The sequence below is a fragment of the Pseudonaja textilis genome, chromosome 3, assembly GCF_049901715.1.
Source record: "Pseudonaja textilis isolate UNSWEBS1 chromosome 3, rPseTex1.2, whole genome shotgun sequence".
Lineage (NCBI taxonomy): Eukaryota > Metazoa > Chordata > Lepidosauria > Squamata > Elapidae > Pseudonaja > Pseudonaja textilis.
This window is the reverse complement of record NC_141992.1, coordinates 133,542,951-133,673,952: the sequence shown is the minus strand read 5'-3', so window position 1 is coordinate 133,673,952 and position 131,002 is coordinate 133,542,951. Positions and strand designations below refer to the sequence as shown.

Here is a 131,002-nt window from a genome sequence, read left to right as displayed (position 1 = left end):
TTGAATTTCTCTTTTTAGCAATTTGCAAGCACCTGATTGTGGTGTTGAAGAAAACAGAAAGTATATGGATTCATACAACACACTAAAGTCAAATACACAACTGCACTTATTTAGGCTCTGAGAAAACCTTGCAAAATAGAGCAAAACAGCATAAAGCCACCTGATATATTGAGAGGTTGCCAGCAATTTTGTTTGAAGAGTACTTGTATTAAGATTATGTCTGTGAGAGGCAATAGCTCCCTTTCAGTGTATTGGTTCTTCACATCTTCCAGGTCTAGTCCATGAGCCTTGCCACATCTCCACTCAGAGGTTCTAATCGTCAGATGTGTCACTCACACTGCTACAGGGCTGTGGAACAGGAGAAGGACTCAGCGGCCCCAATAGAAACACAACAATGCCCATTTCTCCTGGAGTGTGAGTGTAACAGATTTAAAAACTTCATGTCTTGAACTTGCTAAGTAGCAGTAGCAAGGTGTTTCCTTTCCTTTCAACAAAAAACTACCAAATTACTGATGGCGGCAGAAGAAGCTATCACTCATTATATCTCTCAACTGCATAACATCATTTATTTTTGGCCTTTCCCAACTTGCATCTAATGATGGAGCAAACGTGGCTTGGCAACCCTTTTGGTTTTTCTGTTTTCATGACATTGCCTTTACTCCCCAAATTATTTTTATGTATACCAGTATTGCATTACTTTTTCCGCCAACAGCAATTCCTGACATTTTCAAGGTGTTTCATGTGATTCACCGACCATTCCATTGGTGATGTGGTCAGATAGTCTGTCTAGGGCAGGGGTGTCAAACTCGCAGCATCACAATATGTGTCTTATCATAACTTTTCCCTTTGATTAAAATGTGGGTGGGTGTGGCCAGTGTGTGACTCATCCCGCCCACGGGCCCGTGAGTTTGACAATTCTGGTCTAGGGGCTACTTCAGACTGGTGGATAGGCCTCCCCCCTTCTTTCTGCCTTACCTGACTATTTTAATTAATTGATTAATGCACAGAAATTACAATTAACATCCATAAAAAGTTGGAGGAAAGTGAAGGAAAGCAGCATCCAAGCCAGCATTAAAGAATACATTGGAAATTGTCTGCAAGTAAGCCAGATATTGCTGTTTTAAGAGGGAGAATATAGTTTGGCTTTTAGATAAATTTAACTGTATTAGCCATGTGCTCTTTCTTTTTTTAAAAAAATTTTTTTTATTTTAACAACAAACAAAACCACATAGAACATACAACATAAAACAAAAACATCAACCTTCTTCATAAATTTACAGTGTATCAGTTGGTTTACCACTTTTTTTGTGTGCATCCGTTTCCTAAACGCTAATATAGTTATATTACATAATAACTCATATTATCAATCAACAATTGTATAACCTAGTATCATTACTGAGAAATCATTTAACTATAATTTTATTCATACTTTAACGAGATAACTATAATTTATTTTACAACGAATCATAAGATCATACCAAATCTATCTTAATAAGGTTTTATAAAAATAATATCAAAGAGAATTATATCCTAAATCTAAATATTCTATTATTGTGTTTTATTATCTAACCATTGATAAAAAAGATCCCAAACTTCATAAAATTGTTTATCTTCTTGTTCTCTAATTTCAAATGTCAATTTACTCATTTCAGCACAATCCAATATTTTCTTGATAGTTTCTTCCTCTGAAGGAACTTTCTCACTCTTCCAGTTTTTAGCAAATACAATCCTAGCCGCTGTTAATACATTTACAATCAAATACTTCAAATTTTTATTATATGTATCAGGCAAGATTCCCAATAAAAAAATCTCTGGTTTCAAGTCTATACGTGTCTTTCTCATTTTTTCCAACCATATGTGAATTTTAGTCCAATATTTTCTAGCATCCTCACAAGTCCACCACATATGGTAGTATGAGCCAGGTATCTGATGACATTGCCATGTGCTCTTTCTTATTGAAGAGGAGAAAATAAATTCTAGGGCAGCTTGGAAAAAAGCCTACATAATTATATATATTAGACAACAACTATTTGAACCCAAAGACTTTTCTTTCTTAATAGTTAATTATTTCCAATGACTAGAGGATTAGCAAGAAAGCAAAGACTGCAGAGTTTAAAATACTATAAAGTTAGGAGCAAAGATCAAAGTGGGTCAGAATTGATGTTTAGAAAAAAAATGATATAAACTAGAGGTATCGCTTAAAGAGAACACAGCTTGGTTAGAAATTATAAAATATGTAAAAAAAATAGGAGAAAGGTAAAATAGAAAGTCAAGGTGGCAATCAATTTTGAACCATCTCTCCCATAAACCTATATGCCATTAACACATTGGCAGGAGTTATGGGAAGGTAGCTATTAATAAGCAATAAATACTTTGTAGAAAACAGCCATGTCTTTTTGAAGGACTAAAACTGAGAGCCTTGGCAAAGGAGCAAATTTTGTATCAGATGTTCTTGATCAACAGAGATCTTCAAGAGGGTAGCTTCAAAGAATATCCTGGCTACATTTTGAAAAAATGCTCCTTCGATAATAATAGAGTCTCATCTAAAAAAATAACTTTAGTGCCCCTCCCTGTAAGCAGTGTTTATGAAAAGAAAAAAAAAGATTGTCAGGCGTAAAATCTCAATTTCAAAAAGAGCATAGATGTGTTGCTATATTCTTTTTCCTTACACAGCTTTAATTAAAGCAGTATGTGTTTAGGATCATACACTTAAGAGGTTTGTGGACATTCTGGCAGTCACAAAAATCAAGGATATGTTTGTAGCTCCTCTGCCTTTTAAACATTGTTTGGCACATTCACTGGCAAACTAAATTGATTCATAAGAATGTAAAAAAAAATAGCTCATCCTAAATGCAGACTTAGTTGTGCATACATATTTTCTTTTTCTGTTTGTACATTCACCATTAAGAAATCCTCTCCCAGAAATGACTGGTTCAGGTAGGACTTCTCCAACAACTCTTTATATTAAATCTGACAATATGGTGTTAAAATATCCTGACATTATAACAAAATTAACAAAAAGAAAATTTTTAAAAATGGAAAACATTGAACCAAAGATCAGTAAAATCCTACTGTATACAACACAGACTAAGCAAATATTTCCAATATTTTTATATATAGAACAAGAAGAAAGTTTATTTCTTTAAAAATTGTGGCCTATATCTGAGCAATCTCTGACAATGTAATAACATTAATCTTTCAGTGTTATTTGTATTCCTTTCCAGTTTCAACTCTCCTTCATTTGCAGTTACTTACTATATGGCCTAGGAAATCCAGAGAATATTTTGAAAACTTTAGGCATATTGACAATATTTTCTTTATGTACCAAAATGGAACTAATGATTTAGTGAAATAAATCTTATTTCTTATATGGATATGGGTCCTGTAGTTGGCAATGTTTAATTTTTTTCACTTGCTTAAATGTGCTGCTACCTTATGCTTGCTGTGTTGCTAGGTGATGACAGACTTCCATGAACTCTATGGAAGCAGAATGAAGGGGGGAATGCTTGAGAAATCAAAAGTAGGTTCTTTACCTTCTTGAGACACTGCCTCAAGGTCACTCAACTGGAAGGAGGAGGGAGCCGCATATCAAACTGTGCTTGGATTGACCATCGTGAAATCATCTTGCAGGGAGTTGATTGGTTACATTGCAGCCGGCAATGAGAGACCAAGGGAAGGGGAAGTAGAACTTAGAGATTTTGGGATGTGACTGTCAGTTCTGGCTATGTGATGCTGCAATATACTTGATGACTAATAAAACTTTACCTTTTTTTAATTAATGGAGCCAAAGATCATTTCTATGTAGAGGTTCAAGTTGTGTTCAGTCCAACAAAATGTGACCAAGCCATACCTGCTACATTTCTTCTATTTGTACTATTTGTACTCAATACAAATAGTACTGAGTACTGTAGTACACCTACAGTACTCAGTACAAATACAGAAGTAGTCAAGCTATTTTGTAAAGCGCCTGTAGGCCGGACAAGGAATAATGGATGGAAATGGAACAAGGAGAGATTTAACCTGGAAATAAGGAGGAACTTTCTGACAGTGAGAACAATCAACCCATGGAACAGCTTGCCCTCGGAAGTTGTGGGAGCGCCATCACTTGAGACTTTCAAGAAGAGATTGGACTGCCATTTGTCAGAAGTGGTGTAGGATCTCCTGCTTGGGTGGAGGGTTGGACTAGATGACCTATAAGGTCCCTTCCAATTCTGATTGTCTGTTGTAATCTGTTACTCTGTTCAACTTGCTGAGATGGGCATTAATAGAGCTCTGCTCAAATGATACTGCTGGAATCAGGAGGTATATAATAGAGAGGCATTAGATGTTGTAGCCCAAGGGCTCTTTCTTCAGCCAACTCCCAGTTCTGGTCCCTTCTGTACTTTCTCACTCTCAAGGCAAAAACTGTGGTTTGTTCCAGCTATTCATCTCCTCCCCTATTCCACTCCTGTAGGAGAACTGCCCATTCAGGAAAGTCTGCTCCTCCCATGCAGGTGAATCACCCATTCAGGAAAGAGCCACATGCATGAAAAAGCTATTTGATCCAAGATTCTGCTTCCTTATCAGGCATCTTTCTCAGAACAAAACATTGTGTGTAACTCATTCATGGTAATCATTCTGTGAATGGCGTATATGCTTTACTGTCAGAAATCCACAGAGCTGCTAGTTGTAACACGAATTACATTTCTTCACACAAGCAATTTTCATTTTGGCATTCAGAGCTTGTTTCCAAGAGGTGTGTCTTTTTTAAAACAAGTATTAATGAGTCACACCTACAGTACTTGGATAGTTAAGCTATGGGTCCTGCCCTAAGGAGTGCCAGTGCTTCTGTTTTCTTTTCTTCCTTACTGCATATAAGTCTTTAATTACTTTTTTTTTTGCTACAACAGTTTCATCCATAACCACTTAAACATATCCTAATCAAAGCATGCCAGCAGCTTCTGTTATAATGCATTCATATGTTGTCAATATTGTTATTGTGGCTCAAAGATTTAAGATCAAAGCTGTGCTTTGAATTCATTTGTAACATGAGGTAGATAATTCCAAGTCTTGAGTAACATCAGCTTGCCAGTTGATTCTGGGCAACTTCCCAATTTTAATTAGATGTCAGGTGTGTCTTTTTAAAATCAATAAACAGCATGGAATTCAAAGTTGGAAATTGTTTTTTTGTAGGTCTCCAGTCTGCACATTCAGATCCAAAGTTTCATTCACCCCCAAGAAATTGCAGATAGAAATGGTGTTGTCTGCAATGAAGTTTTCTGAAGGCACGCATGGGTGTGAACAAAGAAAGAATCTGGAAAAGGCAGATGGAAAGTGTGATATAAGCCATACAGACCCCCACGGGTGAAAGCAATTGATAAAAGAGGCAGCAACAAAACACACTGATACTTTGCCTAGGCTGTGGCTGAAATATTTTCAACTCTGAAAAAATTATGAATTACCTGCATGCATAGCTATATGAAGAAAACAGCAGATAATTGGGGTGAAAATAAAATCCACCAAGTTTTAAAAGCTATTTAAGGGTAATAAATAAAGAAATGTAGTAAAATATAGCATTAAGTAGAGAGTTACTCTATGGGCATTTATCTTGATGTTAGACATCTGCTTTCTTGTATATGTAGAAGTGTCTCTGTTAAGCATTTGTCACTCTATAGGCATTTCTTATCTTGCTGTTGTAGAGAAGATTTCTTTGACCTTTCACTTGTTGTAAAACAATTCTAACACATGCCTGCAATCAGTTACATCCCTCTCCTATGAAGACACAACTGTCCCATCTAAATCAATCTGAATCCATCTGTTTTCCTGGATGGATACATTTCACCCCAGAATGGGAATGAAACATACTTCTCTGGGAATGCTGTTAAAGTGGTCAGTTGTGATCAATTAGCAGGACAATAGGAGAAGGGATAATGAAAGGTATACAGCACCAGAAAGACATGTCTTTTGCAGGAAAGATGTAAATCTAATTTAGAAAGTTTTACAATGCAGTTATTCTACTTGTAAGGATCTTAAAGGTATAAGGAGACTACTTGCTGTATATGCTTTGTAACCTTCCTCATATATCTGTCTTGTGTGTATATGAGGATAGGTCTTACCCTAACTTTATTGATCAATTAAAGTTAGATTTTGTTCTTCAAAGCCTCTGCTTAAGTTCATTTTTTGCACATTGTGATCTTATAGCCAGACATTACACTATAAAGTTGAAACTTTCATTTTACAATAATAATCAGTCCTCCCTTTAGGATATGCCTCCTCATTCCCCTGAACACCAATCTTGGGAAAGGCAAAGGAATGAAAAGTAAGTGAGGAACATCAAGACATTAAGCAGGGTGGAGCAACATCAAAGACACTCACAGAAAACTCTTGAGGTTAAGTTTGAAGAAAAATCACAGTCTTCCAGAACAACAAAGAAATAGTTTCAAGCTGAGTGGCACTATTTTTGGGACAAAACATGGAGGCAATTGAAGGAGTGTGATAAATTTGGGGATATTGCAGAGATTTAAAAACCAGAGAGTTCTAAGACAGAAAATTGTCAAAATAGAAACCAAGGAGCATGCACAAATATTTTCAGGAAGGAACGGAGTTTACCATTAAAAAAATATTTATATAGTGTACCTCTCAATGAAATCTTTCCCCAAATTTTGAGCTTGAGAAAAACCGGTTCCATATCCACACTAATATCCCTGGAGCAATTTCTTTTATTTCTTTTTAATGGGTGGGTGATTTGTGTTCTTCCTTGCATCATGTACATTAAATTAGTTAAAGGAGCAAGGTGTGTGTGTGTGTGTGTGTGTGTGTGTGTGTGTTTTAAAAAAACAGCAAGCACATTCCTTTTGTTTTTATTTGATCAGCCCTTTAAGTCAAGAGTTAGGCATTTTGAAAAATGCCAGCTGTGCCAAAGTTTATCCCATTGCTCCACTCGGACTTGCTAATAGCCAGAAGGCATCTGGACGGCATCAAGGTTTTTGCCTCCAACTAACATTGAGTGGAGGGATGACCTAAAAACAAACATTTCAGTCTATAATATTTGAAAATGTAAGGTGGGAAAAATAATGAATTCAGCATTCAATACTGAAATATATATACCTATCAAAAGCATTTTCCTCCCACCTCCCAAAAAGAACCCATTGTGAGTCTCCTCTTTAAATTAGGACTGGATTCACATTAATTTTGAAATTAACAAGCTACCGACACCAAGAATTATAAGGGGAACAAGATCATGGGAAATGAACATTTTAAAACCTTCCTGCACTGTCTTTTTTATCCAACGTCTGCTATTCATCTGGTTTGAATTTGGCATGATGGGGCAAGTGGACTATGGGTCCTCTGTATAAAAGTGCCTGCTGTTTGAAGGTTTATGTAGTCCAAGTTTTAAAAAGAGTGTTAGAAAATAGGGGCCTTGGAGTTGCCAGTCAGTAATTAGCAATATTTGGATAGCAGACATCACCAGCTCAGTGATCTTCAGTAGTAGTTGTTACTAAAGTTGTCTTTCTTATAAAATTGCATATAAAAATAATATGAAAATACAACACCTCTTCTCTAAAGTGGTCTAGGGGACCAGCCTCCAGGCTAATTTTAAGAGAATAAATAAATTAGAGAGAATAAAATTAATAAATAAGATTTATTATTTATTTATTTACCCTATGGGGGAATCTGTTGTTGCATTCAGATAAAACATGAACAATAAGTGGATTTCTTTAGTTTAGCCAAAGATGTATGAACCCAGCTTACTTAATTGTCTTTATTTAACTATGATTAAATAACTTGTATCTAACACAACATATAAACCAGGTTTATAACTACAGTACTGCTTTACCCATTTAATGTACTACGTGCTAGATTAAAACCAAAATGTGCTTTATCCATTTGTGGCTTAGTGTATTAGCTAATCTCTTGTGATAGCTGGTACTGAGCAAAAAAACTAAAGGATTGTAAGTTTTGTTGTACCTCATGACAAGAAATTCAGCTGGTTCAGTGTCCCTCTGTCTTTGTCTGTCTGTCTTTCTGTCTGTCTATCTGTCTCTCCCTCTCCCCCCCACCCTCTCTCCACCTCAAAGGACTATTGAGGAAAATAGGAGGGAGCATTATATATGCAACGTTTAGTTGTAAAAAATAAAAATAAAGGTAGAATAGAAATCTAATAAAAGAAATGTGTGAATTCAATGTAAGCCCAGTTGGTCTGGTTTTAAATAATTTTATAGTTTAATATATGAAGACACAAAATAGTTGCTTATGCATTAAATTGTGTTTAATACAGAGGTATAATTTGGTCATTTTCGGCTGTTTTATATGTCTCTGAATATAAAAAGTAATCCTGTGGGATGATTGCAAAGAAAAAATTAACTTTAGTCCACATTGTGGGCTGAGGCTGCAATCTTGTCTCTGGGGGAAGAAAGTAACCTTGTCCCCTCCAGACATTTTAGTAATAACTCCTCATTCATTTCCCATTGGATCATTCTGGCTGGAGCTGATCAGTGTCTTTAAACATTTAAAGGACACTTATAATTGCTGCATACATTTACAGCTCCTATTAAACATAATGGGATACGTTTGAGTAAATGAGTGATAGGAATGTTGCACTACAAAACCAATCCATTTTTTCCCCCACCTGAACTATGTAGGGATTACCTAATCCACAATGTGAATGAAGGCCAGGAAACTCCAATAAGCAGGCCAGGTGTAAAGGAAAGTCTGCAAGTAGGGCATTGATAACGAACAATTTGGGCTTGGCAAGTCCAAAAATTTGGAAAATACCTAATTTAACTCTGCTGGTGCATCACCATCCCGTGCCCCCTCCTCCCTGAATAAAAGAAATAATTCTGTACATATTCATTTCTAATTCAATGCAGTTCTTGTTCACACAAATGCAAACGCTGGTTTCACACAATCGCTGGTAGTACACTCATTTTGGAGATTGCAGTCACAGCAGTGGGGGGGTTCAAATTTTTTTTTCTACCAGTTCTGTGGGTGTGGCTTGATGGGCGTGGCAAGAGAAGGAAACTGCAAAATCTCATTCCCTCCCCACTCCAGGGGAAGGATATTGTAAAATCACAATTCTCTCCACACCCCACTAACCTGATTTCCAGCTCCGTACCCCTGTGCAGGGCAACAAAAGAAGACCCAGACAATCAGCTGGGACTTGGGAGGCAGAGAATAGATGGGAGCGGGGCCAGTCAGAGGTGGTATTCCGAACTACTCAAAATTTCTATTACTGGTTCTCCAGAACTGGTCAGAACCTGCTAATACCACCTCTGAGTCACAGATGTGTTCTGCACTTGCACCTTGAAAACGAGGTTTGATGTCCAAAGTGATTGGAAGACAACTGGAGGGTGTGGCTGCCACAATCCTATAACATTTTGCAAGTTGCTCTCTCCTCCCCACAAGCCACAATTCTGAAGATGACAATATCACATACTGATACAGATGGTGAGAATCCATTTTAAGTTTTGGCTGGTGCAGGATCGCACATATCTTGTATTTTTGTTCATTCAGTTTCTTTGGTAACTCAAGCAGGGCGAACAGTTGTCAGGAGTTGGTGAATGTTGGTGTGTCACTCAAAATGTTTGGCATGTCACCTTTGACATGTCACTGAAATAGAAGGTAGAACAAAATCAAGATAGCAACCACAACTATGTAGTGCGGGAGGAGGGTCTTGATTGTACAATTCTGGCCTCTGTCTTGATTTTTTTTTAACACCTCCTTGCATTCATTCCTGCAAATGTAGAAGTGGAGAGGGTTCTTGCCGTTTTATCGGCTGGCTAAAAAGTATTCTACATAACTTTAAAAGTATAAAAGCCTCACCGTTGCTTGTATAAAAGCCTCACCGTTGCTTGCTTTTTTAAAAATTCAGTCACTCACATAAGAAGCAAACATTGAGATTTTGCATTCAAGTTCTGAAATGGGGGGAAAGTGCTGGCTCAGTTCTGCAGTTGATACAAATGTTTCAGCCTCCAAATGTAAAAAAAAAACAACAACCCTATATTTGCACTTGTTCTTTAATTCCATAGTGTGTCTAGCTTAATCCAACTCAAGGACAAATGTTTGCTCTTTAAGACAGGCGCAGATAAAATTAAATATGCTGACAAAGGTATTTGTTTAATTAGACTTTCTCAAAGTTTGTGACTCTGTTATTACTCTCTGGTAAACCAAACAGAAAAAACGAGGGCATGATGAGCCCGAGGTTTTCTTCTGGAGGCAGGCAACAGCCGATGGAGGAAGGAAGCCTACCTCATGTTGGGTTGAAGCCAAGGTTATGTTAGCCTTGGCTGCTTCCTGGGTGAAAGTCCCTATTTTGGTGTTATATCTGAGGTAAATCAGTTATTTTGCTCTCTGGTAAAAGTCCTCCTCCCTTAGATTAGAAAGGCCGGAGCATGTGAGGGGAATGATCAAAGTTAAAACCATTTGGTTTTACACCTTGAATGGAGCTCCTCTGACGTTTCTCAGGCCTATTTTGAATGACTGAGGAAAGCTCTGAATTATCCCAATAATAATTTAAAATGTTCAATGTTTTTGAGCAAATGCAACCTGCATCCCCACCTGGCTACATCCACTGCAACAAGCACATGTTTATATGGAGGTAAAATATTACTGCAAGGGAGGCCAGAAAGAAAGTTCTAGAAAGTAAGCCCATACAATTGTGCCTGCAATGTCTTTCATTTTGCGAGGGGAGCCAGAACACGCTCCCACTTGGCTTGGTGCTACATTGCAGCTGCTACTGGTAAAAATTGTGTCCAATGCCCCCTGCCTCTTCTGTGACTTTATGAATAATCGTTAAGATTTAAGTTTTACAGTAGTTGTGAGAGGTCTTGCCCAGAACATCCGGAGAAGGGAGCATTTATTTGCCCCTTCCCTTGATATTTTCCACACCAAACTTCTCTCCTCATCAAAAGCTGTTAATATATGGGCACAATAAAACACCTGCCTTTATTCATTGTGTGTTGGCCTCTGCTTCACACAATTTTACGAGGTCAAAAATCCGGAACACAAACTGGAGAAATGGATTAAACATGTTCCCTTAATCCTATTGCTGAATCCCATTACAGTTCCTTTATAGTAACAGCAGTAACAAACTTCAAGATTAATTGGTAATTTTCCCATATTATGTGAAGATTGGCAATTGCAATTGAGTCCTACAATTATTTTTCCATGCCTTCCAGCTTAAAATGTTGAGTGCATTTATGAGGGACAGAGTGGTTATGTTGGCTTTAAACAGGGTATGGTTTAGCTCCTCCTGAATAAATTTTATCTGGACAAATTTCCTCCTGTCTCCAGACTTCCCTTTCTAAGGAAGCTGTTTAGAAACTGATTTATAATTGCAGAGGAAATGGGTTATCTGGACTCTTTATCTGGATGGGGAAGAACCAGTGGCAAGTGGCTATGAATTTTGACTTCTCCTCCACACACTAACACAGATCTGGGGACCTTCCATGTTTAGTTCTGGATGGGGAACTTACTTCATCAGATAGGATTGGTGTGCACCTGACGGGTCTTCTTGGACTCATTGGTTTCTATTTGAAGAGTAGTTGGCAGCCTTGGCCAAGAGCGCCTTTTATTTATTTTATTTATATATCATATTTGAATAGCAGCCAATCACAAATGAAAGTGATTATGGGAAGCCTTTGCATCTTATACATCCCCATTTCTGACTCAGGAATCCCCCACTGATACTCATTTTCTTGCTTGGATTATTGCAATACACTCTGCACAGAGCTGCTGTTGAAGACACCTAGAGGCTACAATTTGCCTGTGTACCCCTAGATATTGTATTCATTTCAGAGAAGTGTTAAAGACAGCAAAGTTATTTCCAAAGCAATATCTTAGTAAACAGCATGTAACATGAAGTCTCTTCATGATCTGATTTCTACACCTATTCTTTTAGAATAGAATTCTTTATTGGCCAAGTGTGACTGGACACACAAGGAATTTGTCTTGGTGCAAATGCTCTCAGTATACAGAAAAGAAAAGATACATTCATCAAGAGTCAAGAATCATAAGGTACAACACTTAATGATAGTCATAGGGTACAATAAGCAATCAAATCATGCTAGGAAACAGTTAATATAAATCGTAAGGATACAAGCGACAAAGTTACAGTCATACCGACACAAGTGGGAGGGGATGGGTGATAAGGAGTGATGAGAAGATTAATAGTAATAGTAGTGCAGACTTTGTAAATAGTTGGACAGTGTTGTGGGAATTATTTGTTTAGCAGAGTTATGGCTTTGGGGGGGAAACTAGTTGTTCTGGTGTGCAGTGCTCTATAGGGTTGTTTTGAGGGAAGGAGTTGAAACAGTTTATGTCTGGGAAGTGAGGGGTCCTGTAAACATTTTTACAGCCCTCTTTTTGACATGTGCAGCATACAGGTCCTCAACTGAAGGCAGGTTGATAGTAATTGTTTTTTCTGCGGTTTTTTATACATTTTGTTTATATTTTCAGCATATTATTAGTAGTAACAGTGGAGAGCCAAGATTCAGATGACCCTGGCCCTTGAAAATCTGGTTTCACTCAAATTGCTGAATGAGCCACTCTTGAAGTTCTTTTAGAGATATTTATATGATTGGCCTTGGTTGGTTTATGTTGTGTTTTTAATGTTTTTTGGCCTCTTTATTTTTCCTTTTTAATCCAAGGACAGCTGCCCCAAATCTCTATTTGCAACTTGGGGAGCCATGTAAATTAAACAAACAAGCAAAGTAACACACCATGGACTTCCATTTGTGGTCTACTACTATATTAGAGGTGTATATCACACAGAAGTGTGTATCATAGTAGTGTATGTTTCATAACATGAAACATCTCTACGTCTTTCTAGCAAAGAGGATGAACTTCAGCAAGTGGCACATTATTGCTTAATTTATCCCACTTTCCAAGGAAAAAGAAGAGCATCCGCTTCCTAAAATCTTCTTCCTGGTCCCTCTGCAAAGACTACTGCATCTTTGAACAATAGTCTAAATCCAAGCCTGCCATAGTAAAGGATGTCACTTCAAGGATGCCTGCAGGGCGTGGTAAAAAAATTAAAATGACAACCACAAAACTCCGATCAAAACTCTGCACGTACATATAAAAACAGGAGAAGCTTCACTCATACTATTGCAGACACCCTTTTGACTTTTTAAAAAATCATACCCTTTTAGCCATGACATGACAAAAATTCATTTATTATTATTGCTTTTTTTATTTATTAAATTTGGATGGTATGGTGTCTCGGTGGTTAAGATGCCGGGCTTGTTGGCTAGAAAGCTAGCAGCTCAGGTTCAAGACCCAAGTTCCACATGACAGGGTGGGCTCCCATCTTAACCCCGGCACCTGACAACTTAACAGCTCGAAAGCATGCAAATGTAAGTAGATAAATAAGTACCACTTTGGTGGGAAGGTAACAACACTCCGTGATGTCATGTTGATCATATGACTGTGGAAATATCTTAGGATAATACTGCTCAATGGCCTTGAAACAGAGATGAGCACCACTCCCAATAGTCGGCAATAACTAGTGGAATAAAATCCACCAAGACTCTTTTATCTTTTTCTATTGATTAAATTTATATGTCACCCATCTTTGTCAAGCAACTCTGGGCAGCTTGCAGCATTAAAACATTAAATATTAAAATCAACCAAGATTAAATCAATTAAAAGCCAAGATACCATAGTGTGGAGCATGGAACAGGGAAAACATATTGATGGAAAAACATGAATATGTTTTTGTTGAAGCATGGAGTGTCATACTTGAATTAAAGCCCCACGAGGTGCTCTGCTAGAAATGAATGTATGGCTGGCCATGTATTCAAGTCAGTAGCATTAAGCTGGCTTCAGCTTAATCCATGCATTCAGTCCATGCATTCTGGAAGGAGACTTGCAAAACAGGGTGTGAAACGATACATTTATTAAATAACCTTCTAACTGAGATGAGTTCCTTTTTATCTTTATTCTGCTCTGTAATTTGGAATGAAAGGAATCCCTCAGTAAAAGATGAAGGGGTAAATGTTGAATTAAATAGTATATATTTATCAGATCTAAAATCAGCACCTGTTGTCTTCTTCCCATTACTAAAGGGTGTCTGAATAATCATATTAACTTTGTGGCTAAGAGGGTTACTGTACCTTTGAATAATGGTCTAAATTCAAACCCAGCATATTAAAGTGTGTCGCTTCATGGATGCCTACAGGTTATGGAAAAAAAAATCAAGACTGTGACTGCAATATGATATATGTTATTGCACAAATTTAAAATATATGTTAATGATTTATCTACAGGTCACGCCAACTGATATCGCACCATATGGAGTAACAACTTTCTGATCATAGAGTGTATCTTTATATTTTAATTGTTTCAGGAAGAACTTTAGCAGCTACCACATCATCTTTCACTGTGAAAAAAATAATGCTTGAGCCAAATTAATGCTTGGTGTTACAACTTCATTGAAAAAAGTGACTTCCGGTTTGAAGGGCTTCGGCGACAGACAGGAATCCGCGATCGTGCGTGGTTTCTGCCTGGGCTCACCGCTGGAGCTCCCCGAGCCAGCTGGCTTCGGGGCTAAGCCACCCCATAGAGGTGGTGAAGAAGGGGGAGACTGACAGCAGGGTCGAGGAGAGCTGCATCTCTCCTCCTCAGCTGGCTATTACTCCCTTTCCCGAAGGCGGTAGGAGCGGCGGTCAGAAATGTCCGCCTCAAAGAAGAACTCAACCGGAAAAGAACGTGCAGGAGGAAGATAAGAAGTGAAAGTTTTGGCTGACTGGGCTAAGTTGAAAAAGCAATAATTAAGGTACCCTGGAATTTAAATTTTACAAGAAACAACATCGCTCCCAAAGAAGAGTTGGAAGCAACAAAAGAAAGTGAAAAGGGAAAGGTTTGACTTTTTTTTTCTTCTCTCTCTTTTCTTATATTGACAATTAAGAATAAGAAATTGGAAGAATCCACTTTGGCATCAATAGGCAATTAAGCTGAAAATATAACTAAATGCCAAAGGGACAATAAAGATTTCTGGATATTAAAACCTTTTTCTTCTATAAGCAGGAAGGGAGAGAAAAAGAATAAAGGCAGGATCTGGAAGAGGGAGGAGATTGCCTGGACTTTAAAAGAATCTAAAGTAAAATTTCAATAAGACTTCTAAAAGATACATTTTAACTGAAACTTTGCAACTAAATAGTAACCCCAGGAAGAGAAAGTGGGAAAAAAGAAAGAGTAAAAAGAAACAGCTTGTGTGTATTTGGATTACTTGGTGACTTTTGGATTTTTGGCTATTATATTTGAATGACTAAAATCAATCGGGTGGTTGTTTAAAAATTTCTACAATGGCATTACTTTTGGATGAATTGAAAATGGAACTTAAAAAGTACAAAGAAGATGCACAAAAAGGGAAGGGTTCCTTTGGCTTCGTTTTTCAATTTCTAGAAATTGAATTTGCTTTCAACAAAGATGTTTTAATTGTATTTCTTTTCCTTTTGTGAAAACTCAAATAAAATTTACCAAAAAAAGTGACTTTATTTATTTTATTTATTTATTCGATTTGTCAATCACTTACAAGGTAATAGATATAAGAATAAACATGAGTAAGTATACAGGAAATAGGTACGAATAAATGGGGACAATATAACAGGGACGATAAGCATGATGGTGCACTTATGCACGTCCCAATACTCCCACTTGCAACAACTGTTGCAGCAACTCCACACTCACATGATCAATATTCAGGTACTTGGAAACTGGCTTGTATTTATGAAGGCTGCAGCTTTGCAGAATTCTTTGGTCTCTATTTGCAACCTTCCCAGCTGGCTTCTCACCAGGAAAGTCAATGGGGGAACTCAGATTCACTTAACAACTGCATGATTCACATAGCGACCATGGCAAAAGAGATCATAAAATCGGGTGTGACCCATTTAACAACTGTCTTGTTTAGCAATGCAAATTCTGGTCTCATGATAGTCACAAGTCGAGGACTACCTGTAAGGCAGTTGAAAATAATTGCAAACCAATGAAGACTACTTTGTGTACGTTACATTGCTCATCTCCAACTATTGGCAATTATGAAACAGGTTATATATTATGCTAATCCATATATTTATAAATGAGGTTTTATGGCTTCATTCTGTTTATTCAGTAAACCATTATGCAATGGTTCAGCTAGGGTTGCCTGATCTGTGCTACAAAAATCCTAGTGGCGCCAGTTGTTTAATCATGGTTTATTAAATAAACAAAACTAAGTCATAATCATGACTTTTAAATATATGGATTACCACAATACAATAGACAAAACCTGGACAAATAATACTTTACTGTGATACATGAATTCAGCGTGAATAAAGACAGCATCAGGAAATCTCTGTGTATTGCTAGGGATATTAATTCATAATGCAGTAACCTCCAGATAGCTTGGATTGCAGTTCCGATATTTCCAAGTCAGTGGTGTCTTATAGTCATTTCATCCAATATAGGCCTGGAAGCCCCAAACTGAAGAAGAAAGTATCAGCTTCCAAACTGAACTGCTTCGATGTACTTCCTTCATTCCATAGGCTGAGAGAATAATAGAATAACAATAGCACTCTTAGACTTATATTCCACTTCACGGTGTTTACAGCAGAGGTCTCCAAACTTGGCAACTTTAAGATATGTGGACTTCAATTGAGTTGAAGTCCACAAGTCTTAAAGTTGCCAAGTTTGGGGACCCCTGGTTTACAGAGTCAGAATTTTGTCCCCAATACTCTGGGTCCTCATTTTACTGACCTCGGGAGGATGGAAGGTTTGAGCTGGTGAGGATCGAATCCCTGATAGTCAACACAATTAACCTGCAATACTGCATTCTAATCATCATGGCTAACAGAGTTGGAAGGGAACTTGGAGGTCTTCTAGTCCAACCCCAAAAAGGAACAGGAGGTCTTATAACCAGTTCATTTCATGCTTGGTGGGGAGCAAATGCCCAGGATCGTTCATAATAAGATCCAAGGAGAGCACAGATAGAAGTCTTCCTGGGCTGATGACCTCAGTGTCTTGCAATCCCTGCCCCTGGCACTGCACTCCTTCCAGGACCACACCCTCATTCCAAAGACAAAGCAGCTCCCAGCCCTTCTCTTTGCTGCAAGTAGCTTTCAGCAGCTTCTTATCTTTGCCGTTCCCACAGCTGAGCTACACAGAGATACAGAGAACACAGACAACTTTCTGGGCTCTTTCTTCTGGCAGCAACACAAAATGAGGACATTTTCTCTCTCTCTCTCTCTCTCTCCCAGGTTGCAATTTGCTTCTTGTTGAGGTCTGCCTGTTCTCAAGTTCCACATTGTTTGAAGGCAGGTAGTGATAATTATTGAAACAGAGCACATAGGCGGTTCAATCTGCACGTAGCTATTTAACTCATTGCTGTAACAATAATTCATATTTCTGTATAACACTTGAGATTCGTTTGATTGTTGTTGCTTTGCTAGATTTGATTTAAATTATCTCTTTGCACCTTATCATCATACTTCATCACATTCCCCTAGTTGGTTGGCTTGTTGTTTGCTTAAGGCACTGTGTAAACCTGGACATAAACTATTAACTGTTAAATGCTTTCATCTGAAATAAGGCTGAGGGTGGATGAATGTCCTCGCTGGAAGACTGTATTGGTGACCAATTACCAGTGGTGGGATTCAAATAATTTAACAACCAGTTTGCCTAGGGTAAGGTTGGCTGTTGTGGGAGGTGTGGCCCATCCCCTTCCTCCAGCTCTGCCGATGAACTTTCCGTGATGGCCAACCTGACCCTTGGTGAACTGGTTGTTAAATTACCTTCCCCGCCACCACTATCAGAGTGGATCCCGGGAGCTGTGCTGCAATGGAGAAACAGAAAATGGAGCAGTTGGCATGAGGGAAAAAGGAGGAGCAGGGAGAAGAAACAGGGAAAGCGGCCTTCTACTTCCCTCACGCCAGCCACTCCGTTGCCCGTTTCTCCACTGCAGCACAGCGTCCATGATCCACTTTGATAGTGGGGGTGGTAACTTAACAACCAGTTCAGGTGAACCAGTAAGAATTGGCTGAATCCCACCACTGGCCTTGCCCATCCATGAGACCTTCAACAGTCATCCAGTCTGCCTGGTCCTGTCCCCCCAGTCTGCTTTTGCTCACTTGAGTTGTCTATGCTGGGCAATCGGCATCCAAGTTGTGCTTCTGAGTCTTATCATTTCCTGAAATGTAGCAAACAGGAACAAAAATGTGCTTTTTTAAATTGCTGATCCCATATGTGGAATCTCTTCTCTTTTCGGTACAAAGGCCCAGTTGCCTTTCGGAAAAAGGCATGTTTGGGACAACCATGACATGGATGATTGAGAATGTCCGTAGACCTCTTACCAATATGTTATACGAACTATTTTTAGAGAATGAATCTGCTGATTTTTTTATTTCTTGACTCTGAGACAACGACTTGTAAGAGTTAAATACTAGATTTGGTAGTGTACTTAATTACGTTGCCTTGGGTGAGCCTTTCTGTGTTTGTTTGTTTTTAACTGAAGGGCAGTACAGCTGCATAGTAACTGTGAACTTCTTTAGACCAAATGAGTAATCTGTCAGATTGCAAAAGAAAAGAAAAAAAGTGTGTAGGAGTATCCTGAGATTCACTCATAAATCAGGCGGCTTTATCTCTTTAGCTCATTCTCTTTGACCTTTACTACATAAACAAAGAAAAGCCAACACTGCAGATTGTAAGCTAAGTGCCCCGTTCAAAATACATGAGTGCAAATATGCCCGAGCTTCTGAGTTTTACTTTAAAATTAGTTCCAGTTCTAATTAAATATGTCAAAATGTTAATGCCAGCAAGACAAACAAGAGAAAACGCCAACAGGAAAACTCTTATTGTTAAAATTGTTACTTGCAATTTTAAAATTGTCACTTGCAATTTTATCTGGTGCCATCTAATGACCTTAATATATTTTTTAAAATAGTTTAAAAAATAGTTTTCAAGTTTGTTGTTTGAAAGGAGATGGTTTGCCTTGGTTTGAAAAAGAATAAAATAATTCAAATGATTTGTTTCAAATATTAGTATAATTTGGTTTGTATGAATCTAGCTGTTGTGTATTGTAAACAATTGCTCACGTCAGTGTATTGTGTGCATGGAAGTCAGTGTGATTTATTTAAGAAATTATGGTTATTCAAGTTATGGTTTAGGTAGATGGCCAGAATTTTCTGATAAAAAATGCTGTTTTCTGATACCTTTGTGATGAACACAATTGTCACTGGAGAAGCTTGTCTGCATTTGAGTTCTTTGCATAGAATTAGGGCATACATTCTTTAATCTTTAACATACTAAATGTAATTTTTTCTACAGAAAATAATTTTTATTTCATTTTAAATTGAATTGAAATTTTATTTTATTTTAAATTCCTTTGTTTCTTCTTAAAGGTTTGTCATGGTTTTGAGTTCCTGCCTATCTATTGGCTAAGCTTTTTAAATGCTTGTTTTTTTCACCTCTTTGCAAATCGCTTGTATCTGATGGATACATACATATGGAAGAAGTTTGTGAGCGAATCTGATCTCAAATTAGTTAGGATTTTAAAATTTTTATTGATTTTTAAAAACAAACATAAACAAACAAAACATAAAACATAAAAACATAAAACATCTTTTTTGAAAGCAGCTTGATCCCGGGTTACATCTCTTCGTACAGACACAAATTCAAGTTCATGCTCATTTTTATATACCATTCCATATCTTATTATCATTCTACATTTTCTATATAGCTTCTCCTCTCTTTTAACTTTCTTAATTTTATTTTATTTATTTCATCTCAATTCAGATCATTATACTTATATTCTTTGTCTGTCCTGTTTTAGCGGTCTATTATCTTTTCTCATTAAACAAAATTTCTCCTATAATCACTGATTGGAGTATGACGCCTTTATATCTTTCCCCTAAAATTATAACACTTAATATAATACATAACTTCCATTCAGATTCTGCTTGGTACATTCTAAAACTACACACTGTATTTTAAAAAAAGAAAAAATTATGAATATATAATATAATTAAAACAACAATCCATACCAATTCAATTCTATCGTTAATATTAATATTCATTAAATCTTAAACATTTTACACATTACTTTTCAAATAGGTATCATACTTCTATGGGAACACTTATAAACTTTCCATAGTTACTTTCCCCACCACTTCACTTATATTTTATAAAACATTGACTAATTAAAATGTTCCCATTCCTTCCTAATTCAATTCTCTCATTTATTTCATTTCATTTATTTTGTTCACAAAAGTTTCACTGAATTACACTGACTATTTTATCCCATTTTTTTAATCATATGTTGTTTCCAATTTTCTAACATTATTTCTATTACAAATATAACAATACAATCTTATGTACCTTTGCAGAATCGCTTTTTCAGTTAAATTTTCACCCATTATCTCTGAATAAGTCCTGTTTCTTTACATCTTGCTCCAAACCTTTGTAACTTCTCTTCCCATCCTTCCTCCCTTGCTTCTTCTCTCTCCCCTTTTTACCCCCTTGTCTCTCCACCTCCATTTCCCTCTTCTGTATTCCCCTTTTCTGTTGCTTTCTAACATTATATCCACTTTTCACATTATTTTTCCCTTTTTTGGCTGTTTTTTTTAGGTCTTAAATTCTCCATTCTCTTTCCCCCCTTTCCCCTTTCTTCCCCAGATAAAGTCACTTGTTCATTAAAGATGGCTTCTTCTTTGTCCCAATCTTCTTGTTGCGCAGTCTTTTCTTGTAGTTTCTCGTAGGTACAGATCGCCATTTCTAAGAATTGAAAGACAGAGCCAAAAGAGCCCTTCCCTTCTTGTTCCTCTTCTTTATATTTTTTAAATTCCATTTTCAGTTCATCCACAAGTGATGCAATTGTAGAATTTTTTAAAACAACCACCCAATTGTTTTTAGTCATTCAAATATAATTTCCAGAAGTCCCAAAGTCACCAAGCAATCCAAATACACACAAGCTGTTTCTTTTAACACTTTTTTCTTTTTTCACTTTCTCTTCTTTGGGTTACTGTTTAGTTGCAAAGTTCCAGTTAAAATGTATTTTTTAGAAGTCTTATTAAGATTTAACTTTAAATTCTTTTGAATTCCAGGCAGACTCCTCCTTCCAAATCCTGCCCTTATTCTTTTCCTCTCCCTTCCCACTTATAGCAAAAAAAAATTTTTTTTAGTGTTCAGAAATCTTTATTGTCCCCTTGGCATTTAATTATATTTCCAGTTTAATTACCTATTGGTGCCAAAGTGGATTTTTCCGATTTCTCATTCATCTTTCTTCACTGTCAACGTAAGGAAGGAGAGTGAAAAAAAAATCTCTTTTCACTTTCATTTGCTGCTTCCGAGTCTTCTTTGGGAGTGATGTATCTTTTATAAAATTTAAATTCCAGGATACCTTAGTTGTTTCTTCTTATCCCGGTCAGCCAAAACTTTCACTTTTTAACTTCCTCCTGCACTTTCTTTTCTGGCTGAGTGCTTCTTTGAGGCGGCCATTTCTGACTGCTGCTCTTACCGCCTTCGGGAAAGGCAGTTTAGCCAGCTGAGGAGGAAAGATGCGGCTTTCCTCGACCCTATGGCTGCTATTCAACCTTCCCTGCTGAGGAGTGGGGAGGAGTGGCCACTGCCTTCTGTGTCCATTTTAGCATGGACTGCAGAAGGGTTTGGATCAGTGGTGGGATTAAAAATGTTTTACTACCAGTTCTGTGGCATGGCTTGGTGGGCCTGCTCCTCTTCACCACCTCTATGGGGTGGCTTAGCCCCAGAGCCAGCTGGCTCGAGGCGCTCCAGCGGTGAGCCCAGGCAGAAATCGCACAAGATTGCAGATTCCTGCCTGCCGCCAAAGCCCTGCAAGCCAGAAGAAGTTAGTTAGGATTTTGAACCATCACTTTAAACTGGTCCCAGAAATAGTTCTAAAATAGTATTTATTTTTTTTCAGTACATCTTCTTATTGTACCAGTTCACTCAGAAAAAGATCTTGGTGTGTCTACATTTGAAAATAATTTCCTGGACTTGTTGGCGTTGATGTGGTTTCAATATTTACTGTCGTAATAAGGTTTTCTCAATACAGATTAAGGCCTTATTGTTTCAGCCTCAGGCACTCTATACAAACAAGGTACAAAATCTACAGTAGTCAAGGCTGTGGAGTCAAGAAAGAGTGGGCTACCATTAGGTGACACGATAGCCTCGTCCAGTGTGAATTTAGGATCAAAAAAATTCAGATAAAATTTACATTAAATCATAATGTGCTAGATTATTGTTTCTTTTGGAGGAGTCAAAAGGCAAATGGAGGTGCTTACTATTGATTCTCCATCTTGCGAATCAAGAGTCAATATGATTATTCCATTTATAATACTAAGAAGGAAAAGATTGCCTATGAGAGTTTCCTGCTTCAGGCCTCAAAACATGTTGATCAGACTTAAGTATTAATCTACTTTTAGAGTAGATTAATTTTGCTTCTTCCCTTCAGGCAGCAAAGTGCCTTGCTTTGTCTCAGTGAATTATAAGCTTCCTTTCTAGACAAAGCAGTCAGATAATAATAGGGAAGAGCTAAAGATGTCTCACCAGAACACTAATGGCAATAACTCAACATGACTCAGTTATGAATACCAACAGCAGACCCCCCCAGACTGAATGGTAGCCTGGAAGCTACCGGAGAAGAGCAAGGGCTAGCTTTTAGCAGTCAAGGTTTTTATGAAGTTGTTGGAGGAAAGTCTTCAGAACGCTCAACTTCCTTCAGATAGTGCTCATGATGAAGGAGGTTGCCTATGTTGTACAAAGTTATATCATATTAGAACATGAAATATTAGAGGCATGTCCCTTGGGAAACTCGAAATTGTTTAAAGAGAAAGGATTACAGCGGATATAGAAACCCTTGACATCAGTGTGGGTTACACTGGACAGGCAGTGGTCAATTCAAATCAGATGAATTTATGGTTTATTTATCCAGGAAAGGATATTAGAGGAAAAGGAGCTGCATTCTGCATAAACAGACAAGTGGCTAAATGTGTTGAGAATCACAGACGGGTGGGATTCTACCAGTTTGCACCTATTCTCTAGAACCGGTTGTTAACATTCTAAGCAGTTTGGAGAACCGGTTGTTAGAAGAAATTACTGGCCTAATCCTGTAAGGAAGGTAGGAAGGAAACATTCTGGTGTTGCTTACAGAAACTGCCTCTCCGTTAACCCTTATTACATTCTTGGCAGGACTAGACTTCCTGTCTCAGGAACTTCTCTGAAGTTTTTTTTTCCTCCTTTGCTGGTACTTTTTTTGTGTGGAGTGACCATTAGAAAAAGTGACTTATGACCATTTTTCACACTTACGACTGTTCCAGCATCCCCACAGTCATGAGAGGCCAGGCAAGGAGATGCATGCCTCGATGTGAATGATGTTGAGTTGACCACGTCCAGCCAGTCACATGACCACCAAGCCATGCCCACCAACTTAGCCACGCCCTCAGAACCGGTTGTTAAAACATTTGAATCCCACCCCTGATCACAGAGTATACAGTGATCGCACAATATCTATCCAAACTTGAGGGAAGCCACTCAACATCATCATGATGCAAATCTACACTCCAACTGTAGAACCAGATGATAATTAAAATGAATTTTCAAGGACCCCTCATTTCCACCCTCAGCTACAAATATTCTCCTAAGTTGAACTTTTTACAGTGAGCTTCAGTGTGCTCTTAAACAAGTGCCAAAAGGATCTTTTGTATATTATGGGTGATTTCAATGCAAAAATAGGCCAAGAAGAAATTACAAGACTAGTAGGCAAGTTTGGACTAGGTGAATGGAATGAAGCTGGTGATCGCCTAGTGCAATTTTGTTAGGAAAATCATCTCAGTATAGTGAACACATTTTTTATTCAACACAAGCAATGTTTATACACATGGACAGCACCAAATGGACAACATCAAAATCAGATGGACTTCGTTTTATGGTGGAAAGGTTCAGCCAGGGTACTCTTAGTCTGCACTGTGATGGTTAACATAAGATCTGGGAAAGCAGATATGTTGATATAAATACAAAAAGCAGGCTACTTAGAGCAGGCTACTCTTCCCTGTAAGGATGTATGGGCGTGAGAGTTGGCTACTAAGAATGGCTAATTGAACAATTGATGCCTTTGAACTGTGGTGCTGGCATAAATTATTGCGTAATACCATGGACAGACAGAACAATGAACAGAGAGGTGATGAATTATATAAAACCAGAAATATTACTGAAGCCAAAATCGTGAAACTATGTTTGATTTAATTTGGCAACATCATATGTGCAAATTCATTGAAGAAGTCAACAATTCTACGAATGGTTAGGGAATCAAGAAGAAAGGGCAAGCAAAGAACTGGCTGGCTTGATACCATCAAAGCTGATTCAAGATGACCATCCAACAACTTAAAGAAGCTGTGCTTGAGAGGGTAACATGGAGAACACTTGCCTCTAAAATTGTCAAGAGTTGGGCATGACTCTTGTGGTGGAGAATGAAGAAAGCCTAATTTTTAAAGTTCTATTCTTAATATCCTTCATCTGCTATTTGACCGTCTGCTATTTGACCATTGAGCATAATGGTTTATTTATTGCAGTAGAGAAACAAAACCAAATCAGGACTTCAGTACCACTAAATCTGAAACAGATTAGGTAAAATGGTAGGATCCCTCCCACCAGGGGAAAGATACTAAGTAAGTAACCATGATTCATGGTGATGGTTTTGTTAACCGGTCAGGGTAGCAGTTGCAGTGCTCCAGCGTGAGTCTTCAGAAATAATAAAAATAATGAACAAAGTTTCTTTTAAAAATCTGCATGAAATACCCTGTCAGTAAAAAACATAGGAAATTGTAATGTAACCAATGGTGACAGAATTAGCAAAATGCAGTGTGTCTTTCCTAGTGAGAAATGATCTTCTATGCAACCTAGGACTAGCATTCTTTCCTGATTTATACAAATATGTTTACTGCTCTTCCAGAAAAGTGCTAAAACTGTGTTTTAAAAAAATGTTTCTATTATTCTAACCTGTGTTTATAAGAAGCTTGGCTAGAACTGGCAAATGCTTTGGAAAGTGCCAGTCAGGTGTTCTGCAGGCAGATTTCTCTGTGGAAACCAAAGGTCCAAACCAGAGGTGGTATTCAGCAGGTTCTGACCAGTTCTGGAGAACTGGTAGCGGAAATTTTGAGTAGTTCAGAGAACTGGCAAATACCACCTCTGACTGGCCCCGCCCTCATCTATTCTCTGCCTCCCGAGTCCCAGCTGATCGGCTGGGTCTTCTTTGGTTGCTCTGCACAGGAGAACAGAGCTGAAAAGCAGGTTAGTGGGGTGAGGAGAGAATGCGATTTTGCAGTAACCTTCCCCCAGGAGTGGGGAGTATCCTTTCCCTGCCACGCCCACCAAGCCACGCCAGGCCCACCAAGCCATGCCACAGAACCGGTAGTAAAACATTTTTAATCCCACCACTGATCCAAACCCTTCTGCAGTCCATGCTAAAATGGACACAGAAGGCAGTGGCCACTCCTCCCCACTCCTCAGCAGGGAAGGTTGAATAGCAGCCATAGGATCTTAGGAGATCTTAATCTCTGTCAGCATATACCAGATTCATATCCATAGTAAATACTGTGTTGGGAGAAAAGGGCACTGTAATTTCTAAGGTCACTTTTAAGCTCCTCACTGATAAACTAGGGATGAGAGGAGGACATGGCAAAAAAACATTACCAAGTAGGTATGTGCATGGCCCACTTAGGAAATCTGAACCTTTAACGGTTTTGTTTCCAAGATTTCTATTACAGTATTACCTGAATTTTCAAAGTTATTCCCAGCCAGCCCTGATGCAGTAGAACACGTTTCATGAATCAGAATCCTCACAGGCCAAAGGATAAGCATGGTATATAGGACACACCTTGTCCAGAGCTGCTGTACCAGCTCATCTGGTGTTGCCCAAAACTACTTAGGCAGCAATTTTAATTCAAGCAATTAACATAGCTTGGAGCACACCTACACCTGGCGTTCTGATGAAACTGTGAGTGAAACATTGCAGATGGGGAAACCTATTAGTGAAAGATTTGCATGCAGTCCTCAGCACAGCTGCTTGTGCAAGCCAGGAGATTAAAAGAAAATGGGGCCATGGAAGGGTTCTCTGAATCTGCACCACTTCAGAACCACCTCCAAACCAGAGGTGGTATTCAGCCAGTTCTGACCAGTTCTGGAGAACCAGTAGCGGAAATTTTGAGTCATTCGGAGAACCGGCAAATACCACCTCTGACTGGCCCCGCCCCCATCTATTCTCTGCCTCCCGAGTCCCAGCTGATTGGCTGGGTCTTCTTTTGTTGCCTTGCACAGGAGAACGGAGCTGGAAAGCAGGTTCGTGGAGTGGGGAGGGAATGGGATTTTTCAGTATCTTTCCCCTGCCACGCCCACCAAGCCACGCCCACAGAACCGGTAGTAAACAAATTTGAATCCCACCACTGCTCCAGATCTCTAGGTTTTGGTGTCCTCTGTATTCAGCAGCCACCTTTAGTCCCTCAGCTGTAATGTATCCCAAAGCAAGAAAGTTACCTTGCCATTTGCAGTTGTGAAGTTCTGCCGAGCTTGTGAAGTTCAGTTTTCCTATTGGGGCGATATCTTACTTCTTGCTTCACTTCTTAGGTCCCCAGGTTTTTTTACAGGGGGAAAGTGGCTTAAATTATTTTGCAGATAATCGGCACCTCACTGATTCTACTTTGCAATAACCATAGCACTTATATACTGCTTCACAGAGACTGCTTTACAGCTCTCTCCAAGCAGTTTAGAAAGTCAGCCTACTGCTCCCAGCAATCCAGGTCCTCTTTTTACCCACCTTGGAAGGATGGAAGGCTGAGTCAAGCTTGAGCCAGTGAGAATTGAACTGCCAAATTGCAGTCAGCCGGCAGTCAGCAGAAGTAGCCTGCAGTACTGCATGCTAACCACTGCGCCACCGCGGCTCATGTAACGCAATCACAGTGGAGCTGAGCTGTTTGGTAGCAATTGCCTGCAGTTATGCCTGCACCCACAGTAGTCCTTATGATGGGAGCTGGCAAGAATTCAGTTTTCTCTTTCTCATCATAGAAAACCTGCCCACAGTGAAGAACTAGGCTTTTGTTGATTAATGACTCCTTTGTGGATTGGGGAGGTGTATTAGCAATAATTTATTTTCTCCCTTTTGTGCAGAGATTTTTTTGTTTCGTTTTGCTGCTGTAGGATGTGTCTTTTTCCTGCCCCATGAGTCACCTTCAGTATCCCAGTCCTAGTGTGTATCTGGATGTTTCCAAAGCTCTCTCTCTCTCTCTCTTTTTTCTCTACATCAGCAACCTTAATACCATACAGCAATGCTTATATCTCCTAAAAGCCACAACTCATTGCAAAATGGTCTTTTCATCATCAGATTTTGCAATAAGTGATTAAATGCAGCCGAGGAATGATGGCATGGCAAGCAACCCTTTTCTATCAATTCTCTGTTTTCCTTTTTCCACATTGCCAAACAAATGTGCGCATTACATTTTGGAAACCGGGTGTGTATGTAGGAGAGTGCCAGCAATTTTGTCTTGTTTTTGAATATTTTTAAAATTAACAAGTGGCGGATATCAACTTCATTCAGTTGTTCATTCATTCATTTGCAAATTAGCCCTTCGCTTTAAAATTATTTCCAGTCTTTAATCATCCACCTATTTATAAGGCTTGATATTGTCATTAGCCAATAATCATTCTAAACAGCCAGGTTTTCTAATCTGATCATGTTTAGGCACCAAAACAAGGTATCTTTGTACTTAATACAGCCAGGGTTCTTTCCCACTTCTTTCAAACTATCTTTTATTTTTTTATTTTGCTTTTTGGTTTATGATATGCTATTGCACGGGAATAGGAAACATGTGAACTCTCCAAATGCAAATGACACATTTGATCTTTCTGGTTGCTCCATTACCAGTAGAGGCTGCCCACATTTTATTGAGGTCAGGAGTGGAGTCTCTCCATCCTAGCCAGTTACAAATGTAATTATGGCTGCGTATTGAAGCTCCAATTCAAAAGTGGCTCATGTGGTTAGGATGCTGGGTTGGAGGTTAACAAGCCCGCATGTCAAACCTGAATTGACTCCACACTTGCACCTGCTGTCACTCACAGTTTGCCAAACAGCAATGGGAGTGAGGGGGTGAAAATTCTTAAGGATGTAAGTAAACAGAAAAGTAAACACAGATGGCTGAGGCTTCATTTAACTTCTTTATAAACATATAAAATGAATTTTACAATACCAGTTGTAGATTTCTCCAACATGGACCAAACTCAAACAGAAGCAGACATGTTACAGGTTCAGAGCAGAGCTCTAGTTTTCAGCAAGCAACTTTCACTTTAGAGCTGAGCACAAAACAAAAATAAACCACACCCAGATTCTCTGTTTAAGTTTCAGCCAATTCAGCTCTCATTGGGTGACCTTGTTACTATGCTCTATTCCAGTTCATGAATATACTCTGACAACTATAAGTGGCCTGGAAGGGGAAAGGGGGTTTTACCTATGTGAGTTTTTGCAGAAAAATCCCAGAACTGGCTTTGCTTCTGCTGTATCTAGATCATAGGTGTCAAACTCGCTGCATCATGTCGCTGTCACGTGATGTTTTGCGGCATTTTTCCCATTCGCGCAGCTGGGGTGGGCGTGGTCTGTGCATGATGCATTCAGCTTGCCGGCCGCCAGTTTGACACCCTTGGTCCAGATGGATCTTTCAATAAAGCTTGGTAAGTTAACAGTTTGGTCTAGTGGTTAACAGTTCGGTCTAAGAAAGCAAGGGATTATGATTTCAAGGCCTGCCTTAGCCATGAAAACCAGCTGGATAATCTTGGACCAGTCGCTTTCTCTCAGCCTAACTCACTTCATAGGGTTGTTGTTGTGGGGAGATAGGAGGAAGCTGTGTTAGATATGATCACCACCAGTTATTTGTAAAAATAATAAAGGTCGGATATAAATAAATAAATAAATAAACAAACAAACATATAAATAAAATCTCTCTCCATAAGTCTTTTTTTTCTTCCTGTGTTCAGCTAGAAATTGCCTTTCTTCAGAGCTTAGCTCCATGTAAAACAAAAAAAGGAATAATAAATAATCTCTGGAGGTAATTTTGCTAGTTCAGACAAGATCTTGAAGCAATCCCAATCTCTTGATTCTAACTCTTCTGATTCTGCTCCAAATTCTTTTCTCACCTAACACATAAATAATATGATGATTCTTCAGTTTCTCACATGGAAGAAAACCATTCACAGATTTTTTCCCAGGGCGTTTTCTGGAAAGTAATATGAGAAAACATTGGATGGCTTGTTAAAAAAAGATCATCAGCTCAACCTTGTACATAGCTTCCAAAAGGTACACTTCAGTGTGTTACCACCAGTTAGGTCCCATAAGGTTCCTTGTTCATTGCTTCCAAAAAAAAATCTGTCCTTGGCATGTTGGCTGTGGATGGGAAAAGGAAGGCAGATTGCAGAATCACCAATAGCCTCAGAAAATGTTCTCCAGTTAAAGGAAACATCAGACACTGTTAGTTCGGTCTCAACTCTTTGAGATTTCAGTCAATAGTAGCCTAATAAAAACATGACAAAGGCTCCACCTGCTATGTTCCTGAAAATCACCAGCTTGCTAATAATAGTATTAGATCGGGTTAAAAAATATGTGCGTGGCTAGTAAATAACACAAGTACTTTCATTCTGTAACATCTATTTAATGCTCTATATGAATCAGTCCAATTTCATATTGGCAAACCATGGTTAACCTTCCCCCCTCCTGCCACCATGGTATAATACACTATCTGAAGCCATCCCAGAGAAATAAGTGACAACTAAGCCCAGATATGTGTGAGAGAACAAAGATGAACACAACCCCTCTCTAATACCAATAGTTCACAGAGTGTATTGTAGATGCAATTAGTAAAATCCCTTGTCTGGCAAGATTTTGTCTAGATTGTGAAACAATAAAGAACTCAATCTGGAAGAAATACCATTCTCAAGTTTTGGCTCTGACATATGGCCAGTAAAATAATCTGAATATGAAATTTGGTTAAAACACTGAATTGGAAAGATGGCTCTAGATGACATCTTTTATTATATGCAGGCCACATTTAGACTGCAAAAATCCAAAGCATCACTAAATGGTAGAAAACTTAAAATATCTCTATCTCTTTGTTGCCATCTATTGGTCCTCTCTGGAATTTTGCAGCCTGGATAAACTATTCCTATTATTCTTCTGCAAATTGTATACTTATTCAAAAGGTTCACTGGGTACCTATGAAATAGAAGCAGCATTAAGCTCAGAACAGTCACATGAAATATGCTGCAACAGTTTAAAAACAACTCTCTAGATAACTATATTTAATAGGCTTAACAATAATCTATAATAAGGCACCATAATTCAATGTTTTGAAGTAATATTCTTCTTTGTCACAAGTTTCACTATTGATATTTGTTTGGCATTATAATTATATTATGCTACGGTAATTTTAAAAAATGAGTGGGATAACTGATATTGGTGAACTAATTCTCAGCATTCCATTGAATTGGCTATGTGGCTGCTGGGTTTCCAGTATTCGTTCAACATCCAAAATGCCACAGTATTTATTCTCAAACCAGGGATTCAATTTTTTTTTAAATGAAAACAATGCTGTATGGAACTTCTTTGTTATTATTCCTACAAAACTGGGGAGAGAGTGATAAGACTTTTTTTAAAAAAATCAACACATCAACATAATGCAGAATATTTTGAGTTTTATTTTCAAAGAAAATGACAACAGTGGCAATGGATTTATATCACTGACAGATGCTAAAATATTGCTGCCCCTTAAACATCTGAGCCAAGAATTGTAGTTTTTAATCAGAGTAAAACCAATTTGATAAAGTTCAATGATTCCATTAATAGTTCAGAACATTAATTAATAATTTTTTGGAGAGGGGAGTGCCCCGTCATTGAATTTGATTTCAACTTGCAAAAACAACTGAGTGATGAATGTGAATTATTGATCTTGGGTGTCAACTCAGTTTGTAAGTATCCTTACAATGCTTCATCCATAGTTAAGCAAATTGAACTCAAATCAAGAAGTTACAGAAATGTTCTCTTGATCACAGAAAGGTCACTCTACTCATAAACTTGCACAATGAAGAAAGATCACATTTCCCGCCTGTTACCTAGGCAACAGGACTCTACTGAAGCACCATACCATGCAGCCAAACAGGTAAGACTGACTGACAGACAGAATCCAAGAGGCAACATGTGGAGCACTGTGCCGCAAATCCAGATAGAGATGAGAGTGACAAAAACCATGTTATTTATAAGTGTGGTTTTCCTCTGACAATCCCCCCACTTCCCAAATGTAGGGTCAATGCTGCAGATGGACAGGATGAGAAGGAATATATTTGCTAGCAAGACCTCGTTAACCCTCTTTGTACAAGATCATCTTTCATGCAGACAATTCATTTCATTCATGAAACTGAATGAACAGTTTTCAGCACAAACAGGCTACCGTTTCGCCTTCTAGGTGCTGCTGAACTCTGCCTTTGTCAGCATGGAAAGAGAAATTTTAAGAGGTGGGGTCCAATGTCTGCAGGGCCATCCATTGCACATCCATGGCTTAGATGAACGAGACTATATCTACTCCTCCCACACATTATCTATCTACGTATCTACCCAAATAATTGATCATGGAACAAGAAAGGAATTAATTTACATGTTGGTGTCACTATGCAAGTACAAAATATACAATTGTATGTTGCATCAACTTCTCTAGATTTCTTTTTTTTTAAAAAAAACACGTTTGTGAAATTGTTTTCATTTCCCCACAGGAATACATTCTTAGTGGGAGCTTCTAATTCTTCAGAAGGACCCAAGAGCAAGTCAATCTGCTAACAATTTAGTCCGTCATGGTGCTCTGTTGATATGCATCAAAATGGACTCTGCTCCAAAATAGTGACTCACTAAAACAAGAAAAACTTTTTAAAACGATCACCAGAATTTATTTGCCCTTTTTCATTTTTGCTATCTTCTCCTTTCGCTTCTTTACATGCTTTGGAATCTTGTGTTTTCTCTTCTCCCTTTGAGCCTCTTTGACTATTTTCTTCCTTTCCTGGAAAAGTAGATCCAAGTGAGAAACATACACTGACCAAGTTTTTTCTGTTTTAAAGAACAAAAGAACGCCAAGGACGTTTATATAGCGATGAACATGGCACTCAGAGCAGCCTCCCCTTCATGCAAAAATATTTTCCCCAATTGAGGAAAACCGTCCCACTAACCTTTTTGTCAACATCTGTTTCAGCAGGCTGGTCTTTAAGATGCCCCAAGTCTTCCTGTTCCTTACAACATGAGTCTGAATTGTAAGAGCTATCATCTTCATCCTCATCATTAGAATCTGCCTCATTGTTATTATTTTCAAGGAGTGCAGGCACCTACAACAAACCAAAAGATTCATTTTTTTCCTCACTCTTGTCCGCCATCAGAAATTCTTTGGATACGTGAAGTTCAGCCTTCACAGCCTTCTCCGAGAGCTGAATACTACTGGAAGCTGATGTCCAAGACATTCAAAGAATTCCAAAAGGTTGCTCTAAGTTGGATTTTAAGAATGCAAGGACTGTCAAAGGAGAATCTATATGTTTGAACCATTAACATAGCTAACAAAATTCTTCTATAAACTCAAACTGCCCAATATTTAATCAATATTATTGATGTAAAGATTAGGGATATTTTGGCAACAAAACAGCTTTAAGCTCTTGTTCTCACTGAAGAAACATGGAGCAATAGATCCATAATACTATTAACCTTCTCATCACTCCTTATCACCCATCCGCTCCCACTTATGACTGTATGACTGTAACTTTGTCACTTGCATCCTTACGATTTATATTGACTGTTTCCTAGTATGATTTGATTGCTTATTTATACCCTATGACTATTATTAAGTGTTGTACCTGATGATTCTTGACTCTTGACGAATGTATCTTTTCTTTTATGTGTACTGAGAGTATTTGCACCAAGACAAATTCCTTGTGTGTCCAATAACACTTGGCCAATAAAAAAGAATTTTAATTCTAATAATTAAGAAAGTTGGAAAGCAGGAAGAAGATCCAATGTGCAGTTATCAATTAAAGTTTTTGCTACATCTGTAGGCAGGTGACCAGCAAGCTTATTCTAGCTCTGAAAATCATTGTTAAAGAATTAAAAATAGCTAGTCATATATGTAATGCTAATTATATTTGCATATCATTTTAAGTCACACTAAGATAGGGCTTAGATGATCCTGAATCTAAACTTTAGTCAGGAGAGGTTTAACTGTAATCTGAATACATCTAGTCCTCAACTTACAACCATTCATTTAGTGACTATTCAAAGTTACAACAGCACTGAAAAAACACACTTGACCAATAAAAAAGAATTTTAATTCTAATAATTAAGAAAGTTGGAAACCAGGAAGAAGATCCAATGTACAGCTATCAATTAAAGTTTTTGCTTCATCTGTAGGCAGGTGACCAGCAAGCTTATTCTAGCTCTGAAAATCATCGTTAAAGAATTAAAAATAGCTAGTCATATATGTAGATTTACAAATGCTAATTATATTTGCATATCATTTTAAGTCACACTAAGATTGGGCTTAGATGATCCCGAATCTAAACTTTAGTCAGGAGAGGTTTAACGGTAATCTGAATACATCTAGTCCTCAACTTACAACCGTTCATTTAGTGACTATTCAAAGTTACAACAGCACTGAAAAAAGTGACTTATGACCATTTTTCATACTTACAATCGTTGTAGCATCCCTGTGGTCACATGATCAAAATTGAGACGCTTGGCAACGGACTCATATTTATGACAGTTGCACTATCCTGGGATCATGTGATCTCCTTTTGTGACTTCCTGACACAAGCCAATAGGGAAGGCAGATTCACTTAACAATCCTGTTACTAACTTAACCACCACAGTGATTTGCTTAACAACTGTGGCAAGAAAGGTACTAGTAAAATGGGGCAAAACTTACTTAAATGTTTCCCCTTTATTACTAAAGAACACAGTCCTGAAATATCACCATCTTACCTTTTGAACACCAGATAAATCCTTCTTTAATCCTGTCACTGTCTGGTAGAGAATCTGCGCAAAATAAATAACAACAGCAAAACAATCTGAATGTGGATTTCTCAAATCTTTGGTCAATGATCCTAATAAAGATCTGACTTATATATACAGCATTACACTATATTACAGTGATGGTGAACTTTTTCAGCACCGAGCGCTCAAACCGGAACACGCATGCATGCAAGCGTACCAGAGCACCGGAAAAAAGAAGACCAGCTGGCCAGTACGCGCATGCCTAGTTTTTGGGCATTTGGGGGGCCGTTTTCAAGCTGTTTGGGGGGCCATTTTTGGCTGTTTTCGGGGCCATTTTCCGGCCTTTTGGGGGCAATTTTCATGCCATTTAACGGGGAATTTTCAGGATGGTTTTGGCTGTTTTTTGGTCAGTTTTCAGGCCAGTTTTTGGACTTCTTTTGGCCTGAAAAATGGCCTGAAAACAGCCTGAAAATGGCTCAAAAACAGTCTGAAAAGGCCTAAAAAAGAAAAGGGCCAGAAAAGCAGCCGAAAAATGGCCCAGAAAACAGCCTGAAAATGGCTCAAAAACAGTCTGAAAACGCCTAAAAAAGGGCCAAAAAAGGGCCAGAAAAGCAGCTGAAAAATGGCCCAGAAAACAGCCTGAAAAAGAGTTTTGGGGCCATTTTCCACTGCTCCAATGCTTGCAAAGTTCAGCTGACCAGAAACCAGAAGATCAGCTGGCAATGGCGCGCGCATACCCACTGAGAGGGCTCTGTATGCCACCTCTGGCACGCATTCCATAGGTTCGCCATCACAGCTGTATTACCTTCTTGTGAGACAGAAAGCATCAATTACTTCACCAAAAATTATTTGTTGCTGTTACCATTCAACATGCTTCTGGGGTAGTAGGCATTGCATTCTGAGCTTCTGTCCAAAAAAACCTCTCAAATTAATATGCTCATATTTTTTACAGATCAAACGATTCTTAAAAAATGAGAAGAGATTAATTTAAACCTCTTGTTACCATTGTCAGTATTAAAGTGACTCCAGTGGGGTGCTCAGAGGATCTCCACCCAAGAAGAATTGTTACAACTCTTCCTCATTCCACAGTTTTGTATGCCTCATGAAAATCTCTACAACACTGGAACTCTTTGGGGCAGCAAGAGAAACACATACAGGGAACACAGGGAGGAAAGCGACTTTTCTTCCAGAATAAAGCACCTTTCTAACACTTATATCCTGCCAAACCCAGTCTAAACATTGGCTTGTCTCTATGGCCATCCATAATAATGTAATAATTTCTATGTTGCCTGAGTCCCAACAATTTTGGGCATAGCCCTTATGTTCAGGCCAGTCTGAATCCAACCCAATATGTAATGTGATACACTAATCAACTCCATATACATACATTGCATATTTCTTTAAATGTCCAGTCAATCCAGTATTGCTTACATTATCTTGCTGCACACTGAGGGCTGAATCTTCTTCCTTCAGCTTCATCATTATGTCCACATCTCTCTCATAGTTCTTAACGTCTGTCAGAGTCCTCGGGATATAGGCTTTCCTGAACACCTAGCAAGGCGAATTAAGCATGATCTGATAAAACTAGAAATCACTTTTTATATGTTTTTCTATTATTATTGATAATGAAGAGAGGAGGTAATCATAGATCTTTCACTCATAGGCTTGCCAGGATGGACTAAAGCAAGGGTCTTCAAACTTGGCAAGTTTAAGACTTGTGGACTTCAACTCCCAGAATTCCCAAGCTAACATGACTGGAGGAGGAATTCTGGGACTTGAAGTCCACAAGTCTTAAAGCTGTCAAGTTTGAAGACCCCTGGACTACAGTGTAAATCAGATTCATTTTTTGAAAAAGCAGAAACACGTTTAAGAGCTGAAGAAGCTTCTTGCATGAGAAGCGAAATGTCTTCTATAAGAAAACAAGAAAGTCTAGTTGCCTCCTGAAAAAGCACCTTTGAGACACGTTTAAGTGGCATAAAGTTAAAGGTATTTTTAGAGCTAAAATAAGAGCACAAAAATTAGGGCATTTAAGAGAGACTTAAGTAAAATATACTTCCATGATGGAGTCTTTATTTCAGTTTATTAATTATTTAAACATGAAATTTATAATGGTGGAATCGATTACTGCAATTATTTGAAGCCTATAAAAATACAAACTTTGTTAATACCTTTGATGAATCATTTGAAAATAAATATATTCCTGAGTATTATCAAAATATGGAAGAATAGTTCAGGGTCTTTCAGAAGAGACACGATGTTTTATTTAGTCCACTAGCTTACCTCTTCATCTACATTATTCTGATTGGATCTTTCTTCCACTGTTCTTTCAGATGCAATTTCCATTATCTATAAGATATTGAGAAATAAATTCCTAACATCAGAAAACTCATTTGAAAGAGCTGGATAGGTTCTTTGACAATTGCTTTTACCAAAATGATTTTTTTCCCCAAACACAATTTTCCCCAAGTTCTTTTTAGCAAGAATCTTTATTGAGATGGATGGGTTAGAAGAATTCCCAGCAACTAATTGTGTTTAATGTGGAAGCAGTACATTTCTATGCGCACTGGAATGGAGACACTCTGCTTCTCTAACTGCCTTCTACAAGGAAACCAAATTTCCACCCCAATAATAATGAAATTTGCAACTGATTGTTTATCAATCTGGGAACCAATTCTTAGATAATGATGCATATTCTTTCATCCAAGTGTGAATGCCTCTTTTAATAAATCTCTGATGTTGTATAGCTCCCTGCCACTAGATCAGGGGTGTCTAACCTTGGCAACTTTAAGACTTGTGGACTTCAACTCCCAGAATTCCTCAGCCAGCTTTGCTGGCTGAGGAATTCTGGGAGTTGAAGTCCACAAGTCTTAAAGTTGCCAAGGTTGGACACCCCTGCACTAGATCATCATTTGGCTTCATAACTGATCTGGAGAAACAGGACCTTTGAAGGATATTTGAAGGAATTTGCTGCTACATTTATGGGGTTCTGCCATATCAGAATGCTCAGGGTACAAAAGCCAAAACTGGCAAATGGAAATCAATTGCTCCATATGAAGCAAATGCACACGGATCTCATGTTTGCAGAAAGGATAGATGAGGGGCAGGGGGAGTTGGCTTGCAATTACGGGAGAATCTAGTATTTTTAGTACGGTACATGACTAGGAGGGCACAGTATTAATTTGAGCTGACTTGCCAACTGTGTCTTTTCTGAAGCAGATAGAAAAGACGTCAGACAATCAGGCTTATCATTTGTAGACTATAGTAATGCAGTACATTAAAAGCGGTCTGTGAACTTTAACTAGGCCAAAATGTAGAAGTTAGATTTTTCTGAAAGCTGCAGATCAGGACGCATAATTTAAATTATAAACCAGATTCAATGGATCTTGCCCATGTCCGGTACAATGCTCATGGGCACCAATGAACAACTGCACAGCTTCCTTAAGTGCGCCAGACTGCCATTGCAGTTAACTTAATTTCACTTAATTTTAAACAAAATTAGAAGCTGGATGGCTGTAGCTCATCAGTCCTCTAAATCATCTTTATCTCAAAGAATGTCCCTGGATCTCAGATAGCCCCATATGCTTTTGATAAAGTCAGTAGCTACAGATAGAGTAGATAGAGTGGTACCACTTCGGTGGGCAATTTAATGAGGACATCTTTAGCAAATGTACTTAGTAATCATTCAGTTATGACAGTAATGAAAAAGTAATTTTATGACCAATCCGTGTAATTACGACTTGCAGATATGTAAAGCAAAGGAATACTGGAGTAAGATCATAACATTAGTTTTACTTAACAACCTTCTCACTTAACAGCTAAATTGCTGGTCCCAACTGTGGTCGCTATATGAGAGCTATATTATTTTCATAGAAGATAAATCTTCAAACCTTACCTTTTCAAGATAGGCATCCATATTCTCATTCGTAATAGATGGATCCGTGACAAACTCAAAAAGCTCCCTCACAGTCATCACCGCAACGTTGTACTTATAAAAGAAATCTGCCAGAAAGGACAAAGATGACATTAAAGTTGTTAATGCCTACAATAACTTTAATGGCTCCAACTCAAACTTTGTGCCACAAGATTTAGGAGTTCATTTATGTGGCAGGAGCTTTGAATGGCACTACAGAAAGCTTTCTTGGATAATCCATCCAAGCACCCCTTTTCCAAGCACATCAGAATTATGATCTTAGTTGTAACCATCAGGATTATTTTTAAGATTGAAATATCCAGTTATGCAGTTTAAATATGATCAACTGTATTTAATAGCTAAATCTTACGAAGACTATTATCTCCTCCTTACCGTTAATATTGGCACAGTCTTTTCTCAGGAATTCCAAAGCATGGGGATGATCGTGCTCCACAGACTGGGACACATCGATAATATATACTTGACCACTGTGATACCTAGAAAAAGGGAAAACATCACTACCACGATATTTATTTCCAAATATCTTATATCTATTATGGCATTTTCAGAAAACATCAGAGTGTTTGGCGGACATCTGGATGTATGAATGCCACAAGAATTTTAACTGCTGTAATGAAGCTGTCATTCGAATTAAATAATGCCAATCTAGCAAGTCAGTTCGAAAGAAGAGGTTAAGACATTTAAATTTAGTAGCTGGAGCAGTGGGGTTGTGCAGTAAGCCACAACACAGAGTTGTGGTTGATAGGTTGGAGTGTGCTGGCTCCTGTGTGAGGAAATCTGCACTGTGATTAGTTGTGGTGGGTATAGAGGGGGAATTTTCTGTTTTCCTGCCTTTTTCTTCTGTGTACCTTGTGTGCTCTATGGTTTACCTCATCTTACTCCTGTTTGCCTGACTATCTTTGTTTGCTGTAAATATTAACGTAAAATGTATTTATTTATGTAAAACTACAGGTATTCCTCGACTTATGACCCCAACTGAGCCCAAAATTTATGTTGCCAAGTGAGAAATTTGTGAAGTGAGTTTTGCCCCATTTTATGATCTTTCGTGCCATGGTTGTTAAAGTGAATCACTGCAGCCATTAAATTGGTAACACAGTTGATCAGTGAACCTGGCTTCCCCATTGACTTTGCTTGTCAGAAAGTCACAAAAGAGACGCCGCAACTGTCATAAATATGAGTCCACTGCCAAGCATCTGAATTTTGATCACATGATCATGGGGATGCAACAAAGGTTGTCAGTGTGAAAAATGGTGATAAGTCCCTTTTTTCAGTGCAACAGTTACTAAATGAACTGTTCTAAGTCGAGGACTACCTATACAAGTTTGTGTCAGTGTTTGCAACTTCATTTGGACACTTGCCGCCGCTGTGCAATTCTGACAAAAAAGGTAGACAGACAGGAGACAAATAAGTTTGACAAACATGCAGAGTTTCAACTCATATTTCCCTGTCGCTCTGTTCTGCCATTCTGTTCTCCATGCAAAAGAAAGGCTAGAAGGTCGATAATGAAGGAACAATATCCAGTATGTGATCAAGGCTAGCTAGATTTGGAGTGACTTCCCAATTTTTCCTGAAAGTTAAAACCTTTAAACTGGGATCTTTGTAAAGTGAGATGGTGTGCAATTCTGGCTAAAATGACTGTGGGCTTGGGCTGGATAGCTAACAAAAGCGTCTTCATTTCTGTAACATTCAGTGATCAACTGTTCTTCACCCCTGCAACGCAAGAATTAATTCTGCGCAGTCCTGTCAGGGCAGAGGAAAATATGCCATTTTATCTCAGGTCAGAATGCATCCAGAGAATTCACCACTCAGCAGCAGATGGCTTAAATTACACTTGGGAATCCAGCAAGTGTTCCAGAGAGTAGCCCTAACAGGCCTCCAGAGAGATACCGACTGGAGGATATGCTTTCTGCTCAACAATACCTATCTTTAAGGGGACGAGCAACCCCTGCATAGTCATTACACAAATAAGCCTCAAGTCCCAATGTTAAAGTTGAAAAACAAAAATAAGACATACAGCATATTAAATTCACTGAGATCTGCATGAACAAGCTTGGCATCCTGGTACATTCTTCTCATGTACTGTATGACTTGCAGGTATAACTCTCGAGCTTTTGACTCTGATAACTGGGCATTTTTCAACAAAGGAGCGGGCCTTGGAGCAAAGGAGAAAAGAAACAAAGAATACAATGTTTATATATCTCTTCAACTGTCCCTTTCCTTAAATATTGAAATCACATAAGGCCAAAATAAACTCACACATAAACTCCCACATGAATCACAAGAGGAAAAACAAACCATTTAGGAGGAAAAGTGGAAAACTCTCTTATTTTTCCCAATTTTCGCATCCTTACATTTAAACCTGGCACAAGGTATCTTGCCTTCTGATCAAACCTCACAAATATCACAATTACAAGTACATGTACTTACAAGTACCTCACTGAGTTTATGCACAGTGAAGTCTCAATTTAACAGTTACCCTCTTAGTGGACTTCAGGTGCAACAGATAAAATAGATACCTGAGACATTTATTTATCTTACGTCCAAAGTAATCCAGACATGCACTTAAAAACCTGCTTATATCACCATCGTCTTTTAAAGACCCCATAATCCCTTGCAAGGTGGAGTTTGGGCAACTGAATGGAGCTGGCCGGATGCCCTTCCTGTCACCAATGCAGAGGTTTGTTCCAGCAGATATATTCTCAGTGTACCCACAAAGAGAAATATCTGCCTCTACCTAGGAGTGAACTCACAGCCTGATTGTGAGGCGGGAGCTCCACCTCTGGGCTACCGCACCACTCAAAAAAACTACAGCTTATATGGCATACTTTAATTCATGTATGTGAATTAAATTCATGTAATTCACGTATTATTTTACAGCGTACAACAAAATGAAGAAAGCAATTTATTAAATAGACATCAAGGATGAACTTCCCCCTCCTCCAAAGAACCTGTTAAACTGATCTGTCAATTAGTATTTAAATTTAAAAGTAAACGTCAGCACTATTTAATTTAGTATCTTAATTTAAACATAAGCATCAGCACTATTTAATTGAGCGTTAGGTAGCCTAAAAGACAAATTAAAGATGCTCAGCTGCCAGGGTCAATCTAGTTTCCAGGACAAATATACACTTCAGCAACTGGGTATCCTTGATTTGTTTTCTTCGGCTTCAGGAACAGAACAATTAACCGGTTGTAGAAAGGGTTGCGATTTTCCTGCAGAGAACAATGCTTAATTTGGGGTGCTCAAATTAAATCCAGCTTCCAGATTTAAATCCATGTTCTGTTGCCCAAATAATAACAATCAGCTTCAAGCTTTCCATGACATGGATAGCATTACAACAATAATCTTCCAGTTGAGTGAAAAAGTTTTCAAACTCAAAATATCCACTTTCAAATTTGAAAAAATTATTTCAAGCAAAAAGCAGTTCTTTCCCATTAGAAATTTAATAATTTCAGAAGTGCTTCAGGCTGACTGAACCTGTTAAATTTGAAGCAGAATGTTTTCGATTTGAGACAATCCAGAGTCAAAACATTTTGTACATTGCTACTACGTTTATAATAACTTCAAAATGGGATTACTCTTAATATACCCTGATTCCCAATTTCAGAGCAGTTTGGAGACTGCAGCTAGCCAGCCCTGAATGCTGCAACTAGCTTACTCATTTCAGTCTGTTTCTGCAAAATTGATTACATATGCTACGGAAAGTTTTGCACTATCCACCAGTTTAGCCACACAGACTGTACTGTATTGATCAGCCATCTAACTAGTTTTGCTAGAATTGAGAAATGTACTAGAGGAATAATTTTTCTAAAGCTTTAGATTCTACAAACTTTTGCCAGTGTCCCCAAATTGCAGCAATTTTAAGATATGTGGACTTCAACTCTCCAAATTCCTTTGGCTAGCATGCTGGGAATTGAAATCCACACATTTTAAAGTTGTGGAGGTTGAAGAAACATTGATCAATGCACTGGAAGACACTAATAAATTAGGACTTGAATTTCCTATATAGCCCTTTCCCATGTTATACTTCTTAAACAACTCCTATAGAAGTATGTAAGAATGTGTTTACTATTCTGTGTGACTCAGTCAGTGTACAGTATATTATGTATATTATGTATTATGGTTTGCATAATTTATTTTAATTAAATTAAAATAAATTTATTTTAATTAAATTAAAATAAATCCTGGCTTAGCTAAAAATTTGAACCCTGCCACAAAACACTTGATTATACTTACATATCATTTTTGCCAATAAAGCCCATCACAAGTACATGACTTCTTAGCATAATGGGTTCTGGACATGGGATCTGTGCTGTATATAACCTACCAAGCAAGAAACCAAAAAGACAAAACTGCTGTTATTTGATATATTTGATATCACCTATTTAAAAAAGTCCTATGTATAGAAAAAGGCTTCAGAAATTCAGACTAAACCGAAAAATACCCATTGTTAAGGCTGTAGAGATTCTCAGTCATCCAGGTCATGGTTGTGGAAAAAAAGCACCTTTGGGATACCCATCATTAACTTTTACTCAATTCCTAAGAAGGGCCTAATGTACTAGATTTGAGTTTTTGGATTTCGTGGCCAAATATCCACCACTTGCCATTTAGTGAGAAAGTGCATCTATTAAGATTTTGTTCGTCAAAATAATATTTAGTCAAATAATTTAGTCAAATAATATTCCTTCATAATTATTTAGTCAAGAAATACTGCACATAAAGCAAGAAAATATATAAAGAAAGCCTCACAAGCTGTCCCAATCTTGTTGACACCTTTCATTTTCATTCTCATGTCTTGAGGCCAAATGTTAAGTATTGCATGAAAATTGTTAACAAATAATTATTTTCTCCCCAAAGTCTTTGATAGAAGTACCTGTTTCCATTTCAGTGTATAAATTATTTTTAAAATCTCAGATGGCGATATGTGCTTCAATTTAAAAACAGAAACAATCCTTTTGTTTCAAGGGTTAACATGAACTGACTGAGCACAAATATTCTGTGAAAGAAACTGACAAATTTATACTTGGAACACAGATACTTACTCCAAATTAAGGCCCTCTACGATCTCCACTGGAGAACTAAACCGAAAAATACCCATTGTTAAGGCTGTAGAGATTCTCAGTCATCCAGGTCATAGTTGTGGAAAAAAAGCACCTTTGGGATACCCATCATTAACTTTTACTCAATTCCTAAGAAGGGCCTAATGTACTAGATTTGAGTTTTTGGATTTCGTGGCCAAATATCCACCACTTGCCATTTAGTGAGAAAGTGCATCTATTAAGATTTTGTTCGTGTTTGTTTGTCAATTGTATGCCCCTTTTAGGCTTAGATTTTTAAAAAGGAGGAGATATTCTTCTTCCTTTCCTCTACTCTTTGAGACTGCTTGGCTGTTGAAGACCAGCAGCTCTCCTTACTCTGGGAAAGAGAGATGACTGAAAAATGATTTGTCAACTATCAGTTTCTGAAGACGAGCAACACACGAATGTGATCACTCAAAATGTATATTTTCTTGTTTTCACTGGTATTTCTGCTTCTGAATGTGGATCATTTGTACGTTAGAAAAGAAAAACAAAAGTCATGGCTTTCTTTTCTTTTTTTTTAAATGTTCCAAACCTGGAAGCACAGATATTTAAATTCTTTTGCTTTTAAAAGAATTTGTTCTGGAGTTGAGCAGGAATCCTAGAATAAGGCACTCCAATGTTGGTTCTGTGTGAGTGGTCGAAAGGATTGCATCTCCTGAAGATTTTGCTTCTTAAAAACTTGCAATGCGGTTAAACTTCCAGAAGATTAAAATCATTCCCTAATCCTGTACAAAAATGAAAGTCAAGATGAAAATGGAAGAATGTCAATTCTCACCTGGTTAAATTCCTCATTTCTTTTTCTGCCCATGTCCTGACCATCTTTCTTGGGTTTCCTTTACAGTATCCATGACGAAACCTTGGAATGGCAAGAGGGAGATTGAATGTTTATTGAAAAAAAAGAGAAGTGAATTCCAGAAGCAAGTATGCAATACAGACTCACCTGAATTCTCCACTCACATATTTATCCCGATCTTTAAACATCAAAATAGAAGTTTTATATATCTTTATTGCTCTATTCTCGCCTTTTGCAGTGCTAGCGTGGTACACGTTAGCCTGGAAAAAATGCAAAGAAATGTAACAAAAATGTACCAATATTTGAATTTATATATATTATTGGAGAAGTCAATCAGTAGTTTTACAATTACTTTGTTTTAATTAATTGCTACATGGCACAGAGTTTAATACATAATAGTGTTTATTTTGGATCACTGGCTGGGTTCACATTGTGGTATATCTGAGTTTAAATGAACCCAGCCACTACAGTTTATTAAATATAATTATTAGGTTTAGAATTAATTTTGAGATCTACTGTGTATGGTACTCTGGCTGCAAAAACAGGACGACTGTCAAGAGCCAAATGCATGACCCATGAATCCAGTAACTTTCAAGGCTAAATCTATAGATCACAAGGGTACAAACCACACACTGTTAATATTTTAAGTTCCCTAAATTCCTTTCCAAACAGGTGAACAATGAAAAGAATGAAAAAAAAGTTGCCCACACTTGCATCATATTGCATACAAATATAACACCTGAAACAAATACTTCTTTATCATGCATGGTCCATGTGTGGAGGGAAAAATGGCTCTCTGTATTTGTATAAGCCTATTTCCACACGTACAAAAATTTGTTTCGATTGTGTCCTCGATTTGGTGCAGAAATGCTTGAATGAAAAGAGGCACTTAATGGCGGCTGCAAATGGTAATTCTGCAAATTACGTCGTTGTGTTCCACATTGGTCTTCTCAAGCGTTATTTCAATATGTATTGTTTTTGAAAGCTACAGCCTGCCTGGATAGCCCTCAAGTCTTTTGATGTCTAACCTGACATCAAAAGCAGTATTTTTGATTTTTAAAAAGTCTAGAATACACCATCAGATTACATTAAGCTCTGAGTTATGAGGATTCAAGCCAGGACTCAGCTCGTGAAACTATAGTTAAGTGTTAAAAGAATTATAGCAAAATGTGCTTGCTGCCTGCTCCTCTACAGTCACTACTGGAAGTGGTTTAGAACAGGGGTCTCCAACCTTGGCAACTTTAAGTTTGGAGGATTTCAACTCCCAGAATTCCACAGCCAACTTAGAATGTGTTTAATTAATCACAGGAAAAGTATGGAGGTAGAAACTTTGCTCTCCTCCTGTCAAGTCTTGTAAACCAGACAGGAAACATGGTCAGGTAAGCTAATTCTACTTTATTATACTGCTACAATTCTTTATTATAATTTTGTACATTGTAATATTAACAGACACTTTCAAGTGTGAACGTATTCTGTCCCCTTTACAGCCTCAGAAACTAGGGTCTCTTCTTAGCCTTTTGATTCACTCACATTTCTGCTATAGGATAAGTTGCCTTTTTTCCTGATTGTTCCCCTGGCTGTGTCTTCCAAGGACATTCCTACATAGCATTACACCTGACAATTGAAAGTGAAGCTCGGTGCGTTCAAGTCCAAACCTTATGGCATCTTAGCTTTTCAAAGCCAAACCTTAGGTATCTATAAATCCTTGCCAGTCCCGATGCAGAAGAATGGAACCTCTTTGTTCCAAAATGACTTTTCAGAAAAATTATAGAAAGCATTTAATACAAATCACAAGACTTTTAAAAATGCATTGCAAGATTACATTTGGCAAACTATAGGTTCAGCCAACCTCTTTTCCAGTGCTGACACAACCGTTGATCTCAGATATCACACCTCTGCTAAGCATCTTGAAGAGAATCATTCGTGTTCTTGGGTCCAGGACCTTAGAAAGACAAAACACCATCAAATCCATGATTTACAAAGATGTGGATAAATCCCTTTCAAGTTTAAAATCTAAGGAAGGCCCATTTGTCAAAAGCCAAGATTTTTCTCCTGCAAAGTTTATACCAATTCTTTTTTTCCAGCTTGTTTTCTTTTGCAAATTTTTAGCCTGAAATGCTTTGAAGTTTAAATAACATTTTTCTAAAATGTAGGAGCAAAACTTAGCTACATCATAAGCCTTTATAGAATGGGGCCAGCGCTGCTGGATTCATGAAGCACGTGGAGTAATATTAACTTTATGAATGAATATGTGTTTCTATCCATTATTATCTGATTAAGAGATTACAGATCAATGCAGGCAGTCCTCACTTAATGACCACTCATTCAATGACCATTCAAGCTTACAATGACCCTGAAAGGGTAGTACTGTACTTATGAACTGTTCTCATAGTTGTGGTTGTTGCAATGATCCTGCAGTAACATGATCACAATCTGCAACCTTCACTGTTCAGCTATCAAGAAGCAAAGTCAATGGGGAAGCTGACAGGAGGCTACAAAGGGCAACCATATGATGTCTTTGCTTAAAGATCTGTGGTGATTCTCTTATGACATCATATACGACAACAGGAAGTGCCATAACTGCCATCACTAAGCAACACAATCATGCGGTATTGTGCTTTAAGATCACACCACTTAGTGACTATAATTCCAGTCCCAAATGAATGAGGGCCACTTGTACAAACAAACGCACATGTACATTTGTTGATCTTAAAACTACAGTACATTATTTCAACTGAAGCAATTCTTTAAAGAAGCCAATTAACCATGGTTTATATTACTGGAAGTCTACAATTCTCTGACCTTTAATAGAGCATCTGAAATCTTACTGATTTTATTTTTCTCTGAAGGCAGAGTGATACGATCATGAAACTGGAAAATAAAACTTCCTTTCTAAGAAAGCTTCTATTATTATTATTCGACCCAAATAATAATTAACTTGGACAGAATATAGTCCAAAAGCATCGATCAGTGTGAACTAGAAACAAACACCTCTCCACCTATATTTTGCTCTCCCAACATCAGACCAGTAGTGCAGTAAAAGTTTCTAAGCATTCTCAGATAGGATTTTGAAATCACCTGATGAAATGGAGAAAACACGTCTAGATAAAGCATAACTGTATAATGTAAAAGAGGATTTCACACTGACAGTATAATGTTATGCGCTGCTATTAAAGAATGTAGCTGGCTGAATTCTTCCTTTTAAAGGATAAATACTCTGAATTCTGATAATACCCTTTTTGACAACTGATAATTCACATCACTTACTTGTTCTACTGTTGCCCTGTCTGATTTATCTTTTACCCGGTACCTAGCAGAAACGAAACAGAGTATGATCCATTGTACCAGAACAAAATACAAATATCTCAACATATCTTAATATAAGATATATCTTAAGCAATATGCCAGCAATAATTAAAATATTCCAGGCAGAAAAAAACAAGACGAAAATACAAAACATTCTCCATGAATTAAAACCAGGGATCTTCGTAATGCAACTCACGCAGACTTCAGTCAAGCAACATTAGGGTGGTTTTTAGGAATATAAAAAAGTATCATCATTAGATAAGAACATGCCAAAACAAAATTGGAAATAACTTAATTTACCAAACCAATCTTAACCTCACTTTTTAGGAATGAATGCCTAGGCCTAAATGAGCAAACAAAAGAGTCTTAGGAAGAGGCATCTGCAGCACTGTGATGTTAATTTTGTAGACCTCTTAGAATGTAATATATCAAAACATAATGTATTAACATATTAATCGTACTACAAGCCCCTGCAAATCAAATAACAGCTATATATTCTCTACAATATTTATTTCTACACATCCATATGTATTACTTACATATCTGCTTCTCTTTGCCTAGACTTCTCTGTGACTTTATTTATAACAGAATCAGCAAAACGCAGCTTGTCTGGAAAACACACACACAGACACATCCCACTCTTTAAAAACAGTTTCAACACTGCTGTCCAAAAATAACGTACATAATTTCCTTGTGAACATACCTCTAGAAAACAAGCGATACATTTACAACATTTAAAGTAAGCACTCTTTTCCATTCATATATATGTCTGTCAATATTTCCCCCCCTTACATTTCTGAAGCCACTCAATTTATCAATGTCTCTGGGAAATGTGCACAATTAAAAACCACAAAATATAAAAGAACGGGGGGGGGGGGGGGAGAGAGAGAAAGAGAGAGACAGATAGACAGACAGACACAGAGGCAGGGAGTCATCCTGAGGGAATGGATATAACACCAGCTTAGAGGAAATCCTCATCCTACTTTGGCCCAAAGCTGAGGGAAAGTCAGGTCTTCAAAACTTATTTAACAGAGAACAGAATTGGGGGGCTCTGGGTGCGGGGGCTGTGGAAGGTTGAATTGCCCCAATGAATTTGATGATGCAGTGGTACCAAAGATTTTTTTTTGGACCCAAATCAAGCTTAATGTCATATAGATATTAAGAAGCTTGGTGGCTTAATAAAACATCTGTTTTCTAGCTGTAAACCTTTACAGCTAGGTTAGAGACCCAGCAAAAGCAAGCAGGGCCTGAAAGAGGGATCTGTTTAGTGAGTTGGCTGGTGGAGTGGTTTCTGAGAATAGACTACATGACAGTGAGGACAGTTTGACTATGTCGGTGGAATCCAGGAAATCCAGGCGTGGTTTGTTTTTCACCTACAACCTGCAAATCACCATGTTTTCCTATCCCTTCTTCCTCTTTAGGGAAAGATTCGGCTAACAGATAAAGAATAGAAGCTGAGACACATTGTAGACTGGCCTATCCTGAAAGGCAGCAGTGCAGGATGACCCTCACCATTTCATAAACTTATCTTGTTATAGTTGTTCGTAAAATACGATTTGAATTGTGGAACAAGAGACTATAGGTCTATTTTTGATGAGCCAAAACTTTATTCTATCACAGAAACAAACAAACAAAAATTCAAGTTTTTGTTTATCTTCCAGAGGCATTTTAACAGATTTCCAGGACAGATTAACCCATTAATCCATTGAATTTCATCTTTTAAAAACTATCACCTAATTCAGCCTCTCTGGAATTCTAAACGGTCCACTTACCTAAATTGATTTTATTCTCAAACTTTCTTAATGCTTTGCCTGTAGGTGTAGACATTTTGGCTGCATTGCTGCTGGGAGTTTGTTTATTTGCCTGGAAAAAAAAAAGTTACATAACTAAAATTCCATTTAAAAACCATTCTAAAGGCGCACTTTTGTAGACTCTTAATCTGAGAAACGATTTTTAAAAAAGACAATTGCATGATTATGTCCCCAGCGCTACCCCTATTATGTGCAAATTCCCCAGGCCTGCAAACACTAGTTAGCATGTATAGTCAAGTGCTGTTATAACCTTATCCATGAATAAGTTTGAAGGGTGAATCTCACTAGAAAAAGAGGGGATGCAGAATCCTGTGGCTCATTTTAAATGCATCAGTTACGATTAAGGCCACAGGAGCAAAGGCATATATACCAGCTAGCCTTAGAAACACATTTCATCAAATGCAGGAAGAATAGTAAGACGTGTAAATTGACTTTTGGGAGGCTAAAGACAGTGAGAGTTTTGCACCGAGTTTCATGCTGAGCCACAGAATAACGGAAAAAGTGAAAAAGAACCCAAAGATTTTGATGCACCTCCTTTCCCATTTTTAGTTCTTACAGCCGAACACACTGTCACATAAAGACTAAATCCACACATCGTGGTAACCCAGGACAGTGGCCTGGTTTTATAGTCACGTTATACTACAATTTGCTACTAGGCCAAAACAAGCTATACCCACAATCATATAATTCAATAGTCTACAGGAATCAGGACAAATATATCTAAAAGCAACAAACAAAAACCCACACACCTGTGGGTTTCTTCCTCCAGCCATTGGATTCCGTTTTGTCAGCTTTCCCATATCGTCATCCCAATCCCATCCATCTTCCTCATCCTCAGAGCTCTCATCAGATTCATCCACATCAGCTTCCTCATTCAGATGGGAATCTTGCATTTTAACCACCACCTTCTCCTCCTGAGATGCTGGAACAACCTGCAAAGGTTCGCTATTTTTTAAAAAGAAGAATATTTAGTAAACTCTTAATAGGCTGACTCTATAGTGGTTTCAAAACAATGCAAACAGGATACATTGGGCACACCGCTATAGTGAGCATAGCTACTGTGTTTCCCCGAAAATTAGACCCTGTCTTATATTTCTTTTGCTACCAGAAAGGCACCAGGTCTTATTTTCAGGGGGGTGGGGAGGAAGTATTTCACTGACTCATCTCAGTTGCATCGCCCCAGGCCTCTCTTTCGCTGTCAGAGGCCTTCAGGAACTTCTGCAGCTGGCAAGGCTATCCTGAAGGCTTCTGCAGCCAATAACAGAGCTCCAGATCGATCCAGAGCCCTGTTATCGGCTACAGAGGACTTCAGTAAAGTCTTGCCAATTGCAGAAGAAATGGGCCAGCAAGATGTCAGGGTGGGCGAGGCCTGGCTGCAACTGTCCGAAGGTACCACAGCAGAGCAGCTCCACTCCGTCCTTCCATCCCCACCCTAGAGGACACCAAGTGATGGGTCTGAAGGTGCATGGATGTATCAGGCCAACAGTGTGATAGAACTCTGCAGACTTGCTGGACCGTAGCTCCCACTTCCTCACCTTTAACTTGGCTAAAGCTGATGGGAGTTGGGAAGGGATGAACTCTGCAATTCTATGGTACGTAATAATATAAATAGCATTATTTTTCATTTAATTTGCTAGAGCCACCCATATTTTAGTGGCAACTTTTATAAATATCCAAGACTTTCAGGAACTATGTGCCAACCTAGATTTTAAGTTGTGCACTATTGAGCTATAAGAATCTGCTGGAGGTAGTCATTTCAAGATTTGGAACAACAGATCATTTGTATGTTATAATATCCATCCCTCACTTACTTTCCTTCCATTCCACTGTATCAGGTGAGTACATGGACTGGATTAATATTTGGATGACAGTCAATAACCTAAGATTGAATTCTGACAAAATGGAGGCACTGCTGATCGATACTCTTAAGATTTAATGACACCCTCTTTACATAATTCCTTAGCTTTGATGGTATATCACATACAAATTCAGTTCAGTTGACCATTAAACACATTCCCTTCATGTAGGTTTCTGGGTTCCTCTAATGGAAAAGGAGTTTTTATTCTTTGTTTTCCAGTTCACTCCATTTATATGTTCCATTCGATATATAGCTTTAAAGCGTTCCATTTATATAGTTTACCTCATGTATAGCTCAAATCTATAACAGATGGATTTATAACAAGTGTGGATTTCAATTCCTGAATATTGCAGGCTGGGAATTTGGACTTGATGTCCACATCTGTTACAAGGGCTAAATTGAGAAACACTGATTTAGGGGACTTTATTTGTGTACACATTGTCTCTGATTGGTTATGAAAAACAGAACATCTTTAATAAAGAGCAGAGTAATAATTATGACTGCATGAATGTAACTTTGTTGCTTGTATCCTTATTTTTTATTGACCATTTACTAGTATAATTTGATTTGATCGCTTATTATTGTTTCCTAATATGATATGATTGCTTATTTGTACCCTTTGACTACTATTGTTATACCTATGATTCTTGATGAATATTTTTTTTTTATCTTTTTATGAGCACTGAGTGCATTGGCACCAAAACAAATTCTTTGTGTGTCTAATCACACTTGGCCAATAAAGAATTCTATTCTATTCTATTCACTTCCTCACATAAAGGACAAAGGAGGCAAATAGTATGAACACCAAGATGACAAATGCAAACATGTTCAATGTTTCAGTTATAATATTGCTTTTTATTTAAAGCCATTGTAATAACTCTTTGCAAGCATGGCAAATCAAGTAATTATTTTCTTAGATGCACACAAAAAACTGGGACCAGTTTTTAATAATAAAGGACCAGAATAATGAATAGAAGGTGAGCAAGATTTATCTCGCAAAGCTTAGTTGCTTTGTATAACCCGAAAAACATCTAAACCGCTCATTTCTGCATTACCTGTCTGAAGTGTCAGCATCATCAAATTGTCCTGGGACTATCAAACTCATAATTTCTTCTCTGTAATTCATTACTGTTGTTACAGGATCTCTGATGCCCTCCTGTGCTGTACTCCCAGTCTTCTATAAAGTATTTGTATATATGGATGCTAAAAGGGAAGCATATTGTATGTTACAATATATATGGTATACTTGATTATACAACATTGCAAGTGACGCCTTACGTAGCAGATCCTAATTCTGCATGTTCTGAATTACGTGTAACCATAACACAATATCTGTGGATAATCTGCAGAATGTAATTCGCTATATAAACTGTCTATTATACATGAAGATTGATACATATGTATTATAAATTGCAATAAAGAGGATTATATATTAGCAAAATTCAGGCACTTATGCAGCCACATAAAATCACTTACCCTGGCTACGTTTAGACTTTGATGTGGCTTCACCCTTCAAGGGGAAAAAATATCCCAATACTAAACTCCACCCTCCCTTGCTGGCAGCCTTTGTGGTCAGGAACCTCTACTCTGGAAGCCATTCCCAAAGAAAGCATAGCAGAGATTGGTGAACAGGATATGATAATCAAGGAACTCAAGACTTCCAGTTTTTCAGTGTCCATTGTATTTGGGTGAGATAATAGCAGTAATAGTAATCTGTTGCCAAGCAAGATGATCACGTTTTCCCTTTACATTTCAGCAACTTAATTCCAACATTGGAAATATTTATTCTTCCTTCATCTTTTCTTCAGGAAGAATAAGCGTTTCTGTCTCGATGCTGGAATATACTGAAATCACACTAAAGCGAGCATAAGAATTATTTTTAAGTAAATCTGCAGCAATATAAACCATCCTTTCAAAACAATTAATTTCTTTTTCTCTAGCTTACAATACTCCATTTCCTTTCCAAAGCTATTCATACTTCATTCATAGTTCCAGCTGATCAGCTCGCACCCATTTCAACAAAGTTCAGTTTTTGTCTCTGCTCCCAATACTCAGCACAGGTCTTCAGAAAAGTGACATTAAAAGACAGTCTTGTCTTTTAATACAAGCCAATACTTTTAATCCCCAGCAGTGTAGAACAGAGACTTGTATCATAAAACCTATGTGCTATTCATATTGTTTGCACCTGGATTCCAATAAAATGCATTTCACAGCACATGTGTGTGCAAGTGTTAACCAGCATATAGTATTTGGAAGTTGAGGTTCTCTGCCCTAGTGATTATACAGGACATTGCTGTTGTGACATGTAATTAGCCAGACTTCTTAGCCTCGCAGCAAAAAATAAATAAAAAAATAAAAATGGATGGTCCTATCTCTCACTGGTGTGGATAACTTCAGCATCTATCGTTCTTGGAAGGAAAGCTTTCAGGGGATCCCAGGGCTGAGACTAAATTGGGGGGAAAACCCCACCATTTTGGAAAGTAGCAAATCACTTCCACCAATAAGACTTGTCACCAAGAGACGAGTTTGATCAACAGAGTATTATGTTTATTCTGCTTTTCAAGACCGAGGGGCGGGGTGGGGAAGCTTTCCAGGGGAGTTCAAAAAATAAATTAAACTAGAAAGTAGCATTCATATCCAGTGAATGGAAAACTCCAATAGCGACCCAAAATAACTTTGCTGTCCAACAGATCACAGTCATTTACAAAATGCAACCATTCTCTAATACAGGGGTCTCCAACCATGGCAACGTTAAAGCCTGGAGGACTTCAACTCCCAGAATTCCCCAGCCAGCTTTGGCGAATTCTGGGAGTTGAAGTCCTCCAGGCTTAAAGTTGCCATGGTTGGAGATCCCTGCTCTAAGGCTCACTGCTGGACTTCCTGCGCTCTTCACACAGCCAATGATGCAACTTGCCCAATATTTTAATCCAGCGCATTTTACTCACCAGCCTCGGGACCGGTTCGGCCGGAAAGATTCCGACCCACGAGGTTCGAAGCGTCACAAGCTGCGAACTACGGTTCCTCCAAAGGCTCATGCGCAGTCGTTTGCGAACGCATTTCCCCGAACTTCAGCTGGGGCATTGTGCCGGATGCTTTCGTTGAATTTGCGGACGACAAATCCACTATTTTTGCCGAGAGCTTGGAAAGACGCTTCCATCATCCTGGATTGCTCAAAATTCGAGAGCTTCTCCCAAATGTAGATTGAAAATATCCGAAGAAGCGCGAAATGGACTAAAGGGTTATTTCTCGCCATCTCCTGGTCATCGGGGGCTTTGCAGTCCGACGTAATTCGGATGAAGAATGTAGGTGTCTGTTATTAAATTATTATTATGATACTTCAATAAAATAAAATAAAAACGGGAAAACATTTTAACGGAACTTCGAGTGCTTTAATTTTTATATACTCAACGGAACAAGCATACATATCTACACACACACACACACATACTATATTTATAACACTATATTAAATATATGTTAAATACTATATATATATATATATATATATATATATATATATATATATATATATATATATATATATATATATAATAAAATATAATATACACTATAAAATATAGTGTTTATATAGTACACAATATAGTATATCATTTGATAATAACTAAATATATTTATTTCCCAAAAACTATTCCATCAGACCTTTCCTTACTTTCTTTTTTTTCTTCTTCATGATAGATGGGCCATCATGGCATATGTCATCTGTGATGTTAATATCCTTAATTTACTCAACCTTATTTGAAGGATTGCATGACACATAAATCATAATGGACAACAATGATGGACTGGGTTCAACAAGACAACTAGACTTAATTCAGGGAGACAAAGTTGAACACAGGTTGACACTTCTGTTTTCGGCATAGGTTGCTTGGCCAAATAATTGGCCATACTATTTCTAGGAATACTACTGCAGAAGTCTCTGGAAATTTACAATTTGGAAAGTTTTCTCAACAGGATTTAAGAATTCCATGCAGCCCTCCTTCTAGAAACCCTTCAATTCCCCCCTTCCTGGGAGTTATTAGCAAGCCCCAGTAGAGTAGAGTTAAAATAGATAGCATAATATAGTATGGGAAATTGCCAAGCATCAGAACTAATTTTTAAAAATGTTTAAAAAACCCATGTCTGCTGTCTGGTAAGGAGGCCAAACTGGAGCAGCAAATATGCGTAAATAGTAATAGAGGATTGTGACCATGAAGCTACGAAATGCTATTTCCCTTTTAAGGCTGATTTCTTTCATAATTACTTTTCCGTTTTGATTCCAGAGAAGCTCCTTAATTTAGACCAGGAGTCTCCACATTTCATAACTTTAAGACTTGGGGACTTCAACTCCCAGAATTCCCCAGCCAGCATTGGTGGCTGAGAAATTCTAGGAGTTGAAGTCCACAAGTCTTAAAGTTGCCAAGTTTGGAGACCCTTGATTTTAGACAGTCCAGCTAAATATAGGGGTTAAGAGAAAGATTTCACAGCTGTAACCTAAACATAAGCTAGAGTGGTAAAACCATGACCTGCAAAAAAAATCAGAATACTAGATGGCAGAAAAATGATACATAAGCCTCTAAACTTTTATCTGGAGCCTTATAATTTGATAGCCTTATAAAAGCACCTCAAAAATTAGGCAACAAACAAATTAGGCACATTCACTGTCTGCTACCATGAAATGTAGTGCTAGCAACCACTTTGGCTGGCTCCAATTCATGGAGGTGGTATTACTCCCTCTGAAGGCCATCTGCTGGAAGACTTGGTAGATTTCTCTATGCAGATGGTTGCTTACAGTGAGACAGACGTCTGGACTAGATAGGCACCTCCCCAGCGGGGCACTGCTTATCTTCTGTTTTTACAAATTTTATAGCTTTCAAGCAGCCACTGCTTCAGCCAAGACTCAGAACTTAATTTCAGAGTTAGCTTGGTCAATATCAGGAATCATCATTAAAATGTTTACTACAATGATCTTCAAGATCTAAAACCCATTTCTTGATTGCACCCCGCTGATCTTGGCTGATTTTGAAAAGCTCAACAAAGTCAAACAAATTCACTGTCTGCTACCATGAAATGTAATCCTGCTACCATGAAATGCAATCACTTTGGCTAGCATCAAAAAAGGGTTGGGCCAATTCATGGAGGTGGCATTACTCCCTCTGAAGGCCATCTGCTGGAAGACCTAGTATGCAGATGGCTGCCTACGGTGAGACAGACGTCTGGACTAGATAGGCACCTCTCCAGACCTCAGGGCTACGATGCAAATCGATGCAAATAGAAGACCAACAAGAAAATCCAAACTTATAGCCAAGACTAGGAAATCATTAAATATATATATATATCCAGAAGCAGTAATAGGAAACATTTCTGCTAAGAATTGTATAAGGGTCTAATGTCTTTGAAGTCATAGGAACCAGATTTGACTGGAAGGAATCCTTAGTGTTTATTTATCTGGAGGAAAAATAGCCCGGTAACTTCCCAGCATTTTGCAAATGTTTGGCCTGGATGAAAGACAGGATATATTCAGATGGTCAGCTGGATAGCCAGCTGGATGACTTTGAGCCAGTCACTCTCTCTCAGCCCAACCCACCTCACAGCATTGCTGTTGTGGGAAAAAATTTGCTGTCTTGAGTCATATGTCTAAATAATAAAGACAATACAAATAAATAAAACAAAAATGAGCAGGTGATTTGGGTAGCCAAAGATATTGTTTGACCAGAAAGCCTCTGTACCTACTTCAATGCATTGTGAGAAAAATTAACCAAGTGTTCCATACTTGGATGTGTCAGGAGTATAATTTACACTGAGGTGCAGCCCAGCCACATTCAGGAGAGTCTATGGAGCTTGTGGGTGCTTGATTTGGGATGGCCCTGAAGTTAATTGTGCAAAGCAATATCTTGGGTAAGAAAGGTTTAGTTGATCCATGGCAAGGGTCTTCAAACTTGGGCAAGTTTAAGACTTGTGGACTTCAACTCTCAGAATTCCTGAGCTAACATGACTGGAGGAGGAATTCTGGGAGTGGAAGTCCACAAGTCTTAAAACGGTCAAGTTTGAAGACCCCTGATCTATGGATTGACTGAAATGAGACTTTTCCTGTGCCGAGAACGATCATTTTTATTTTCTTTCATTATTGTTTCTTTCGGCAGGCAAAGTGTCCTGATCAGAAAAATAGTTATATTCTATGCTTCATCGTAAATGTTGCATTATATTAATTTTAAATTGAAACAACTTAGAATATGTACTGCCTTCAGCATTTTCTGCTTCTGGATGGGATCTGCCCTTCTCTGTCTTCCCTCCAAGATGGAGTAGGCAGATCTGGAATTGTGAACACGAAGCCTAAGCCTTAATAATTTTGAATCTCATTCTGAGGCCCTCTCAAAGTACAAGTGGTGGGCTTATTAGGGGCTCTGCTCATGCAAAGGTGCCCCATTGATGCAACTGCCCAAAAAATGGAGGAGAGGCTTCTTCTCTTATCTGCTCATAGCAGCAGCCTGAAACACAGCTCCTCCTGGGCAGTGGCTTCGGGTGGGGCCATTGAGCCATTGATAAGCAGGTGGGGCCTGGAAGTATCTTTCTTACTGCTTGGAGGCCCAAGAAGGAATGGATGTCGCCAGCCAGGTTTAGACCCATTTGCCTAATAAAAATAAAAGCCATAATTGATTGGTCTCACTCAGCACAATAACCCTAGCCCATAGTTTATAAGTCAAATAAGATGTTAAGCCATGGAAACATGTCAAACACATCATAACTAACTATGGTTTAATTGACTAAACTGCAACTGGCTGGATTGACCAATGCCTGCCTGCTGAAATCACTTTAATCCTGTTCCTGATGAGCAATATCGCTTTGCCCTTTTCTGTTTGGTAGGCACAATCTCTAAGTAGTTGATAGAAAGGCAAAAAATGGCCAGCATATCAAAATAATCCCAAAATTTTCTTGTGCCCTATTAGTTTGCAGATTATCTGAAGGGATATTAAGAAAGGGGCCAAGGGATTCCAGAGGAATATCTACTCAAGAAAAGTTACCTCATAAATAACGTAATTTCTACAGTTGTTAACATTTCATTATTTTACAAAAAATCTTCCAATGCATGTTTTTTGCTCTTAATTCTTTCTGTTTCTCATTATTTGTTGTTCTCAGCTGAAATTGTTGTACATTCTGGAATTCATCCAGACTGTGGTTTTGCCTAAAAAAACCCTACCCCTTAGGTATAGGTAGGACTATCAAACCTGGACTACAAAAATCTGGATGATACTAATTGGCAGTAAGAATGGAAAACAGTAGATCAATGTTTGAACCAATTACCCCTTTTCCCCAATCCCAAATAATGTTATTATTCCCACACACACATGCACAAAACACCACAGACTCTGTAAGTTTACACAAGTGGTTTAGCAGTAGCATCCAAAATGAATCCTTGATTCAGAAACAAACACAATTACAAATTATATCATTACTGCTAGGAGAGGCCCAAATTACCCCCCAGTTTAACTAAACTAGATGATAGCAAAATTTTCAATATCCGTGTCCACCATTTCATGATTATTTGGATTTTTGCAATCCAGAGTTATATGGAACAATTTAAGACACCGATGGAGAATTTACAGTCCAAGATCTATCTTAGATCACTTGTTTTACTGACATCAGCTGACCATAAAAGATGTCAGAAATATGCAACGTAAAATGTTCATTACTGTACTGGTTTTCTTAATATAGCTGTTACAAGATAATATAATTTAGCCTGTCTTTTTGTAAATATCAGAAACTGTCAAATCCTATAGAGTTCAGGAAGTCATGAAAATATTTGCATTATTGTTATTAGGCCTATAGACAATTGTTCATATCAAGAATACAAAGGAGTAGGAATCTGGCACAGTTGCCACATCCCACTATTTGACTGTCACCAAAAGAGATATCCTACAGCAACTGCAAAGCTAGAAAAGCACAGGAGAAAACCATATTTTGCTAGACATAATGACACTGGTGGTGCCTAATAGAAAACAAACTGAGAAACCTGAGATAGGCAGATTGGAGAGAAGGTGTTACTTCAGAAGCGATAGGAGTCTATTTATTTGGTTAGTTGTTTGATTGTTGGTTATGGTCAGGAAATGAAAGCGAAATCCTAGGTATCCCCAGAAGGCAATCCAGCCCTCAAAGAGTACTTTCTGTCCATTAGTTTCCAGGGTGCTTCAGAAAGTGCTAGGAATGTTAATAAAACTTCTAGGCTATTTTCAGAAAGACAGTTTAATCCAGGATTCAAACTTCCACCCCCAATGTAGCATTTATTTTCCCACAGGCCCTCTCCCTGACCCCCACCCCCACCCCAAATTGTGTTCACTTAATATACTGAGATGTACTGAGATATACTGAGATGTCATATGTTTGTATTTTTGGCTTAATCTAATACAGGGGTGTCCAGTCTTGGCAACTTTAAGACTCCGACATGCTGGCTAGGGAATTCTGGGCTAAATTTGCCAAGGTTGGACACTCCTAATCTAATCTAAAGTATAGTTCAGGGCTACTGGGTAGAATGAACCAGCTAGCTGTAGTTTATTTCATAAAAGCAAGATTAAGCTAATGATGGTTTAGTATGATGCATGAAATCAGTCGGTGGCAGCCATTCCCTTTCACGCCTGGGAAACAGACTCCTGCTCGCTTATCAGGGACCTAGCCACCCAGCCCAGAGACATTGCCCAGGCACTGAGACGAGCCTCGCCTTGCTATGAATTCTTAGGGGAACTCTGCTTCTATTTAGCCTTGTTAACATAGTTCTGACTCTCATCTTCATCCCGCATGCTTTATAGCTGTTGCCCTGCAGATCATCTACATGCATATCCACAGAAATAATTATGCAGTGGGGCAGCTTATAAAGTGTTATGATCATGAACTGGGGATAAGGCAGGGAGAAAAGGTAATACTAACATTTTGCCGTGAAGTTGCAGGGACTCTGTTGATGACTGAAGACAGGCACTAGGGATAGGTGGGAAGGCAGGTGAAGAAGTTTGTCCCCCAGGAATATCTCCTAGGTGTATCTATTTACTGCATTTGTTTTATATTTCATGGTTCTAGACCAGCCGTCTCCTTCAAGGAGGGACTCTGGGCAATACTTCTTGTGAAAAGCCTAACGCCTTTACTTCTCCCTCCTCTGTATAACCAAGAGTCTTCAAGTGAGATTCTCTTTCTTCCACCACATACAGGTGAAACTCGAAAAATTAGAATATTGTGCAAAAGTTCATTTATTTCAGTAATGCAACTTAAAAGGTGAAACTAATATATGAGATAGACTCATTACATGCAAAGCAAGATAGTTTAAGCTGTGATTTGTCATAAATGTGATAATGATGGCTTACAGCTCATGAAAACCCCAAATCCACAATCTCAGAAAATTAGAATATTACATGCAATCAATAAAACAAGGATTGTACACAGAACAATATCACACCTCTGAAAAGTATCAGCATGCATATGTACTCAGTACTTGGTTTGGGCCCCTTTTGCAGCAATTACTGCCTCAATGCGGCGTGGCATGGGAGCTTTCAGCCTGTGGCACTGCTGAGGTGTTATGGAAGACCAGGATGCTTCAACAGTGACCTTCAGCTCTTCTGCATTGTTCGGTCTCATGTCTCTCATCTTTCTCTTGGCAATGGCCCATAGATTCGCTATGGGGTTCAGGTCAGGCGAGTTTGCTGGCCAATCAAGCACAGTAATCCCACAGCCATTGAACCAGGTTTTGGTGCTTTTGGCAGTGTGGGCAGGTGCCAAGTCCTGCTGGAAAATGAGGTCAGCATCCCCATAAAGCTCGTCTGCGGAAGGAAGCATGAAGTGCTCCAAAATCTGCATTGACCCTGGACTTAATGAAGCACAGTGGACCAACACCAGCAGATGACATGGCTCCCCAAATCAGCATAGACTGTGGAAACTTCACACTGGACTTCAAGCATCTTGCAGTGTGTGCCTCTCCATTCTTCCTCCAGACTCTGGGTTCTTGGTTTCCATATGAGATGCAAAAGTTGCTCTCATCAGAAAAGAGGACTTTGGACCACTTAGCAACAGACCAGTTCTGGTTTTCTTTAGCTTAGGTAAGAGCGGCTTGACATGAATATGACATTTGAAGCCCGTGTCCAGGATCCATCTGTGTGTGGTGGCTCTTGATGCACTTACTCCAGCCTCAGTCCACTCCTTGTGAAAGTCCCCAACACTTTTGAATAGCCTTTTCCTGACAATCCTCTCCAGGCTGCGGTCATCCCTGCTGCTTGTGCACCTTTTTCTTCCACACTTTTTCCTTCCACATAACTTTCTATTCATGTGCTTTGATACAGCACTTTGGGAACATCCAACTTCTTTTGCAATTATCTTTTGAGGCTTTCCCTCCTTATGAAGGGTGTCAATGATGGTTTTCTGCACAACTGTCAGGTCAGCAGTCTTTCCCATGATTGTGCTTCCTACTGAACCTGACTGAGAGACCATTTAAAGGCTCAGGAACCCTTTGCAGGTGTTATGGCTTAATTCGCTGATTAGAGTGGGACACTTTGAGCCGAGAATATTGAACCTTTACACAATATTCTAATTTTCTGAGATTGTGGATTTGAGGTTTTCATGAGCTGTAAGCCATAATCATCTCAAGTATGACACATCACGGCTTGAACTATCTTGCTTTGCATGTAATGAGTCTATCTCATATATTAGGTTCACCTTTTAAGTTGCATTACTGAAATAAATGAACTTTAGCACAATATTCTAATTTTTCAAGTTTCACCTGTACTGTGAGATAATTGAATTGGGATTAGTGCAGAAAAGAGATTAAAAATAGGGTTGCGGCAGTGATAGTCTATCCCTCCCCACTGCTAGCCAAGGGACCTCCTCCCAGCCTTATCAAGAGCCCTTTATTTCTCAGTAATGCATAAAAGTTCCAAAGGGGATAATGGGCGAAGAATCAGAGGTGCAGGAGGAGCTAACTCTTCCAGTCTGAATCACATTTGCACCCCCATAGACTGACTTTCACTTCTGGAATTTCTTGCATTACTAATTCTTTGGACCAGTGGTCACCAACTAGTGGGCTGGGGACCACTGGTAGGCCGTGAGAACATCTTGGTGATCCGCAGAGAAATGCCTCCCCCCAAAGCAATTAATTCAGGCTGTGCGGGAACACAAGGCTGCGCCACCCACATGGCCTGCCCACCCGCTAGCCCCACCCTTCGGCCAAGTGCAAATCTTACCTTGAGTAGAGCCACGCGAGCTGGAACTGGAAGGTAAGACCAATGGCGGGGGAGGGAAATCCGCCCCGGGGTGGCTTGCTGATGGTGGAAAAGTTGGTCCCATATTCCAGAGCTGCAGTAGTCACAAGACTGGCCCTTTGGTCATCCCAGAGCAGCTCCTCCAGTCCATGGCAGGCTGGTGCACCCAGGTGGAGGAGCAGCTGCTCTGGGATGACCAAGGGGCCAGTCCTTGACTACTGCAGCTCTGGAATATGGGACTGACTTTCCCACCAATACCAGCAAGCCACCGGAAATCAAAATGCATATGAGTGGCCCTCTGGATTTGAAATTATGAGTTTGGTGGTCCCTGAGGTCCAAAAGATTGGCGACCCCTGCTTTGGACCCTTCTGGTGTTCCTTAAGGGATCCCAATGTATTGCACCCAATTTTATGAACTTTTTTGTGGTAGGCATCAACCAAACACCACGTTCATTAAATCAACAATCTCCAACCTTTCCAGCTCGATGAACCAGTGGAAGCAGAGGCAGTGGTGGCAGTGGGGTGAGAAAGGGAATGGTTCCATATACAAGTGCCACTTTCATAAATGCAACTTTGCACGCACACATGCACATGCATGTACTAGCCCACCATTTCCGTGGCCCAGTTCCGAATGGGCTGCGATCCAGCACCAGGTCACAGAACGGGGATTGGGGATCTCTTCATTAAAGAGCCTGTTTACCCCAGTTGCACTTTTTTTTGCCAGAAACTGGAAATGCCAGAAACATCATAAGCCATCAAAAAGTCAAGGCCATATGACTGCAGGATGCTGCAAACATCAGAACCATAAATGCTGGTTGCCCCGCACCCAAATGCAATCATGGAGGATGCAGCCATCAGAATTTTGAGAACAGGTCCTAAGTTGCTCTGGGAAGATCCATGGTAACTTCCAATGATCACTAAACAGTGAGTTGTTAAGTGAGGTTCGCTGTAGTGTTTTGAAGGAACCAGACCAACCAGCAGTTTTTCAAAACTTGTGTCTGCCCTCACTTTCTCCTGCAGTGTCACCATCTTCTAGTCATGCTTAGATATTGCTTTCTTCTTCCTGGGAATCGCAATCATGTCAATCATCCTGACCATCTCCCCATTATATGAAAGTGGCTGTGAGGATAAGGAAGCCTTTCATGATAGCAAAAGAGAACGAATGACTGATTAAGGTGCTGCTAGAAACCAGGAGGCTGTGAGTTCTAGTCTTGCCTTAGGCATGAAAAACTGGCTGGGTGACTGGGCTAATCACTCTCTGTCCACAGGCTTGTTGCTGTTGGAGGAAACAGGAGAGGAAGGAATATTATGCAATTCACTACCTTACTTATCAAGTAATAAAGGCAAGATAAAAATCGAACAATGCATTAAACTTGAGGAGGGGGACTAATAATAATGGCTCAGAAGAATCCCACTCATCCTTTTTGTTGGCACTACAATGAGAGCAGCCTACAGATCAGCAGAGCATTGCAGGTAAATGCAGGTAATCCTCAGCTCGGGTGCGACTTTTCTAAGCCACAGTTTGGATGGCAGAATGCTTGGAATGCAAGCCAGGGTGGCGCTGAATGGTCTGCTAAAATCTTCCATGAAATGAAGGACCTAGTTGTAATAGCCCTATATATTATTACAACATTGTCCCTCTTTTCATAAACTAGCTTAAACACTTGTTTTGCATATTTTGGACTTTCCATTAGTTAGTTGAATGTCAGGTTGAAGGAGATAGATAGGATATAAATAAGCAATACCTTGGATTCTTTCAACAACGTAATGCCAATTTTTAGCTTCCGGTCTCTTCTAGGCTCTTCTTTCTGAATACACAGAAAATTACTTATGTACTATTTTGTAACATAATAGCCTTCACTATGTTCTGAGTAGCCGCCTGCCCTACAGAGGTAGCATAAAAGCTGCTGTAAGGAGCAATCTACTGCAGAAAGAACTTGTACCCCTCTGCCTAACAGCAGATAGCCATATATTAGGGTCCCTTTCAATCCTTAATAATTGCACTGTATTTCAACAAACTTCAGCTCCACTATCTATATTTTCCTTTTAAAATAAAAGCTTATCAAGAAAGAACAGTTCTGGCTCAAGTTGCAAGTTTGTCACCTATTATTCTTCATCTTGAAATGGACGTAACAATGCAGTTTTTGCTTTAAACTTCAGCTTCCAGAAAGGTAATACACTTGTTATCAGTGTAGGGATTCTTTGCTGTCATTTGGTAGTTGCCATCATCTCAGCAGTCCAGATCTGGTAGTTCAAGTTTCCACCCCAAGTGAGCATTTGTTTTCCTCCTAGATAGGGAAGCTCCTTCCAAAGAAAGGACCTGGCTTTTCCATTGAGGGAAGTCACTTACTTAACGGTAAAAGAAATTTCTTTCAGTGTCCCCCACAACACACTGACTATGGCTTCATTCATACAAAATGCTGAACCATAATGTCACTGTTTGGTTTTTGTGCTCAATGTTATATTGCTTGTAACTTACTGAATAAGGGCACTATATTCAGTGAAATATATTTCTATTTGTGGTGACTTGTTTAGTACAGGTTATACTGTATGCAGATGCTGGTTTCCATGCTATAGGCCAAGGGGTCTTCACACTTGGCAAGTTGTTGACTTCAACTCCCAGAATTCCTGAGCTAACATGACTGGAGGAGGAATTCTGGGAATTGAAGTCCACAAGTCTTCAAGCTGTCAAGGACCCCTGCTAGAGGCGAATCCAGCCAGTGGCATCCATTCATTCTGGGCTTGGGATTTAGAAAGAGGCTTCAAGGCTGCTGTGCTGCTTATCGGGCTCAGCTGCCCCACCCAGAGCCACTGCCTAGGGCAGCAATGTCCCTGCAGCTGCTTTGTGTAGATAAGAGGAGCCTCTCCCCATCTCTGGGCTGCTGCTCAAATTGGGCATCTTCATCCCCTCCCCTCCCCCCCCAGCAAAAGCCCCCAATTGAGGGAGGGGGTTGAATAGGGATTCCCCACTTTGGAAAAAAAAACAAAACCTCCAGGAAGGGATTTGTTTTTTCTCATCAATAGTAGAAGGGCCCCCTACTCAATGGACAATGTGTCAATAATCCCAGTTCTGCAATGGCTGGTTGTAGAATACTTGGAGATGGAGGTAGGGGGGCAAATAGGAAGACTTTCTCCAAACTATCTTCATGCCCGTCAACCTGGATTTGCCTTCATGATCTGAATTCACTTCAACTGTCCCTCTCTTTGACAAAGGCTCGGTCCAACCTGCCCTCTTCTTCGTGCCCCTACTTCTCATTTCTCCAAACCCCGTCTTCCAGCAAGTCCCCATCGCGGTCTCCCGGGGCTTCCTGATCTCATCTGAGGTAGGGGTAGACTTCAGGGTAGGCCCGAGGGCTACTCCATTGGGGGAAAACCGTACCATTTCCAGACGGCGGGCACAGGTTGGGATGATGGCTGAGAGGACCAGACCGGGGAGGAAGACCAAGTGAGAGAGGCTGCCATCCCCTCAGGCGAAAGGCCGCCAGCGCCTTTACTCCCCACCCCGTGAGGAAGGGTGTGGTGTCTTGGGCGGGAGTGGGGGGGAAAGGCGTGCTCGGCTCGGCCTCCCCGGCCCGATAAAAGGGCAGCCCGGCTGTGGAGGGCACCAACCTGCCAAGATGGTGCTCACCGAGGAAGACAAGGCCAGGGTGCGGGCTTCCTGGGTCCCTGTGAGCAAGAACGCCGAACTCTACGGAGCGGAGACCCTTACGAGGTAAGCCCTCCTCCCCGCCTCCCTTCCACTTGCGCGAAGCTCGCCTGGGCGATGCTGCTGCCCGGGGCTTCCCTTCACTCTCCCTTTCCCCCACCCCTCCACGGCAGGTTGTTCTCCGCTCACCCAACCACCAAGACCTACTTCCCCCACTTCGACCTGAGCCCGGGTTCCCACGATCTCAAGGCTCATGGCAAGAAAGTGATCGACGCGCTCACCGAAGCCGTCAACAACCTGGACGATGTGGCGGGAGCCCTTTCCAAGCTCAGCGACTTGCACGCCCAGAAACTTCGCGTGGATCCCGTCAACTTTAAGGTGAGTCGCCTTCTCCCCGGCATAATGGGGGGGATGGCGGGGGAAGGAGGAGGCGAAGAAGGGCGCACGGCGCCTCCCGCCTGCTTCGCCTTTCCTTCGTAAGCCGTCTCTCCGCCGACGGTTTGGGGGTGGGCGGGCGAAGCTCTGCCTCTCTTAACGGCACCCCTCTCCTGTCTGCAGTTGCTGGGCCAATGCCTCGAGGTAACCATCGCCGCTCACAACGGAGGGCCCCTCAAACCCGAAGTGATTTTGTCCCTTGACAAATTCCTCGATTTGGCCAGCAAGTTGCTGGTTTCCAGGTACCGCTAGAAGGAGAACGCACACCCTTGCCTGTGCTCGAAAACAATGGCCCTCTTCCTCTCCAGTAACTCTCCTACTTCTTGGATAACCTTGTCAACCTCTCTTGCCTGTACGTCTTCTGCTCTGTGGGGTTCACTTGTGGGACCCCAATTTGGGTGTCTCCCTGGAGCCTGAATTACTAGTTGCCCTGTGGCTGAATTGACCAAGCCAAGGTCTGAGCTCTCTGCAGTGGGACTGAGCAACTGAAGATCTAAAAGTATGGATGATTTTTCAACCACCCTCATGTCATCCACCACCATTAATGCCTGAGCTGGTTCTACTTCCACTGTTGTGCAAACTATTGTTTCCATTGCTTTCCCCCCCACCCTCCCTTGTCGAATCTTCATTATTACAACAAATTAATAAAAGCACAGGAAAAAGAGGTGCCAGAGCGTTTTTCAGTGTCTGTCTAAAATGCTCCAAGTTGTTCTGCTGCATTGTTAGTGCTGCATGTGTTTCTGAATTGGGCAGAAAACATATGTGTCATCTGGATATGGGGGGCAGCTTGTAGGAGAGGGGTCATTGCTGGTTTTGGGGGGCAGCAATTACAGGGAAAAATGGGTCAAGTATGAATGAAATGTGTACCCTTTGTTTGGGAATGTGCATGGCAACTTCTTAGAGAATTTGGGAAAATCTTAAGCAAATGAAGCCAAAAGCAGTTTTTGGGTTTGCATAACGTTGTAAAACTTAAACTCAGGTTAATCAAAGTGAATAGTTGGGGTCAAATAACAGCAATACTCAAACAAATAAAACATCATAGATAAGGTTAATGGTAAGAAAAGATGCAAAGTAGGATTTCGGGGGTCCGTCAGCCCACAGGATAAACGGATCGGAGGCAAGTATCCCCTTATGCCGAGATGCTAGATTTCCGGGCCATTTCTCCGGCGCGGTCTTTCGCCGCTTAGAGATAACACCTCGTTCCTCACGGGAGAAGGTCCAGCCGCCAGCCGCCTATAAAAGCTGGGAGACCCCGAAGAGGAAAAGCATCGCAGGGCTGGAAGTGGAATCCGCCCACCAGTCTACATGCGGACAAATGGGGTGGGGTGGGGTGGGGTGGGGAGTTGGAAGTTTGCTAACTTTCACTGCGATAAGCTTACTGAGGGAATTGGATGCCGACTGGGGAATTCTGGGAGGTGTGTGTATTTCTTCTAGTGAAAGATCTGGTAATGTCTTGTGTATTTTGCAAAAACACCCAGTAGATGGTAAAACGCAGTTAAGAAAGGCCAGATGACTGAACAATGACTTGGTTGCTTCTGATATGATGAGGACATCTTCAGGTTCCTTTGATGAAATTGCTCCTGCATTCTATCTGGAGCAGTAGCATCTTGGGTCTTGAGCCCTAGTTAAATTAGGTGAGCCGGTGTTTTATAAACTAATCAATGAGTGTCCTAAATAAAGCCACATATTGGTAGCAAAGGATGAGATTAAAGTTCTGAACATTTCACAAAAGATCGTGTAGATCTTATGAGAGGTTCTAATCAGGATAAATGAAAAAGCCATATTCATAGGCAACAAAATGTAAAAAAAAAACAAATGTAGTGGACATCATGGAGGCACATGGAAGCATTTTTGAAAAAGTATAATGCTTTGTAGCTCAAAGGGATTTTTATTTGAAAGGCGGTAGGAGTGCAGTTTAGCAATGTTCTCAGCTTAGCATAGCATTTCTTAGTCAGTTTGCTTCTCGGCGCAGTTTTCAATTCAAGCAAAAATAAGAGAAAAAAAATGGAATAACTATGTTTGTTATGGCTGATATTTCTTGTAATATTTACTCATCTGATCCTACTGAACTCTTCTTTGTCTATGAAAAACAACAGCAATTACTTAATGTCAGTTAATTAAAATTATTTTCTACACTTTTTTTCATATTACATTCTAGAAAATCTTTATATTCTAAAAAACCCTTCTCTTACTTAACATGAAGTGAATTTGAAATCATCGTATATCCTACATGTTCTATCAGAGAAGGGCTGAACAGAACATAGGAAGTGGAAGTCATGGGGAGATTTACAGTAAGTCACTGTTACCAAATTCATCTACCACCAATCCTAAATCACTAACAGCAATAGTATAAGGTGTCCTGTTGAACAATTCTATAGAGTTTACCAGAATGAAAGAAAGTAAAGAATTAAAGAAGAGACTTTTCATGACGTTAAGGCCAACTGTCACTCTAAATCAGGGGTCCCCAAACTTGACAATTTTAAGACTCGTGGACTTCAACTCCCAGAATTCCTGAACTGAGTTCATACATTTGTGCTAAATCATGGCTTATTTTAACTAAAGTTTGCTAAGTAATCCCCAATGACTTGGTTCACATATAACCCATGCTAGTTATAGTTCATAGTTTACAAACTGTCCAGATTTACATAATGCATAAGCCAAAACTAGACAGATTACATTACTACTTAGCAGAATGCATGAACTTAGTTCTTTTCTTGTGTACCTGAAGCAGAAAAATAAAACATAATCTTGACCATTAACAAGTTTATGGTTCATTATATCTAAAATTATAACTTCTGCTAAACAGTGCTGAATTGTGTTAATAAATAAAAACAGGTACTCAGACTGATCTTTTGTGTGTACACAAAGACTATTTTTAAATTATATATTTTTTGAAATGTTCAAAACATTAAAATATAGTTGTAGGAAATCAGGTGGCATATAAATTTAATGAATAATAATGTATTAACTTGAGAACATTGGTTTTTAAAATTATCGATTATAATAGAAGGACAAGTTATTCAACGTTGTCTCTTTATTTTCTCAGCATATTGTCTCTTCTATCAGTTGGCACAATTCCTTCCACCTAAATGTTATTTTCACTACTTTCTTCAATCCACTTACTGTATTGGACAACATTCTAAATCACCTTTATAGTTGTTTTACAGTATCATCTGAACTGAACTCAGATAATGGGTCAAGCTAGTGTTAACACAGAACACTTTATTCACTAACATAAACCTTGTGTTTTTTTTCCCAGTACTCAGGATAGTATATCATCATGCTTATCCTCTGAGAAGATTGCACAAACTCCCAGAAAGTAGAATTGCTTTGCTACAGCATCTCTGCTCTGTTTGCTCTACTTTATGTCCCTTATTTTAAAAAAAGATCTGATTTTGAAAACGCAGAGGCTTCAGTGTCTTTTTCATTTGTACAAAAACAGTCATATTTTTCTCTTTCTCCCACTCTGTCTCTCATCTAAAATTTTCCTTTTTGTTAAACAGAAATCAAATCTGTTTTTCCCCTCATTTTTTTCATTAAATAACCATTATGAACTCACCTCAAAATCGTGATCTTCAGATGATTTCATATTAATAATCATCTCTCTTAGAGCTGCTATCTCTTTTTTATGTTCTTGTAACTAGAAATTAATAATGTTATGCATAAGAGAATGATCAGAATAGTGCAACCACTGGTTTTCCTTGGACATTCCATGAAAGGAAAAGTTGGTGAAGCAAGAAAGAAAGTATTGATGTTTTTAACTTTGGTGTTGAAGAAAATTCCTAAGAATAGTGTGAACAGCAAAGTAAACAAACAAATGTACCATCATATAAATCAAAATTGTCACTCAAGGCACAACCAACCAGGCTCAAATTACACTATGCCAAGACAGCTCTCTGGAGAAGGACATAATGCTTGGAAAGACAGAAGGGGCTTGCTGGGGTACTTTCTAATAAATAGGCAAAACCAGAGCACAGAAATGGTCTCAGGACCAACATTTGATTTAATCTGAATTACGATATAAATTAAGCTAATTTACAAACAATATTGTCATGCATTTAATACATTTTTGACTTTAGTTATATTACAAATTAGAATTTGGTAATAAGTTCTGGAAGGCTTATGGAGGCTACAACTGAAGTGTTAGAAGACACTAGTGGACATAAGGCATCAATTACAGACTTACAATCATAATTGACCCCAAAATTTATGTTGTTAAGTGGAACATTTGTTAAGTGAATTTTGCCCCATTTTATGACTTCTTGCCACAGTTGTTAAGTGATTCATTGCTTCCCCATTGACTTTGCTTGTCAGAAGGTCGCAAAAGGTGTTCACATGATTCCAGGATTCTGCAACAGTCATAAATACGAGCCAGTTGCCAAGTATCCAAATTTTGGTCATGTGACCATGGGGATGCTGCAATGGTTGTAAGTGTGAAAAATGGTCATAAATCACTTTTTTCAGTGACATTGTAACTTCGGTCACTAAATGAACTGTTGTAAGTCGAGGACTACTTGTATGGACCTAGACCATTTGCCATCCCAAGTAACAACTAGCCCTACCTCTTTTGCCAATATTTTTTTTTTAAATATCAGTCTCTTCATTTTTTCTTTTAATTCAGTTTCCAAAGACGTACTTGTTATCTTCTCTGCATAAGGCATAATTCTGCCCGGACATCTTTCCTGTGAAAAACAATCAATAACTCATATTGAAAAAACAAGAAGGTATCAGTTCTGAGAGCAGATAATTAATTTAAACAGTCAGAAATGGTGTTGCTAGGAAATCTATTGCTGTGTGTTTGATGTCTGATATGCATTTAATAGCAGTAGAAAAGTACATACTCTGACTTTTTTTCTGAACACTTTTTGTTTAAATATTGAGCTATGCGGTCATTTAGAAATTTAATTTCCTAATAATGCCTCTGGGACCAATGAAAACTCCTAATACTCCAGGAAAAAAAGGATATTGAAGATAGGGGCATTGCAGCTAGAAATCTCAGGGCTTCAGGATTCCAGATTTTTTAAACAACATCTTTTTACTATTCTGCCTGTCCTGTCCTATACAAAGGCAGATAGATAAACTCCACAAAGCATCCATACAAAGTCTTTTTTATTGGATCATCAGGCATCCTTATCAACTCACAGTTATGACAAAGTTCTTCTTAATGTCCAATCCTTTGCATATCTGTCTTTATGGGTAAAAAGATGGTTATCTCTTTTCCTTTTCATCACATATCGTAGAGGCAGGGGGTAGAGCTGCTACCACGAGGCTGTGTATTCAGGCAAGAGTGAAGAAACCTCCCCCAACCCACCAAGGGTCAATTCAGTGACCAATCAGGGTTACAGATGTAGCCACATGACATGTACTACGTTTCCCAGGATACCTTAACTACATTTACCATGATGCATTCCCTTAAGGGAACAGCTCTCAATTCCTAACTAACTATCCCAAATCCCATTAACTATAACTGTCTGGACAGCACATAATGTATGCTGCTCTGGAAAAGGCTTGCTGATTTTCTTCCACCCCATGTCAGTTTGTCTTTCTCATTATTGTGTAATAATAAATTATATTTATTAATAATTATATTTTGTAATAATAAAAAAAATGACCTGCTAGTGTAGCTACTGTCTTAGAAATTTCTTATACTATTTAAGGTATAAATATAGCCAGATCTTAGGAACTGGATATTGGGAGATAGAATATATGGTAATATTTCTTCCAGCATAGAGCTTGCATTGGAAACCAAAGTAGCAATTCAAGGTTTTTGCTACTTCAGCATTTACTGTAGGAACCAGGATGTCCTTAAATTGCAACCAATATAGGGACAAAGTATTAGAATAATAAGTGCCTGGTCATGAGATTATCCAGTCAGTGAGGGTGTCATCTCAGTCCCTTATTATATCTGTACTCATCTGGAAGAACCAGTCAACAGAGGATCAAGTAGTATGTATAATCCATTATTTTCTAACAGCTCTAAAATATTCATCACTTTTTTTTCATTTTCAAGCATACGATAGGAAAACTTACCATATTGTTTTCACCACCACCAGACCCTGTAGTAAGAAAACTTGCTATCATTGGTGACTCTTTTAAAATGGACTCCAATAATGACTCCTCCAAAATGGTAGGTGTAGCTTGCATTTCTGCACATGATCAGAAATAATGTTAAATAAGTCCTGTGATAATCGATGCATTTTTATCAGATTATAGAATTTTTTGATAGTTTCATTCTTCTGCAATTCTGACAGGGCACTCTTAGGATGAACTGAGCCCCAGTATACAAGGGTTACTTCGACATTAGTTATTTACTCTGGAATTTGAATAGCGCAATACTACCAGCCTATAATGTGGACCGAAAGTCTTTTCAGGGCCACGATCTTTCATTTGAAATTTCCTTCTAATTAAATCATTGACTTCTCTTTTAGTGAGCATTTGATTGTCCTGTTCCCATCATTTACTATACAACCAAAATATTGTAGTACATTATTGACTTTATCTTTTTAGACAGACCTTTTTTTTAAAAAAAATGCAGCCTAATCAAAATATTTTACCTCCTCTTTAAGGTACAATTCATCACTGTAGTGGATTATTGCCAAAAGGAACACTAAGAAATTTATCCATGGAGAAAGAAATCAGAAACTAGTATAGCACTATATTAACTGCCATATTGAATTGAAAATAGCTAACATTCATTTCCTCATCATTAGGGAACCTCCAACTATGGTTCATTCCCCACATGCAAGTTGTAAGTATACTGGCTCAGGAAAAGGCAAAATATTTAAATTCCTTCTTATGCAACACAAATGTCATCCAGATTGGAATATCCTCTATTGCTATTTGCTTATACTTAATGTCCTGAGGGATCAAATTGGAAATTTATTTCCAGACAAATTATTTACAAGTATGATCTTTCAAAAAGGTTAAAATCCACACAACATCAGAGAAACACATGCTTTAGAGAGTCAGAACAAGAATATGTGAAAAGCAGAACTACAATACACATATGTTCTTGGTGTGGACAAAATATAGCAATATACCAATATAGCAATGTTCACTAGATTCCAATTCCAGAATTGACAGTCAAGATAGTGTCTAAAAATGTTACCTAACCCTGTAGTGGTCTGGCACTTGAAATGAGACGCAGGGAAACGTCTGAGCAAATGCCAGCCCCGAGCGAACTCAGGTAGCAGTATTTATTTAAGAAAGAAATCAAAAGTACAGAATCAAAACAATGACCTCAACAGAATGAGAATATGCAGCTGCGGAAAGTCCCATGAGAACATACAGGCACGGAAAGTCCCATGGGAACGTCTCTGCTGTGTACCATGAACTTTCACCTATATTCCTGGTCCCTCTAAGCTCGCAGATCAAAACAGGACGAAACACCCATAGCAAAGGCACTACTGCCCCCACCAGGAGTGTCTGCATATCCCTAGATCTATGCGAAATGGCTATACAAAGGACTTACAGAAAATGATTAATAAAATATATTACCACATTCCCTCCTTTTTTATTTATTCAAAGATAGGGGGTGTTTTAGTGGCATAATACACAGTTCCCTCGCGACCTGGTCACATACGTTGAAAGGCTGAGGTACACATTTGAAATAGATTAGGAATACATTGAATACAGCAACATAACATAATAAGTATAACAACAATTACTACAACTGATTGAAGCAATAAATGTAACCATGAGCTGTCAGGAAACCAATCCCATAGCAAAGCCCAAAGTGACTTATTGAAGCCATCTTTTCCTGCTTCGTGTTCAGCTATGCGGTCTTCCATATCATGAACAGTTCTTGTAATGTTAGGCTCATAATTATGTATAAAAACACAACAATGTGAATGAATTAAGGCACAAACTCCTCCTTTGGCAGCCAACATTATGTCTAAAGCATAACGATTTTGTAAAGTAACTTGGCGAATTTCAGACACTTCTTCATTCAACATCTTAATGCTTCTAATAGTATTATTAAACATAGCAACAGTAAAATTATTTAAAATATGAATATCTCTATAGTTCATAGCTATTCCCAAAGGTGGGATTGCTGCCCTAGAAATCTGAGTCCACAAATTACCACCTATAGTTAGGCCAGAATCAACTTCTCGATTACGAATACGCATCCCAATTGGTAAACCCTCCAATTTATAGATGACAGGAATTACAAAACCTATAGTACATACTCCAGACCAATTCTTTGGCCATTGTTGATAGGCAGCATCCCCACATAACAACCATAACCCATCCGGAAGGGGGATTATGCTTATGATAGGTATTGTCGGATGCCTCACTTTCCCACTCCCACATCAACCACATCCAACTACAAAGAACATATGCTCCGTGTTGCATATCCGTTCTGCTTGTAACTGTCTGATTAATGCAACAATCCAATTCAATCCTTAACGCTTTGTCCAAGGAGGATGATGTCTGAATCATCCCATTACATCCATCCACCGTATTATTCCTGGCAACACAAGACATACATCCCCCCTGCAAAGGAATCACCTTCTGACAAAGAGTACTATTACCTAAGAAAACAGATTGATTATTTCCTACGGGAGGACGATAATAACAAACCGAGGCTTTGGTAGTGAAAGTTACCTTCGTTGTGAACAATGTTTGATCCCACCTTTCGGGGTCTGGGCCCCAGTGAAGCCAGTGACTGAAGTCATTATAAGTACTTAAATTAGTACTGGTTCGCTCATTCAAAGGAACACCATGTAACAAAACTCCACCTTTCCCAGACCCAGGTACATGCATACAAAGCCAACAATTAGTTACATTTAAACCCTTAGCCGCAATCCGAATGTCCTTGATATAGGAATTTTCTTTCCATAAATTATCTCCGAGGTCTCTAGTTTCCGAGATAATAGCAGCTCTTTGCCTCCGTATTGGAGTCCGTGGAGGCATAAGACGAATGGAAAGAGAGTCTGTATAAGGTAACTTAGGCAACTCCAATTGACACCGATATTGTCCATAGTCTGAAACAGAAACATGAAACAGGATCAAAGTTGTTGCACAAGCTGAAGATATAATATCCTTATCAGGTCCCGAGTAAAGAATGTCTTGATCTTTATGCCAGGACCAATATGCTGGAAAAATCAAAGGATGCCGCTGTTTGCAGATCAATTTAGTCCGGTTCCCCAAAGGAACCTGCTGCATACAAGTTGGCAATCTCAGATAAGCAGTCATCTTTTCCCAGCCTTCACAATGCCGCGCCTGGACTGCCGGCATCAAGAGAATCAGGAACCACAGGTACGGAATCAGGAACCACAGAAATGCCATCCTGCTCCTCCGAAACCTCCTTCACTGGTGCCTGCGAATGATCAGGCCGAACGCACCGACCAGGAACCCAACGAATTTGACCAAGATGTTCGACTGCTGCATAACCACGTCCCCACGTAATCAGCTCAGCAGGAACCCATGCCGGATCCGGAAGGAACTGCACCAACACCCGAGGCCTCACTGCATCTGTAGAAGGAGAAGAAAAATGCCTGCTGGCCGCACTCGCAGGGGGGTTACCAGACAAATTTAAAAAATTTAAAGTATATAAAGCTAGATTCAAATGATCTTGAATTGCCGGAAGTCCCAGGAGCTTCCCTCCTTTTTTATTTAATTTAGCTAACATGTTTTTGAGCGTGCCATTATGACGCTCTACAATAGCCTGTCCTGTGGAATTGTATGGAATCCCAAATTTATGTTCCACGGACCACTGTTTGCAAAACTGATCAAAGACTGTGCTCCGATAAGCCGCACCATTGTCTGTTTTTAAAGTTTGAGGTGTAATGTGACTCAGAAATAATTTATGACCTAAATAAGCAAAAGGATATTCCTTTTGCAATTTCTCAGGGCTGACTATCAGCCCTTTCTCTTTCAGCATAGCAGTTAAAAGAATGACAGCAGAATCCATTGCAGCATCAGAAATATTAGCAGCTATCAAAATATCATCCATGTAATGATAAACCTTCCAATCCAGGAATTTACTCCGGAAAGGTTGCAAAGCCCAATCTACAAACATTTGACACATGGTAGGACTATTTAACATTCCCTGCGGAAGGACAGTCCATGCATATCGCTTAGCGGGCTGCCCCTGATTTATACTCAAAATAGTGAAAGCAAACAAATCTACATCTTCAGGGTGCAGAGGAATGGAGAAGAAAGCATCTTGCAAATCTAACACTCTTATGTTCCATCCATCAGGTATTAAATTAGGATTAGGTGTCCCACACTGTAGTGGGCCCATTGGCTTTAAGATTGCATTTATCCCCCTCAAATCATGAAGAAATCTCATTTTCCCAGATTTCTTCTTGATAACAAAGACTGGAGAATTATAAGGACTAGTGGTAGGCACTATATGTCCCTTTTCTAATTGTTGTTGAACCAATTCATGTAAATGAACTAATTTCTCACTAGTCAAAGGCCATTGGTCTATCCACACTGGCTCCTGCTGGAGTAGCTGTAATTTTAATAACTCCACAGGTGGGTGTTCAGTCATCATGTATGACAACCTTTGTATCAAACTGTTGCATCAAATCTCTGCCCCACAAGTTAACGTGAAGGCGCAAAACAATTGGTTGGAAATGTGCAATAGCACTTCCCTGCTTTGTTTTGGCAGAAAGAATCCTCCTACTGACCCGTGCGTCTTGAAGTCCTCCGACTCCTCGAACAGACGGTGTAGGATCCGTCGGCCACTCCCTAGGCCATTCACTTTCGCTAATCACCGAAACATCTGCTCCAGTGTCCAGCAATCCAATAAACTTTCTGCCTTCAACCAAAAGAGTTAATTTTGGTTTCTGATCAGCCTTGACATTTTGCATGATGGAAAACACACTAGACTCACTAAACATATCTGTAGATCCAAATCCACCCTGACGTATTCTATCCGACTCCCCCAAAGACATATATGGCAAAACTAAAAGCTGTGCAAAACAATCCCCTTTTTTCAAAGATTGAGGAACAGGTGAATGAACTTGAATTTTGATCTGACCCTCATAATCCGAATCAATAACCCCAGGAACCACAAACAATTTACGCTTATGAGCCGATGATCTAGGAAGAAGAAGACCCACGGAAGCTGGAGGCAACGGTCCATAGAAATCCGTTGACCCCAAACAAACTACATGTGGATACCCCAATTCCAAATCCTCAGCTAATGGAAGATCAATTCCTGCTGAACCTTTAGTAGCTGGCGACCATATTTGATCCCCACCTCTCTCTGGTGGCTCCAACCCTTCGGACATTACTTCACTCTTTAGAGTAGGGAGAATGCCCTGATCCCTGCTTCCTAGTTTTTTCCCTCAGAATGAAGTCTGCACTGATTTGCCCAATGGTATCCTTTCTTACATTTCGGGCACACTGATTTAGGTCGAACACCCTGTCCCATTAATCTCTTTTTTTGTTGACTTTGACCCCCTCCAGGAGCCCGACATTGCGCTTTAAAATGTCCAGGCTTCCCACAATTGAAACAATTTCCCTTTTTAGCATTTCCTGCTTGCAGAGCCAGAGCTAAAGTCTCCATGTTAAAAGACTGACTCCCAACCTTCCTACATGCATTAATCAAATCTGCGATTTCTCGCTCTCCACTTGCTACAAGTGGATTTAAGATCTTTCTGCAATCTGTGTTAGCTTGTTCTACTGCTAACTTCAAAAGCAATTCGTTCCGGGCGAATTGATTGTCAATTTGCCTTTCAATAGCCAATTTCAGTCTGCTAATGAAATTTTCATAGGGTTCATTGTTCCCTTGTTTGATGTTAGTGAAAGTTTTCTCGCCACCTTCGCCGTCAGGGAGAGCCCCCACGGCTTGGAAAATTAATTGTGGGAGAAGAACGAACCCCTCCTCAGGCATTCCATCTCTCTGTTGTTCCACTGTTGTAAAATTACCAGCTCCGTAAAGCTGATCTGGGGTAACATTTGCTGTTCCCCTCTGAACTGCCAGCTGTCTCCATTTCTGATCTAACACCAAATATTGAGCTGGAGTTAAAATCATATTCAACAGAGCTCTCCAGTCAGCCGGAATCATTTTATTTCCATAGCCAACTGCTTCTAACAACGCCTGAGTGTATGGTGATCTAACACCATACTCTTTTGCTGCTTGCTTAACTTCCTTTAAAACTCTGAGAGGTAAAGGCTTCCACTCCCGCTGCGGATTTAATGCAGCGTCCATGCCAATTTCTACTGGATTAAGTTGAATCTCTACTCCAAATTCCACCAAATCATCTCCTGATAATTCCCCTCTATTTTTTGCTTCTTGAATAGCTGCAGTAACTGCATCTACTTGAACTCTTAAAGGTAAACTCTTATCTTCTGACAAAGTATTTTCAGCGCCTGACAGTCCTCTGGATTTATCGGGAGGTGCCGTCGGCGGCAATAAACGTACCGCATGGTAAGGCGGCAAACCTTCTTCGGGGGGTGCTAGGAGCGGTTGTTCATAAGTAGCTAATGCATCCATAACCACCCTCCAGGTTAACAAAATTGAAGAAGGGGCACGAGGTTCTTCGTGCAAAAATTTCCCTATCTTTTTCCAGGACTCTACTTTAATACTACCTCCCTCTGGATATGACTGAATATGTTTCCAAACATACTGTAATAAGTCCTCAATTTCTTTCTTTCCTACGGCATGTCCTCTACTATGAACTCCAAAACCAAAACTATTCCCTATGATCCCTCCCAATTCCCTGATGTGCCCTTTCTGAGCCTTCGAGAGATCTCCCCCCATACTCATGAAAAGAATCTATCTCCGTCCAGCGAAGAAGATGAGGGCCCAGTCGACGTCCGCGACGATGAGTATAGGATGCGGGAAACGTATAGCCTTCCAAGCTATCACGTCGGAACGTATAGCCTTCCAAGCTATCACGTCGGGGTCACCACTTGTGGTGGTCTGGCACTTGAAATGAGACGCAGGGAAACGTCTGAGCAAATGCCAGCCCCGAGCGAACTCAGGTAGCAGTATTTATTTAAGAAAGAAATCAAAAGTACAGAATCAAAACAATGGCCTCAACAGAATGAGAATATGCAGCTGCGGTAAGTCCCATGAGAACATACAGGCACGGAAAGTCCCATGGGAACGTCTCTGCTGTGTACCATGAACTTTCACCTATATTCCTGGTCCCTCTAAGCTCGCAGATCAAAACAGGACGAAACACCCATAGCAAAGGCACTACTGCCCCCACCAGGAGTGTCTGCATATCCCTAGATCTATGCGAAATGGCTATACAAAGGACTTACAGAAAATGATTAATAAAATATATTACCACAAACCCAACACCCCTTACAACAGTTTTTGATCTTTTAAGCAGTAATTACACAAAAGGTTTTAATTTGTGATTATATCTATGAGAATTACTCAATATTTCAGGAGTTGTGCAAGTCAGACAAAAAGATTTTCAACCACTGTCCTTTTTCCCTAAGCAACAATAACTGAGGACAGTGTCTTCATATGATAGTTGAAGGGTTAAAAATGATTAAAACTTGTACTTTTCAAACATTTATGAACAATATGCAGATGAGATTTGGAATTAGGAGCCCATCATGTTCAACTAGTTGGTAATTTTCTAACCCTAACCCAATTTTATTTGGCATCACAAGAATTTCTGAAGAGAGGAGTCAGAATTGTATAAGGCTGCCTCTATGCTTACTTGATGAACGAATTAACATGTTTTCTGGTTTTACACAATAAATCGAACCATAATCTATCCATTGGACTAGATTTTCACTAGAGTAAGATACAAAAAACAACAACATTAACCCAGCGTGTTTATAAATGTGGCTATCACTTCATAATTTATCTTAATTGATTATACTATGTGAGTACCAAGTCCCATGAAATTTATTGCCATTTAGCAATAGCAATTTGACTTATATACCACTTTATAGTGCTTTATAGCCCTCTCAAAGAGGTTTACAGAGTCAGCATATTGCCCCCAACAATTAGGGTCCTCATTTTATCCACCTTGGAAGGATGGAAGGCTGAGTCAACCTTGAGCCTGTGAGATTTGATCTGCCAAATTGCAGTGGGAGTAGCTTGCAGTAAATGCACTCTAATCATTGCGCCACCGAGGCTCCATTTAAATGCAGAAAGCATTACGCTCAAACATACTCTTTACTTTTTCCTGATAATTTTGTCTTCACATATTCCAAATTCCAATTATAGTTGATCATTACAGAAATGGGGAGGGGAATGATTTATGCCCTTCCATAGCTTTCTTTTTATTGTCATTATTTCTAACAGCTAATACCAAAATGTAGACTGTTTTCTGGATCCATTGAGACTGTCCCAGGTTTTTCAGAGAAGTCTGCTAACTATTCCTCTGCCTCCTCTTCAGCTGTGTGTATATACTTTTCTTCCGAAGAAGTCACTAACTGAATTCTTTTCAAAAACAATGACTGTCATTTTGTGACATCACAAGGAACTTTTGTCACCACAGGAGAACACCAAGAAAATTCTTTTCTAACAGAACATGCTAGGTAGCTTGACTGAAAGCCTGGAAGAAATAGTTATCTTCAACAGAAAAATAAAATCCCTCAGGGTCAAGCATTTCTGGGAGGAAAACTGAGGTAAAAGAAATGTTTCTACATTCTCAGTGAATCAACTCAGTTGCCAGGAAAAAAAAAGAACGGAATATGGGATCACATGGATGAAGAGCTAATCCAGGAGTGATGCAGATGTGACATGCGGTAGTGTTCATAATTAAAAGTCTAACTGTATGTGAAACATTCTGGTTTAAATAAATAAATCCAGTATGACAATTTTGAGGTTTGTCACATTCTAATGCACTTTCTTGAATTTAACAGCTCCTGTCTCACAACGCAATTGTTTATACTTTTTATCCCATTCGTATTTGTAGTTTGTCTGAAGGATTAAATTAGTTTAAAATATGCTGTGCTTAGAATAACAAACATATATTTCTGCAATAGTAACTGGAATTTTTCTCTTTTAGCTATTTCCCTTTGTTTGGGTTAGTTTTACCATAATGAATGGGTTAAAATGTATTGGTATTCTGAAGAGTATAAAGAACAATCTTCCATATTTGAATCTGAATGGCAAAAATATGTTGAAAAATCACTGTGTATCCTGAGGAACTGGTTCTTCAACTGTGAGGGATGAAAATCTCTTATTCTGAATAGCTTCAGACTGCAAAAGAGTATGTCTTGAGAACTGCTGATTGCTCATTGTAAATGACTGACTTATTGTTTCCTGTTGAATAAACAAAGATGCTCAAAGGAATGCAAGATAGATTGATATTGTTAGATATTAGCATACTCACCCATAATTGGTTGAAGCCGCGGACAGCTCTGCTGTAAAAGGATCTGCTGCGGCTGCAGTTCTCAGTTCTGTAAGAATGAATAAAGAGAAGTTGAATGAGCTGAGCTTCCCACATCTTTCTTATCCACAATCTAACACTGGTGACGAAGGTGGGATCCTGAGACGAAACGGGACCAGTGAGCACGTGGCAACCGAAACCCAAAACGAAGAATCCAAACAATGGCCAGAGCCAACATGCCACCCGCACCATTCAACCCCACAACAGAAGACTGGGAATCATACGTCGACTGATTCCACATGTTCCTCGAAGGAGGCAACCTTATGAACATCTCTGAACAGAGGAAGTGAGAGGTCTTCCTCAAGCACTGCAGGCCCGCAGTTTTCAAAATGGCCAAAGCACTATCAGCACCCAACGATATAAAGACGATGGCCTGGCCGGACCTGGAAAGGTTCCTGAGGGCACACAACACCTCGCCGGTATCCTGCTTAATAAAGAGGCACAAATTTTACTGAAGAGACCAGAAGGAAGGAGAGAGCATCAGCGACTTTGTCACGAACCTGAGGGACATCGCCAGAGCATGTGAGTTTCTAAATGAGGCAATGAGGGATTGCGTAGTCCTGGGGGTCCGAGATTTAACACTCCAGAGCCATCTCCTGACCAAGCCAAAATAACACTAAAAGAGGCCATCGAGTAAGCATCGGCCATGGAACTGTCACAGAAATCTGCAGCCACCATGAGAAAAATGAACAAGGCACCACAGCCACCACCGAAGGAAGCCGCTGCCATCCATCACAAGGACATTGAATCCGATTCAGAAACCAACAATGACGAGGAAGAAGTGAACCAACTTCACTTGGAATGGAACCAGAGAAACTGAGAGGGGAAAATAAAGGACTTTTAGTGTGCTGGATGCGAGGGGAATCACCCACGGTCGGAATGCCGTTTCCATGACGCCATCTGCCAACGATGCAACCGGCGAGGGCATATCACAAGGGCATACCGAGCATTGCAACCCAGCACCAGAAGGCAGAGACAGAACGTATCTCCACAGAACAGAAAAAAAACATCCCGGGAGCCGACGGAGCCAGTTCAGCTGAAGCCGACGGAACAATGAGTCTGCCACTGGAAGAAACGAGATGCACCAGACAGTGACGGTGGGCCATTCCAGCACAACAAACACTTGGAAAGTCCACATCCAAGTCACCATAGAGGGTAAGCAATGCCAGATGGAAGTGGATGGTATCCTGGGACACTATCAAATGGCTAAAACCCAGCATAACCAAAGACCAACTGAAAAGACAGAGACTAACCTTAAAAGACTACCAAGGGAACAAGATTCCCATGATAGGCATAGGAAAATTCAGAGTGACTTTCAAAAACTACTTCGGAGTCCTGCCATTAACCATAGTTGACCAGGACCGACCAAGCCTGCTGGGACTCGAATGGTTTAAATCGTTGGGCATCGAAATCACTGGAATACACAGCATCATCGAGAGCGAGTGGGAAGATAACCTGATGGAGGAATTCCGGGATGTTTTTGATGGAAAATTGGGCAAGTACTCAGGTCCCCCATCTCATTTAATCTAGACCCAACTATAGCCCCAATAAGACTAAAAGCAAGGCAGGTTCCCTTCGCGCTTAAACCTAAAATAGACGAGCAGATAGACAAGCTCATTGTCCAGGGGATTCTAGAACCAATTGACCACGCAAAATGGGAAACCCCTATCATCACTCCTGTAAAGCCAGATGGGTCCGTGCACATCTGTGCTGACTACAAGGCTACCCTGAACCGCACCCTACAGCAAAATGCATATACCACCCCAGTGGTACAACACCTTTTACATTCCCTGGGGTGGGGGAAGGTTTTCGCAAAACTCAACCTTGCACAAGCCTACCAATGATTACCAGTAGATGGTGAGATGGCAGAAGCCCAGACAATCGTAACACACAGAGGGGCATTCAAATGCAAGCGATTACAATTCAGGGTCAGTGCAGCCCCGGGGCTGTTCCAGAGTCTCATGAAACGCCTACTACAAGGGTTAAAAGGGGTGGTGCCCTACTTTGATGATGTCCTCATATCAGCAAAGGACAAAGGACAACTGCGAGAGCGCCTAAGGGAAGTTCTAACCTGATTCAAAGAAGTGGGGCTAAAAGTAAAAAAGGAAAAATGCCAACTAGCAGCCAACAAGGTAGAATTTCTGGGCTGCCTAATAGACAGTGAAGGAATCCACCCCACAGAGAGCAAAATTAAAGCAATCAAAGAAGGCCCCAGGCCAACAAACAAAACAGACTTACAAGCCTTCCTGGGACTCATTAACTTTTACAATATATTTTTACTGCAGAAGGTGACAGTTGCAGAGCCACTAAACAGACTGCTTGACAAGAAGGCAGTCTGAGCCTGGGGGCAAAAGGAAGAAACAGCATTCCGAGGAATCAAAAACATAATCACATCAGACCGGTTACTAATCCAGTACAGTGAGACTTTACCACTAATCCTAACCTGCGATGCATCATCGCCCGGGGTTGGTGCAATAATCAGCCACATACTACTGGATGGATAAGAAGCCCCCACAGCCTTCTATTCAAAGACATTGTCCAAACCAGAATGGAATTATAGTCAACTCAACAAAGAAGCGCTAGCCGCAGTCATTGGAATCAAGCAATTCCATGACTACATCTACGGAAGGAGTTTTACCCTGGTTACCGATCATAAGCCTCTACTGAGGATGATCGCAGGGAACAGAGCCATCCCGAACATCCTGTCACCTAGGATGACGCGTTGGACAGAGATCCTAGCCACCTATGATTATGACTTAATATACTGACCTGGAAAGGACATAGACCATGCCAACACACTCAATCGATGCCCCCTGCCCAACCTGGACAAGGACCCAGTGCCAGCCACATCCATGCTTCTGATAGAGACCCTTGAGAAAGTGCCGGTGACAGCAGCTGACATCACGAGAGCAACAGCAAAGGGCAAAACCCTGGCACGAATATTGAATTGGGTGGGGAGGGGTTGGCAAGAGACAGAGGTGGCCGAAGACACCAAACCATTCAGAAACAGACAAACTGAACTATCGATTCTGAAGGGGTGCATACTGGGGGGGGGGATCGGGTGATAATCCCCGAAGAGCTAAGGGAGGACATACTGGAAATGTTGCATGTGGGGCACCTGGGGATAGTTAAGATGAAATCTCTGGCGAGAAGCTACATGTGGTGGCCAGGGATAGACAAGGAGATAAGGGCCTGGGTGTTAACCTGAAAAATCTGCCAAGAATCCAGACCAGCAACTCCCATAGCGCCCAATCACAAATGGGAAACACCACGGGGACCTTGGTTGAGGGTACATATTGATTTTGCCAGGCCAATAAAGGAGCAAACATTTCTAATAGTGATGGACACATATTCCAAATGGCTGGAAATCAGCATCATGCAGTCCACCACAACCGAGGCTGTAATTAAAAATATTAGAAAACTATTCGCAACACACGGCCTGCCAGACATAGTGGCATCCAACAATGGGCCACAGTTCATGGCCATCCAATTTGAAGGGTTCCCAGCACAAAATGGAATACGACACGCCTTATCAGCACCATGTCACCCTTCAATGAACGGACAAGCAGAACGCATGGTACGATCCATAAAGGAAACCCTCCACAAACTAGGGCCAGGGGACATACAAACTAAAATAGACAAGCTATTAAGCATACAACACATAATACCCAACGCAACAACTAACAAGAGCCCTGCTAAACTATTAATGGGAAGAAAGCTGAGGTCACCATTAGACAGACTACACCCCCTTTATAACTCAGACACACCTCTAAATTTGTCCAACGGATGCTGGACATTCCAAGCAGGTGACCCTGTATACGCCAGAAACCTAACAGGGGAATCCCTATGGATACCTGCGAGGGTGTCCCAGATAACAGGGCCCTGATCATATAGGGTTGAAACAACTGAGGGGTGAAGTTGGAGGAGACACATAGACCGACTGAGGGCCCGATGGACAAGGGAGGAAAGAGAAACTCCAGGCACAATCAGGGAAGAAGGGGGAGACCCTTCACAAAACCCCAACATAATCAGAGAGGAAGGGGAAGACCCCTCCCAATCAAAAAGTCAAACAGAATAGGCCCTGCCAACTAACGAGGCATACCCTCAAAAATTAACAATACCACCGAACAAAGGAAGTGGACACGTACCTGAGATCCAATGGCAGGTCAGCATGGCCAGGCAGGAACAGGCCTATGAAGGAATCGAAAGGGCAGCCTCTTGTGGAGACAAAATGGCTGCCCCAGCCAGAAGATTCCAGGAGGTTCTAAGGGAAAGAACAGGAAGAACAGTAAATCTGACTGAACAGCTTGAAGACCAACCAACGACTGAGCTGTGCAGGACCAGTCACACCCACAAAAGCCCCCCCTACTTGCACGACTATGTACACTAGGCGGGATGGGATTGGGTTAGACTGGACCAGTGGGGAGGGGTGTTAGATATTAGCATATTCACCGATTGGGTGATTCATGGGAGCGGGAATTTAAACAGCCGTCACTGGTTGAAGCCACGGACAGCGCTGCTGTAAAAGGATCTGCTGCAACTGCAGTTCTCAGTTCTGTAAGAACGAATAAAGAGAAGTTGAATGAGCTGAGCTTCTGGCGTCTTTCTTACCCACAATCTACCAGATATCAATAGGAAAAAAATCTTACAAAACAAACAAATAGGGAAATTTACCTAAAGTCTATCTGTAGAGCTTGGTAAGAGACTTGCCATCCTGATAAAATGTTCTAAATTAATTGCTTATACTTGGCTAACTGAAGAGACAAAAGTAAACAAGAGGAAAAATAAGATTTCATACTAGTAATGATCCAAGAAGATGAATGAAAGATGAATCAATGACCAGCAATGCTTGTGGCATGTTTGTGTTTTTTTTCCTGAAAACACCCTAGGGTATATTTGTGGCTGCTCACACTTGCAAAACCTAATCCTTAAAATAAAGGCAACAGACTGAAGCAATTAGTGTCCACACTTTAAAAGTATGAAGATTTCCATTGAAGAAATGAAGTATTAGAATAGTTTAGAAGTCTCCAAAAGGAAAGTTGCCAAAGGTACAAGTGCAATTGAAAACAATTAATAAACAGTAGCAGGACACAAAGAATATATTATGTACCACTGAAAGTTAGAAGCGGTCTCAGCATCCTATAATGGAAAAATAAATACTAGAATAGTATAGAAATTAGAATAGAATGATAACTTTATTGTCACTTTGAATGTACACTATTAGTCAGCATACATTAAAATGAAATTTCGTTGCATACAGCTCTCAAAGGGTCACCACGTCCAATATACATTACATAAATAAATACAAAATTATGTATATACCAACATATAAGACACAGAGAAACAACACTGTCTAGTTCGGATGTATACATGTACATGGTGAAAAACACTATAGATTAAAAGTTAAGATAGGAAATGCAGGGGACACTGTTTCTTCTTTAAGACAAACAGAAATAAGTTGGCGATTGGGATAGATTATCATCAACAATATCCTTGTGGATGCTAGCAATCAAAAATGATTTGATGGCCCACAATCTTATCACTCAGTGAACCTCCAATCAGTCTACTGGGTTTCACAGCCATGCCACCAATGTTTGATGAAGATAAGCCCAATGGAAGATCTGGAGAATGACCAGACTGTGAAAGAGTGGCCATGGGGTAACAATTTCACATATAGTCCTCGAGTTACAACCATAGTTGAGCCCAAAATTTAGATTGCTAAGTGAAACAAACATTTGTTAAGTAAATTTTGCTCCATTTTACAACTTTTCTTGCCACAGTTGTTAAATAAATCATTGCATATGGTAAGTTAGTAAGAAACATGGTTGTTTAGTGAATCTGGATTCCCCATTGACTTTGCTTGTCAGAAGGTGGAAAAAGGGGATCACAAGATCCCAGGACACTGCAACCATCATAAATATGAAATGTTGCCAAGCATCTAAATTTTGATCACATGACCATGGGGATGCTGCAATGGTCATAAGTGTGGAGAATGGTCATAAGTCACTTTTTGCAGTGTCGTCGTAACTTTATATATGCAGGTCTTGGTGTGTTCCATGGGAAAAGACCCGAACACGCCAACACCTGCATATCTGTACCCGTGAAAATCTACGAATATATATAATGTAAGCCGAGAATGATTACACACATACAAATATATGCATGTGTGTATTGTATTAAACTTTTTTCCTTCCTTTCTTCTTTTTCTATTCCTTTTTCTTCTTTTTCTTCTTTGCATTAAAAAAAGTTTAATACAATACACATATACAAATATATTCCCCAAAGCCCTGAAGTTCAAACGCAACCGCGACCTCTACAGTAAGGCACAGGGTAAAGCTACGCGCGTGCGCTGTGCGAAGATCGTGGAAGGTTAAAAAAAATGCGGCGTCAAGAAGCCCGGAGAAAGATTACTAGAGAGCCCACTGCGCATGTGCACCTGCGGACAGCCACGCGTTCTTGAGGAAGCCTCCTACCGAGGGAGGGGAGGGGGGAGAAAGGACTTTGAGTCACGTGCCTCTCCCTCCTCCTTCCAGGAGAAGACACGTCTGCCGTATCCCGTTCCGTTGGGAGAAAAAGGCGGGGTTTAACTTTAACCGGTCTTGCGTGCTTGCCCGGTGGCGTCTGGACGTCGCGTCGTAAAAAGGGGCGGGACGTCGGCCGGATGGCAGCTTAGCGCCATTGCTTAGTGGCAGGAGAAAGTAGAAACTGCCACCGAAGGGCGCTAGTTGGTTGGCGACCATGAGGCGGTCCCTGCCCCAACTGTTGGTCCTCGTGCTGGTGGCCTTCCCCGCCGTCCTCCTCCTCGGCGGCGCCCGATCTGGGCCAGGTGAGAGAGAGAGAGAGAGACTGAGAGAGAAAACGAACGAGGGCTGAACCGAAACGACTGTCGGAGGGCGACCGTTGCAGGCTGCCGTTGGCGCGTGTGACGTGGGGGGAAGAGGAAAGGAGGGGGAGGTCGCCAGTTTGAAAGGGGAACGGCGCGTGAGGAGATTTCTCGAGCCGGTGGATCGTCGGAAAGAGGGAGGGACTCGGTTGCGCCTCGGTGCTCTGTCCGTGGTCGGAGGTGGGTGGGTGATGGTGGTCTGCCCTGCACCCCTCCCTCCGCCTCGGGGCTGACGTGTCAGATCTCTCCGCCGGCCGACCTCTTCCCCCCCCCCCCCAAATTTTCATGATTGACTTGGAACTTAGTGTACTTAAAAGTCTGATGCGGCTTCTGCTGTCTTGTCGAGGGGCTGACAAAAGTGACACGTGCTAAAGCCGAAGGCGATTCCACCTCCCCAACAACACACACACACACACACACACACACACACACACACACACACACACACACGCACAAATCGTTGACAGGAGTGCGTGTGTTGCTTAACGCCCCGATATTGCCGTGATTGCTTTTTCCTTCCTTCTCTTGAAACCGCATGCCAGTTTCTCCGAAGTCATCGTGCTCATCTGTGGCCCCAGACCGCCCCACTTAAAACTTAAATGGTAATTCAAGTAAGGTTATGGCTATTTGAGCAGCGATCCAATTGCTTCTGGTGCTTAATAATAATAATAATAATAATAATAATAATAATAATAATAATAATAATAATAATAATAATAATAATAATAATAATAATAATAATATAGAGTTATTGAAATGCAAACTGCAAGTAGAAGCAACGTGCGTCCAGTTGTCAATTGCTGACAATTCGCTGGATAATGCCTAGGTATAATTGAAATTAGCTGAGTTCATTTCGTCCTAATAGAATTTTTTAAAAAAATATATATGCTAACTTGTACTTTCTGTAGCATTTGCACTGTTCGGTCCAGTTTTCTTGAAGTAATTCTAATAAGTGGCACCCAATTTGTAGATTATGAAATATGGCAGTCTTAAGAATTCTATTCTGTATCAACTGAAGATCAGTATTGCTGCACATGCTTGTAGCTAATATCCTAGGCATGCGGTGAGGTACCCTGGGCAAGGGGGTAGAATTTCAAAAAAAGTTGCTGAAATTATGTGGATTGGACCTGATTCCAGTACTAACTCATATTCACTTTCTGGTAGTTTGATCATTCTCCAAATTTTTGAACTGTATTTTCATTTTACTGGGCTAGCATGGCTGTGACTCCATAGGGCACGGGTCTTCAAACTTGGGAAGTTTAATACTTGTGGACTTCAACTCCCAGAATTCCTGGAGGAGGAATTTAGGAATTGAAGTCCACAAGCCTTAAAAGCTGTCAAGTTTGAAGACCCCTGCCATAGGGTAATACATCTGAAAGAAAACAAGGTTGGAGGACTAAGTGTCTTTGGCACATTGTCTAAGTTAAGTCCTTTTTGCACATGTCTACAGTATAAGTTACTATGTGTTGCTTACCTGAGAATGCTGACAACATGCTGTGTGTACTCTCTTACCAATTATCTGTAGTTACCTAAACAACATAAAATATTTTCCAGACCTTCACTTTTGTTTAAAAATAATAACCCATAGAAGTGCTATAGTGTTGAATAGTTGAATTTACTTTGTATCATATATGTATACGCATATGGAGAAAAAAAAGCAAATATAACATTAAGTTTCACCATTCTGGAAGGAGTAGTAAATTGTTGGATGAGCTAAACCAGTAACTAATAAAGCAGTAGAGTCTTAAGTAGAGTCTTCTTAAGACATAGCAACTCTGATCTCAATATTTTTTTTTAAAGTAAAATGCTCTTAAAGTTGAACTCAAGTCCTGGTGACAGTGTTTTCTTGGTAAAGGTGGTGCATTGTGTAGGTGTAGCTGCAGGTGTCTTATTTTAACATTTTGCTGAATGATACAACTTTTAAACTATTGAAAGCTGTTGGATTACAGCAGGATATAAAAGCAATGCAACTTTGCATAACGTAGAAAATAATTAGTGGGCAAATCATAAGTCCTCTGTGTCCATTATCATCTTAATGACAATAATAGGCCATCTCTTGAAAACCAAGAAGAGAGGCATAAAAGTCATAGTTTTGCTATTGCCAGAAATTATTAATTATAATTTATTTAACATCGATTTAAAGACACTTGTAGGATAGGAGTGAATTCCCTGAATGTGCAAACTTGTATTTGCTTTGAAAAGAAAAAAAAAACTTCGCTCGCTTTTCTAGCGTACATATTTATAAATTTCAAGCCTTTTATTATTAGCCTGGATATAAGCTGCTACAAGTAAAATATTAATAGAATTGTGTGTCATGTCACCTTTTCTTCTTTAAAAGGTCCAGAGCATAACTCCAAATAGTGAGAGAATTATTCACAACATTTCAAGTGTGAATGCTCTCTCTCACTTTCTCTTGAGAGAATTGTTACAAAATTGGGTTTTTTATATACAAATTTTTTACTATGGCCAACTTGCCCTGCAGGTTAATATTTTAATTGACATATCCACCATAGCCCAACATCTTTTATTTATCATGTGTACATTCATTGGTTCATTATTTTTTTATATCAGGGTTATTGGGTGTTCTAGGGTCTTTAGACTATGGGGTAAGAACCTTGGGGATAAAAGAGACTTAAGGGAGTAGAGGTCACATTTTAAGCAATCTTAATTTTGCCTAGGTTAAGTAGGAATGCTGACAAAATTTTCTCAGGGCTTTGTTACTAATTTTGCTTATACTAATTGCAGTGGGTAAGTTTGAGTGCACAGTTTGGGATTCTGTAATGTATATTAAAATTTTGAGACTTGTCTGGCTGCCTTAATAGATGTTCAGTATCCTCCATTGTGATGCCACATCATCATTCTTTCTAAAATACATACTAGAGGCTTAAAAAAAAAAACCCTGAAATGAGCTGAAGTTTTAGATGCCTGTTCTGCTTCTTTTTAGAGAAAACATTAAAGAATATTTGGTTCAAACAGTAGCCAAAAGTGAATAAATGAAATAGTTTAATCTGGGAAATAAAATATTTTATATATTTCGATATATTTTTGTGCTTTAATACTTTATTATGGGTTTTATGAAACTTAAGCATTTTGAAGCTACTGCTGATATATGTTAGGTGCTGTAAACCGCCAAGAGTACCTTTGAAATGAGATGGTCAGCAAATAAATTAAATATTTAAATAAATGTTCTGCTCAATACATTGAAAATTAAATTATTGATCTTCAGATTTCAATAGTCAAATTGAAATGTACAGAAATTTTTCCGTAGTGCCTGCTTTGTGGACTAGATTTTTTTTCAAACTAATGTCATAAGAGAAAGGGAAAATTGATTCATTCTTTTCCCAATAGACAAGTTTGCTTTGGCCCATCTAATTTGAAGGTATCCTAAAATCTTTATTACATTTTTTTTCATTTAATCCTATGCCTAATTTTGGCAAAAAAGTTTTTAGGAACCATATTTTTCTGAACATTTTGAGATCATGAAAAGGGCATCCTGACAAAATATTGTGGTTATCATTGGTAGCCAATACCTAATTACAAAATATGTATATAATATAAAGTTTTAGAAACCATTGAGCTAGAGTTTTTATGTTAAATATTTTTTTATTTTCTAAGAAAACTTCTGAATTTATTGGAGCTTAGAGGCACTATTAGTCATTTGAGCTGGGCTTGAGGTTGATTTGAAGAGGTGATGGTCAATCCCTTAAAAAAGATATCCAGTACTGTACATTGTTTTTCTCCAACCTTTTTTTTTTTAGGGGAAGTTGTTGGGAAGGTACTCTATTAGGTGCACAGTTTAAGGTCTCTGGGAAAAGCAGAACTTTTTTAGTCAGAATTCACAGTGGACTATGATGCCAAGATAGCATTGGATGTGTTTGTGGATGAGTTTTGGTGATATAGTCATATTTGTCCTCCTGGATCTTTCAGCAGCTTTTGTTATCATTTAGTGTTTTCTCCTGGACTGCTTTAGATTTAGGTTAAGAGTAGAGGGAAGAAATCTTCCCAAAGAAGATTTTGAAGCGGCGAAGGAGAGAGAGAAGGGAAAGGATTAGGTTTTTTTTTCTTCCCTTCCTTATACTGACAGCTAAGAGACTTAAGCAAGAAACTGAAAAAAAAAATCCACTTTGACATTAATAGGCATCTAAGCTGAAAATAAAAGTCAAAGGGATAATAAAGATTTCTGGACATTTAAAAGTTTTTAAAAGCTGGAAAGGAGGAAAAAAGAATAGAAGGGCAGGATCTGGAAAAATGAAGGAGACTGCCTGGAATTAAGGAATGGAACTGTAATTAAAAGGAATTTACAGTGAAATTTTAACAAGATTCCTCAAAGATACATTTTAATGGAAACTCGGTAACAAAATAATAGAACCCCAGGAAGAGAAAGTGGAAAAAAGAAGCAAGTAGAAACAGCCTTGGATTATTTGGATTACTTGGTGATTTTTGGTTTTTGCACCTAGATGACTAAAATTAACTGGGCGATTGTTTAAAAGTTTTTAAAATGGTATCACTCTTAGAAGAACTGAAAACAGAATTTAAAAAATGGAAAGAAGACGCACAAGAAGGGAGAAGTTCTTTTGGCTTCGTGTTTCAATTCTTAGAAATGGAGATCTGGAACTATGAGAAACAACAAGAAACACTTGCAGAACAAGAAGATTGGGACAAAGAAGAAGCCATCTTTAATGATCAAATAATTTTAAGTGGGGGGAAAAAAGAAAAGGGGGGAAAGAGAGTGAAAGGTTTAAGATTAGAAAAAACAACCAAAAAGAAGAACAATTTGAAAGATAAGTATAATATTAGAAAGCAACAGAAGAGGGGATTACAGATGAGAGAGTTAGAAGTAGAGAGATGAGGGGGTAAAAAGGGGAGGGAGAAGAAGAGGGGGAAGAAGGCAAGGAAAAGAAGTTGTAAAAGACAGAAACAAGAAATGGAGAAACAGGGAAAAGATATAAGGATTGTAACCATAAGTTTGTTTAGAGATAATGGGTGAAAATTTAATTGTAAAAGGGATTCTGCAAAGGTACATAAGATAGCTTAGTTATATTACAAATAGAAATAACTTTAGAAAATATGATGATGGATAAAATATTTATTGTAATGCAGTGGGATGTTTGTTAATAAATAAATGAATTAAAATGATTGAGAGAATTAAAAGGGAACATTTTTAATAGTAATGATTTATAAAAATATGTGAGAAATATGGGGAAAAAAAGAATTAACTATGGAAAGTTTCTAAGTGTTCCCAAGGAAGTATGATATTCAATTGAAAAGAAATGTTAAAGATGTTAAGATTTTAATGCATATTAATGATAGAATTGAATTGGAATGGAATGTGTTTTATTTACATATACGTATACGTATACATATACATATACATATATATATATATATAATATTTATATATATATATATATATATATATATATATATATATATATATATATTTTTTTTAAGAATATAGTGTCTATTTTAAGAATGTACCAAGCAGAATTCGATTGGAAGTTACGTATTATATTGAATTCTATAATCTTAAAGCTATACATAGAAGCTTAAATAAGAGCTTGAATGGATAAAATTAAAGGATATAAAGGTGTCATACTCTAATTGGTAACTTCAGGGAAAAGAATTGCTTAATAAGAAAAGATAATGTGAAATTGTAACAGGACAGACAAAAGTATAAATATAATGATTTGAATTGAGATAATTAAAACAAAGTTGAGAAAATTAGAAGAGGGGAAAAACTATGTAAAAAATATAAAATGGTAATAAGATATGGAATAGAATATAAAAATGAGCACGAAATTGAGTTTTGTGTCTGTATGAAGAAAGTGAGAACCTGGGACCATGCTACTTTCAAAAAAGATGTTTTATTTGTATTTTGTTTTTGTGAAAACCCAAATAAAATTTTCAAAAAAAAAAGAGTAGAGGGAAGCAGAATAGTATGTTGCTGTGAGTCTCCTCCTGGGCCAGTTCCAGTCAGTGTTGGTGGGGGCAGAGATTTCTTACATGGGTGCCTCAGAGCTTTGCTCTCCACTCTTGTTTAATACTCAGTGAAACTTCTGGGCAAGGTCACCCCCTGGACTTGGTTCAGGTTTGTTCAACTTTAGCTCTCAGTGGAGAGCACGCTCCCTGAATAAAGTTTGTAAGAGTTACAATTTAGGAGTTCTCCTGAATTCATGGCTCAACTCAAAGAGCACCTGGCAGTTTTGGGAGGAGGCAGGGAGCTTTAGCACAAATCCATTTTCTGTACCAGTTGTATCCATTCTTGAGCCAGAAGATTATGTTTGCTGTCCCTCATGCTTGACTCACTTCTAGTTTGGATTACTTCTCGGTTGTTGAAACACTTCTAGGTTGGATTATTGCAATGGGGTTGCATAGAACTTACCTTGAAAAATACTCTGAAGTTTCAGAGAATGTGGCCGTTCTGGGCAATGTTAATCCATGCCACATGGCTGTTGCACAAACTGCATTGCATCCCAGTATGTGTCTAGTATAGTTCAAGATAATGGTTGTCACCTTTTAAGCTGTCACCTAGCTAACAAAGGACTAGATTACTTCAGTCTGTTTCACCAGATCTGCAATAGCTAGATACACTAGCTCCTTTCTATTAAACAATGTGATCTGGTGGGACCTGGGAGACATGCCTGCTCTTTGGAAAAGCCTCCTTGAGATGCAGGCCTTCCAGAAGGCTTTGAAATTAGAAGGCTAAGAACTGTGCTTGGATATCAGAGGAGGGTAGCCCATATAAAATTTCCAATAATAGTAATAGTAATAACACCAGAGAACACCAAAGAACATTTCAGAGAATACTTTATACCACTGGGCTTTGCAATGTGTTGTGATTAGATACTGTAACTTGTGACATCAACCCTCACTTGATTGTTTGCTGAATTATATCAATTTTTCCAAACAAAAGTTTATTAATAAAAAATTAGGATTTTTTTCAAACTCTAGAAGAAGGTTCAGATAAAGTAACTCATTTAATTCCGGGTATTTTTTTTTAGAAAAGCTGCAGTTGGCCTTGGAAGTCTCATCCACCCCAGCCTGGCCCACCAGCATTTAGAACAGCAGGGGTATTGCAATTCCCTCCACTCACTTATCTCCACCCCATCTATATCTTTTTGATCACTCTGCGCAGCACCCTTTCAGCAGTTTTAGCCAGCCTCAACTGCCTCATGCCTCAACTTCAGCCCTAGTGCTGCTGCTGCTGCTCACAGTCAGCCATGCCAGCACTATTCTGTCAACCCCCAATTGCCCCCACTGCCCTGCACTTTACAAGACCTCTGTACCCTGCTCATCTTTAGCTGTTTTTCTCCTGCTGCTGACAAACAAGCATTGTTCTCCATTCTGCAGGAAGGCTCTTCTGCAAGTGGAACAATTTATGTGCACTGTTGAGCCTTGTAACTGGCCGAAGCATCCCAGGTCTGGTGGGGTAGGGAATAAACCAAGGCTTAGGGCTGTGACAGGTTTCTACATACCATTGGACCCTGTAGCTTGTGCTGGGCCTCCCAGTCCCCCGTCCCCCCCCACACACACCCTCAGACACCTCCATGCTCTGCTTAAGGATTCAATTCTGGTATTCCTGGTTGTTGTCATTTATGGGAAGCTGGCAGGGAAGGTCAGAAATCATAATCATATGACCATAGCTGTCTTCAACAGTGTAATCGTGAACTGGGTGCCAAGCTCCCACATCACAAAGAAGTGACCTTGGGATGCTGACAGCCAGAACCTTTGAGGAGTTGTCATAAGCCCTCCTTGTTCAGCAGCATTGTAACTTTGAATGCGCACTGAACAAATGGTCATAACCCAAGGACTATCTATACTTGAAGTCATTTGATTACTTTGATTTCAAACTGCAATAGAACTATAGTAACGTACGTGAAATAATGTGTGTGGTATCTTGCATAATAATTACCTCATAAACATACTGTATATTAATTGTTGCATACTTTTGAGAGTCATTTGACTAAAAAAAAAACCTGACTCCTTTTGAATTGTTTTCTAGTGCTTTTTTCCAATAAGAGCAAACTTTTATTCTCATGTCTCTAGGTTCCCGCTTGCTTGTGGCTGCCCAAGATGCTACTGAAGATGAAGAAGCAATAGAAGATACAATAGTTGAGGATGAAGATGATGAAGCTGAAGTTGAAGAAGATGAACCCACAGAATTGGTACAGCTACAACATTTTTTAAATTTCGTGCTGATGTTTCCTATCAGCATTATTTGAACAATAGATGGGTTACCAAGAGTGTTACCATTGTCACAGTTGTGAAGTTTGTGGGCCCCAACTTAAATAGAATATACTGTACTAAGTAGTTTTGCTAGCCCAAATATGTAACTTACTTATTAAGAAGCATTATGCAGCTATAGTGAGTCAAATGTAATTATCCATATAATGCCAAATGCTATAATGTAATAAATCTAAATAAAAGTTTGATTTGATGAGATAGTATTAAATATGATTTACAAGTTTAATTAGTTGGGTTCGATTACCTTACAGTGATTTTCTGATACAGAGGTAGGCAGTACTCATAAAATTAACATCTCTTAATATAGTTAAAATATAATTAATTAATCCCATTTGGTTCAGGACATCAATATGTTTTCTAGACCACTGGCTACACAATTTGGATTACAACTGTTAAGTTTTAAGGAAATGCTCAATTAAATGTTAATTAATGTTCTTGAGTTAACTGCAGCAAATGTTCAGTTTTAATAATCTCGTCATCTGGTTTAGGAGTATCTGATCAATTTGTTGAATATATTTGGCTTCATTATAGTCTATGCCTGTTTCGTTAAAAAATCTGTATCTAGTTCATCATCTAGGCCAAGGGTTTTCAAATGTTCTCCAAAGAACCTGTTAAAAACAAAATTTCTCAGAATCCCTGTCATGGAAAATTGGCTACTTTAGGGTAAATTTATTTTAGGGATCCTTTGGTTTTCGCCAAACCCAGTCATCTTCTTGTGGAAATTTTGTGTTCTCCAGAACACAGTTTGAAACACTCTGACCTAAATATCTTTTTTGTAATTATATCTTTAAAAATCCTAGGTTTTGGGGAAATTAATGTGCTTGTAAATTGAAGTACTTTTATGTGGGAGTATACAATAAAACTTATATATTCTGGCTATTCATTGCTTCACTGTTTCTCATAGGCTTTTCAAAACATTATTTTATATTAGACAGAAGAGAAAGAGGAAGATGACCTATCAGGAGAACCTAAAGCATCACCTAATGCTGATACAACAATCTTGTTTGTGAAAGGAGAAGGTAAAACATACTTTGAATTCTACACCAGGCCAGCTTATCTTACCTATTTTGTTTTTAAAATTACAATTTAAAAATGAAACACTAAGAATTTTCATTTCTTCCCCTCCCCCCTAGATTTTCCAGCAAACAACATTGTGAAGTTTTTAGTAGGTTTTACTAATAAGGGTACAGAAGACTTTGTCGTAGAATCACTAGATGCTTCATTCCGGTACCCACAAGATTATCAGTTTTTTATTCAGAATTTCACTGCTCTTCCTCTGAACACAGTTGTTCCACCCCAGAGACAAGCCACCTTTGAATATTCCTTCATTCCTGCAGAACCGATGGGTGGCCGTCCCTTTGGACTGGTTATCAATTTGAATTACAAAGATCAAAATGTAAGTGAGAATATGGGATTTGGCTAAGATAAAGAGATTCATGCAGTATTTTGTGTTTTTGTGGCAGTGTTACCTATATTAATGCAAAAATTGGTCTCTCTTAATCCTTGGGGAGCTAAGCTGCTAGTTCGGCTAGCTTGTATAAAGATTTGTGCTACTAGTTCTGCTATTATGGGTTTTGACTTGTTTTTGTAGCCTATTTGGATAGGATTAAAAAAGATGTTATGCAAGATATTAGCTGCGTAGAACAAGGCATTCTGAGGAAAATAATAGGACAATACATTTCAAAATTTCACGCTTGTCAACATGTCAGTTTGTCTTTATTCTTGCATATTTCATATCTTCTTTTGATCACTGTGGAGGCATATTTTATTGAGACTATTTACTGAATATTCTATTTATTACTTCTTAGTTACAGTATTATCCTTACCTAATCAGCATTCCAGTAGAAAGTTTATTGTTTCCTTAATCTTATCCAAAACAATTTCTTAGTAAGTGCTGTGGCTTGAAGAGAAAGACTATTTTAAAAAGTCAAAATCTGAGGTATTAAGAACTGCTATTATGATAAGGCAGTACTGTACAATCTGTAAGTCTCGTTCAGCTCTCTCTTCAGGCTAAAAAAAATACATTACTACCGTGTTTCTCATAAAATAAGGCTGAGTCTTATTTTTTTTTGAGGCCCAAAAAAACGTCTAGGACGTCTTTTCGGGGGTGACTTAATTTCCTCTCCCACACACACCCCAACCTAGAGTGCCCCATGTGCAGTCACCTCTCCAAGAGGGCACTTCTATCGGCTGATGGAAGCTCCCCGAAACCAGAGTCACCAGCCGCTTCTATCAGCTGGTAGAAGCAGCTTTGTGGAGAGTTGAGTATGCATGGGGGAGGAAATCTATCGACCGGTAGAAACAGCCTCAGGCCGAGCGCCCACATGCACTCCCCTTGCCACGAAGCCGTTTCTATCGGCCAATGGAAGGTCCCCAAAGGCAGAGTCACCAGCTGCTTCTATCAGCTGGTAGAAGCGGGTTTGTGGCGAACGGAGTGTGTGTGGGGCACTCGCCCTGAGGCTGCTTCTACCGGCTGATAGAAGCGGCTGGTGACTCTGCCTTTGGGGAGCTTCCATCGGCTGATAGAAATGGCTTCATGGCGAGGGGACTGTGTGTGGGGTTCTCCTGTCAGGAGCTCTCCGTGGGCAGCCACGCCTTGCCCCGAAGCAGCTGGTGACTGACTTTGGGGAGCTTGGCCCATAGAAACAGTTTTGTGGTGAGGGGAGTGTGCGTAGGGCACTCCTGTCAGGAGTGCTTTGCGGGCAGCCATGCCTTGCCCCGAAGCGGCTGGTGTCCCTTCTGGGAGCTTCCATTGGCCAATAGAAACAGCTTTATGGCAAGGGTAGTGTGCGTGGGCGTTCGCCCCGAGGCTGCTTCTACTGGCTCATAGAAGCGGCTGGTGACTCTGCCTTCGGGGAGCTTCTATCGGCCAATGTTCTATCGGTAGTAGATTGGGATATTCTACGTGCAGGGCGCTCCTAAAGGCAAGTTTTCTCCCCCCCTTTCCCCCATTTCTCTTCATCTCGTGTAGTTTAATGAACAATGTGAGAAATGGCAGGGAAACGCATGGATTAAATAGGCCTAAATTTGGGGGGCAGGGCTTATTTTCACCTCCTGCCTAGAAATCATGCTGGGCCTTCCTATTGGTATATTGCCATATTGTTGGAGAAACAGGGTAGAATTTGATAGTAAACTGCTAAATAATGTTCAGTCTTCCACTAAATTAATAAGAGTGCTAAACATCTACTAAGGTTAATGTAGTAATAAACCTATTCCACCAAAAATAACTATTGTATCTTAATATTTAGGGGAAATATTAAAATGATATGAAAATCTCATTTTCTATAATGATATGACTAATTCTCTCACTTATTAAAACATTCGACAGCTGAAAAAAATAACTTTAAAAATTTGGCTGCAAAAAGATTGGCAATCTCGAATAGTTAACAAACACTATTCATACTTTGTGTATCTATATCTATCTGTCTATCTACCCAAGTATAGCTATAAATATATGTATACAGTTTATTTTGCAGAAAAACTAGAAAAATCTGCAAGGAATACACTTTTTCTAGAGTCCTCTGTAACAATAGTGCCATCTGATGGCCTGAATCTGATAGCCTTTTTAATATGTTTCATTTTAGGGGAATTTCTTTCAAGATGCTGTCTTCAATCAAACTGTTACAATTATTGAAAAAGAAGATGGATTAGATGGTGAAACGTAAGATTAATTATTCTGCTAATTTTTGTAATGGTGATAACCAGACTTTTTATGCTATTATAAAAGAATATACATATTCATTTAGGTTTTGAAAAGGTTAAGATTTTCCTTGTTTTTTCATCACTAAACCCTGGAGACAAAGAGAAAAAGCAGCTTGCAGCAGCTTGCTATCACGAACACTAAGAAACTATAACATATTGTGCATTCTTCAGTATTTGTATATTAAATCAAACACTGATTGCGATTAGCAGCTGGTTGTTTCACCAAGGTTATTTAGATAGTGATATCATATATTAATTTATTATAGAATAATCCAGGCATTCCAACTATAATTTGAACTTGTTGGACCTAAGAAGTGAACAAGGTCCTTAGGAGTTTGAATTCAACTATTTGCTCTTAAGATCCATGCTCCTCCTGTTTTGTGAAAGCAGTCCAGAGGGTATTGTGTGAGTGAATCATAACAATGGCTGATTTTTCTTGGAGTGAGTGAGTTGTTCTTTTACCCCTTATGGAGATCTTAGGTTGCCCCCTGTTAAGAAAGCCATTTCTAGACAGACACACACACGTACAGAGAGAGAGAGAAACACACACACACACACACATATGTACAGATACTGGACAATTTTGCTCAATATCCAATATCCCCTTTTGGTGGAAGGTGATTGAAGAGATGGTTGTGCAACAGCTTCAGAGGACTGTGGATGAAATTGATTATTTGGATCCTTTTCAGTAAGGTTTCAGATCTGGATATGGAACAGAAACATCATTGGTTGTACTTTTCGAATTATCTCTGGCATAGATAGGATGCTGGTAGTGCACCCATCCTTAACTTATTTGACCTCTGGAGGCTTTTGATACCATTGACCATGCTATCGTTCTGGTTTGACTCAGGATTGGAGGTGGGCAGCACAATGTTATCCTGGTCACCTTCTTTCTGACTGGTTAGTTGATTCTAGTTAGTGTTGGTTGGGGAGAAAAGATCTCACCCTCAGCCCCTTCTATATGAGGTGCCCTAGGGGTTGGTGTTGTTTCTCTCCTATTCAATATCCACATGAGATAGATGGATAAGCTCACCCATCATAATGGGGTGAGGTATCATCAGTGTGCTGATGCTAGCCAATTGTGCATCTTCGCTCTTGGCAAATTAAGCGATGCTGTGGATATCCTATCCCAGTGTTGGAGACTGAGGGTCTGGATGGGGAACATGAGGCTTCAATTGAATCCCTGCAAGACTGAGTAGCTTTGGGTTGTGGGGGGGATTTCTGGTTCTAGGTCTATAGTATTTTTGATGCTTGATGAGGTTGAATTGTCCCCAAACAAATCCTGTGTGCAATGTGGAGTCCTCCTGTACTCATGACTGTTGCTTGAAGAGCAGGTAGTCGTGGCTAGGAGGGCCGTTCCTGACTTCATATTGTGTGCCAGTTATATCCATTTAATTAATAAATGCATAAAATAAATACATCTGGGGACAACTCCTTGGATTATTGTTCAGAAACCTTACATTAGGATATCACCTGTCCTGCATAGTTTTTATGACTGTCTAGAGATTTTTAAAAAAATTGCCTTAAAAGAATTGAAATCTTACTAGATTTTCTCATCTTTCTAAATAAGGATTTTTATGTATATGTTCCTGGCGGGACTTGGCCTACTTGTCATTGTTGGTCTGCATCAATTGTTGGAATCTAGGAAGGTAAGTAGCTATTTTTTAATTAGTCTTTCCCCTTACAAGAATACCGTCATTGCTTTTTCTAAGCTGAGAGGATGGTCTCTAACATTATCTGAAGATGTGGATTGGTGTAGGACTGTGAAATTTGTATGTCTTCTCCAGGGTCCCCAAACTCTGGGCTTCGGCCCACTCCTGGCCTCGGGGGGCATTGCAATGGTCATAAAAATGGCCGGCAAGTGTGAGTGTGCGTGCATGTGAGCATCCTTACTCACTTGCACAAACCATCCCCTCTCTTCCCCACACACACAACCACCTCCAAGTTTGCAAAGCTGGAAACAGTGGAGAACTCTGCCTTACTCTAAATTCCATAGATGAAAGATGATGTCATGTGGCTTGCTAGTGCTTTTCTTAACAAATCTTTTAAAAAATGTATATACAGGAAAATTATGATAGGCTTAATTAGAGAGCTAATCTTACCTATGCTGCTCACTGCTGAGTATTTGAAAGATATTTTAAATGATAAATGATGAAAGGGAGACAATTAATAAAATAGCTATTAAAAAGTGGATTTCTAATTGACATATCTGTTTTAATGGTTGGTTAATGCTTATTTCATTTATTGGGTATCTCTGCCCAAATAATTTAAATCTGCTCTTGTGACTATAGATTATAATATTTTATTTATTACTATTGTTTCTAATCCCCTCAGAGAAAAAGACCAGCTCAAAAAGTAGAGATGGGAACCTCTAATCAGAATGATGTGGACATGAGTTGGATTCCTCAAGAAACTTTAAATCAGATCAGTAAGTATCAAGGCAGGTTGTCTGTAGTAAATTTATTTGCATTGTAAAAAGTGTATCTCTCAGTGGAAAATTGACTTCCAAATTTATTTTTTAAATACATTAAGCTGTTTTCAGCAGATTTATTTAATGGCAAGTGCAGTTGGGAAAAGGGCAGATTTAGAATGTTAAGATTCTATTTAGTTAAAATGGCATCATTAGTGGCATTGTGTCTATCTCGGCTTGATGATATTCCACGACTTGATGATGTTAAGTAGCCTCTGTAGATTTGAGGACATTGTGGGATGTTAAATTTTGCTGTTTCTATTTAACTCAAAAATAAATTCAAATACATTTTTAAAATTCTCACAAACTTCGTTAACATCTTGTTTTGTTTGTTTTTCTCTGCCTTCAGTGCAAAGTAGAAGAGGTGAGATACGCTTTACTGGGTTGAGGTTTTTAAATTTTCTCATAGAATTTGTTCCTGGTGATTGATTATATAATAACTGCATGCAGTGATAATACTAAAGTTTGAAGGATTTCACCAGCTTTAATACAAACTTGGCAAATAGCTGCTGGTAGGACTATTAAATAAATCTTACTATTCAATTAGAAGTTGAAATATTTTGACTTTAAAGTAGATCATTCCCACTTCCATCTAAAGTTGGACTACCTTCAGCATACTTGGAGTACCCATCCCATTCTTTCCGCTTCAAAATTATTTCCACTCTGTTCATTCTAGCAGTTATATAATGCTATGAGATTTACTTCTGTGTTGTTGTTTTTAAACATGGCCATGAATTACATGCTCGATATCTGCCAGTCCAGTAATTTCTAATTATTTAAGAGGCTTACTTATGATGGAATTATATTTGTCAGACCCAAAGGTGCTTTTTCAAGAGGCAGTTGTTTTTCTTTGAAGACATTTTGCTTCTCATCCAAGAAGCTTCTTCAGCTCTGAGCTTAAAAATCACCTTTGGGACAACTATGATCTGGATGACCCAGAATCCCCATAGATATATTTGTCAGACTTGCATCAAAAATAAATATGATGAAAGAAAGGGCCAAGAAATGTATAGCTTAATAGCCCAAGGATGTAAAATATAAGGCTGAACTTACAGTCCGCTATATTTTTTTTTCTGGGCTGTATTAAAACTGCACTGATTAAGATATGTAAATTACATGCAGAGTTTTGCTTTGGACAGTGTTGGGCTTCAGGGTTTCTAGATAACAGATTTCTAACATTTTGTCAGCAACTGCAACTGGCATCTTGCTTACGTTGCTGGTGAAATATCAGGAAATCTGTTGTCTAGAAAATGGCAGCTAAATCTTGAAGTTCAACAGATACCAGTCATGAAAGCCTATACCAGTATTTTATTTTGCTTTTCTTTGAAATTGTACGTTGTAGCAAAATTGCATACTTCACTGGCTAACAGCCATGTTCTTTCTTTATTTGTATTTTAAAAAACACACTCTCAAATTGTATAGCTCAAAATTTTATCTTTATAGGTAGTTGTCAATTTAAAACTACAATTTAGCCTGGAATACATGGTTGTGACATAGTGGTCATTAGTTGAGTCACCATGTACCAGCCTTGATTTTATTATTGTTTTTATGATGGTCATTAAGTAAGTCACTGTGTCTGTTAAATGAAATTTGTGATTGTTAAGTGAATCACATGGTCATAAATCTAAACCGGCTAATCCAATGGACTTTTTTATTGGAAAACCGAAAATGGCAAAATACATTAGAAAATGTTATATCAGATCTCTTTCTAGAGGAGGTAAAGGAACTTAAACATAAGTGCAGTATATGCCCTGAATAGATTATTTTAAAATATAAAATACTTTAAATATAGACTGCTATATGCTTTCATTCAGTGTAAAGTTTATAAATAATATGCAATAATAAAAGTATCTCTTAATATAGACTTTCATTTCTGAACTCTGCATACTGTATTAAAACTTAAATGACAGAGAAGTTGTTGTTTCTGCAGGAAAAGTAATATGTGTTGCTGTAAGTCTTACTGTTTCTTAAAGTGTAAACTAACCAAAGGGATGATAGCTTTGTGAAGGTTTCATCAGCAATGCTCTTCAGATGTGTTTAATTACACTTCTTGAGCTGGCAGAAGTGCTAAGGTGTTGGAGTTGGAGGGCACCAATTTAGGAAGGCTGGTTTAGTGACTGCCAAAATAATAGAGGCAGGATTCTCTTATTTAACTTTTAAATGCATTAATGTATCACTCTGGCATAATTCAGAATTAGAAATTTCCTCTGTAATTTGGTTTGCTACAGTGTTTATTATAGAATTTCCTAAAGAAAATATGAGATTTTCTTTAAAAAAAACCCTAAATAAAATCACTAACAATTTTCAGAAATTCTGTGGCATATTTAACATTATTGTCTTACATTAATTCTATATTATGAAATCAAGGATGTTAGTGTGTAGAAATTCATTATAAATTTTGAAAGGTTATAGTAAAGATTTAGGTTGATTGAACTTGGTATTTATGTTTTTGTTATGGCTAGTAGATGGGCAATTAACACAGAAAAAAAGTCTTTAATGCTACATTAATTGGTGCAAACATGTCAAATAATTGGTTGCTCCCAGAACTAAATTAATTAGCACATTTTCTGTGAGAGAATCCTAATTAGCAGTGATGAAGTTGAGGATATGGCTAGATGAAATACTGGGTAATAGATATGATAGGGTTGTAAAAATGGACAGAATGCAATGGAGAGTCAAAGTAGGTTTGGAGCAGTTTGGTTTTGGGAGTAACAGATGAAATTAAATTGCTACTTCTTCAGTATGCATCAATTTTCCCCAGTTTATCAAAAAAAAAAAAAAGACTGCCATCCTATTTAGTCAGCATAATTATCCTGCTAATTACAGATTCTGTTATTATTGCAGCACTGTGAATTGTCAACAGAAAGAAAACCCAACCCAAAAACTAATCGTGGCTAGATAAACAAAAATACAAAATTATAAGCTAATTGGTTGCATTCAGACTTCTGTTCAAACTGTTATGTGGATCCTTGAATATCAATTTGGCTTTTTCAAAGAAAGGTGTAATAAGTTAGCGTAAACTTCGTTTGCTCCAAGTGACTAACGTAATATCATTTTGCCATATTATAGCATCCTTTCTACTTAATGCAAAATATAGATAGATATTCTCAAACATGTGGATATGAAGATTATTTTTAGAACTGTCTGCCCTGAGCCACAGAGGAAAATAGGGAGTCATGCATTCTTCTTCCTAATAGCCACTTACCATGGAATACATTACTCCTGTTGAAGGTAGAGGAAATGAATTGGGCAAAAAGACTTGACTCAGTACTTTCCCATTTCCAGACCAAAGCAAGCACTGAATATCTGGTTTCTCATTATTTTAGGTACATATTAGATAGCAGTTGCATGTTCCTAACTAGTGCATATCATATTTTTGAGTGTGATGTTTGCATAATATTTTTTAAATCAATATTGTATCTTTTGTCTGCCAAAGAATGTTTTTTAACATATACTGTTAAGTAAGTGCTGTTCTTTTTTTAAAAAAACTACAGATAAAGCTTCCCCAAGACGGTTGCCACGCAAGAGGACACAGAAAAGATCAGTGGGCTCCGACGAGTAAATTTTGTTAGCCCAGTCAACCTTTACTAAACCCAGGCAGCAAAACCCTCCCTAGTGTTTGGCTTGAATTGGGAGTTAAAATATGCTGAAAGCCATATTGACTGAGGAGAATACTGAAATATTTGGACTAAGCATTTAGTTGTGTTCAGAGAACATTGCTAAAAATGCACTTCAAGTTCCTTTTAAAGAAACTTTTAATTGCAAATCATTGTGCTTTCTGAAACGTGCCTTCAGAGTCTCTTCATAATGCTGATCTGTCATTTGCATGCTTTTGTTTCTGATTCTTTGTCACAAATGAAAGTGTCATTTCCCATCTTGTTCTAATTGTGTCCTGTTATACAAGGTCTTTATGCATTTTCTTATTCAGTACTTGAGTCATTGATCTCACTCTTTGCTACATGTATGTAACTATTTTTAGTACGCATGTTGAGTCTCTCACAAAGCACTGAGTCACAGTTTTGTATTCTAAAGGCACAAGCAACTGCTTTTAGCAGTATTTTTTAAATGGCTGCTGATGTGACAAAGTGCACAGAATCTTGAGATCCCAAATGTCCTTGCCTATATGTCTAATACTTTCTACAGCAGCTGCAGTTCTGAAATTTGGGTTGTGTGCTCATTTTTGACATCTGTCTTCTTTTGATTGCAATGTAACTGTGCATTTGTAACTGTTGGAAATATTACTTCAGTCAAGTGTTTGACCAGGTGAGTTTTGAATGCTAGTTCAAATTGTTTAAAATTGAGCCTCATCAGTATAAATTCAGGGATTCTCCCACCATTCAGAAACAATCATGGATAACAAAACTTGTCAAATTTCATAGATAAAGCTGGATATAAGGTTTGACATACCTGAAAGTTTCTTTGGATAACAACTTGTAAACCATTCAGCAGAATTGTGCTCTTCTGTCTCCCATATTTGATTGTATATGAAAAAAGTTTTGAAATGACAGTAAAAATGTAACTTACGTTTTATTTTTGTATTTTGTGGTGCTTCTTCTCTTTTGAAGTCTTAATTTCCAGTTAGCTTGAGTATTTGAGAACCAGAAGCTATATTAATTCCGTAATTTATATTTAATTTTGAACTCCTTGGTCTGTCATAATGTGTATACTGCTAAAATATAATATTCTGTTTCACCAATGCAGTTCAGTATCTAAAAATAGAACAGAAGTTTAGATGCTGTATTAAAGCAATGTTTAATTCCTAATACAGTGATATCTCAGTACTCCTCATTAAATTGGTTCTAGGAGGTGTGATTGGTACAAAAAACAATAAGTATCAAACAATTTTTCCCATAAGCAATAATCTAGTGAGTCACAAGGCAGCTGACACCGACAAGTTCTAGCTTGTGTGTTGAGTACCAAACAAACAATGAGTACCGGGACAAAACGTTCACATCAAAATATGTTGAGTAGCAAATTCAATGAGTTTCAAAACAACGGAGTACCAAGGTACCCCTGTATTTGATTCTTTTAACCTTGGCCATGAAGCAAATCAAGAAAGCAAGAAAGAAAGCAAGGATTCAGGATGTGACACTAGACATAATACTTTTGCATCATCCTCTTATCTCAGAAGATACTTCAGGGACTTAACCGAGTCTTGGAAGACTAAGTTATTTCATCACTTACATGAAATAGCCAAAAACTTCTGGTATCCTATTTTATTCTACTCCTCCGAACAGGTACTTAGTTTAAAACTAATAATTCGTATTGCTCAGTGTTCCATTTAGCAATATATTTTCTCTATAGCTCAGAGAAATTTACTGAATAGACTTATGATCATGAAGGTTGCATTTTAATTGTGTATTATCAAAATGCTTATAATTATTAGAATAATTATCTGTATTAATAAAACTGTTCACCATGCTTAGTAAATGAGATGAGCAGTCTACTACTAAGGATTATTGAACAAAGATGACAGTTCTGGCAAATGAGTAGTTTTCATAGAGGTAGAGAGATGTGTTTCTCCGTCTCTCTTGTTAGCAAGGAGCTGGTAAGGCAAATAGAGGAATGAGGGTGCTCTCCTGACTAGGAGCTGTATGCATTGTCCATCTCGGAAATAATTATTCATGAAGGAATAGGACAAAATATTTTCAAGTTCCTTTTTGGCGAAAAAACTGAATTTGTAATAGTTTTCTATATTAAAAATAGTTACTATTAACCACACTAAAATGTAGAATTATTTATTTCTCCATTAGTCGAGAGCTTTTGCAGACTATAATAACAAATTTTGCAAGGTTGTGGGTAAGAAGATCCCACTCAAATTTAATTGAGTGCATATTGCACTAAGCTGAATTGTGGTTCATTTGTTTTTGCATCAATATGATATGTCAATCCACTCTAAGCCGATAATTATTTAGTCTAGGTCTGGGTGACATTTTGATACTTGGGGCAGCAACATAGGCAAGCATGTATGTGAAGTGGGTAAAAATGTGGCATATGGACAGTATCTTGTTTGGTAGGGTTTTTTAAAAAATCTATATGAAGCCTAGGTTATATTTATATGAAATTTTGCTGCTTTTCTTTTCAAAAAGGCTGTCTGTTGTCCTGGACAGAAAGGATTAGATGCTTTAGTCTCATTAAAATCAAATCAACTGTCCCATTAGTCTAATTAAAATCAACATATTTATTGATTTTAATGCAACTTAATCTGGATTTATACCAATCTACTTTAAACAATCTTGTTTGTCAGATTCTTCTTTTCTGTATTAGTGTTTCTGCAGTTGAAAGCATCAGGCAAAAATCATAATACACTTGTTAATTTGTTATTATGAACTATTGTAAACTATTAAGCATAGTTTGATAAAGTCTTACTTGTGGAATACTGGTAGAAGTTTTAATTTATTGTTCACATATAAAATGTTTCCTTATTTAAGAGCATATTTAGAACAGTCTTTTTAACTCTTAAGTTCTTACCATTTCTAAATTGTTTAACCGTTTTTGAACACTGGTAACTTACATGTTCAAAATTGCATGATACTCATAAACAGTATCAACCTGAAATGAATTGAGATAAATAATAGACAATGCCAAAATTGCAACTATTTTAAAAAGTTATATACTAGTATTGCTTTTACATCATTTTGGAATTGAGTCTGAAGCCTTACCATGAAGTAACTATATTTAAGCCGGAGGAAGTACCTACTTATGGTGTTGTAAGCTTGACATGCTACTATTTCCAATACCCTTTGTGTACCCTACATCCAGACTAGAGGTCAATATAACTTACTAATCAACTGAATCTTGATCTGTTGACACCAGTAGTCTAATGGCTTTAAATGTTTTCCAGATGATTCCCCTGGCTTTAATTACACAAATATTACACATAAATTTCATACAAGCCAGATGTTTTTTTTAAACGATGTGCTTGTACTTGGAAGAAATTAAATATTCTTAATATTGTACTTTTGTCCCTATTAAGGTTTGTCCCTCTGAACTACCACTTAACTGGAGTTACAAAATGGCTCTATGGAGTGAAATTATTTCACAGTGTGAAGACACTTAATAATAGCGTGTCCCACATAGCTTCCTACAATAATTTGTATCCACTGCATGATTATCATTGCTACTTTCTGGTTCCCAGAATTAGCTACTGATGCAAGCTCCTGTCAGGAATGAAGAATGGTAATAAGATACCCTCAGGATATGCCTTGTTTAATACTGTGGAGCCTGACTTTGGATACACTTTTACCAGCATAAAGCAGGTCCCATCCAAACTTCCATTTTGCATTTCTTTGCTCTTATTTTGTGTTAAGGAAAGAACTCTGGGCTTTTTACTCAACAGGTGGAATTTTCCCACTCAAAAGTCTTGCCTCCTAAAGCCATCTGTTTCCACAATGCCCTGGATTCATATGTGAACAACTTAACGTGTGAGCTAAACTAGATTGTCTATTCCTAGAGTTAAATTTTCCCCTAGGTGTACAAAACGGGTAACTTTTCTGAAAAAGTTGATGTAACAATTACATATGAAGATTATTCCTAATTAAAACCAATTAATTGCATGTATAACTCTGGTCTGTTGAACCTGTATGAATTGTGTTGGTGGAAAAAGTTAACATGCTTCCCTGGCAGTAGACCAAACTCGGGTCTCTAAGCCAAGCCTGATTCCTGATGACTTCATAAATACCAGGAAGTCATGGATATTCGTGAAGTCCATATAGTTTTAGCTACAGCATGCAAATTATTTGCCATTTCTTTCAGGGCTTTTGTTTTATATACATATTTTTAAAAAAACCCACCAGTCTAACTAATACCAAGAAGTACAATACTAACCAGTTCTAACTTTCATTAAGTGTTTTTCTTATATCACCCATCACTCTATTAAAATAATCCCAGGGATCATTCTTCCTCAACCTGATGCCTTTTCAGCTGTATTTGTGCCATCATTCTCATGATTGTCTACCTGGGGTAACTATTGACTATGTCGGCTGAGAAGTATGAAAAACCCAACATAAATGGAGAACACCAGGTCTGGGAAGGTTGTGAACATACAGAAAACAGAAAGGAAATGGAGAAGAGAGCCTTGCTGGTCATCTTTTGCTGACATTACTGGGAACAGCAAAGTATCCAGAGCAACCACATGGTGGCGCTACCTAGATGCAAATTTTCAGTTCATTAAACCAAGTTCAAAGAGCTAGAGCAGCCTGCAGTAGCCTACAGGATTACTTCCTCTAGCATGGCAGAAGTGATTGGTTTGGAAAGAGAAGAGCAATGAGCCAGGCTATTTGTTTGGGGTTTGGTTTCTTGAAGATAGAAACTTACTCAAATGCACAAGATAACTCTTGAGATAGTAAGACTTGATATTGCAGAATACTTCAAATGTATGTATACGTGTGATTAAAATAGTCACTTCCTTATATGTTCGCATCTTGAAGCAGTAAGCATCTATTCATTTTGACCAGTTTTTTCTTACTCAATCTGTTTCAATTATCAAGAAAGCTACTGATTTTAAATTTGTGGGATATGCTGCTAGCCTGAGGCCTTACAAGTAGGAATCTCTACAAGGGAGTGTTTCTTTTATATGTAGCTGCTTTTATCAGACAGCAGCTGGAAGCAGATTTTGGCAGAAAGGTTTTTTTTTTTTTGTTAGAGTAGGATGGAGACACATACACTTTTCTACAATGAAAGTATTCACAAATCTAGGCCTACCAGCTCCCCAACAGATGCTCACTTCATATGTAATATTGCGTTTCTATTGATGCATCTCTCCGTTGCAATCAACAGGAATGTTTGAAATCATCCTTCTGTTGCCACAAATCTGAATTTCCCAGGCCAAATTATTCAGCAAGATGGGTGGCAGAGAGGTTCGGTAAATAAAATAAAGCCGTGCCATAAATTTTCAGAAGAACACATAGTAATCACTCTTAGTTGAACCATATATGGAGGAAAGGTAGGTGGCTCTAAATTGCATTTTAATATATTTCTCGGCTGTTATTGGGGCTTCTTCAAACAACAGATTGCTCCCCCCTTGCCACATTTTGTTTCAGGTCACAAATGTTAACTGAATATTATACAGTACATAACATTTATTAGAAAAGGCTTCCTTGAGGCAGCATGCAATCTTGTAAACTAATTATTGGATGCAGAATGTAAGTGTATGTTTTTTCCTTTTTAGCTGCCCTTAGCTAAGAAGGAAGCAACAGGCAGCGTACATGCCAACAATTGCAATGTAAGTCTATATGTTGCACAATAATGATGTTAGAAGAAACCACTGCTGCCCTCCCTAGTATGCCTCACCAGTTTTGTTGGCTGGTGCTTCTACCCGCATTATTCTCAAAATGACATTTGTTTGGAAGTCATGTTACAGGAGAAGGAAAAACATCTTAAACTGGTCAAACAGTTATTGAGCCAAGTGTCGTGTTTGGTCTCAGTGAAAAAAATAAAAAGATTTTTCTTTCTATAATCTGTGACTTGGAGTGAAGTAGGGATCAAAAAAAGTCCTTTTGAAAGACATAGTCCATAAAGACAGCTCTCTTGGCTTGCTATACCTCTCCATGTAGGCAGTTCTCTGCCTCAAGTTCTGCAGGACGGGCAAAATAAATAGAATTTTCTCCTTTATTTTTGCTTTTACCTCTCGGGAAAGAGAGCCTGCTTCAGATGCGAAGTTATTCATAGAACTAGTTATTCAATGTCTACTAAAGCTAGTATGGTCTATTGGTTAGACACCAGGCTAGAAACTAGGAGAGTGAGTTTTGATCTCATTTTAGGCATGACTAGAACTCACAGCTGCCTAGTTTCTAGCCTGGTTGGATGACTGGACCACTCGCTCTTCCAGCCCAGCTCACATTGCAGGGTTTGTGGAAAAAATAGGAGGCAGAAGGACTGTTATGTATTGTTTGCTGCCTCGAGTCATTTATACAAATAATAAAGGTGTGATAAAATTTAAAAAATTCACATCACACAGTAGATGTGTTTCTCTTAATCTTTCCAGTTCTCTTCAAGGACTCAAACATGGGCGCCAGAAGCTTCACCGAATTGAAACAAAAGCTGTGCTTTCCTTCTAAAAGATCATTGAGTTTAGTGACGCTTATAACTAATAGGCACGTGCTGCACCCTTTTTCACGCTCAAACTTTTCCGATGTGTTGAGTGGCAATTCCCATCACCCTTTGATCAGCATCACATTTCAACTATTGGTTTATCGTACCAATGACACCCTTTGTAACATGGGTGGCAATATAAAAATTGTTAAATGAATAAGCCTTTCAACTGCTGCTTAGGAATTAAGGGAGTTGTCCGTAGCTGAGGAGAGTAATAGATTGAGGAAGGCTGACGTAGAGAATTGGGTTTTCACACAAAAGAGCACGGGATCCCTTCTCTGCGCCAGATGAAGTCAGCTATGCATTGGCTCCATTGATAAATGTGAATAATGATATCACTCTCTTTTACTCAAGGTCTGGGTACTCTGGATTCTTTTTTGTATAAGGAAAATCACATTAGGTTTTTAAAACATTGTTCCAATAGTATGACTGTTTCATACAGTATCTGACAGCTTCTGCATCTCCAGAACACGTTAGAAGGATATCTATAGCAAATAAAAAAGGAATTGCTCTTTGAATAGACGCGGTTAAGTGACCTGAATTGTTTTAGCTAAAAAGTCCTGACTTATAATTGACCTCATATACTGTATACAAGGCAATACTATGCAGGTAGTCTTCGACTTAAAATCACAATTGAGCCCCAAATTTCTGTTGCTATGGAAGAACAATTGTTAAATACGTTTCCCCCATTTTATGAGCTTTCTTGCTACAGTTGCTAAGTGAATTTCTGCAGCTGTTAAGTTAGTAATAGTTGTTCAGTGAATCTGGCTTCCCCATTACCTTTGCTTTTCAGAAGGTTGCAAAAGGTGATCACATGTCCCTGGTAATGTGATCAAAATTTGGATGTTTGGAAACTGGCATCTCTTTGTGTATCATAAATACATGCCAGTTTCCAAACATCCAAATTTTGTTCACACAACCACGGGGATGCTACAACGGTCATAAGTGTGAAAAATGATCACCATTCACTTTTTTCCGTGCTATTGTAACTGCAAATGGTCACCAAACAAATAGTCATAAGTTGAGAACTATCAGTAAAAAGTACAGAAAAAAACTACAGAACTTGGCTGAACTAAGAGGCTAGTTAGGGTTGGACCTGCTTAGTATTTGGAAGATAATATCAACTAATCCCAATATCCAGAGGCTGAACTCAAGGTATAGGTCAATTTACAAAAGAAAGAATAGCCCAGAACCAAAATCTTACTGTATAAGAACAGGCAAATTCCACATTTTGCTCTCTAGCCATCTAATTATCTTTGTTCCTTGAGCTGCCTGGATCAGCCTTGTGTCTGAACCAAAGCTTTAAGCATCTTACATGCATCTGTTCCATCTAATCCCCAATAACTGGGGCCTGTGTTTCGGAAGAGAGGGGGAGGAAAAATGCTGGTAGCATTCCCAGATATGCTGCCTTCTAACAAAAGGGAAATCTGTGCCACAAACATTCTTTGTGTACCCATTTAAAATTATGGGATTGGACAGCAGTGACATACTATGGAAAATTCACATGAATCGGTAGTATTTTTATAGGATAAGGGTGTAGAGAGCAGGAACAACCTGAAGGCCAAACCACAGAAACTCTCTGAGGACCCTCAGTGTGGCCCTGGAGTGGCCACACTGCAATTTTTAACGTACAACAGAGGAGGGTATCATACAATCCTATTATAGTAATCCTATTTATTTGTAATTTTAAATCAGAGCAAGTTTAAAATGCAGTGTTTTGCCTTCTGTTCAGTGGATTCATTCTCAAGAAAAAGATGTATGATTGTAATCTTAGAGTGAAGCTTAATAAAATAAAGGTGTATTTATTTAGTTCCAAAGAAAAGAGTGAGACAAATATGTAGAGCAGTAGAATTATAGGCAGCGAAAGAGATGAAAGAGTCTCTTCCTGTTTTATCTCTAATTCAGTTAAAATAAAGGGAAGTCTTAGGCTTAAATTTCTTAGTTGCTTTAAACTCCAGTGTCCTCTTTGCTGTAATCCTGACTTTGGTATTAAGAAAAACCTTTTAAGAACAATTAAGTCTCAGAAGAAAATGCTTGCAAATTGGTTGTGTCATTTACATAGAACATTTTTAGGAACAAGCCATTCAGGACGCTGAGCACCAGTGAAGAATTCAAGGGGAATGTTTTCTGAATATAAGGAAATATGGTAGGAGTTTTCAAGGAATTCTAACAGTGGGAGCAAGCAAATTTGTGCCTCCCAGTACGGTGACACATCCGGACTTTCTTCGCATACAGTAATATTGGTTTTCATAAAATGTGTTAGTGGTTTAAGCTGTTGTATTTTGATACAGGAATTAAGATGGAAAGATCCCAGGCTAAGTAAGGTTCATGCATTTTGACTTTCAGGCATGTCCCCTTATACCAGCATAACCTTTCCTCACATAGTGTCCTCTGGATGCGCTATATTTCAGTTCCATCATTTCTTAGTTTTTGTAGGTTTGGGAGTTGTATGGCTATATACAGCACCAGATGAAATCTTAACCTAGATTTTGAGTGGAACCCAATAGAAGATAAGCAAATCACTCTATATGCAGTAAAACAATGCAGCCAAGCAGTTCCATGGGGCTCAGCTGTTTGTGTTTGCAACTATCTGGATTTTTCCTTGGTAGACAGAGGCAATAACGTTTCAGACAGAGACTAATGACAGGTCCACACCAGAACCAAAGTTCAAATAGCTTCCCCTGTCTGGGTCCCCCTTAATCATCATCAGCAAAGCACAGTATTTTTCAAGGCTCTTTTAGTTCCCTTTGAAAAAGATCAACTTATTTAACTTCTTAAGCAAGGAGATATGTCCGGGCTGTGAAGCCTGTATCCAAAACGAGTGGAAAAGGGACAGCTCAGGAAACCTTTATTCCTCAAAAGATTGTGAGCTCCACGCCCAAAGGGAGCTTGTTTTTATCTGATATCTGTCAGTCCTAGTCAATACATCAAAACACACAATTCCCAATTCTTTCAACAGCAGTTGCATAGCTGGGATGGATAAGCATAATCAGATCCAGCAGCTTTGATCCCTAAGGCTCTGAGCAAGACACACACAGCAAATCTGTCACAACCAAAGAAAATGTGAGGACTGATGGAAGAAGCATTCCCCTCACATGCTGCCCAGTTTCAATCTATTGCACCTTAATCTGAAATAAAAAGGAAATCCTAGTTGCATCTTAACTTGGTGCTAAACGTTGGATCTGAAAATATGTCTTGTATTGCAATCCTTCCCATGTTGAAGAATAAACTTCACGGTGTAAAATGGGGTTTTATGCAAGGATTGCAGCCTTACCGCAACAGACTTGGTGCTATTAGACAATCCATGCTCTGCTGGATCATGGTTTCAGAGATATTTCCTTACCTAAATAGAGAAACAGAATGCCTGGGGGTGGGGGGGGAGGAGGAAGCAGGAGAAGGAGAAGAGAAACTTGTCTTCCTTCCCCATTGAATTTCCTTGTTGGAATCTGGCAAGAAGCATCAGAAATCTGCTTGCCTTCCCTGCCCTGGTAAGTGGCGGGTGGGAACGAGGGATTGTGAGATTGGCTAGGAAACTGTCACGGAACATTGAAAATAAAGATCATGTGACAACACTAGCAACCCAGCAGCACAGAAGCAGTCAGTAGTATTGAAGCAGCCACAACTTTTCCAAATTTTATTCCCTTGGTACTCAAGGGTCTCCGATTTTGGGCACATTCTGTAAGTTAGCTCATTTGAGGTACTTTGGTTCAAAAATTGTCACCCTATGATGCACTGTTTTTCCCTGTTAAAAGTCATCACAATAAGAGTTTTAGTAGTATATAGGTGCAAATTTTGGGTTGTATTCAGCTAGCATCTAAGCCAGAGACATATAGATTTGAGAGCCTACAAAGTACAGAAGAGAACTGGGGCCATCCTCAGTCACCCATGGATGTGCTGGGTGAGCTTCAGTTAATCACTGACTGGGATCATAGATTGCAGGGCACCGCAGTAGGTTTTGATTACTTGCAGCTAAGCAAAAGGTATGAACCCAGTTTACGGTTTAGTGCTGAAGTGCAGAATTTTCCCTAACCGGAGATCTTCGATAGACTTTGTGCGATTTGTCTCGGGTCACATTTCAAAAAAGACATTCTGGCTCTGAACATTTTTAATGGGGCGGAGAAATTGGGGCCCTATCCAAATCCTACTTTCCAAAAAGTGCAGAGACAAATAAGTAAATCGGGTCAAATAGTTAAAATAGAGGAACATGATCTGTAAATCGTATTTTACAGTGTAGAGTGATTTCTGAAAGCAGCTAACTGTGGTTTATTCCACAAGTGTGACTAAATCATAGTTTTGCCATGCATAAACCCAGCCTTTCTCTCTCCCTCCATCTGTCTATTACTTTCAAGACTTGCATCTATTCTGTCAGCCTTTCCTCTAAACCCGTTGGTCCTGGAGTCCTGTTACTCTCCGCACACTCTTATGTATGCTCGAGCAATGGAAAATAAAAATAGGATGTAAATTATATGGCCTACAATTAATTTTCCAAATGCATTTAAGTGCAGAATTTGAGCCGTCATGGTACAACATTCTTTCTTCCATTCTATTTTTCTATTAAAAAGCTGCCTACATCTGTTGAGTCCAGGAAACTTAAGAGTCCTTGCCTATCACGTCATTCACAATGAGGCTGAATTTATGAGCAATGCAGCTGATGCTCACAAATCTGACCTCAGGAACAGCCTTCAACATAGCTTACTCCCATCTGTGAGTATGAAACTGTATGAGCTGCTGCCGCCAAGCCAACCATCTGTCTGCCATCCATTTAATGGCAGCTCTGCACATCAAAGATCTGTTAAAGGGATAGAAACAGAATTGACTGAAAAACTGGACAGGTAGTTTTAAGGCTTGCAACTTTCCTCTGATGGTTTTTAGTCTCACAAGGCCTCTGTTTCTGGACGAGAAGCTGCTCTTACTATCCACCCAAGCACAAGCAGACACATACAAGGGTGAAAAATATACGGAGAATTAATCGATGCAACCTGGAACAATGTATATGATTTATTTTAAGAAGAGAACGTGCTTGTCCTGGTTGCAAAAATGATTTCCCCACTTTAAATAGCAGCCAATCTGTGAAGCTGACTAACTTTTAAATCAGCTTGTGAAGTTGAAATCTGCTTATTAAACTTCTACCAAAAGATCAGAAAGAGGTATTCTTTCAGAGACAGATTGTTGTTCTTTATCTACCATAGTTAGAAACAACTCCATCTTGGACCAGTAATTTAAGTTAATAAACAATTTGATGTATCATAAAGTTACTATTCAAAAGTACATTGTTGCAAATGAAGACATGTGATGGCTTTTAAGTCTGTCACAGGAAGGAAATAAGGAACATAGCAATTCATGTTTGCTTTATGGAGCAAGGCCCTTAAGATGAGAAGGAAGCAAAACAATAACTTGATTGTATGCCACAATTAAACATCCAAGAGCTGGTGGAAGTTTCTTCCTCTGAATTCATAAAGCCTGTTGATTTTTCTGAGTTTCATTCTTGAAAGTAACTGCTTGATACTTTTAGTCAGAATCTTGTTATAAATGTCAGAGGCAGAACTGGTTCTCTCTTAAAGTATCTGCCAAGAAAAATTCTGAGACTGATCTAAATTATACACACTAGACAGATATTTCACTTCACTTTCAAAATATACAGGGTCCTTCTCTGAAAAAAAAAAATGGATTTCAGTATTATATACAAACAGTAAAGTTCACAATAAAATTAATGCAATTCATAAGAATAGTAAGTAAAGCAAGTCTTCATCTTAATAGAAAATGTAAAATAATAATAAATAATATTAATACAGCTGAAGAAGAAAACAAAGCATTGGAAGAATATCTGAAGGATAGTAAAGAAGATGCATTGAAGTTAGCAGTATACAATGATGGCTTACTGAGTATTGGAGAGACCATAGTGGTCTACAAGAAAGGCCAAATGAAGAACAGAAAAGAGACATGGCAAGCTAAAGTATTATATGGCATGTACACTACACCCCACCCCACCCCCCAAAACCCCACCAACCAATCAAGCAGATAACAAAAACAGCTGGCAATGGCTAAGTGCAGGAAAGTTGAAGAAAGACACAGGGCCTAATTCTGGCTGCATAAGATCAAGCCTTAAGAACAAATGCATACAAAATCAGAATTGAGAAAACAGCAACAGACAGCAAATGCCGCTTCTGGAAAGAAACCAAAGAAATAGTGGACCTTCTAGTTAGCTGCAAACAAATCACACAGATGGGCTATAAATAGCATGATAAAATAGCAACAGTGGTGCATTGAAATATCTGTTCAGGCCAGAAAATGGACAAAGTCATAGAAAATGAAGACGCTAAAGTGCTCTGAGATTTTAGAATTTAAACAGGCAAGGGTTTGCCACACAGTACTCCAGACTTAACAATTGTCCATAAGTCTCGTAGTAGACATGACAGTACCTGGAAACAGCAAAATAGAAGAGAAAGAATTAGAGAAAAATCACAAAATGCAATCACCTGCAAATAGAAGTAGAATGACTATAGCAAAGGAAAGCAAAGATCGTATTGATAGTGATAGGTACCGTGGGGGCAATTCCAAAACAGCTGGAGGGACCACTTGAACCCCATCAGCATTGACAAAATCACCATCAGTCAATTGCAAAAGGCAGCTTTTTAAGGAAGAGCTTACATTCTGTGATGATACCTTTAACACCATCAAGCAACAATATCAACAGTATAATCCAATCTGTAAATGTTGAATGTAAAAGAAAACGTCATAATGTTACTGCCTAGCAAATATCCTTGGGAAGAGATTTAGGAATTAAGATTACTGCAGAAAAGATGATAGTCTTGACCTTCTTAAGATGCAGTTCTTATCCAAAGTATCTAAACACCTCATCTTCTGATCTTAACATACACAGGTAAGTCTATTTAAGGGGAGATGCTGCTTGACTTATTTAAATGATCAGGTCCATATTCATATCATTATATTATATAATGTATGCGTTAGAATTAGATAATGTTGAGTAACCCCTTGCTCAGTGCAGGAACAATCCCTTGTAGCTGGCCATTCAGCCATATTTGAAAGCTTCAAGTCAAGGACAGTCCATGTAGGCAGGCAGATCCACTGTTTAACAGCTGTTATGCTCATAACATTTCTTGTAATGTCCAACCCGTATCTCTTTTTCTTTTCATTTCAAGTATTGGTCGTTGTCCTTCTGGTTTCAACAAACCAACGTTACAGGTCATCTTTTTTTATTCCACATTCACCTTTCCCATTAATCTTCTCCTTTGCAAGCCAAATTGTTTTCAGTTCCCATGTCCTTCATATATTTGGTTCCAGATCATCTAGTAGCTCTTCTCTGAATAAATACAGTCAAATAATTACCAGAATGCAACGATTCTACCAACGCAGCCCAGATTGCATGAGCTGTTGTATCACCCTACTTGCTCATGTCCTGCTGGGGATCCAGTAGCATTTCTAGACCATACACTTTCCTGAGCCAGAATGTCCCAGTCATACACTTAAGCATGTGATTTTTCTGATGCAGGAACGTAACTGTCACAGTTAAGCTTCATCCCGTAAAATGTGGTCCTGTGAACAAGAATGTCAAGATCCTTTTGAATTGTGATGTTCTCTTTATAGTACTAGGACAGTTGTCCTACTATCTGCTGTTTACTTGCTTAAATACACTTCCAGTCCATCCCCTAGATCAGTGGCCCCCAACCTTTTTTGAACCAGGGACCGGTTTCACAATTATTTATTCTTCCATGGACCGGTATCTGAGTAACACGAGACTCCACCGCCATCGGGACGGCTCTTCGTTCGAAGCCACCCCCCCTCGACAAAACTAAGGCGCAAGCACCCAAACGCCGCTTTCCAACTGAAAACTTGGAAGCACTTTCCAACCCAAAACCCGGAAGCAACCGAAAACCCGGAAGCGCTGTTGAAACAATATGGCGGCGCCCAAGCTTTGCGGCCCAGTAAAAAATGATCCACGGACTGGTACCAGTCCAGGGACCGGTGGTTGGGGACTCCTGCCCTAGATAATTTGTAAAGATTTTAAATAGCAGCAAGCTGAGGAAGGAACTCTGGGGTGCTTCATTTTATTTTTAATTTCAATGCAGATTAGAATGATTCTTAAACTAGAACCATCCATGGAGACTGTCAGCTTTCACGCCTAAGACAGGACTAGATTTCACAGCCTCCTGGTTTCTAGGCCAATACCTTGATAGAATAGAATAGAATACTTTATTGGCCAAGTGTGTTTGGACACACAAGGAATTTGTCTTGGTGTGAATACTCTCAGTATACATAAAAGAAAAGATACATTGGTCAGGAGTCAAGAATCATAAGGTACGACACTTAATGATAGTCATAGGGTACAATAAGCAATCAGTCATACTAGGAAACAGTCAATATAAATCATATACAAGCAACAAAGTTACAGTCATACAGTCACAAGTGGGAGGGGATGAGTGATAAGGAGTGATGACAAGATTTAACAGTAATAGTAGTGCAGACTTTGTAATAGTTGAACAGGGTTGAGGGAATTATTTGTTTAGCAGAGCGAAAAAACTGTCCTTGTGTCTAGTTGTTCTGGTGTGCAGTGCTCTATAGCATTGTTTTGAGGGAAGGAGTTGAAACAGTTTATGTCCGGGAAGTGAGGGGTCTGTAAATATTTTCACAGCCCTCTTTTTGACTCATGCAGTTAACCTCTACACCAAACAAATATATCCCAATTGGAGGGGACTATCCTTATACATTTGGAAACATGGCTCTGTGGCTGAAAACAGGTTCAGTGAGGTGTACACATGATAAGGCAAGTAGATTTAGGACGGTTAAACTTCAGCAAACTGACAACAGTAAGCAACCTTCAAGTTAAGTTACTGACTGGGAGTTCACATCTGCTGTACTAAATGGAACTGTCATCTCATGTTTTTGCGAGGAATTGTTTTTAATATACAACATCAAGTATATTCAATTCAGAGAGCCAGAGCCATGATGACTTGGCTCTTCAACCAAGTCTTTAATTAGGGAGAGTGAAACTTCATCATGCAAATAGCTTCCAAATCCAGAAAGTTTTAGCCCTTTCCCTCAACCAGCCTGTGAACAGGCCCCAGCAAAACTATTTTCTGCTCCTGGGTCTGTGTAGTGTTGTCTTCATGTTATCCCCAGCCCATGAGTGAGAAAAGTTTATGTCATCTTTAGCTACGCCTGCACTACAAATACTATTTTTCCTCTTATTCTGGCAGCAACGAATGGCAAATAGAAGAGGTGAAAAATCTGTTACACTTTTATCACTCATTGTTCTGGAAGGAAGGCAGTCAATTCCAGTAGAGGCGGGAGGCAGGCTAACATCCAATTTCATGCCAGGACAGTTTTTTGCCAACTCCATGATGGGTGGGGAGTTCTTTTCAGCAATGGGGAAAGGCCCTTAAAAGAACAAAGAACCATATAAACAGTGTTCAAATTTTCAGCGAAGAACAAAAGGGCAATTGATTTATCTGCACTTATCTTAACAAGAGTCCCAGACGCTGGATTATTATGTTTTGATGTTTTGGAGGTTACCCCAGACTCCTGAGTGTTTGTTAATGAATGGTAAAGTTATATCCTGATTGCATTAAAATGCAGGGAAATTTGCCATCCAGGGGCTTCTTAACCCAATGGATGGAAACTCAGAAATGCTCTTGAGGATGGCAACAAGTCCTGCAAGTATATTTTGTCCTGGCTAGCAACATTTTGTCAAGTATTCTTCACAGACGAGATGGAGAGTGAAAAGCAACACAGGAACTTGGGGGACAAAAGATTGGCAGACTCAATTCTCTAAAAATAGCATCTTTACCTTTTTCCCCCATTTTGCATTCCAATTGACAATAGTGCACATGCCCACAATAAAATGTGGTATTTCGGGTTATTCCACAGCAATGATTCACAGATTCTTGGGGATAAAAGAAGATAAGATGCTGGATATACAGTAAGAGAAGACCAACTACGGTGCCATCTATAGAAGGGGTTATCATCACATTACTCAGGTGGCAGGAAATCTAAATGATTGTCTGGATTTGTGCAACCCAGAAATGGGAGCCCTACATACATGCAGACTAAATCTACTTGGATGTATATTTATACTTCAAGGAATATTCGGGGTCCCCCCTTTTAGTTTTCACTCACTCCTGTCTTTATGATTGTCAGTAAATTGGATCTATTTTGAGATTACGACCAGAGATGACCCAAGTCCCTCTGCAGGTGGAGCTTGAGTCTGTCAAGTCGGGCTTCTCTGTAACTTCAGTATCCCAGTGGATATTTTCAGCTTATGATCTGCTCGCACTGGAAAAAAAAAAAATACAACTTTTAGAAGAATGGCAGGAGCAGGTGCCTAGTTAATTCAGCAACTGCCTTTCATTTGAGTTGGGAAAGAAGAGGCTGGGAACTCCGCTTTGTCTGGTGGCTTTGCTAGAGCATCCCATCCACGTTACTCAGCTGGTTGCACAATTTAATTATCACTTTGCAAGCCATGCAGTAAGGGTCAGATGACTCCACCAGGGAGTGAGCCAGCAGTTCTGAGAAATGCCTTCTTTTAGTGAAAAGGTTCAAGGAAACCTCCTCTTTCTCGTGAAGCAGCCTGAAGGATGAGCTGGTCCATACGGCGTTTATCAACCACAGAGATGGAGAACCACTCCATTATCAGGGCTATGTCAGCACTTCCTGTCAGACAGGAAACCGTCAAAATCCTGTATCAGGGGACCCATTCTACAGGTGAAGTTACAGACACACATTAAAATATGCCTGTATTTCCTAAAGCTTAGCTTGAAGCACAACCACACTTCTTACAAACAGGGGCAGAGGAAACAGGGTCAGGAGCCAGGTCTAATCATACCTCCCAGGAGATGGCAATTTTCGGGATGCATCCAAGAGCTCAACTTGTGCTGTTTGGCAGATGTTGAGGGATAGAAGAGCCTGTTTTGGAGAGAAAAGTGGAAGGGACAGTCTTCTTTTTTCAGTCCTGTGATTCTGTGCATTGACCTTTTGTGCCCTCTTGTACAATATGTTAACTCTTTGGCTGATGTCCATGTATTTAACAACAGCCCTTGGTCCTTGGAACAAATGCAGTGTACACTTCAGAGGAGGGTCTCTGAGCAGCTTCACTCATTAAACAAATCTACTTCTCTGCCTGCCTGCAAACTTTGCATTCTTTGAAGAGAAATGTGGTTAGAAATGTAATCATAAAACAATATTTGATAACCAGCATAGGCAGTGATGCCGTTAGATTGTCACCACACCCATGTGCCGTTTCAAGTATTCCAGCCGCTTGGAAACCAGTTTAGATAAGCTCCAAGCAAACACTACACGGCGGCGTTGCTAAGGAATTATAAAAAGATACATCAAGGTTCAAAGCCTATTGGAAAGTCACACACTCTAGCCTGAAAGATTTCAGGCCTGTGGGCCAGCAATAACGAACCAGTGAGAGGAGGACTCTGCACATGGACAAGCCGAACAGATTGTTCACCACACGGGAAGTGCAGTAAGCACAATAAGAATATGATTTAGCTGCAGCTTTAGAAGATCTGCAGGCCTCTATGGAGGGTTGGTACTATGTGTGGTTTTGGAGTGCCGTTTGAGGCGGCCTGCTATATACTCTTGGCCATATCCTAAAATCATCTTCAGAAGCTCTCTAATTTCATTGGGTATCTGCTGTCCGACAGTACAACTGATGACATAGAGCAGGTCCTTCCTGATGATAGAGCCACATCTGTGGAATATTCTTCCAAGAGGAACTTAACCTAATGCCTTGTTTGTTTTTTTGTTATTTTTTTATTTATTTGTATCCCACCTTCATTAGTTTTACAAACAACTCAAGCCGATGAACATATCTAACAGGCCTTTCTCTCTTTTCCATCTCCCACAACAACCCTGTGAGGTGAGATGAGACTGAGAGAATCAAGGTCACACAGCTGGCTTTCATGGCTAAGGTAGAAAGTGAACTCACAGTCTACTGCTTTCGAGGCTGGTGCCTAGAAACCTTTAGCCAGTTTGGTCTAATATTATTATTATTAGGATTTGTAGATGTTCAGACTGGATTTAGCATTTTTATCTACCTATCGAGTCCTTCCCAAGGACCTTGATACTTGTTGGTGGTATATATATTGTCTAATATTACTATAACACTATCAAACATCCACATCTGCCTATCACAGGTCTGAACATCTGGCCAACTGTGCAACAAACCATAATAATGTTCTTATATAATATTATTATAATATTAGTATTATTAGATTAAGAACCACAGTGGTGCAATGGTTAGAATGCAGTATTGCAGGCTATTTCTGCTGCCTGCCGGCTGCCTGCAATTTGGCAGATCAAATTTCACCAGGCTCAAGGCTGACTCAGCTTTCTATCCTTTGGAGGTCAGTAAAATAAGGACCCGGATTGTTGGGGGCAATATGCTGAATCTGTAAATTGCTTAGAGAGGGCTGTAAAGTACTGTGAAATGATATATAAGTCTGAGTGCTATTGCTATTGCTAAAAACTGTTCCATTTTCCAAGATCTAAACTCCCCTTTGAATCTGTACCGTTTCATCTTATTCTTAGAATTGTTCTCTGAATTTGACTGGCTTCTAATTAATCCTATGAAAAGGGAGGCATGTAATTCTTTTTCTTGGAAGTAAAACTATCCAGCCGAAATTCTTTCATGCAGACCCATATGGATGCTTAACTGGGAAACAAATGGTCTGGTCTCAGCTTGTTGTTTATATGGCCTCTGGCAAGTGCTTTCTTGAAATACTTATGTATACAACTTGTCGATTAAATTGGGCTCTTCTGTGGATCACATTTTGAGACAAGAAGGTTGAGTCTGCAAGCTTAGGAATCCAGCCCAGGAACAGATAGGGATGACATCCATTCAATTAACCAGAGGCAGAGCTAGGCTGCGGAGGGTCCAGGTTAAAACCTGACCAATAAAATTCCCTGAAAGTCAAAAAACATGTGGCCACACCAAAGCTTTAATAGTCATCTTTACTGCAGTTACAGTAACAGTCTTGAAGGCTGAAAACCACAATTTAAATACTTTTATCAGGGAATAAAGTCCACTGAGTTCAATTGGATGCAATTCTGCCTAGGCATAAATTATGAGGGTGAAGTGAGAGAGAGATCACTCCATGATCTCAGGAGACAGGAGCATCCGCTGTGTGTAAAAAAAAAAAATCTAGACAGCAGCTGCAAAAGTTTTCATCAAAGACACACTTCTTTTTTTGCATGTGTTACATGCAATGCATATAGAAAATATACTCGGGCTTCAACTGACTTGTTCCAGCCACCGTCTTCACATTTTTGATCTCCTCCTTTGCTGGTGCCTTGCCACAAAAGGATATAACATGATCTTATAATGCACCCTGATATTTATACATCTGAATGTGCACATTACAGATTATGGCATTCCTCCAAAAATTGCTACCAGAAGAGAGAATGTATTATATCTATGATAATTATTTACCTGGATTGTATTTAACTAAACCTAATTGCTGCATAGGTAGCCCTCGAATGACGACAATTGGGGCCAGAATTTCTATTACTTAAGCAAGGCAGTTCAGTGAATCGCACCCAATTTTATGACCATTTTTGCCCTGGTTGTTAAGTGAATCATGCAGTTGTTCAATGAATCTGGCTTCCCACATTGTTGGAAGCCAGATGGGAAAGTCACAAATGGTGATCAAATGATCCCGGGACATCATAATTACATGCCGGTTGCCAAGCGCACGAATTCTGATCACAAGATTATGGGGATGCTACAATGGTCATAAGTGCAAGGATTAGTTATGAATCATTTTTTCAGCACCGTTATTACTTTGCATGGTTGCTAAACTAATGATTATAAGTCGAGAAATACCTGTAGTGGTTAAAGTGCTGGCGTAGAAACCAGGAAATCCTTATTTTTAGTCCTACCTTTGCATGAAATCCAGCTAGGTGACTTTCTTTCTCAGCCCAATTCACCTCACAGAGTTTTTGTGATACAAACAGGAGGAAGAGAAGGAAGGGGTAATATGTAAGTTACCTTAAGTTACCTGTAAAGTAATAAAGGCAAAATAAATATAAATCAAAATCTAACAGATTTCAATTTTAATTACATGTGAGTTATATAACGTATAACTGAATTTGGTCCTGTGCCTGCCCATTTCTGGCACTCCACTCAAAAGCCAAGTATGCTTCTAAGTGTGAAAAAATGCACTCTAGCCGTATGCTTGAGAATTCATTGTTTGTCTGAAGAAATAAATCATTGACAAAGAGAAGGCATTGCCAGGTCCCAAACTATTTCAAAAAGAGAAGCTCAAGGCAAAAACAATTAAACACCCCAATAAGGAGGACTAAAAATATTTGGCAGCCACAGAATACAAACCAGCATGTGTGAAAAATTGGGAGTGGAATTATAACTTTGGGGAATAGGCCCAAAAGGCTTTAAGCAGGGGTGGGATTCAACCGGTTCTGTGGCCGTGGCTTAGTTGGTGGGCATGGCTTGGTGGTCGTGTTATTGGCTGGGCGTGGCCAACTCAATATCACTCACATTGAGGGATGCATCTCCACACCTGTAAGTGTGAAAAATGGTCATAAGTCACTTTTTTTTTCAGTGCCATTGTAACTTTGAATGGTCACTCTAAACAAGCAAAGTACCAGCAAAGGAGGGGGAAAAAAAAACTCCAGAGATGTTCCTGAGACAGGAAGTCTCGTCCTGCGAAGAATGTAATAAGGGTTAACAGAGAGGCAGTTTCTGTAAGCAACACCAGAATGTTTCCTTCCTGTCTTCCTTACAGGATTAGGCCAGTAATTTCTTCTAACAACTGGTTCTCCGAACTGCTTAGAATGTTAACAACCGGTTCTAGCGAATAGGTGCGAACTGGTAGAATCCCACCCCTGGTTTTAAGGGAGTCCTGGGATGATCATGTAGTGAGAAATCCTGCCCAGTGCCCATTTGCTTTTGGGCCTGATCTTGAAAATAGATGGTTTGGGTTTTTTTGCTTGAAGAATCCTGAAATTGCAAAAATAACCTGGCTAAAGGATCAAGGAAAAACAGGCCTATTACCGTTTTACCTCAGAACCTGCTTAAGAACCCAGTAGCCATTATTTTGAAAATAATGCCTGAAAGGTATTCTAATCACTGAATATAGAGCAGAAAAACTTTTCTATGGACTAGAGTTCTTTGTTTTTTTCTTTCCTCACAACCAAACACATAGAATTAGGGGCAAGGGTTAGTTTTGGCTTTGGATTTGCCATATAAAAGAGGCTAAATGTGGAAATACACCTCTTCTTTAGAAAAGAAATGCCAACTCCCTTCTGCACTGCTGACTTTGCAGTTTTAGCAATCAAGCCCTTACACCAATCAATTATAATTAGTATTTACTTGAAGAACGTCTAGAGGGGGTTAATGCCGCCAAAACAGGATCCAAAGGAATGCAAAGATATTAGCATATCTATATAACTGCAACTCATAAAACCATTTTAGAGCACTGGCAACAGCTGTTAAAACATAGTCATTAAAAAACCATGCTTATTAAAGCAAATATGATGGAAATGGTAGAAAAGGAAACCAAATCATAATCACCATTTAGGAGGAAATGGCTACCTAAAACATTAATCCTTAATTTTTGAAACACTGAGAGAGGGGGCTAAATACACAATTGCAGACAACTTTCTATATCGTGCGGCCTGTTTGGAGATGGCCCTTCCATACCTCATGTAATGGCCCTCTGTTTTTTCCTTTCTTATTACTCATTTTTATAAAAAAATCAGGCACACAGGAGCCCATTTTCCCAACAGTAAGAGTAGAGAGAAAGACTACTCTGAACAGGAGGTCAATACCCAAAATGGGCGACTTGTGCCTCAAAGGTACAGGAAGCCATCAATCCTCCTTTTGCGCTCCTCTCACAACTACCAAAAACCAGCACTATTGTTCTTCTCCCATACTGAAATGAAAGCGGCACAAAAATTATTGCACAGGTTGTCCTTGACTTACAACAGTTCATTTAGTGATGGTTCAAAGGTACAACGGCACTGAAAAAAGTGGCTTACAACCGTTTTTTCCACAGTTACAACCTTGGCAGCATCCCCATGATGATGTGATCAAAATTCGGAGGCTTGGCAACTGGTTCATACTTATGACCCAAAGTCATGTGATCACCTTTTGCAACCTTTTGACAAACAAAATCTATGGGGAAGCCAGATTCACTTAGCAACCAGATTACTAATTTATCAACTGCAGTGATTCACTTAACAATTGTGGCAAGAGATGGAGGCAAAACTAACTTAACAAATGTCTCACCTAACAACAATTGTGGATGTAAGTCAAAGACTACCTTTATAAGCCCTACAATAGTCTTGCACAGATGGAACAAATTAAACCTAACCCTAACCCTAACTAACTAGAGCATACAAAACATTTGCTAGACCAAAACTTGAATACAGCTCATCAGTCTGGAACCCACATTGCATATCTGATATTAATACAGTTGAGAAAGTCCAGAAATATTTCACAAGAAGAATTCTCCACTCCTCTACTCGTTGCAGAATACCTTATGCCACCAGAATTGAAATTCGAGACCTAAAAAAACCTAGAACTACGCCGCCTTCGGTCCGATCTAAGTATAGTACATAAAATCATACATTGCAATGTCCTTCCTGTCAATGAATACTTCAGCTTTAACCATAACAATACAAGAGCACACAATAGATACAAACTCAAGGTAAACTGCACCAAACATGATTGCAGGAAATACGACTTTAGCAACAGAGTGGTCAATGTCTGGAACACTCTATCTGACTCTGTGGTTTCTTCCCCAAACCCCCAAAACTTGAACCTTAGACTTTCTACTATTGACCTCACCCCTTTCCTAAGAGGTCTGTAGCGGGCGTGCATAAGCACACCAACGTGCCTACCGTCCCTGTCCTATTATTTCTTTTTATTTTTCTTATATGTATCCATTTCATGCATTCATAACTATGTTTATACTTATACCTGTTATCTTATAATTGCTTGACAAATAAATAAATAAATAAACCTCCAAAGACACAGGAGGGTAAAATAAAGAGAAAATAGTGTCCTTGCTTTTAAGCAAGGCACAACCACTCAGCAATATGCCTCCACGCACTACAGAATTCATCTCTCTCTTTTTTTTAAAAAAAAAATGTGGCCTTTGGCCATCACATGATGATTCCCTGCCTCTACATCAGCCCATCACTGAGGACAATCACCAGCCTGCCCTTTGAACTGAGTGTTGGAGCACTGAAGCAGCCAAGGCAGTTGTGACACCCCAAGAGAATAAATTAAGTTCCTTCCTCAATGCTACCCTCTCCCACCATGGTTGGGGAGGAGATCAGGGCTTGTGGAAAAGAGCTACCTGTCACATGAACAATGGTTATTCAATCTGGGTTGAACAAAGTTTAGCCTATCCAGCCATGTTATGCCATAGAGAGCACGGAACTGGGAAGTCACAGGATCTGAAGGCAGGCTGCTGCTGCAGCCATTTCTTTTAAATATGTTGATTGGCCGCTGTAAAGTGCCCTTAAGGCACAGATCCTCTCCCCCTCTCCCTCCACCCCGTAACTCTCTCTGAGATGATTAGAGACAGATGGTCAGGCGATAAGATATTTAAAAATTGACTAGGTCACCCACAGAGCAGAACATCTCTGGGTATTCCCGGCCAACGACATTCCTTTAAAGTCAGAACTGGCTTTTCCAGATAGGGCAGATGTAGATAGCCCATGCAGGGTACTTCTGCACGATGCAGAGAAGAAAAGAAAGGGCAGGATGGAGGCTGAGGGAAAAGATGGTCGAGGAAATGAAAAAAAAGAGCCCTGGAAGAGAATCCCTATGAATTGTCTCCCCTTCTACCCCGTCGTTTAAAGCAGGGTCTTCGATTTGGGTTAAGCCTTTCCCTTGGGGGATGGAATTCGCCATGGGAGAGGAACCAGCAATTAGGGATCATCAGACCTATTTCATACTGACAGTGAAAAGGAAAAATGTGCCCATGAAACAAATCTTTGTCCGCCTTACTGTACATGTGTTAGCTTTCTCTCTTTGAGCCAAAGGTGTGATGGAGCTCAGAGTGCCGCACAGCTAGGAGCCCCTCAATAAAAATCCTATTCTTTTCTTTCCCAAACCCCCTCCAAAAGGCTATTCATTTCCATCACGGTTCACGTGGCAGACTTTGAAACCATTTAGCTATCTCTGTGT

The 131,002-nt window shown here is 39.0% G+C and overlaps 4 protein-coding genes and 1 long non-coding RNA gene across 5 annotated transcripts; 2 read left to right on the top strand and 3 right to left on the bottom strand.

The window, feature by feature from the left end:
- Window positions 1–30,673: 30,673 nt before the first annotated feature.
- RIOK1 (RIO kinase 1) lies at window positions 30,674–54,061 on the bottom strand. The gene is made up of 18 exons (XM_026715038.2): window positions 53,742–54,061; window positions 51,852–51,999; window positions 49,688–49,883; window positions 48,900–48,990; window positions 47,667–47,736; window positions 47,089–47,131; window positions 45,671–45,763; window positions 43,969–44,081; window positions 43,804–43,884; window positions 42,184–42,270; window positions 39,961–40,098; window positions 38,319–38,422; window positions 37,908–38,014; window positions 36,296–36,361; window positions 35,447–35,566; window positions 34,004–34,057; window positions 32,212–32,364; window positions 30,674–32,045 (listed from the first exon to the last, which is right to left on the bottom strand). Exons 2-18 carry the CDS (start codon window positions 51,920–51,922, stop codon window positions 31,935–31,937), a joined length of 1,698 nt encoding a protein of 565 aa, XP_026570823.2. The 5' UTR covers window positions 51,923–51,999; window positions 53,742–54,061; the 3' UTR covers window positions 30,674–31,934.
- Window positions 54,062–64,872: 10,811 nt separating this feature from the next.
- Window positions 64,873–66,768, top strand: LOC113445722 (hemoglobin subunit alpha). Its single transcript, XM_026715039.2, has 3 exons — window positions 64,873–65,735; window positions 65,843–66,047; window positions 66,228–66,768. The coding sequence occupies exons 1-3, from the start codon at window positions 65,641–65,643 to the stop codon at window positions 66,354–66,356; spliced, it is 429 nt and encodes a 142-aa protein (XP_026570824.1). The 5' UTR covers window positions 64,873–65,640; the 3' UTR covers window positions 66,357–66,768.
- A 3,744-nt stretch (window positions 66,769–70,512) lies between these two features.
- LOC148126334 (uncharacterized) lies at window positions 70,513–88,170 on the bottom strand. The gene is made up of 6 exons (XM_087930396.1): window positions 87,945–88,170; window positions 85,883–85,985; window positions 85,579–85,695; window positions 81,374–81,440; window positions 72,135–72,250; window positions 70,513–70,786 (listed from the first exon to the last, which is right to left on the bottom strand). The coding sequence occupies exons 1-5, from the start codon at window positions 88,168–88,170 to the stop codon at window positions 72,197–72,199; spliced, it is 567 nt and encodes a 188-aa protein (XP_087786522.1). The 3' UTR covers window positions 70,513–70,786; window positions 72,135–72,196.
- Window positions 88,108–107,259, top strand: SSR1 (signal sequence receptor subunit 1). Its single transcript, XM_026715075.2, has 8 exons — window positions 88,108–88,256; window positions 96,360–96,478; window positions 97,489–97,576; window positions 97,691–97,953; window positions 100,142–100,218; window positions 101,830–101,908; window positions 102,594–102,687; window positions 106,224–107,259. Exons 1-8 carry the CDS (start codon window positions 88,169–88,171, stop codon window positions 106,289–106,291), a joined length of 876 nt encoding a protein of 291 aa, XP_026570860.2. The 5' UTR covers window positions 88,108–88,168; the 3' UTR covers window positions 106,292–107,259.
- Window positions 107,260–117,539: 10,280 nt separating this feature from the next.
- Window positions 117,540–129,928, bottom strand: LOC148126333 (uncharacterized). The gene is made up of 5 exons (XR_015743109.1): window positions 129,828–129,928; window positions 126,724–126,842; window positions 123,662–123,741; window positions 122,956–123,111; window positions 117,540–119,240 (listed from the first exon to the last, which is right to left on the bottom strand). It is a non-coding gene; the product is annotated as an uncharacterized LOC148126333 (long non-coding RNA).
- Window positions 129,929–131,002: the final 1,074 nt, after the last annotated feature.

Coding starts and splice junctions, on each gene's coding strand:
- RIOK1 (XM_026715038.2), bottom strand. CDS start 51,922: ATGAATTACAGAGAAGAAATTATGAGTTTGATAGTCCCAGGACAATTT. Junction 38,015..38,318: donor AGACTGTGCCAATATTAACG/GTAAGGAGGAGA, acceptor CCTTTCTGGCAG/ATTTCTTTTATAAGTACAAC. Junction 32,046..32,211: donor AAACAGATGTTGACAAAAAG/GTTAGTGGGACG, acceptor CTACTTTTCCAG/GAAAGGAAGAAAATAGTCAA.
- LOC113445722 (XM_026715039.2), top strand. CDS start 65,641: ATGGTGCTCACCGAGGAAGACAAGGCCAGGGTGCGGGCTTCCTGGGTC. Junction 65,736..65,842: donor GGAGCGGAGACCCTTACGAG/GTAAGCCCTCCT, acceptor CCTCCACGGCAG/GTTGTTCTCCGCTCACCCAA. Junction 66,048..66,227: donor TGGATCCCGTCAACTTTAAG/GTGAGTCGCCTT, acceptor TCCTGTCTGCAG/TTGCTGGGCCAATGCCTCGA.
- SSR1 (XM_026715075.2), top strand. CDS start 88,169: ATGAGGCGGTCCCTGCCCCAACTGTTGGTCCTCGTGCTGGTGGCCTTC. Junction 88,257..96,359: donor CGGCGCCCGATCTGGGCCAG/GTGAGAGAGAGA, acceptor TCATGTCTCTAG/GTTCCCGCTTGCTTGTGGCT. Junction 97,577..97,690: donor CTTGTTTGTGAAAGGAGAAG/GTAAAACATACT, acceptor CCTCCCCCCTAG/ATTTTCCAGCAAACAACATT.
- LOC148126334 (XM_087930396.1), bottom strand. CDS start 88,170: ATGGTCGCCAACCAACTAGCGCCCTTCGGTGGCAGTTTCTACTTTCTC. Junction 85,696..85,882: donor TCCCATGAATCACCCAATCG/GTGAATATGCTA, acceptor TTCTTTCCCTTA/GAACCTCCTGGAATCTTCTG. Junction 72,251..81,373: donor GCGGCTTCAACCAATTATGG/GTGAGTATGCTA, acceptor GATCATGTGCAG/AAATGCAAGCTACACCTACC.